The sequence below is a fragment of the Monodelphis domestica genome, chromosome 2, assembly GCF_027887165.1.
Source record: "Monodelphis domestica isolate mMonDom1 chromosome 2, mMonDom1.pri, whole genome shotgun sequence".
NCBI lineage: Eukaryota > Metazoa > Chordata > Mammalia > Didelphimorphia > Didelphidae > Monodelphis > Monodelphis domestica.
In genome coordinates this window covers 487,592,858-487,737,036 of record NC_077228.1, presented here as the reverse complement: position 1 = coordinate 487,737,036, position 144,179 = coordinate 487,592,858, and the positions used below count along the sequence as shown (strand labels likewise).

General features: G+C 39.8%; 1 protein-coding gene across 1 annotated transcript; it reads right to left on the bottom strand.

The window, feature by feature from the left end:
* Positions 1–91,353: 91,353 nt before the first annotated feature.
* On the bottom strand, positions 91,354–136,326 carry MAB21L3 (mab-21 like 3). Its single transcript, XM_007485252.3, has 6 exons — positions 135,622–136,326; positions 117,992–118,132; positions 109,321–109,612; positions 99,413–99,594; positions 98,108–98,302; positions 91,354–97,069 (listed from the first exon to the last, which is right to left on the bottom strand). The coding sequence occupies exons 1-6, from the start codon at positions 135,721–135,723 to the stop codon at positions 96,836–96,838; spliced, it is 1,146 nt and encodes a 381-aa protein (XP_007485314.1). The 5' UTR covers positions 135,724–136,326; the 3' UTR covers positions 91,354–96,835.
* Between the last annotated feature and the right edge of the window lie 7,853 nt (positions 136,327–144,179).

Here is a 144,179-nt window from a genome sequence, read left to right as displayed (position 1 = left end):
TCATTTGAAAAATACATAGAAGGAAACAAAAAGAAGGTTTGGGGTGACAAAAAAACAATTTGCTACTGCCATGTTAAATTTTATATACACTTAAAAAATAAACTATGAAGCCTTAGTTCATAGTTTCATATATAATCTCCCTTTTTGCTTTTTGCATACTGGAATGTTTGTATTTATCAATGATTTTTTTTTAACCCTTACCTTCCATCTTGGAATCATTACTGTACATTGGTTCCAAGACAGAAAAGTGCTAAGGGCAAGGCAATGGGTTAAGTGACTTGCCCGGGGTCACATAGCTAGGACGTGTCTGAGGCTAGAGTTGAACCCAGGACCTCCTCTCTCTGAGCCTGGTTCTCACTGAGCTACTTAGCTGCCCCCTTTATCAATGATTATTGAGATTATAATAAAAAAGAAAATTTAAAGACATGAACCCCTCTATGTCCCCCTGAAAAAAAATGAAATGATCCAGGCTTTTAAGGAGTCAGAAAAAATGTCACTCTTATGCCCAGCCTGACTCACATACATCAGACAGTTTCCAGGCTCAAGATAACATCATAATACCAAATATGCTTCTTTTTATAGATGAGCTACTATCTTCTGTGTTCTTGGCAATTCCTACAAAACAAATGAGTTTTGTTTCAAGGGTTCCCACAGCAGTATAAAAAAGGATTAAGGTCCAAACTCAATTCTCTTACCAAAGAGAATGGAAAGAAAGTGATGTTTATTTATTGAGACATTCTATTTCCCCGTTTCAATGTCTAGTTCATTATTCTTGACAGCTCCTTGCAATGTCCCAAATAACACAGATTCTCTTGGTATAGCTTCTGTGTTTGGGAGCTATAGCATTCATTCCTCCTGGCCAGTGAGGATCACACAGGAAGGAGGACTCCAAAATGATAACTTCTGAAGAGGTCACATCTACACTGAAGCAGTAATTGATGGTTTTCTCCCCTCTCCCACCCTTGGTATCTCTGAAAAGAATCATGAAGTTTCCACAGAGACATAATAAATTCCTAGGTATTGGATCATCCATTGGGAAGCTAAGTGGAGCACTTAAATGGAAGTCAAGAAGACTTATCTTCCTAAGTTCAAACCTGGCTTCAGATACTCACCAACTGTGAAACCCTGAGTGGAATTTGTTTTCCTCTGCTCAGTTTCCTTATCTATAAAATGAGATGGAGAAGAAAATGGCGAACCACTCTGGTATCTTTGCCAAGAAAACCCCAAATGGAATGACAAAAAGTTGTATATAACTGGAATAGCTGAACAACAACTAGATTATCTACTGGGAAAATTCTGTTGGTGCTCTTAGGAAGATGTTCTATTAGACAGAACTGGGCTTCGAAAACTTTGGGAGCTCCATTTTCTCAACCATTCTCTCTACCACCCCACTCATTATTTTATGGACTTAAAAACAATTCTAAGAAGGATTCTATAGGCTTGGACAAGCCTCTTATTTTATCCCTCCCTATGCCAGGGTCATCTCTATTTCAAAGAAAGTTGCTCTCAGGGAAGGATCTGATTATGGATTGTACCCAACCAACCTGGCCTCCTAATAATTGAATACCCCATGACATCTCTTGTCTCTGTGGCTTTGTTCTTTCACCAGTACATACTCCTTAGGGGAAGCTAGGTGACTCAGTGGATCCATGCCTAGACATGGGATGTCTTGGGTTCAAATTTGTCATCACACATTTTCTAGCTATGTGACCCTGGGCAAGTCATTTAATTGCCTAGCCCTTACCACTCTTCTGCCTTGGAACCAATACACAGTACTGATTCTAAGATGGAAAGTAAGGGTTGGAGAAAAAAGATATTTCATGCTTCAGGGAGCTGGTAGAGTGGGTATTTGGTGAAGTAGAGGCCCACCCCAATATCATTCTCACTTCCTGCTTCACCTTTATATCAGGGTTTACCAAGTGCCAATATTTCCCTGATGTCCACTCAATGACCACACTATAGACTCATTGAATTAATTAGAGGAAATGAGGAGTTATAGGAGGAGTCTTAGGGTAGAAGTCAGTCAATCTTGGACAAGTCATTTTCTCTGGGTCTCAGTCTTCTCAAATGCAAAATAATGGCATCAGATTAGATGATCTTAATACCTTTTTAGTCTGATGATTTTGACTCCACTTAGTTTATGGAGAGCTCCCAATCTGCCCTTTATCCCATAATCCAGTTCTTATCCTTTTCTGTGTGTCATATGAACCCCTTTAGAGGTCTGGCAAAACCTATGAAAACTTTCTCAGAATTGTTTTGAAATACATAAATAAAACACATAGGATTACAATGGAAACCAATTACACTGAAATATACTCATTTGAAGCTTTTTTCTCATCCAAGTTTATACACATCCTGAAATACATCCTCCAACCAGTGCAGCCCATAAATCTCAGGGTAAGAACCCCTCCCACAGTCTTTCCAAATCTAACCACTTTTAGAAAGAAAGCTCCTTGAAAGCAGGGTCTATTTCCCTTTTTATATTTATATATACAGAACTTGATGCAGTGCCTGACACATAGTAGGCACTTTATAATGACTTTTTAAACAATACTTATCTTCCAACTTAGAATCAATATTTTGTATTGGTTCCAAGACAGAAGAGTGGTAAGGACTAGGCAATGAGGGTTAAGTGACTTGCCCAGGAACATACAGCTTGGAAGTATCTGAGGCCAGATTTAAAACCAGGATCTTCCATGAGCCACCCAGCTACCCTCAAAATGGCTCTTGATTTATTGATAGTTTAAGAGGTCTCTATGACTCCTCTAGGATGTAACCAAGTTAGGTCCAGAGGATTTGTCCTATAATTGGCCTGATCCTGGAACTCTGGAAAATCCTCAGTGTAAAGCCCCCCTGGAAGCCTCAATTAGGATTAATGGAAGTAAGAAACAAAATTCAGCACCTGCCCCAAACTCTAGACTAGGCTATAGCTTGATTCTGAAGTCTCAGAGATTCTAGGGTGATATCAACATGTAAGGTTAGGGACTTCTCACCGTTTGAGAATTTTGAGTATAGGCTGCAAAAACTAGGTGAGGCCAATACCATGTTGCTTCAGAATTCATAAAATATTGGGGCAGCTGGGTAGCTCAGTGGATTGAGAGTGAATCCTAGAGGTGGGATGCCCTAGGTTCAAATCTGGCCTCAGACACTTCCCAGCTGTGTGACTCTGGGCAAGTCACTTAACCCCTATTGCCTAGCCCTTACCACTCTTCTGCCTTGGAATCAAAGACGGAAGGTAAGGGTTTAAAAAAAATAATTCAGAAAATATTTAATATATGGAAATAAACAAGAAGGTTAGGAGCATTTTAGACAGACGAGGAAGGAACATTAATCCTTTATTCCCTAGGGTTTTGCCATTTCCAACCACTCTTCAACTCATGGATTCTTAACATTTTTGGTGTGGCGAATCCTTTTTGCAATTTGGGGAAGCCTTTGGACATTTTCTTAGATGAATACTTTTTTAATGTATAAAAGTAAAATACCTAAAATTAAGAGGAAATGAATTACATCAAAATATGATATATATTAAGCCCAACATCAGACAGATAGATAAATAAATAGATAATATATTAAAGCCAACTTCATGTATGTGCAGGTTAAGAACCTCTATTGTAAATCTTTTCTATTATTCTTTAACTGGTCTTGATACCCTGGAGAAACATGGAGGGGCTGGAACAAAGAAGCTCTTTGTCAGATTTGATCTACTTAACTCCGATTCAGTCACCTGAGTCATAGAATCAAGTACTCTCTGGGCTAGAAGGGACCTAAGATGGCATATACTCCAACCCATCCTTGAACTTAAGCCCCCTCTACTACTCAGTATCTGCTTGAAAATTTCTTGAACCCAATCAATCTCATATGATCTTTTTTTACCCAGATTCCATGTTGATGAATTTTTTTTCCTTTTAAACATTATTTTATTTGGTCATTTTCAAACATTATTCATTGGAAATAAAGATCATTTTCTTTTCCTCCCCCCTCCCACCACCTCTCCCATAGCCGACGCCTGATTCCACTGGGTATCACATGTGTTCTTGACTAGAACCCATTTCCATGTTGTTGGTATTTGCACTAGAGGATTCATTTAGAGTCTCTCTTCAGTCATAACCCCTCCACCCCTGTAGTCAAGCAGTTGCTTTTCATCAGTGTTTTTACTCCCACAGTTTGTCCTCTGCTTGTGGATAGTGTTTTTCTACTAGATCCCTGCAGATTGTTCAGGCACATTGCATTGACACTAATGGAGAAGTCCATCACCTTCAATTGTACCACAGTGTATCAGTCTCTGTGTACAATGTTTTCCTGGCTCTGCTCCTCTCACTCTGCATCACTTCCTGTAGGTCATTCCAGGCTCCATGGAATTCCTCCACTTTATTATTCCTTTTAGCACAATAGTATTCCATCACCAACATATACCACAATTTGTTCAGCCATTCCACAATTGAAGGGCATCCCCTCATTTTCCAATTTTTGCCACCACAAAGAGCACAGCTATGAATATTCTTGTACTGGTCTTTTTCCTTATTATCTCTTTGGGGTACAAACCCAGCAGTGCTGGATCAAAGGGCAGACAGTCTTTTATCGCCCTTTGGGCATAGTTCCAAATTGCCCTCCAGAATGGTTGGATCAGTTCACAACTCCACCAGCAATGAATTAATGTCCCTACTTTGCCACATCCCCTCCAGCATTCATTACTTTCCTTTGCTGTCATGTTAGCCAATATGCTAGGTGTGAGGTGATACCTCAGAGTTGTTCTGATTTGTATCTCTCTGATTATAAGAGATTTAGAGCACTTTTTCATGTGCTTATTAATAGTTTTGATTTCTTTGTCTGAAAACTGCCTATTAATGTCCCTTACCCATTTATCAATTGGAGAATGGCTTGATTTTTTGTACAATTGATTTAGCTCTTTGTAAATTTGAGTAATTAAACCTTTGTCAGAGGTTTTTAGGAAGATTGTTTCCCAATTTGTTGCTTCCCTTCTGATTTTAGTTATATTGGTTTTGTTTGTACAAAACCTTTTTAATTTGATGTAGTCAAAATTATTTATTTTACATTTTACACTTTTCTAAGTCTTGCTTGGTTTTAAAATCTTTCCCTTCCTAAAGGTCTGACATGTATACTATTCTGTGTTTGCCTAATTTACTTATAGTTTCCTTCTTTATGTTCAAGTCATTCACCCATTCTGAATTTATCTTGGTGTAGGGTGTGAGGTGTTGATCCAAACCTAATCTCTCCCACACTGTCTTCCAATTTTCCCAGTAGTTTTTATCAAATAGTGGATTTTTGTCCCAAAAGCTGAGGTCTTTGGGTTTGTCATAGACTGTCTTGCTGAGGTCATTTACCACAAGTCTGTTCCACTGATCCTCCTTTCTGTCTCTTAGCCAGTACCAAATTGTTTTGATGACCACTGCTTTATAGTATAGTTTGAGATCTATGACTGCAAGTACTCTTTCCTTCAAATTTTTTTTTCATGATTTCCCTGGATATCCTTGATCTTTTGTTCTTCCAAATGAACTTAGTTATGTTTTTTTTTTTCTAATTCAGTAAAGAAGTAGTTCAATGGGTATGGCACTAAATAAGTAAATTAATTTGGGTAGGATTGTCATTTTCCTTATGTTAGCTCGTCCCACCCATGAGCAATCAATGTTTTTCCAATTGTTTAGATCTAGTTTTAACTGTGTGGAGAGTGTTTTTAGTTGTGTTCATATAGTTCCTGTGTTTGTCTTGGCAGATAGATTCCTAAGTATTTTATATTGTCTAGGGTAATTTTAAATGGTATTTCTCTTTCTAATTCTTGCTGCTGAAATGGTTAGAGATATATAGAAATGCTGATGAATTATGCGGGTTTATTTTGTATCCTACAACTTTGCTAAAGTTGTTGATTCTTTCAAGTAACTTTTTGGCTGATTCTCTAGGATTCTTTGAGTAAACCATCATATCATCTGCAAAGAATGATAGCTTGGTATCCTCATTGCCAATTTTAATGCCTTCAATTTCTTTTTCTTCTCTAATTGCTACTGCTAGTGTTTCTAGTACAATGTTAAATAATAAAGGTGATAATGGGCATCCTTGTTTCACTCCTGATCTTATTGGGAAGGCTTCTAGTTTATCCCCATTGCAGATGATGCTTGCTGATGGTTTTAGATATATTATTATATATTTTAGATATATTATTATATTACAGTATATTATTTTTAGGAAAGGCCCTTCTATTCCTATACTTTCTAGTGTTTTCAATAGGAATGAGTGTTGTATTTTGTCAAAGGCTTTTTCTGCATCTATTGAGATAATCATGTGATTTCTGTTGGTTTGCTTGTTAATATGGTCAATTATGTGGATGGTTTTCCTAATATTGAACCATCCTTGCAATCCTGGTATGAATCCTACCTGGTCATAGTGACTATCCCTTGTGATGACTTGCTGGAGTCTTTTCGCTAGTATTCTATTTAAGATTTTTGCATCTATATTCATTAGGGAGATTGGTCTACAGTTTTCTTTCTCTGTTTTTGACCTGCCTGGCTTTGGGATCAGTAGCATGTTTGTGTCGTAAAAGGAATTTGGTAGGACTCCTTCTTTGCTTATTCTCTCAAACAGTTTGTTTAATATTAGTTCTTTGAATGTTTAATAGAATTCATTTGTGAATCCATCTGGACCTGGGGATTTTTTCTTAGGGAGTTCTTTGATGACTTATTCAATTTCTTTTTCTGATATGGGGTTGTTTAGGTTATTTATTTCTTCCTCTTTTAGTCTAGGCAACTTATATTTTTGTAAGTATTCATCCATATAACCTAGATTGCAATATTTGTCGCCATATAATTGGGCATAGTAGTTTTTAATGATTGCCTTAATTTCCTCTTCATTAGAGGTGAGGTCTTCTTTTTCATCTTGGATATTGTCAACTTGGTTTTTTTCTTTCCTTTTTTTAATTAGACTGACTAGTACTTTGTCAATTTTATTTGTTTTTTCAAAGTACCAGCTTCTAGTCTTACTTATTAAATCAATAGTTCTTTGACTTTCAATTTTATTAATTTCTCCTTTGAGTTTTAGAATCTCTAGTTTAGTCTTAACCTGAGGATTCTTAATTTGTTCACTTTCTAATTTCTTAATTTGCATGCCCAATTCATTGACCTCTGCCCTTCTTAATTTGTTAATATATGAACACAAGGATATAAATTTCCCCCTGAGTACTGCTTTGGCTGCATCCCATAGGTTTTGAAAGGATGTCTCATCATTGTCATTTTCTTCAATGAAGTTATTAATTGTTTCTACCATTTGTTCTTTAACTAACTGGTTTTGGAGAATCGTATTGTTTAATTTCCAATTAATTTTTTATTTATCTCTCCATCTTCCCTTACTAATTATTATTTTCATTCCATTGTGATCTGAGAAAGTTGCATTTATTATTTCTGCTTTTTTGCACTTGTTTGCAATGTTTTTATGCCCTAATACATGGTCAATTTTTGTGAATGAACCATGTGCTGCTGAAAAGAAGGTATATTCCTTTTTGTCCCTATTTATTTTTCTCCACATCTACTAACTCTAATTTTTCTAAGATTTCATTCACTTCTCTTACTTCTTTCTTATTTATTTTTTGGTTTTATTTATCTAGTTTGAATAGAGGAAGGTTTAGGTCTCCCACTAGTGTAGTTTTTCTATCTATTTTATTCTTGAGCTCCTCTACTTTCTCCTTTAGAAATTTGGATGCTATGCCATTTGGTGCATACATGTTGAGTACAGATATTTCCTCATTGTCCATACTGCCTTTTATCAGGATGTAATTACCTTCCCTATCTCTTTTAACTAGATCTATTTTTACTTTGGCTTTGTCTAATATCATGATTGTGACTCCTGCCTTCTTTTTATCAGTTGATGCCCAATAGATTTGGCTCCACCCTTTTACTTTCACACTATGTGTATCTACCTTCCTCATGTGCATTTCTTGTAGACAGCATATGGTAGGGTTTTGGATTCTAATCCAATCTGATATTTGCTTGTGTTTTATGGGTGAGTTCATTCCATTCACATTCAGAGTTATGATTACTAGCTGTGTATTACCCAGCATTTTGATTTCTACTCCTGATCCTGTCTTTTCTTCTTTCACTATTTCCTTCTACACTAATATTTGTTTTTAATCAGTCTCCCTAGTTCCCACCCTTATTTTACTTCCCTTTCTACCCCGCCTTCTTATTCTCCCCCTTATTTTCCCTGTAGTCTTTCTAAAATTAACCCCCTGCCCCCTCCCTCACTTTTCTGCTTCCCTCCCCACCAGTCCATTTGTTACCCTTCTACTCCCCTATAGGGCACAAATCTATTCTCTGCCCCAATGGATTGGATAGTTCTTCCCTCTTTGGGTCAATTTCAAAGCACGTAAGAGTTGTGTATTTCCTATCTCCGACCTCTTTACCCTTCCTGTGTATTGATGTTCTCCCCCCTCCCACCATGAGTTTCTTTGTGACATATAAATTTACTCCCATTTGTTTCTTTTCCCATTTCTTTTAATATTAACCTATTTTTAGCTCTAGTTATATATATATATATATATATACACATGTGTATGTATTTATGCATGCATATATCTATATACCTATTTATATCTTGTCCTTTCATCCTATACAGTTTGTCACTGTTCCCTCCAAGTGTACTTCTTTTTGCTACCCAGGTAATAACAACAGTTTGTAAGAGTTACCAATGACCTCTTTTCTTATAGGGTTACATATCATTTTAACTTATTGAGTTTCTTGAAAAAAATTTTTTGTTTTGTTTTGTTTTTCTTTTTTCCCTCATTTTTAATTACCTTTTGATGATTCTCTTGAGTTCTGTATTTGGACATCAAATTTTCTGTTCAGGTCTGGTCTTTTCTTTACAAATGCTTGGAATTCTTCTATTTTGTTGAATGACCATACTTTCCCCTATAAGAATATAGTCAGTTTTGATGGGTAGTTGATTCTTGGTTGTAGAACTAGTTCCCTTGCTTTCTGGAATATCATATTCCATGCCTTTTGGTTTTTCAGTGTGGATGCAGCCAGATCCTGTGTTATCCTCACTGTGGTTCCCTGGTATCTGAATGACTTCTTCTTGGCAGCTTGTAATATCTTTTCTTTGGTCTGATAGTTCTTGAAATTGGCTATAACATTCCTGGATGTTGTCAGTTAGGGATTAAGTACAAGAGGTGATCTGTGGATTCTTTCAATCTCCACGTTTCCCTCTTGTTCTAGGATATTGATGCAGTTTTAATGTCCTGTAGTATGATGTCCAGGCTTTTTCCTTTGTCATGGTCTTCTGGTAGACCAATGATTCTTAAATTGTTTCTCCTTGAACAATTTTCTAAATATTCTGTTTTTTGAATGAGATGCTTCATATTTTCCTCAATTTTTTCATTCTTTTGGTTTTGTTTTATAGTGTCTTGATGCCTTGTGAGGTCACTTAATTCTAGTTGTTGTATTCTGGTTCTTAAAGACTGGATTTCATCCCTGCCTTTTTGGTCATCCTTTTCCTTCTGATCTGATTTTCTTTGGAGGTCATCTTTCATCTTCTTTGCCTTATCTTTCATCTCCTTTTTCTCATCTTTCATCTTCTTCACCTCATCTTTCATCTCCTTCGTCTCATTTTCCAGCTGGTTGATTTTGGCTTTCAAGACACTATTTTCTGTTTCCAGATGATTTATCTTAGTTTTTAAGTTCTTTTCCCAATTGTCTTCAGCCTCTCTTAATTGTGCTTTGAATTGCATTTTGAGTTCTTCCAAAGCCTGTATCCAATTCGCAGGGATTTCTGATTTTTCCTTTGCTGATCCCTCCCCCTCTGTTTCATTTGCTCTTTGCTTGTTACCTGTACAGAAACTGTCTATTGTAATTTCTTTCTTCTTTTTCTGTTGTTTGCTTGTGTTTACCCCTTCTTTGCTTCCCATGTTTGTCTGTGCTCTTGCTCCTCTCTCTTTTTTTTTTTTTGTTTTGGGGCTGTCAGTCTCTCCTCTTGGAGCTTTGTCAGATCTCTTGGTACAGTCTCTGGGGGAGGAATGTTGGCTTCCCTGTTCTCTGGAGGCTTTTGATCAGATTAAGTTCAACTGGGTTGGGCTGTATGTGCTCTGAGGACAAAGACTCCTGGAAGGCTGGAGCCAAATGGAAGGTCTCAGCTGCCCAGGCTCTCTCTAATTCTCCAGCTGCTTCTCTGCTGCCTGTGCTCCATGCTCTGAGGCTGGCACAGCACTGTCCGCAAGGTACACCAGTGCCTTTGCCCGCCCAGAGGTTCCTGTCCTTGTGGGAGGCCCTGCACTCTAGGGGGGGGAAGGGGTCCTGACCTCCCTGAGCTTTGAGGACTCCTGATGGGACTAGGTTGGTCTGGATGTGCCCCAAGGCAAAAACCTCTGGTGAGACTGGAGCCAGATGGAGGGACCCAGCCAAGGGGCTGCAGGCTCTTTGGTATCTCCCTGGTTGCTTCCCTGCCACCTGTGTTGGATGCTCTGAGCCTGGCCCAGGTCGCTCTCAAGGTATACCCTCCAGATCAGCACCTTTGCCTGCCCAGAGGTTCCCGCTGCTACTGGGGAATCCATGCTCTGGGTTGGGGGGGAGGGACCCTGGGACCTTCCTTCTGCCTTCCCCTTAGACCCGAGTGTTCTCAGATTCCAGTTTTTTTTGGGGGGTGTACCTTTTGAATTGAATCCAGAAGGAGGGTTCCTCGCCTCTGTCCTGTTGTTAAGTTTGAATTTCAGTCCCCTAGGAGCATTCAGTTTGTGATCGGTAAGGAAGGATTTTCAGAGGTCTGAACTTTTGCTGCTTCTAAGCCGCCATCTTGACTCCACCCTCAGCAAGGAATCTCAAAGATCACAGTGTCATAGATTTTGACCTTTTCAGTACTCTTTCTCACTTTACGACATAATGGACAGATAAAGTGCTAGAATTGAAGTCCAAAAGTTCTGTGTTTGATTCCTGCCTGTGTGAGCTAGGCAAGTCACCTCCACAGTTTGTTCATCTGTAATGATTTGCTGCAAATCGATACAGTTTGGCTCTTCTTAGATTCCAACCACCCTCAGACTTCTCTAGAGCAGGTTAGAAAAACAACGTACAATCTTGATGAAATTTTTAATAATAATTTTCTGACATTTTGTGATCCATATTCTCTCCTGCCCTCCCACACAACCTCCCTCTCCTACATAGCAGGTGATATGATACAAGGCGTACATGTATTAACATATAATAAATATTTTCATGTTTGCCATGTTTTGAAAGGAGACACATATCACACTAGAGAAAAATTCATGAAGCAACTAAAGTGAAGAATTGAATGCTTCAGTCTGATGATGGATCATCTTTTTTTTGTCATGAATCCCTTGGAGTTTTCCTGGATCCTTGCATTGCCCATTGCTGATAACAATTATGAAGTCATTCACAGTTAATCATCATACATTATTGTTGTTACTGTGTACAATATTCTTCTGGTTCTGCTCATTTCACTTTGCATCACTTCTGATCAGTCTTCTTAGGTTTTTTTGGTGATTGTCTTATTTATAATTCATTCATTGTATCCCATTACAATCACAGACCACAACTTGTTTGACCATCCCCAAATCAGTCTCATATAATTCTGCTTTTTCTCATCTTCTCAATTAGTGATTATTTGCTTTTGTTTTGCTGGCAGTGATGAAGAAGATGGACTCTCTATCTACTGTGATTTCTCCCCTCAATGATGACTATTTGGGTCTGAACTTGAAGCATCCTGGTGGCTTGGATGTCACTGTTATTCTAAGGGTTCTTGGGCTTAAGGTTCTGGCCTGCCCCCATCAGAATTCAAGGGGAGACATTAGTTGAGGCGATGGTGGTTGAACTTGCCTGGAACATGAAGATGTTTCCAGTCTCCCCCTCAGGGTTCCTCAAATCTTCAACTAGGTTGCCTTGCCTGCCCTCTCTTCAGCAATTGGTTGGAATTTGCTGAGGGTGGTTGGTCCTTTTTCCACAGGTGTTGCTTCCTTGAAGAAGGAAACAGGAGGACTGGCCTGGAAGGAGGACTGATGGATTTGAAGATACTCCCATCAGCAGGATGTACCTTGTACCTTATATCTTGAACCAACTTGTTAGTGGCAGTTGGTTAGCAGTTGTTTTTGGTGATGAAAAAGGCAAACAATCTCTCCACAATAATTTCTCCCTGTGAGAAATAAAATTAATATACAATAACTCAAGTACATTTATAAGATTTATTAAAATAAAAACTAGAGTTAAAAAGGAACTAACTCAAACTTCGATCTTGAGAAAGAAGAAAAAAAGAGGGAGGGGTCACAGAAAGTTATAAACAATAACTTAAAGACACAGGTAAACAAAGGGAAAGGGATGCTGGGAAATACAAAAGGAATTCTGGGGAACATAGTTCAAAGGTAGAAAATTTCCACTTATACATTCCTTCAATCACTTCCAACCCAATATCTGTAGTCATTATTCTGGCAAGTAACCCTAGTGAAGACACTTCCTGAAAACAGCTTCTATAAGTGCAATAAACACTATAAAGCTGTTAAAACCCAGAAATGTTCTGGGTTCCAAGACCCAATCTTTGAAATTGTCAAACAGTTCAAGATAAGAAATTGATCTGATAGGACAACTAAATGGCTCATTAGATAGAGGGCCAGGGCTGGAGATGAGAGATCTTGGGTTCAAATTAGACCCATATACCTCCTAGCTGTGTGATCCTGGACAAGTTAATTAACTCCATTTGCCAAGCCCTTACCTTCTTCTGCCTTGGAACCAATATACAGTGTTGGTTCTAAGATGAAGGATAAGGGTTTATTATTTTTTTAAAGAAACTGATATGATTATATCAAATTTGGCCTATAGGCCATAGTTTTCTGGTCCCTGTTCTAGTTTATTGGTACCATTTTACATCCTGATTCAGTCATATTTAGTCCAAGAAGGACTAATGATCCTTCTTATTTTTGTGCCACCTGAAAATCTGATAAGGATACTTTTATCCAAATCATGGACTAATAAAGGGAAGGAAAGGAAGAAAGGAAGGAAGGAAGGAAGGAAGGAAGGAAGGAAGGAAGGAAGGAAGGAAGGAAGGAAGGAAGGAAGGAAGGAAGGAAGGAAGGAAGGAAGGAAGGAAGGAAGGAAGGAAGGAAGGAAAGAAGGAAGGAAGGAAGGAAGGAAGGAAGGAAGGAAGGAAGGAAGGAAGGAAGGAAGGAAGGAAGGAAGGAAGGAAGGAAGGGAGGGAGGGAGGGAGGAAGAGGGGAAGGAAAGAGGGAAGGAAAGAGGGAAGGACAGAAGAAAGGAAGGAAGGAAAGCTAATTAGCCAAGGCCAGACATAGCTCTCTGGGACATGCCAGTGGAAACCTTCCTATCAAGTTGACTGAGACTATTAGATTAATTGTTGAGTCCAGCCATCCCAACCAGTTCCAAATGTACCCAATTATACTCTCAACTAATTCACATCTCCCTATCTTTTCCCTAAGAATGAGATGAGATAGATGAGATACATTATTGAATGCTTCAATAAAATACCTCCTAGCTCTGAACTTATTCCAGGAAACTATGCTCTATAGCCTGGTTGACAGAGCTGTGGCAGGAGTGCACAGGCAGCACTTGGGGAGCTGCTCAGTTCCACCTCTTCCCAGCACCAGAGGACATTTTTGCATACCCCATCCCTCTGTTCAGCTGTCCAAAGCAAGCACCTTCTCCCTCAACTCTCTCTGGTAATCTGGGGGTTCAGAGACACCTTGAATTTGCCCTCCGGGCATTTGAACTGGGAAAAGGTTCACCAGTCCTGATCTACAACATTTCTCTGATCTACCAATTTAATAATCCTGGTTAAAAAAAAAAAAGAAGAAACAAGATTAGTCTGGAACAATCTGTTCTTCATGAAGGTCTATTGACTTTTTGTAGTCACTGTTTCCTTTTTTCTAGATATTCACTAAGCATCTGTTTAATAGTCTATTCTACAATTGGAATCAAATTCATAAGGCTGTAGTTTGCAAATTCTGTTCCCCATTTCTTGAAAATTGGGACATTCCCCTTTTCCAGTCATCTCCCATTATCCCCAATCTCCAGCATCATTAGCAGTAGTTAGTTCAGTGGCACCTGTCAGTTCCTTCATTCCTGGAATACATAGGTCATCTGAGCCAGATACATGTACTAAATCAAGGACACCTAGGTACTCTCGTAATTTTCTCTGATTTCCCCCTGATATCAGCTTCCTCTTAGCTATTTGTTTTGTCCTTACCAACCCAAATGTCATTCTTCTTGGCAAAGAAAATTAAGAAAAATAGGGTATGATCAGGTCTGCCTTTCCTCTGTTGTCAAGTATCATTATCTTATCCACCCAGAGAAGAGATACTGGAACTTCTTTGTTTCTTTTTTCTCCAGTATAGCTAAAAATAGAACCAAACCATCCAAACTCCAAACAAACAAATACAATTCATCCATTTTGCTATTCTTAGCTTTTCTTATCAGGGTCAGTTCACTTAGAGAACTCCTGACTTCATCAAAATCATTGCATCCTTACCAAGTGGTTAGCAGGTCTTCACTTAAAGACTTCTAGAGAGGGAGAACTCTGCCTCCTGGAGAAACCCATTTTCTGCACTCGGTTTTTCCCCTTCTTGTGTACCACCATGTAAACTACATGCTGAGGGAGGAGTGAGAGCCCTAAAGAGTCAGTGACTTTGCAAAGGATGTTAGAATCAATGAAAAAATGAAAGGAAACTATTTACTTTGAATTGTTCAAAATCTGTTTGTAAGATGTGTAGCCATAAGAAGTTAGAATCAACTACTATCTTGAATTTAAAAGCTGGTAGGAAAATGGCTGTGTTCTGGAACTGGGCTAGGTATCAGGAGAACTGAGCTCTAATTCTGCCTCCAGCACAACTCATTGAGTGACCTTGGATCCATCATTTCCTTTCTTTGGGCTTTCATTCCTCTTCTATAAAATGAAGTGGTAGCATTGAATAAGGGAATAAGTATTAAATTTTGAATCAGAAAGCCATGGTTTTGAATTGTGACTCTATTACTTATCATGTCTAAAACTTTGGGCAACCAAACCCTAATTTTGTCATCTGTAAAATGAGAGGATTGGACCAGAAGTTCCTTTTTTTTTTTTTTTAGGCAATGGAGGTCAAGTGACTTGCCCAGGGTCACACAGATAGGAAGTGTCTGAGGCCTGATTTGAACCTAGGACCTTCCATCTCTAGACCTGGCTCTCAATCCATCCTGCCCTCTAGAAGTTTTCTAAGGTTCTTTCTAGTTCTAAATCCTATGTCTAGATATGTTCTAGATTTAGCAAACTATGAGCCAATGATTTTGGAACTTGACCATCTGAAGGTTACCAAATGTATAATTCAGGTCATTTATCTGCTGTCAACCAAGTGTTGTCCAGGGTGTCTGGATTAAGTTACAATATTCATTTATTTATGTGGTTGGGTTGTGCAATATGATGACAGGTCAGTTCATGTGTAGAGACGTAGATAAATAAATATCTGATCTGAGATCTGACCAGTGGTATGTTGGAGCCAGTTAGCATTGGTACATGAAAGCCAATTGTTAAGTTTTCAGTCTGATCATTTACATCTTGGAAATTGGCAAATGTTACATATTAGAGCTTGAGTTTTTGCTTTATTGATTGTCTAGACAAAAAAAAAAGAGATTAAACTTAAAAGTGTGTTGTGCACATACTCCCCCAAAGCTGGTTGTTAAATATTTACCAGAATACCACTAGATCTGACCCAACCCTCTCCAAAGGACTCTCCCATTTCTTCCTTCTCAGCATCCTTGGTTGCTTCTCTCTTCTGATTGGAGGACTAGAGGGGAGAGCAACTCACTCCTCCCAGACCCTTCTTTTAAGGAGGGCTCAGGACTCTCCAGCTAACTCCTCATTTTCTATCATCTGCTCTGCTTGTTTGGACTCCACAACATTATAGAACAGTGTGACCCCAAGTCTGGTACCCTCTGTCAGCCTCTTGTCTCATCCTTTTCAGTTTTCTTTTGTGGGTTGTCTTCCCCCATTAGCCTGTAAGTTCTTGAGGACAAGTCCTATTTTCTTTTTTTTAATTTTTATCCCCAGCCCTGAGCACAGGGTATATCGTAGATGCTTAGATTATTACTGACCATTAACTTTGTAGAAAGGAGGAGGAGGACTGTGTCTGGGTACTTGCTTACCTCTCTCTAAGAGAAGAATTGTATTCTACTTATATCATTCCACCTTACCTCAAATGTTGGTAATCCAGAAGAATATTATTTGGAGACTCAGATCCAATGCCATTTGCCCAGATCCCTCTCCAGAGAAAGGTGATACTAAGCTTACTGTTGCCAACTTAGCTGCTGTCCAATAAGTTTTGGTCACATAAAAGTCCATCATGGATAGCTCTTCTACCTTTTTATCAGAGTAAGCAGCAAACAAATCCAGGAAGTTATAAGGATTCAAACAGATGAAAGAATTCACAATAGCAAATGAGCTCTTTATCTGGGAGTTATAAGATAGGAACTCTACTCAAGGAGCAGGAACCTTTTCACTGAGTGAAGAGTCCACTCTCAATAGTTCCTAGGATTGTAAGCACTGAGAACAAAGACCATGTTCGGGGCCAGCTCCCGACAAGTTTATGGCTCACAGGGCCCCTGGTGGCCATTCAAAAGTCCTCCCTTTCCTCTCTTGTCATCTTCCAACCACATGAAGGGATTCCTTCTCCCCTCATGCAGACACAGAGGCTCAGATTTCTCAGAGACAATCAGGAGTCACATTCCAGGTAATAGAGCAGACCCTCAGGCTTATTTGGAAGTATAGTTACAGAAGATCCTAGATAATAAGCAGGAAAAGAAACTTGTCCAACCCTCTAATTTTACAGAAGAATAAATGAGGTCCCAAGAAAGGAAATTATTCCCCCCAAGGGCTAGTAAATAGCCTGGATGAGACTGTATTCCAAGGCTCTCTTACTTGAAATTTAGTGCTTCTTCTAGTATATCACATGTATATCGAATGAGGTAGAGAAAACTCCTTCTTCTCTTTTCTCTCTAGCAAGAGCTCTTGCTAAAGTCAGTAAATCAATGGAAAATACCAAGTCTGAATAAAGATCCTATGGAGATTGACTGAATTACATGAAACTCTGACTGACAACACCAATCTATGCTTTTATGGTGCTTGAAGGCAATGTTATCAAACTCAAATAAAGGGGGGCACTTAACTGTCCTAAAAGAGCCTTATGAAATCACATTATATAATTAACTGTTTTTATTATATTTTTATTTATTTCATTAATTCTTCCCAATTACATTTTAATCAGGTTGGGCTGTACTTGAGAATGTTGGGCCACCCACTGGCTATGAATTTGATGAGGTTTAGGCCACAAAGTATTAGAGAAATCCTTTAAAAAAAGGAAAAATTGGGGTAGGTAGGTGACTCAGTGGATAGAGTGCCAAGCCAAATCTGGAGATGGGAACTCCTGAGTTAAAATCTGAACTCAGACACTTCCCAGCTATAAGACTCTGGGCAAGTCACTTAACCCTCATTACCCAGCCCTTGCCATTCTTCTGCTTTGGAACTCATATTTAGTATTGATTCTAAGACAGAAGATGAGGAAAGGAAGAAAGGAAGAAAGAAAGAAAGAAAGAAAGAAAGAAAGAAAGAAAGAAAGAAAGAAAGAAAGAAAGAAAGAAAGAAAGAAAGAAAGAAAGAAAGAAAGAAAGAAAGAAAGAAAGAAAGAAAGAAAGAAAGAAAGAAAGAAAGAAAGAAAGAAAGAAAGAAAGAAAGAAAGAAAGAAAGAAAGAAAGAAAGAAAGAAAGAAAGAAAGGAAGGAAGGAAGGAAGGAAGGAAGAAAGAAAGAAAGAAAGAAAGAAAGGAAGGAAGGAAGGAAGGAAGGAAGGAAGGAAGGAAGGAAGGAAGGAAGGAAGGAAGGAAGGAAGGAAGGAAGGAAGGAAGGAAGGAAGGAAGGAAGGAAGGAAGGAAGAAAGGAAGAAAGAAAGAAAGAAAGAAAGAAAGAGAAGGAAGGAAGGAAGGAAGGAAGGAAGGAAGGAAGGAAGGAAGGAAGGAAGGAAGGAAGGAAGGAAGGAAGGAAGGAAGGAAGGAAGGAAGGAAGGAAGGAAGGAAGGAAGAAAAAGGATCTACCAAATACCAAATATTTATAGGATCATAAAATTTAGAGGGGAGAAGCTAGTTGGTGCAGTGGATAGACCATAGGGCCTTAAGTCAGGGAGAACTGACTTCATATCTGACCCAGGGCACTTTCATCACAAGAACCTGAAATGAGAAATGACAGCATTTGGATTCCCACTTTACAGATGAAGAAACTCAGAACAGAAAGGGGTTAAGAGATAGGCCTATAGACACACAGCTACTAAGTGCCTGAAAAGGACATTTGAACCTGATTCTCCTATGCTCTGTCCACTATAACCCCTGACTGTACTGATAAGAAATTATTACTATTTAGGAAGCAGAGGCCAGAGAGAACCTAGTTTCCCGTTATTTTTAGGGAGATATTATTAGCCATGCATATTGGTGGGCATAAAGGTAAGGAAATCTTGCCTTGGGGATAGTTGAGTGGCTCAATGGATTGGGAGCCAGGCCTAGAGAAGAAAAGTCTTTGGTTCAAATCTAGCCTCAGATACCTCCTATCTGTATGACCCTGAGCAAATTACTTAACTCTCTTTGCCTAGCCACTTGCCATTCTTCTGCCTTTGAACCATACTATACATATACAATATGTATATTACCATACATATACCATACATATACAATACTGATTCTAGGACAGAAAGTAAGAGTTTAAAACAAAAAAAGAAGAAGAAAAAGTTCCCTTCTATTTCACCCCATCCCCACCAATGGATTCTCTGATGTAGATAGAAAAGGAGCCCGTGGCTACACCAAGCAACTTCCATTGCTAAAATGGTGCCCCTAGAATGGCGAGTACGGGTAGTTTGGACAACGCTGAAAATTACGAGACAGAAAAGCACTAGTCTCCGAATAAGATGTGAGCCCTATTTCTAGTTTTGCCAGGAACTTCCTGCATATCCTTAGGCAAATCATTTTACTTCTCTAAGCCTTGGTTTCCTTCCCATAAAATATAAATAAATAAAGCTTATATCACTACATTACAGGCTCATAAAGCACTTGGTCAAACAGTAATATGCCATACAAATGTATGTTATAACTAAGAATCATAATATTTCCAGTATAAATTTTGCCCAAACAACTGATTGTCAATTAACTTATTGAAAAAAAAAACCTGCCAAACTACATTCAAATTTCAACTCTGCTATTTGTTAACCGTATAACCTTGGGCAAATTATTGAACTTTTCTGACCCTTTTCCTCACAAATGAAGGTGTTGGTGGATCATCTTCAAGGTTTCCACTCCCTCTAAATTTTATGTTGTTATTGTTCAATTATTTCAGTTGTATTGGACTCTTTGTGTCCCCATTTGGGGTTTTCTTGGTAGAGACACTAGAGTGTTTTGCCATTTCCTTCTTCAGCCCAATTTACAGATGAGGAAATTGCCAGGATCATGCAACCAGTAAACATCTGAGGCTAGATTTGAACTCACATCTTCCTGACTTCAGGTCTGGTAGTCTAGTTCTCCCTCTAAATTTTATGAACCTATAAATATTTGTCATCTAGTAGGTCCTTTTTCTTTCTTTTCATTCTTTTAACTCTCATCTGTCATAGAATCAGTATTAAGTATGGGTTCTAATGCAGAAGAGTGGTAAGGGCTAGGTAATGAGGGTTATGGGACTTGACCAGGATCACACAGTTCAGAAGTATCTGAGGGAGGTATTAGCCATGCATTTTGGTGGGCATAAAGGAAAGGAAACCCACCCTTGGGGACAGTTAGGTGGCTCAGTGGATTGGGAGCCAGGCCTAGAGTTGGAAAGCCTTGGGTTCAAATCTAGCCTCAGAGAGATAGATTTAAGTCTAAAAATTTCCATTTGCAGATCTGACTCACTATCCACAAAGCCACCTAGCTGTCCTGATTTTTCCTTTTTCCAAAGAGTTTCTCTAGTACTTTGTGGGCACTATCTCCCTCAGTGTAGGTAATAGCAATTTCCAAGTCAGTGGCCATCTAGGTATGTCCTATAATTGTTCCTCGAACCACATGTGACTGGGGAATTATGTATTGGGGAGTATATGTGTATGATATGGGGAGGCAGAATTCTTGTCCCTAAGCTTTGGGGTCATATACAGATGGTGACCATGGAAACAGACATCAACTGTAGTGACCCCACCCCCCTCCATCAGGGCAGCACAATTTTCATGGCATCAAAGTGCCAGCGAGCTTGGGGGGAGCTCTAGAATCATCATGCAGGTTACTGTACCATACCAAAGGGTGCCCAGCCTGCTCTAATGCTTTGTCTGTTTCAGCAGTCCTCCTCCTAAGCCAGATGTATCCATCAATACATCCTCCTCCTCCCCTTCCTCTTCTCTTTCCCCTTCCCTCTTCCCAGTTCTTGCTGCCCTCTCTAACCCTTAGTAGGTGCTCACAACTTCCTGGTACCCACGGATGCCAGTTCCTATGTAGATCTGTGGCAGACACTTCTCAGGAGAGGTGGGGTGAGCATTTACAGCCGATGGGAAAGGGTAGGGATAAATATCATTTGCTTGCCGAGACCCACTCCTCTGTTCTGTGCTCCCCATCTCTCTCCTCCCAAGGGGAGAATTAAATTCAGTGATTATGCAGCTGAGCCCAGAGTGGGGGTAACAAGGCTCTAATGATGTCACCTCCAGCAGTGCCACAAGATATAAATTTTGTTTCCCAGAAGATGCAGGAGATAGTAGCTTCTGGGCAAACAGTGACTGGAGCAATAAATATTGGCAGAGCAGAGAGACCTTTAATGGAAAGGCTCTGGGAACCTGCAGAAGCCAGAGCTTTAAATCCTAAAACAGGGAGGGATTTAGTACTTGAAATCAGAAGACAGATTACATCAGAAGCAAAATAAATAATTACAAAGCCTAGTTGAAGGAACCAAAGTATGAAATAAAACCTCATCCAACTGTGGTCTGAAACCAAGAAAATTAATCACAAAGAGTACAAGTGCAAGCTAAAGAAGAAAATTATCTGTCTAGATGGGAGTGGGGGAGGGCTGTCTATGAGAAGGCACTGTTCCCCCTTTCTCCTATCCCCACAAAGATCCATGGGCTAGGGTAGACCCCAGATGGATGACACAAAAGCAATGTCATCTGTTAGAATTCAAGAGGTAAGTGAACGCTTTTATATGAAATGCAAAGGAGTGGAGAAAGTCAGATATGACAGTTGGCAGTGACTTTAGAGATCACAAAGTCCTATTCTAATTTTATAGATGAAGAACTTGGGCCCCAAAGAATGGAAATGATTTTCCAAGGGCCAAATGGGTAAGTAGTAGTAGAATTGCTAGCATGCAGGACTTTGAGTCAGGACATCTGGGCTTGATTTCTGGATCTGACATTTACTAGCTGCATGACTCATGGCAAGATTATAAAGGAGATAATAACATTTAAGGCTTCTAACTCAGAAGATTGTCAGGAACAAAAGAGAAGAAATAGAAGGTAGCAACCGAGGACAGAAGATGCATTTAAATTGCTCTTCAAAAAATGCTAGAAACTATTTAAAAAAAAAAGGATTCCACTTTTCAACAAAATATACTGTGAAATGACTCCCACAAAATTTACAGTGACAGGATAAAATTTCTTGGGTCTCTTCCTAAGGGAAAATCCAGATAAGGTAAAGTTGATTTCAATGGTCAATCAGCCAGAGTACATGAGGAGAAAAGGAAAAAGTAAATGGGAATTTCAGCTGGCATTTGGTAACCCAACCCTTAGTGTACTCGGTCTTAGATCCAAAGGTTCACATCAAAGGAAATGTTCTGGGGTGAATAACTCAGTCAACTTTACCTTACTACCTAAGTCTGAAGACCATTGTTTTATTGGTTTGGTTTCAAGGGTATAGATTAGAACAAAATCCTCCTCCATTCAAAGGGCTTCCTGGAAAGACATTTTAGATAGTAGGCCAATAGGCTAATTTAGTTCTGCTCAGGATGGGTCTAATAAATCCTTGGATGTTCCATACTGGCCCCAAATCCACAAATCTACTCAAGAAAAAACCATATAGCCTAGAATTAAAAGCAGCCTCCTAATGGCACCTTACCTGATATTGAATTGAAAATCCAAGCATTTCTTGGTCCTGAACCACAGGCAAGCATTCTGGGGAAAAGGAGTGGGGAGAGGTCTTTGCCAATAGCATTAGTTCCACCTTAATGTGACTTGGCATTTTTTCAATTACTAATCTGACTCTAGACACCATGAATGAAAAGAACAACTTGGAAGTTGTTCAGAAAAGACATGGAAAGGCAATGATGATGATGATGGTGGTGGTGACGATAGCTAGTGTTTATATTACACTTTAAGATTTGTTTTCCAAATATTGGCTCATTTTCTCATCATTTCTTTTAAACCCTTACCTTCTGTCTTATGACCAATACTGTGTATTGGATCCAAGGCAGAAGAGAGGGAATGTCTAGACAAGGGGGTTAAGTGACTTGCCCAGAGTCACAGAGCTGAGAAGTTTCTGAGGTCAAATTTGAACCCTGTCTCTGGACCTGGTTTTCAATCCACTGAGCCACTTAGCTACTCCCTTCATTTTTTCTTCACTGCTACCCTGGGAGGAAAGTACTATTATTCTCCCCATTTTACATATGAGGAATTCTAAGCAGAAAGAAATTAAGTGACTTGTCCAGGGTGACAGAACTATTAAGGGTCTGAGGCTTAATTTGAATTCAGGTCTTCCTGGGTCAAGTTCCAGGGCTCTATTTATTTCACTATTTTAAAGGCTGATAATACCTGGGAAGAAAGATTCAAGGAACTTGAAATAACTAGGATTAGTCAGCATGGAGTACAGAAAGTTGATGGGCAGCTTAATAATAGCCTTGAAGTCTTTGGAGAGCCATTATACCAAGCGAGTGAGAGGCTATACTCCAGCCTCATCAAAGGACAAATAGAAGGAAATGAGCTTAAATTCTGGTCAAAGGATTTAGATGATGTGCTGGCATCCTTGAGTCCTTGTCCTGACCATTCATTCACCTTCCTTCCCTGTCCCTCATTCTTTTTGTTTCACTTGCCAGTTCACTTTCTCCCATCTTCTTATCTAGTCACTCACTCTCTCCTTTACTCACCCTCCCTTCCTTCTCTTATAAGTGTGTGTTGCTATAGCAACCAAGCACCTGCCTCTAGGGGACCAATGACCCAACATCCTGGTGCATAGAACAAGTATCATATGGCAAGTAAAATAAATATAAAGCCCAGTTAAAGGAACCAGCTATTAAAATCATAGTATTACATAAAACCGGATCCAACTGTGGTCAGAGACCAATAAAATAAAACGAGGACAAGCAGAACAAGTAGAGGATGATGAAGCATATACAAGGACTGTAAGTGACAGTCAGCCCAAGGTCAGACAGCTAACCAGCTAATACTGAGCATAACAGTAGCAAAAGTTTATGAAATACCCTGACAAAACTTTATTTCATTTTTATTTCCTTAAAACTCTTCTGCACATACCTGAAATTCCTTTTTTCTGGGTTTGGAGTCAGAGCACCTAGGTTTACATTCTTATATCCTTGAATTAATCTATTCATCTCTCCAGGCCTTAGTTTCCCTAATTGTTTCTTTTTTCTTTTTTTTTTAATCCTCACCTTCTATCTTGGAATCAGCACTGTGTATTGGTTCAAGGGAGAAGAGTGGCAAGGGATGGGCAATGGGGGTCAATTGTCTTGCCCAGGGTCACCAGCTAGGAAGTACCTGAAAGCAGATTTGATCCCAGGATTTCCTGTCAATCTGCTGAGCCATCTATGCCCCCTAGTTTTCTTATTTGTGAAGTGAGAGTATTGGACTAGATACTTTCTAAAGTCTGTTTGGAAAATGGGAGTGTCTTCTTTCATTAGGAAGGTCAGTGTCACTGGATCTTAGAGTACATAGAAATATGGTAAAAGAAGACTGGAAAGGTTTATGAAGAGCTTTAAAATGGAATTTGATATTTGATCCTGGATCCACATTAAAGAGTTAGGAGCACTTGGACATAAGGAATGAGAGAGAGTGAGAAGTGGAGGATGACATGCGGATTGGGAGCCTGGGTGAATGGGAGATATGTGGTCTACTCCGCACTAACAAGGGAGGAAGATGAGAGGGTTTGGAGGGGAAAGATGAGTTCGATTTTAGACATGTTGAGTTCAGTGTCTAAAGAACATCCAATTTGAGATATCTAATAGGCAGCTGGAGCTGAAAGATTGGAGAGGGTTTAGGAACAAATGGACCTAAAAATCCTCTACATCTTCTAGTTTAAATAATGCCAAACCCCAAGTCACTTATCAATATGAAGGTTAATTTGACAAATTCTGAAAGTGATAGAAATAATGCTTGCTTTGTTTTTTTTAACAGATTTAAGTATCTATAAGGTGTGTAGATGAAACTGTTATAAAAGGAACAATATTGATTATTTTGACAAGGGCGATGCAAGGAACTCAAGTTAAAACAACGTAACAGAAGTTTCCTTGTGAGACAACAAATCCCGTCTCTGGAAATATACAATAGAGGCTGGCTGATGACCTGGTGGGGATATGGTAGATGAAGTTCCTATTACTTGGCAAGGCTGAAGATTAAATGACATCTCTTGTGCCTGTTGAAAAGAGGACTCGGTTTGGAGTCAGAAACCTCATGTTTGAATGCCAACCCTAACTCTTGTTAAAACCTGTGTGAATTTAGCTTAAGTCATCTCATCTTAATGGACTTCAGTTTCCTCATCTGTAAAATCTGATTGACAATGTCAAAAGCTCTAAAGGACAATGAAGACTGGGAAAGCTATTAGGGAATCATTGGTAACTTTCTCAAGAGTAGCTTCAGTAGAATGATGACTTTTGGAAGCCAGTTTATAGAGTTAAGAAGAGAAAAAGAGGAAGGGAAGGGAAGGCACTAATTGCAAGTGATCTTCTCAAGGATTTTAGCCTAGAGAGAAATATGATATTAGCTAGCAGGAATGAAGGAATCAAAAGAGGGATTTTTTTAATACATGGATGGATTTGTATGCAGTATGGGACCAGTCAGTAGACAAGGAGAGATTGAAGACAAATAAGAGTGGGGATAATAGGGTGGTGGAAATCTTATGAAGAAGGCCAGATGGAATGGCATCACTTGGACAGTAGAAGAGCCTGATGTAGCAAGAAGGGCCATCTTTTCTTGTGAAGTCAGGGGTGAAGGAGGGAAAGGCATCTCTCTGAGTGATGTGAAATGAGAAGATGAGAGAGAAAGCTTTTGGTAAACTGTCTCCATTTTTTTTTTCAGTGAAATGTGAAGCAAGGTTCTTAGCTGAGAGGGTAGATGGACAGAGACCCATAGGAGTTTTGAGGAAGGATGAAAATCTTTAGAACAGCCACTATGGTGAGTGGGATAGTGAATCCATCCAGCTAGATCTCCAACATGTCACTGATAGTTGAAGTCCCTTCCAGTGCTCAAGCTCTATGTTCCTGAGTCTATGAATCACAAAATGTCCTGGTCCTTGGCATTTAATCATATCCTGTGTTCTTTTCCTTGGATCACTTTATGGTTTTACAATTATTCTTTTATTGCTTGTACTGAATGTTGCCTGCTTTCACTCCCTCGCCTCCACCCCTGTTCTGTGTATCTATCCTGGTCCCACAGTGTATTATAGTATGTTTCAACCTCTTTTGTTGTCCTGGTGTATCTTTCTGTCTCCTGCTTTTGGTGAAAAAATCTCAGAAGGAGACCTACAGACAGATCCAGTAACATTCCACTCCAACCATAAAGCAGTAACAGCCAAACTATAAAAGATTTTTAAATGAACCCAGGGCCCCCAGATAAATACAGTTTATCTTCTCTGAGCCCACAATTTACAGAAGACAAATGAGAGTACAGAGCTGAAAAACTCTGGGAAGGCTCCATAGGCAAGTCCAAAAACTTCTGTAAGGGCACAGGGATGCCTCATTTTATAGGATATTCTTGAAAAAATTTGTAAAAAATCAGATTTGTGAAAATTGAGTTAAAATTCAAAATATTCGAAGGTAACTTACTATTCAAAGGGAACCTGGAATAAATCATCTTATAATTCAAACAATCCTTAATTCATCAGTTTCATTTAAGTGGACTGAAAACTCAATATGAGGCAATAGTGTGATTTAATAGCTATAAAAGGTATTACAACCTTGAATTGTTTTAAAAGAAGCATAAATTCCAGAAATAGGGAGGTGATAGTTCCTTCCTTACTGCTCTTCTGCCTTGGAACCAATATATAGTATTGTTTCAAATATTCTATGTACTGGTTCCAAAACAGAGGAGCAATAAAGGCTAGTTAATGGGGGTTAATTGACTTGCCCATGGTCACACAGCTAGGGAATGCCTGTATTCACATTTAAACCCAGGATCTCCCATATCTGAGCCTGGCTCTTAATCCACTGAGCTGCCTAGCTGTCCCCAGTAAAGGCATTTAAAAAAAAAAAAAACTTACCTTCCATCTTAATATCAATATCGTGTATTGGTTCCAAGGCAGAAGAGTGGTAAGGGCTAGGCAATGGGGTTCAAGTGACTTGCCCAGGGTCACACAGCTGGGAAGTGTCTGAGGCCAGATTTGAACCTAGGACCTCCCATCTCTAGACCTTGCTCTCAATTCACTAAGCCACCCAGATGCCCCCAAGGCATTTTTTTTTTTAATGAAAGTATGAGCATTTCAGCCTTGAAGGAAGAGTAGATTTCTGAGAGGAGGGCAAGAGCACTAGTGAGGAATCCCGAAAATATTAACACATTCCACTGTCCATAGTTGGACCTTTTTAGATGCAGGGGATAGTATGAGCAAGGCATTTCTATAGAAAAGAATGTCACAGGTTAGCAAGTAGGTCAAGTTGATAGGAATAGAAACTATATGAAAGGGGTAGAAGGATGGAAAGGTAGGTTAGGACCAGATAATGGAGAAGCAAGCTAAGAAGTTTGAGTTTTGTTCTCTAGGCAGTATGTAGCTATTAATATTTGTTGTCATGGTAGTTGATGTGGTTAGATCTATGCTTTAAGAAGACCAGTTTGCCAATATTATGTATTATTGGATAGAGGAGAGCCTGGATTCTGAAAGAACATCAGGAAGAAGAAACAACTGCAATAGTCCTAATTAGAAATAATGAATGTTTGAACTGGAGTTGTGGTGGTAGAAATGGTAAGGGAAGAATCAACATGAGAAGCAGGAACTGCAGGGAAGGAATTGATAAGACTTTATATCATATATAAGGAATGAAGGAAGAGACAGTCAAAAACAACTCTAAGACATTGAGTCTGGCTGACTATGTGATGGTTCCACAAAGAGAAACAAAAGTCAGAAGGATGAATTGGATAGGAAGAAGAGGGTGAGAGAATGATCAACTTGGCAAAAAAATGGTCCATTTGGCTAGAATGATCCTTGTCCTTCTCTCAGTGTATGTGTGTAAGCTCCTTGAGGAGAGAGATTGGTTTTTGGTTTTCTCTATATCTCTAGGGCCTGACCTAGGACTTTAATATTTAATAAAAATTCATCAGATTGGTTTAGAATGGATTGGACTGGCTTTCTTCTAAAAGGGAGACAATTTAAAAGATGTTTCTTACTATAACACATGAACAGCCCATATCATACTACCTGCTATCTTAGGGAAGGGGAAGGGGTGAGAGTGACAAAACATGGATTGCAAAATATCAGAAAACGATTATCAAAAATTGTATGGACACATGTGTAATTTAGGAAAATTTTTCAATTAAAAATTAAAAGAAGAGAATTCTTACTTCCATAGCCCTCTCTGATCTGTGGACAATTGTGTTTTCTTTTTGGATCCAAGAAAATTCTGTTTCCTGTGGAAATCCAGGGCAGGAATTTTCAGGGGTAGCCATTTTCTTGGAAGCTTGTCAACATGGCACACAGAGTTTATTTGTTGGTCCAGGAGATCCAAAAAGATCCAAAACAATGCCCAGGTGCTTGTTTTTCTCCTCTAAAAAGCAGCACTTGATGCCAGAGAACAACCTTATGGAAGCATAACATATCATTAGCAAAGGAGGGAAGAGAGCCCAGTTAGAAAATGAAATCTGGCAGCAGAATGGTCCATCATCTTGGTAAAAGGACCATAGAGCTGTCCTAAGAATAATAACATTAACCCAGTCCAATGGACATTGTAGGGGCAATGAATTTCTACAGAATGAGTGAATCATTGAGTAAATGGAATAATGCAGTGCTTTACAGTTATAAAACACTTTAAAATTAGAGAAGCTGTTAGAGATTATGTGATGAAGTAGTAATAATAGCTCACATTTGTAATAATACGTTGTTGTTTGTAAAACACTTCGGTACTACAAGTATTATTATTTCATCCATTTTAGGATTGAAAGAACTAGACTTAAAGAGACCAAGGGGCACCCATAGACACAAAAATAATAGAATAGGAACCAAGACCATAATGCAGGCTATCTAACTGGAAATGCAGCATTCCAGAAACCAGGCTGAGAGCGTCAGAAAGGAGGAAGGTAATTGAGGTTAGAGGAGAGGCTGAAAGATAGAAATTGGAAAGAGGCAGGTGATTTAACCCCATTTTATCCAAGCTAGCAGTTTTGCCACGGATCAGAGATCTGGAGCTGGAAGGGCCCTTGGAGACGGACCAAATCAATTCCATTATCATATAGACAAGAGGGGGGAGCAGAGAGGTTCAGTGATTTGCCCAAAATCACATAGGTCAGATGGAGGCAGGTTATCAGTGGATGGAAATGACCGAGATGTGTAGGTATGTGTGTATGGGGATAGGATAGGACAAACTACCACCTTAAAAAAAACACACACACACACACACACAACAACAACTCCCACCTTCTATCCTAGTAACAACTCTAAGACAGAAGGGCAAGGGCAAGGCAAATGGAGGTCAGTGACTTACTCAGGGTGACAAAGCTAGGATGTGTCTGAGATTGGATTTGGACCCAAGTCCTCCTAATTCCAGGCTTGGTACTCTCTCCACTGTGCTATCCAGCTGCCTGCCTCCTACCTTCTACTTATTAAAGCAAAATAAGCTTAGCTCCCACTCACTGTATGAAACCCAAACTGAGGGAGTTATTGGCTGATCATATTGTGAAAGGGAAAGCCAATTCTCTTAGACCAGGACAGACTGAGCCATTTAGGAATTTAACAATTGCAGAGCAAATGAAGTAAGCAAAACTTGCATTTGAAAAAGAGCTGAGTGCCAATTAAAACAGGACCAGAAGCCATTACTAAGACCTGAGAGAGCCTATAGATTGGAGAAAGTTTTTTTAAAAGTAAAATTTAGAATACGCACACACATATGAGTATATTATATTAATAGGGCAGCAAGGCGGCAGAGTGGAGAGAGAGTCAGGCAGAAGTCAAGAAGACTCATCTTCCTGAGTTCAAATCTGGTCTTAGACATTTACTAGCGTGTGACCCTGAACAAGTCATTTAACCCTGTTTGTCTCAGTTTCTCATTTATACAATGATCTGGAGAAGGAAAAGGCAAAACACTCCTGTTTCAACATAAATATTGATGTCTCTTCAAATTATGGTAGGGGGTGAGTTGGGAAAGGAAAGTCATCAGCTAGGTACTAAATATATTGAAATAGTTGGATGAATGATGGGGGGGGGGCACCTAGATGGCTCAGGGAGACAAGCCTGGAGGTCCTGGGTTCAAAACTGGCCTCAGACACTTCCTAGCTGGGTGACCCTGGGCAAGTCACTTAATCCCCAGTGTTTACCCCAGTCTTTACCATTCTTCTGTCTTAGAACCAGTACACACTATTGATTCTATGATGGAAGCTAATGTTTCTTTTTTAAAGGAAAAAGAAAAAATTAATGATCTGGGAATTAATAAGTGGAGAGAGGGTGATTTAATCAGGTTGAATGGACTCTAAAAGAGCAAAAGTGGATAGGGGTAGGGAGAGTAAAGAGACATCATGACATACATGTATAAAATTCTAGGCAGAAGATCTACCTTGTGTGACCCTGTACAAGTCATTTAACATTTCTTAAGTCTCAGTTCTCCATGTGTAAAACATGTGTGTGTGTGTGTGTGTGTGTGAATAACGATAGAGTTTACTATATTGGTTAGGAGGCTCAAATGAAATAGTCATTACGAGGTTTAAAGGACTTTATCCTGGATGTCCCAAAGGTCTTAGCACAGTTTAAGTTTGTTTTATTTTGTTTTGAGGATACTAGAGTTTAAAACTACACTAAGACTTCTGCCACCCCTTGAATCTGTTTAGTACTAGTAATAGAACAGCGGTCTTGAAACAACAAGGAGAAAATAGCTTGTCTACCTTTTCTCCTAGCTCTGTGAGCCAGAGAATGATCGTGAGTTGAAGGCTTTTAACGGGGTAACTAAACTAAACCCAACTAAACCAAGGAGGTAGAAGGAATGTTGGCTGCAGTGTTGGAGGATGTTAGAGGAGTTTGTGGACAACAGATTGGGGATTCCAAAGAGATTGCTGGGATGTGCTAGAGGAAGGATGATTCTTACCAGAACCTGACGCCAGAGGTGTAAAGGTGATTGGGACAGGGCAGAAGGGTCAGAAGGAGGTCCTATGGGCATGTGGCTTATACTGAAGGCAATGAAATTGAATAACTGGAGTTGGGAGGCTTCTTGATAAAACTTAACCATGTTTTTTGTTTTTGTTTTTGTTTTTTGCACAGTTAATCTGACCTAGAATTGACATAAGGGAGGTCGGTGGCACAGAGGCTAGAGCACTGGACTTGCAGTCAGAAAGATTCTTCCTGAGCTCAAATCTGGCTTCAGACACCTCCTAGCTGTGTGACCCTGGACAAGGCATTTCACTTTGTTTCAGTTTCCTTATCTGTAAAATGAGCTGGAGGAGAAAATGGCAAACCACTGCAGTATCTTTGCCAAGAAAACCCCAAATCAAGTCAAGAAGAGTTGGACACGACTGAACAAGAAAAGAGTGGAGATAGAATTTTGAACCTTTGTGTTTTAAGTGAGTCTCCATGAGGTACGTTATTTGGGGGTGGCCCAGCTATTTGATGGAGGGAGCTAGGCCTTGGGCATCTGGGAAGTATATGCTTCTTGGATGAGGGAAGGACAAAGGATTGACAAACAGGAGTTAAACCTCCATGAGGGACGGGTAGTTATTACAGGTAGGACAGAGTGTCAAGCCTGGAGATGGGAGGACCTGGGTCCAAATCTGGCCTCAGACACTTGCTAGCTATGTGACCCTGGACAAGTCACTTAACCGCAATTGCCTAGGCCTTACTGCTTTTTTGCCTTAGCCTCAATATTATTGATTCGAAGGATAAAAAAAATTTTAAACCCTCCATTACATATATTAGCTAGAAACTACTTTGGCTCCTTCAAGACAGGCCAAGATGGAGGGTCTGGAAAAATAATTTTAAATGAGTGAAAATAATTTTTTTTTAAAAAGGGAGCAGTAAATGATTAGGAGTAGGAGTGTTGGATGGAGCTAAGATAAACATCCTTCTGAAAACACTGGGTTTCAGATCATGATGGGACAGTATGGTTTTGTAGTAAGATGGAGTTCAGGTGAGGAGATGGGGTTTGTATACTGGCTTCATCATTTACTAGTTCTTGGACCCATTTTTACTTGGCTGAGCCCCAGTTTCCTTCTCTTTAAAATAATACTTGTGTTACTGATCTCCCAGAGTTGTTGTGGGAACAGCACTTTGAAATCCTTAAAGCTAACTTTAATCTGTTATTATCATTCTTTGGACCTTTGGATCTAATTCCTTCCTCTGACTCTTGCTAGGTGGTGACAATGGACCCATTGGCCTCCTTGACTTGCTGCCTTGCTGGAGGCCATCATACCCCAATCAGTTGACAAGGTCATGGTCTGAGGAAGGAAGGTCAGCAAAGCAGACCCCAGAATGAGGGCCCCCTGATGATCCCCTCTGTGACTTCTCTCCCCAAATTTTCCCCACTAATGGACTTGTTATGATTATTATTCTCTCCCCAATACAGGAGAAATAATATGAGAGCAAATACTTATAGGATCAATACAGATGTATCCCACTTTAATCCCCCTAGGTTATTACCCTAAAAGATTGCAATTACAGAATTAAAGCCCAAAGATTATGCACATGACCCCTCCTTTCTCAAGCATAAGATACGCTCCAAGGCCCTATAATAAACCCCAGCCAAAAGCTTGAGTACTATAATGAATCTTTTCCTACAGTTACCACAGTCCAATGAATTTGTTGAAACAGAAGCCAAACAACATTGCTAGGCACTTCAAAGTAACACAAGAAAAACAAAACTTGTAAATTGAGGAAAATCCCAAAACTGCTCTGCTTTAAGTCCTCACACCTAGATGCGAAGATGTTTTGTTGTTCGTGAAAGCTGACCAAAAGCACAGTGATCCTCTCAGCAGGTCAAGGGGTACTAATCATATCTATCACAGAGTGTTGTAGAAACCTAGTAAATGATCACAGAATTCTTTGTTGTAGCATCACACAAGTGTTGTTTAGGTGATTTGATATTTTGATAATATCCAATCAAATTGTAGAATGTCACATACATCACATCTGTAGAAGATTGATTGACTGCATAACAGTCATCATCCATAAATAGGTTCTACCCTACATCTAGGCCAAGATGAACTGAAGTCACTCCAATTAAAAACAAAAAAGGGGGAGATGCCTGGAGCCATCAAAGACCATGCTGTTTGACACGGTCCATGTGGAAGCTGAGGACTGCAAAACAGCCCCCAGGAAGGATGGAAATACCCACTGAAACTCCCCTAAGTGACTTTCATTATTAACATCCCTTTATTATTGGGATTGTTGTGATTATTATTCTTACTTAGCCCCAGGAAAAATAGTTGAGAGCAACATGCTTGCAGGGTTAATTCAGATGTCCCACTCTGTCCCCCCAGGATATTACCAGGAAAGCCCACTTACAAAATTAAACCTAAGGATTTTTATATACCCACTTAGATAGGACCCTCTTTTCTAGGCATAAAAACTTCTGGCAAATATGTGCTCTGAATTCCCTAACCTATATCTGGGTCATGTTGATTCTACCACTGATCTTGCCCTTAGCAAGAATGTTTTGTTGACTATCTCCCTAGACTTCCTGTCTGTTGTTAGGTTCTACGGAAACATGTATGTCGAGAATGAAACTGTGTGCTAAGTAGATGTGTGATCACAAGGGTATAAAATAAAGCCAGACCCCAGCCAAAGTGAAGCAATTTATCCTGTGAAACCTGTGCTATGGGTTGAATGTGAAAGCTGTGTCCCATTCATCATTTTGCCGACACTATCCCACCTCCAAGACCCCATCCCCTGTGGGAGGCTGGCCCAACTCACAGCATGGCCTCTCACCTCTAGAATAGTTATCATGCTCATGTCAGGTTATAAGTTGTTTCCTTGGAAGGTTTCAGGAGCAGTCCCTGACTGGTCCTGCCCTGGTTTTCCCCTGGCTCAGAGCAACTATTCCAACAAAACAGAATTCTGCTTTTAAAGAGCCCTCATAATAAGGACTTTGTGCTTCCCTCACGCACTTATTACACTCTTCTTTTTCTTAATAACGATTTGGGTATTTCTAGCTATGTGACCCTGGGGAGGTCACTTAACCTGCATTGCCTAGCCCTTACTGTTCTTCTGCCTTGGAACTGATACTTGGAATTGACTCTTAGACAGAAGGTAAGGGTTAAAGTAATAATAATAACAATTTGGGAAATCATCTTATCCACCATACTAAGATATAAGCTCTTAGAAGTCAGGAATCCTGACTTCCAATTATTAGAGAGGTGAGTAGCCAGAAGCAAATCAAGAAGGCCAATGGATCCATTATGCCCAGATAAGAGGGGACAGAAGATTATATTCATCTTTAGTCCTTGTCTCAGGCTAAACAGTATTTTGCACAGGATAATTGATTAAATTAACAACTAAATTGGGCAGCTAGGTGGCACAGTTGATAGAGTGCCAATCCTAGAGTCAGGAAGACTCATCTTCTCGAGTTTAAGTCTGGCCTCAGACACTTACTAGCTGTGTGACCCTGGGCAAGTCACTTCACCTCTGTTTGCCTCAGTTTCTTCATCTGTAAAATGAGATAAATAAGAATATATTGAAGCATTCTAGTCGCTCTGCCAAGAAAATCCCAAATGATGTCTCAAAGAGTTGGACACCGCTGAAAAACAATTGAACAACAAATTGATTAAATGTATGTTAAATGAAGAAATGAATAAAAGGATGAATGCTGGTAAAGTAGGCAGGACTAGGACAACACACTAAATATATACAAAGACAAATAACTTAAAAAAACTCAAGAACCACTCAATGCAATAAACCATGATTCTGAAAAACTGATGATGGAACATTCTGTCCTCTTCCTGATAGAGAGGTGATAGATGTAAAATGCTGAATGAGATACATTTTTTAATGTGGGCAATGCAGAGATTTCTTTTCCTTTATTATGTATCAAGGAATTTGTATTTGTATCAAGGCGTTTCTTTATTTCCTTTTTTAATTAAGGAGTAGGAGGGAATGAAAATAAATATAAATGTTTGTTAATTTTTTTTTAAGTAGAAAAAAGGAATAATTGAAATCTAACTGCTATGCCTTTGACACCTATATTAGATGTCCCTGTTTATCTAGTGGTATTCTTCAGAGGTAAAGTATGATAGGTACGGACTGAGATGCTTCTGCAAGAGTAGCCCTTGATGAATTTTAAGGGGAAAAACAATGCAAATACATATATAAGTCGAAGGAATTATTGCTGGTTCTTCAGGGACTACGACACTGACTTCTAACTCCTCTCCCCAAGGGACTACTTTTAACTCTGTACTCAGGCATGCAGTTAAGGCCATGATTAATCCTGGTGAAATCAGGTTAATAATACAAGCAGATAAGGTCCTTTTTCTTGTTCCTTAAACCTCTCTCTGTCAAACCAGTGATAATGTTATTGAGTATCTTCATTTTGAGTTCATGTCTAAGTTTTCCCTAAAAAGGAACAGTGAAAAAAGAACATTCAGAATGGAATAGGTAATTTATTCCTACACACAAAAGAAATGCTAAACACACATCACTCAACAGCACACACTTGACAAAAAAAATACATAAAATAGGATTCAGTAACTTGATTTACAACTACTGTTACAATCTGTTAAGAAGAATATACTTAAACCCTATCAAAATCTAAGGGAGTTTGTAGGACTGCTAGTTAGGTGTTTTACATTTCCACTTGGTTTAATACTATTCAAACCTCTCCTGATATATATCTTCTGGAACAATTGCCAGGATGGGGATAATCTTGTCAATGGTTGTCTTCTCTAAGACCACTGGAGTGATTTCTGGGGGACTCCTTCCCTCCTACAATATACTGAACTTACATCTAGGGATTCTAGATTACCCAAATTCACCAGGTCACCTCCAAGCCTAAGCCTGTGTATCTCAGGACAAGTGCTCAATTGCCTAAGATCAGAAATAACAAACACAGAAGACCAAAAAAAGAAAGAGAGAGAGAGAGAAAGAGAGAGAGAGAGAGAGAGAGAGAGAGAGAGAGAGAGAGAGAGAGAGAGAGAGAGAGAGAGAGAGAGAAAGAAAGAAAGAAAGAAAGAAAGAAAGAAAGAAAGAAAGAAAGAAAGAAAGAAAGAAAGAAAGAAAGAAAGAAAGAAAGAAAGAAAGAAAGAAAGAAAGAAAGAAAGAAAGAAAGAAAGAAAGGAAGGAAGGAAGGAAGGAAGGAAGGAAGGAAGGAAGGAAGGAAGGAAGGAAGGAAGGAAGGAAGGAAGGAAGGAAGGAAGGAAGGAAGGAAGGAAGGAAGGAAGGAAGGAAGGAAGGAAGGAAGGAAGAAAGAAAGAAAGAAAGAAAGAAAGAAAGAAAGAAAGAAAGAAAGAAAGAAAGAAAGAAAGAAAGAAAGAAAGAAAGAAAGAAAGAAAGAAAGAAAGAAAGAAAGAAAGAAAGAAAAAGAAAAAGAACACAAAAGAAGGAGCCCAAATCTAGGATCAGGCTCTCCCAGTCAGAATATGTAGTGGAAGATATCATGTGCTCCCTGGTACATAAAGGTCAAAATGCGGAAATTGGTCCAACTGTTTCTCCCTTAATCTACTCTTAGAAAACATTGAAACAATCCTCACACAAGGTATGTGGCATGACATGAGTTAAGGAAGAATGAGTTAAGGGCCTTCCCTTCTATTCTCTTCCCTTCCTACCAGAAATTGTGTGAGGACTTAATTTCCAATAATGTTCAAGGCTAAGAGTAGTCTAATTTGTTGGTCAAGATTTTCTACACTACATTAACCATGGGGCTACACTTTGATGGATGGGGAACATTTTACAGGAGGAGCTTCTGGGGTTGGGGTGTTCAGACATATTGTTGATCAGAGTTCCTAAGTCCTTCAAGGTTACATGTTGTTTCCTTTGAATAAAATGTTCTCCTGGTTCTGCAAACTTTACTTTGTATCTGTTCATGAAAGGCTTCACAGATTTCTCTGAAATCTTTCCCTTAATTGTTTCTTATACCATAATAATATTCCTTTACATCGATATTCCATAACTTGTTCAATCATTTCCCAATTTTTACTACCACAAAAAAGAGCTTCTAAACACATTTTTTGTACTTGTGGGTCCTTTTCCAATTTCTTTGATTTTTGTTTGTTTGTTTGTGGCGGGGGTAGAGGGAAGTATAGACTTAGTAGCAACATTGCTGGATCAAAGGGCATGTATAGTTTCATAGCTTTGGAGGCATGGCTTCAAATTGTTTTCCAGAATGGCAGGATCAGATCAAGGCTGTTTTTTCCATAGCCCTGATAACATCCTCTTTCCTTTTTTGGTCAACTTTGTTCATCTTATGAAATCCTTTCACTTTTATAGATGAGAAACTGATGTCCAAATCATCATTTATTATCAAAGACATAACCAAGATGTAGAACTAGAGCATTGGCCATGGTGGCAGGGGTTCAGGAGTGGGGAGGGGGGGATGGTCAATAGGAATGACATATTTCCTTCCCTTTTCCCACCTACTACATGCTGTCATCATTTTACCTTACAGTTTTCTCCTAGTTTCCTTGCTGAGCCCAGGGTATCTAATCACAGGATCTCATCACTTTGCTTCTCTGCCCCTCCAACTCTCTCAGGTGCACATGCTGGGCTTTCTTTTTCAGCCAATGGTCATATTATCCTCAGCCCTATAGCCCATCTCTTAACCCTCACTAACCATGTCACTACCACTTTCTCCTAGTATTTTTGCTGTAGGTCAATCAATCAATTAATTAATCAATCAGTATTTGCTAATCTTTTACTTACTAGACACCAGGAATGTAAAAACAAAAATGGATCTCTCCCTACACTTTAGGAGCTGACATTTTATCAGAGGAGAAAATGTGTACACATACAAGTAAATACAAAATATATTTAAAAAAAATAGAAGCTAATTTCAGGTTAAGGAATTCCTAGTTATGATTCTTTTTATCTTTCTTAGGAACAGAGTATACTATATATAGTAGGCAATTTAATAAATGTGTGAATGAGTGGTTGATTAGAAGAATGAATGAATGAAACATGGTGGATCTATAAAATACAAGGTACAATATAACCTCTCAGACTCTCTGTTTTCCCATCTCTAAAATGGGGATAGTAATAGATTAGGTCCATAAATTGAAAGATGCAAGAGGCTTTCAAAGTCATTTAGTCTATCCCCCACCCTCTCTAATTTTAAGACCCAGAGGTCTTAAACACCCAGTGGCATGTTCAAGGACATATAGATAGTAAGAAGCAGAGCTAGGATTTAATCTGCCTCCATTCCAGCACCTTTTCTACTGCTTTAAGCAGTTCCCTCACAGAGTTGTTGTGGAAGCCCTGTGAGATTACGTATGAAAAGTGCTTTGCAAACAAACCAGTTATTATAATCATTTTAAAAATATTATTCCTGAGGTTTTCAGATAGAAATGGTCTCGGAATAAGTCGTTATCCTGCTGTTATTTCTTTGATGTGTAATGCTTCTCAGACTATTATTATTATTTACAGTTGGTAATTCATTATGCATATCTATTACCCAGGCTGTTCCCAAAGTCTTCGTGGAGATGAAAGCTTCATGGCACAAAATTACTTTAAAATGTAAACTATTAAAGTTTTAATAATTTAAAACTAAGAGGCAGCTAAGTGGCTCAGTGAATATAGGCCCTGGACCTGGAGTCAGGAAGACCTGAGTTCAAATCCATCCATAGATACTTAATTAGCTCTGTAACCCTGGGCAACTCAATTAATCTCTGTTAGCCTTAATCTACTGGAGTAGGAAATGGGAAAGCATTATCTTTGCCAAGAAAACTCCATGAACAGTAAGGTCCATGTGGCCATGAAGAGTTCTTTTGTTTTCTTTTCTATAACCCTTGCCTTCAATACTAAGTCTTTGTTCCAAGGCAGAAAGTGGTAAGAGTTAGGCAATTGGGGCAAAGTGACTTGCCCAGGGTCACATATTCAGCTAGGAAGTATCTGAGGATAGATTTGAACTCAGAACTTCTCATCTCCAGGTTTGGTTTTCCATCCATTAAGCCATCTTGCTGACCTCCAGGATTTATTTTGTATGTGCCAAAGTATTTACATATTGCCTCTCCCATACTTTCCTTGAAGGCAGGGACTGTGGTATTTTTTGTTTTGTTTTGTTTTTTGCTTCTGTCTATCTATCTATCTATCTATCTATCTATCTATCTATCTATCTATCTATCTATCTATCTATCCTTAATTTCATTTAACTACCAATCTATCCATTCATCTATGTATCCATTCTTTTCTTTTAAAACTCTTACTTTCTATCTAAGAATTGATACTGAGTACTTGTTCTAAGGAAAAAAAGTAGAAAGGCAATGAGATTGGGATTAAGTGATTTACCCAGGGTCAGACATACAGAGAAGGTCTGAAGGTTATACAGAAGAATTGTCTGAGGTCATATTTGAACTCAGAACCTCCCATCTCTAGTTTTGATTCTCCATCCACTGAGCCACCTGGCTGCTTCCCAATATATTTACACATTATCTCTCCCATTAGAATGTACTTTCCTTGAAGGCAGGGACTGTGGGGTTTTTTGTTTTGTTTTGCATCTATCATCTATCATCTATCTGTCTATCTACCCATCCATCCATCCATCCATCTAACCATCCATCTATCCAACCATTCATCTATCTAACCATCCATCTATCTCTCTATCATCTATCTATTTCTCTATCATCTCTCTCATCTATCTCTATCTATCTACCTATCTATCTATCAGTCTCTCCATCCATCCATCCATTCATCCATCCAACCATCCATCCATCTAATCATCTATCTATCTATCTATCTATCTATCTATCGATCTATCTATCTATCTATCTATCATCAATCTATCTCTCTGTCTATCTACCTATCTGTCTATCTATCTATCTATTTATCTATCTATCTATCATATCTATCTATCTATATATCATCTATCTCTCTATCTACCTATCTATTGATTTCTCCATCCATTCATCCAAACATCCATCCATCTAACCATCCATCTATCTCATCTCTCTATCATCTATCTCTCTATCTACCTGTCTCCCTATCTATCTATCTCTATCATCCATTATTCATTTATCTAGCTATCCATTCATTTATGTACTTTTAGTGCTTAGCACAATGCCTGGCACACGGTAAGAGCTTAATAAATGTCTGTTGACTGACTGACTGACTGGGGCTCCTTCTGCTCTCCCAAGTTCCAATCAATTTCCCATGGGTCCATTTCTAGAGCCAAATGTGCAATCTCTGAAAACAATGGCCTCCTTGAGAATTGTCCTCAGGAACACAGAACTCTGATGTAGCACAAACTGCAGTGTTAGGACATGTCAAGCAATTATCGTAGGAGCCTGGGAATTGTAATGAAGGCTTGGGAAGGTAAGAATGCTCAGCACAATGAAAGCATTGTCTGGAACAGAACCCCGTGTGGCCCTTTCCTTGGGTGGAATTCTCAGAGTATGGGAAGGATTTGCATTTCGCAAAAGAGGATTTTTATTTTCTTCCCTCCCCAACTAATTGAAACCTCCCCCAAACCCCAGGGACGGTTTCAGTCCTGGATAATAAGGACACTCTCAGAGATGCCACTCCTTTTTCTGAATGTATTTCTTATGTAAATGCTGCATCAGAGAAATTTCCCTCTGCCTTACACTTTAATTCCTCTTTTAAAACTTGCAAAATAGAAACACAGAGAAAGACACCTTGAAAATGCTTTTTTGCATAATCTAGTTTCCATTTTTAACTCAGTGCTCAGGATTTTTTTTTAAACTTTGTTCTTTAAACTGGGCATATTTGAATTTCATCCTCTGGAGTACTGAGGTTGGAGGAGGGGGAAAAGAAGAAAAATGATAATTCCTTTACATTTATGCTGCACAAATGGAGAAGGGAATGCAAGGCACTTTGTAATGATCTCATAATGCTGCAGTGGAGTCTGGAAGCCTGAGTGGGAGCTTGAAGGGACATTTAAGAGAGGGCAAACTTAAAGGCACACTGCGATGAACAGGCCATTTTTCTGCCACAACACTCATTAATAGGGGTATCCCCTACTCTCTCTCCAGCCCCTTTCCCATGAAAAAGTAAAGGCCGACCTTGCCTAGGCTGTGGATCCCAGCCACTGGACCCTTTCTCTCTACTGTACCTTCGCTCTACTCAGTATATCTTGTATGTTCCTATTTGTTAAATTTCATCTCTTCCATTAGAGTGTAAGCTCCTTGTAGGCAGGAAATGTTTGCCTATCTTTTGTTTGTTGCATTAATTGTTCGTTCATTCATTCATTCATTCATTCATTCACTCATTCATTCATTCAGGTAGTCTTAGTGCTTAGCCTTGAGCCTAACCCATAATAAGCTCCTTTTTTATATAACACTTTGTCTTAATAATGACTCTAAGACAGAAGGGCAAAGCCAAATGGGGTTAAGTGACTTGTCCAAAGTCACAGAGCTTGGAAGTATATGAGAACAGATTTAAACCCAACTCTCCCTGACTCCAGGCCTGGCACTTTATGGATTGTGCTACCTAGCTATCCTGTACTAAACCTCTTAATAAATGATTGTTGATTAGTTGATTGATGACCCACCATCTTGGAAAAATATTTTCACTCCACTCCTTCTATTCTTGACTGATACCTAGTGTTCAGCTTCCTTTCTCAAACTTGAGATGCTGTAGTCAGTGTGAAATTTAGATTTAAGAGACTCAGTTTACCATTGTTTATCAACTACAGGAACCCGGAGCAAATTCCTTCATGTCTCTGAGACTTGACTTTCCCATTGGCAAAATGGGGATATTTGTCCTACCTACTTGGCAAGGTTATTATGAAACTTGAATAAGATAGCATCAAGTGGTTTCAGTCAGTCAGTCAGCCACAAAGCATTTGCTAAGTTCTTTCTATGTGCCAGGCACTGGACTAAGCACTGGAGATCCAAAAAAGACAAAAAATAGTCCCTGTGCTATCACAATCTAAGGTGAGATGTGAGGGTGGAGACAATATGCAAACAACCACATAAAAATAAGATATAGAACAACAAAATGGAGATCATCTTACTGGAGGTTTGGAAAAGGATCCTTGTAGAAAGTGGGATTTTTTTTTAAAGCCCTACCTTCCATCTTAAGAGCAATACTTTATATTAGTTCCAAGGCAAAAGAGTGGTAAGGGCTGGGCAATGGGGGTTAAGTGACTTGCCCAGGGTCACACAGCTGGGAAGTGTCTGAGGCCAGATTTGAACCCAGGATCTCCTGTGTCCAGACCTGGCTTACTATTCACTGGGCCTAGCTGCCCCTAGAAGGTGGGATTATTTTAGCTGAGATTTGAAGGAAGCTAAGGAAACCAGGAGATGGATATGAGAAGATAGACCTTCCAGGGATGGGAGGAACAACCAGTGAAAATACTCAGACTTGCTAAATGGAGTATCTTGTGAAAGGAACAGGTTCTTGGGTCCAGGCCTGGGGATGGAAGGTCCCAGGTTCAAATCTAGATTCAGACAATTCATAACTATATGACCCTGGCCAAGTCACTTAGCTGGCATTGCCTAGCCCTTACCATTCTTCTGCCTTGGAATTGTTCACTTGCATGAATTCTAAGACAGAAAGTAAAGATTATTTTCTAAAAAGAAAGAAAAAAAAAACAAAAGAATAGGTGCAGTGTCACTGGATCATGGATTACATGGAGAAGAGTAAGGTGTAGGAAGATCAGGAAGGTAGGAAAAGGTCAGGTTACAGAAGGACTATAAAAGACAAACAAAGAATATTCTATTTGATCCTTTAGGTAATAGGGAGCCACTGGAGTTGGTAGAATGGGGGAATAGGGATGGCACTGAAGGACACCTGTGACATGGTCAGACCTGCTCTTTAGAAAGATGAATTTGACAGCTGATTGGAGAAGGTCCTTCAGTTGGAGGCAAAGAGATCCACCAGGAGGTCATTGCAATGGTATAGGAGGGAGGGAGGGCCTGCCCTGGGGTGATGGCAGTTTCAAAGAGAAGGGGGCATATTGGAGAGATGTAATAAAGCTAGAATCAGCAAGCCTTGGCAACAGATTGGATATGGGGCAGGGCAAGAGGGAGTGAAGCACTGTGGGTGACTCCTGTGGACAGAGAGAATGCTGATGTCTTCCACCCTAATAGGGAAGTTAGGAAAAGAGGACCATCTGGGATCAAAGTTCAGCCTTGACCCCACTGTCTCAAGCTAGAGAATAGAAGCTCTGAGTGTTGGGTATCAGTCAGAAATAAAAGGGGAGGAGAGAAGATATTTTTCTGAAATTTCAGGCCATCTATCAGTAAACATTTATTAAAAGCTTACAAAGGGGGCGCAACTAGGTGGCTCAGTGGATTGAGAGCCAGGTCTAGAGACTGAAGGTCCTGGATTCAAATCTAACCTCAGATGTTTCCTAGCTCTGTGACCCTGGGCAAATCACTTCACTCCCATTGTCTAGCCCTTATTGCTTTTCTGCCTTAGTACCAATACACAGTATTGTTTTTAAGATGGAAGGTAAGGGTTAAAAAAAATACTTACTATGTGCCAGACAAGCAGCTAGGTGGCAGAGAATATAAAATGCTGGACCTGGAGTCAGGAAGATCATCTTCCTGAGTTCAAATTTGACCTCAGACACTTCCTAGCTATATGACCCTGGGCAAGTCACTTTACCCTGTTTACCACAGTTTCCTCATCTGTAAAATGAGTTGGAGAAGGAAATTGCAAACCACTCTAGGATCTTTGCATAGAAAACTCCAAATGGGGTCACGAAGAGTGACACACGACTGAAACAACTAAAAAACAATAAAAGATAGGCAGGGCACTCTGCTAAGTACTAGAAATACAGGAGAGAAGCAGACAAGTGCAAACATGAGTCCATTTTGAGTTGATGGTGACTACTGGACATCCATTTTGAGATGTCTAACAGATGTCTAACATCTAATAGATGAAAGAGTAGAGGTTAGGAGAGAGGTTAGACCTAGACAAATAGATCTAAGAAACACTGGTGGAAAGATAATAATTGAATCCATGGAAGGTGATGATATCACCAAGAAATGGAGAAGAGAAAAGGGCCCAGGACAGAGCCCCAGGGGACACCTGCAGTTAATACGTACGAATTGGATTTTTAATAGCAAAGCCACTATATTCAAAAGTTGCTATATTTAGTTCTAAGGACAGAGGATTAGATTTGAAATCAAAGGAACTAGGTTGAGAATTTGGTCCCAGGACTTACTACTCAAGTGACCTTGGGCAAGTAACTTTACCCACTCTGGACTTTGATTATCTTTTCTGCATAATGAGTAGGTTGGACTAGATGGCCTTTCGGGTCTCATCCTTAATCATTCTAAATCAGGAGGAGTCAGTGGAGACCAAGAGTTCCTAGGAAGGTCATTTTAGTAATGCTCTTCCACAAGAAGCAAGAAAGCCCATTTAGTCCCAGGGGAGGAATTCTAGTTATGGTTTTCTAGGTTTTCTGAATCTCTTTTGCTTTACTTTGAAACTATAAAACTTGTTAAGATGCAAATAGTTCTGGATATACTTCATAATCATATTAGAAAATATTTATAAAAGCCCTTCTTAATTATTATCCTTCCCCTAATCCTGGCAGGTAGATACATTATTATCCTTTTTGTGTAGAAACCAAGTTAGAAAGAACAGCAGATAGAGCACCAGACCTAGGGTCAGGAAGACCTGAACTCAAGTCTAGCCTCTGATACTTACTGGCTATGTGACTCAGGATAAAACATTTTATATTGTTTGCCTCAGTTTCCTCACCTATAAAATGAGATGAAGAAGGATAATGGCAGACTTTTCCAGTATCTTTGCTAATAACACCCCAAATGGAAATCCAGAAGAGTCAGATATGATTGAAAATGACTGAACAAAATCTAAGGATAGGTAACTTGCGCAGGGTCACACAACTAGTAAGTATCTGAAGACATATTTGAACTCAGCTCTTCAAAAGTACAGGCCTAGCACTCTATTTACTGTGCCAGCTAGCTGCTCCAGATCCAAAGTCTATAGATCAAGAGATAGAAGGGACCTCATAGGCCTTCTAATCCAAAACCTAATGTGATGGGAAACTGAGGCCCATCTTGGTGAAGTCATTTGCCCAAGATGGAACAGTAAGCCTGGTAGATAGGATTGAGAATATAAGACCCAACTATATTTGGTCTCTTAAGTGTAAAATCCGTGAACAATTGATTCTTCTTTTCTGCCATAATTGAGTATGAACATATGCAGTTGGAAAAGAATTATGGAAGCCAATCAATGGACCTTTACAAACCACACACCTATTGGAAGTAATATGTCCATTGTTAGGTTTAATTACTTTGCTTCATCAGCTTATAATTTGCTGCCATTTGTGGCGCTTAATGTAGGACAGGTATCAGGTTTACTGCAATGCTTACTAACTTGATTTATTTGTGTACTATTTTCTGAACTATTGACATTTCCAGGACACTCTGATGTCTTGTGGTGACATGGACCTGAATATCTAAATACATTAGTGGCCTGGAAAATACACACCTTATGGTTTGTTGCCTTCTTTTCTTTCATTCATTAATAAATATTTCATTAAGTACCTATAGAATACTGAGCACATAGAAAGGTCTGGGGCAGATAGAAAGTCTGGATGAGACAGGATCTGGGCCCTCAATACATTTAAAGTGGTGTAATACCAAGGCAGATAATTATACTACATTAAAGTACATCATAATTTTATTAGAAAGGAACCAAACAAAATATTCTCTGAGGTTGCAAGTGGAAGATTTCCACAGAGCTAGCCTGGGGAGACCTAGCTTGGGATTGTAAGGAGGGGATATGGGGAGTGGCCAAGGGAAGAAGAATAGAAATTGTCAAAGATGACTTCTTTCTCTTCACTTTTTTTTTGTTCTGGCTACTACTTTCCACGACCTCTGCCAAATTAAGAGAGATTCTTGATCAGAACCTCTAAATTTAGTTTTTTTTTTTTAATCCTTACTTTCTGTCTTGGAATCAATACTGCCTAGTGGTTCCAAGGCAGAAGAGTGGTAAAGGCTAGGCAATGGGGGTCAAGTGACTTGCCCAGGGTCACACAGTTGGGAAGTGGCTGAGGCCAGATTTGAATCTAGGACCTCCCGCCTCTAGGGCTGGATCTCAGTCCACAGAGTGACCCAGCTGCCCCTTCTAGATTTAGATTTAGAAAGGACTTCCATAGTTATTTGGTTTTAAACTATCACCTTTTGCAAATGCCCAGATAGTGCAAGTAAGCTACTCAAAGTCACACAGACAATAAGCACTGGAGGTGGTATTTGAACCTGGATGCTCTTCCTCCAAATCCAGGGTGCTTTCTATTGTACCACCCAACTCCTCACATCCCAGTGTTTCTTTTCTCTTTTTTTCGTTTTTGGCCTCGAATCCCAAAACTGAGGCAGAGGAGATGACTTAACATTTTATCCTGGCAGGGACACTCTCATCCTACCACAACTCCAGGAAGAAAATGATGAAAAATACTCAGTTCAATTGAAACCTAAGGCAAAATGGAGCCTGGTGGAAGGCAATTACTTAGGCTGGCCTTGGGCCAGGACACTAGGGTTAATGTGGAAAGTATCTGGAAGAGATGAATGAGTTTGAGTGGTCAGGGCCTGGGGTTTTTGTCTCCATCACTAAATGGCACCTCAGCTCAGGCAAGGTAGGTCCCCTTGGTGGGGCAGTTGGCCTGTTCTGAGGCAGAGACAAGAGTGCCACCTGCTGTGGGTGGTTTGGGCACCTCTTTCCAATTAGTGGCTGGGCAGAAGGCTGCTTGCTTGGTCTGGCTAACTGAACAGAACATGGCTTGAGGACATAGATAGAGGAGCAGCTCTGCACTCCCTCATTGACTCAGGTGGCTTCATTAAAAATCAGACCTGGCCTGCAGCCAAGAACTCTCTCCGGGCACCTTCCCAGTTCCCAGGGCATGGTTCTCCTGTCTGTTCCTTTGTTTTCTCCTGCTGCTGACACACTGCGGACAACCCCACCCATTGCTCCCTTTCCCGTGACAGGTGCACTGCCAGGGAGCTTTTCAAAGGGGCTCTCTGGACTCTCTCAAGCCAGCCTTTGGTGGCAGACAGTCAAACAACCATTGTTCTGGAGCATCATGGGGAATTTGGGCTGTTCCCACAACACAATTTATTATTAAACCACCTTCCTTTCTCATCTTTCCTTCTGCCTTCCCCAGCATCCCCCCTCCAGCCCCTTTTCCTTTTTATTTTTTTCCCTCCTGGCTCCTAGAGAAGACCAACAGGAGGAAGCTGGTACTATTGATAGAAATCCCAGCACCCCTCTGACCTTTTCTCACTTGGAGGTGTAAGGGAGGAAAGCTAAAAATTCATTCTGTCACGTGCCCACTGGCTGGCATTTCAGACCCAGAATGCTTGGGTTTCTAACACCCTTGATAATTGCTTGTGAAGGTCCCAACTATTCTGCTCTTTCTCCTCTCCCCATCCGACCGGCACCGAGCACATTCCAGGGGCAAACAGATTGTACAGACAGACACTAAGTCATGGTAGCTTGTGTGGCTAAAGGGACAGTCGATTCAGATTTTCATCTGAAGCCAGAACAGAATCCTTGAAAGTTGGTGGCATGTTACGGAGGGAGAGAGAGTATCAGAAATTAAAAAAAAGAAAACCGCTTCTCTCTGAGGCTCCAAGAGCAAAAGCAGTCATGGTGGGTGGATGATAGAAGGGAAGAGAAAGCTAAGGGCTGTTAGGGTTCAAGAGGTTAGCTAAGGAGGTCTCAGAAGAGCAGAGGCTTGGGAGAGCTCCACTCCCCTAAAATCCCAAAGAGCTTTGGCTGCTTCTGGGAAGCTGGGGGTGAATAATGGACCTCCTCCAGACTTGCTTCCTCTATGAGATCCTTTGACATTTCCTCCTCTGGGAGGAATACCCTTTGCTTTAAGTCACACTGTTCCAGGAATGGGGAAAAAAACCATGAAGCCAATCCTTGTGGGAAGTGTTTATTTAAAATCTTATTAAGGTTTATTTTTAGCTTCAGTGTCTGCAGGTCCAATCTCTAGAAATAGAAGCTGGGAGTGGGGGTCCCTTTACTCTGATTATCTTAAGGAAAGAATTCAGAGGAAGAATGGAGAAAGCTGGGAATAGGCTTCTGTGGACAATAGATTTTCTTCCTTTCTACCTATTTGGGGGTAGAGAATCTCCACAAAACAGGCCAGAGCAACCACTAAAATAGCCAATGCTTTTAACACCAAGATAGTAAGAAGAGTTTTCAGGGGAGGATATTTCTATAGCTCATATTTATGCAGGCTTGTGGCAGCAATGGAGAGAAGGATGGTCTTGGAGAGAGAAGCCCTGGGTGCAAATCCCTGCCTTTGGCTTTGGGTATGTGCCTCTTCAAATTCATGGGGGAAGAAGAGAAGGGAACAAACATTCATTAAGCAACTACTGTATACCAGGCATTGTAGTAAGCACATTTACAATGATTGTCTCATTTCATCCTTAAAATAAACCTGTGAAGTAGATGCTGTTATTATCATCTCTTTTTCTGGATGAGGAAACTGGGACTGAGACTTTAGGTGACTTGTCCAAGGTCACACAGCTAGTAAGTGTCTGAAACTGAAGCTAGACTTAAACTTTTTTTTTTAAACCCTTACCTTCGTCTTGGAATCAATACTGTGTATTGGTTCCAAGGCAGGAGAGTGGTAAGGGATAGGCAATGGGCATTAAATGACTTTCCCAGGGTCACACAGCTAGGAAGTGTCTGAGGCCAGATTTGAACCTAGGACCTCCCATCTCTAGGCCTGGCTCTCAATCCACTGAGCTACCCACCTGCCCCCTATACTTAAACTTCTGATTCTAGGACCAGTGCTCTATCTTCCATACTGATGAGCTGTGATCCTCAAAGGATCACAGATGTAAAGTTGGAAGGGACCTTCAGGGGCATCTGGCCCAACACCCATCTTTTATAAATGAAGAAACCCAGCCACAAAAATGTATAACGTCTTGTCCCAAGTCACACCAGTATTAGATGGTAGAGGAGGATTTGAACCCAAGGTCACCAGACTATACACCTAGAATTTTTCTACCTTGCTTCAGGTCTAATCTCCCTAGACCTTATCTGCTGATTACTAATCACTCAGGAAGTCTTTATTTGGAACCTAGTGCTAAGGTTAAGGGGCAGCAAGGTGGCACAATGGATAGAGTACTAGACCTAGAGGAGTGAGGAAGACTCTTCTTCCTAAATTCAAATCTTGCCTCAACTACCCTGGGCAAGTAACTTAACCCTATTGGCCTCAGTTTCCTCATCTGTAAAATGAGTTAGAGAAAGAAATGGCAAACCACCCCAGTTTCTTTGTCAAGTAAACCCCAAATGGGGTCACAAAGAGTCTAACAAGACTGAAAAACACCTTGACAACAATCCAGTGTCTGACATATAGTAAAAGTGCCATTTAAATGTTGTCTATTATTCTAATCTGAGGCAGGATTTCAATCCAGGTTTCCCTGGCTCCAGGTCCAGTGCTCTACCCTTTACCCCCTCCCTCTGCCTCTCTTCCCTTCTCGCTGGCCTTGCTAACTTTGTCCCAGCAGCATTTATGGAAAAGATTCCTCCCACCACTACAAATGACTGATTGCCCTCTGGGGGAGCTTTCCTGTAGCTATTTCTTTTCCTCTGAAAGACACCAAACCCACATCTTTTCATCTAAAGTCAGCTTATATGGGAATACCCCAATTGAACTGACCCTTTAAGATAGGAGGATGGAGATTTGAGAAAAGGGGGGCAGGAAATGGGCCCTGAAGAGAAAGCAGGGTGTGCCAGTGGAGAGAGAAATACTGCAAAGGGAGTGGCTTGACTCAAGCCTCTGCCAGGAGTGAGCTTCCTGCTGCTGCCAGGACTGCAGAATCACCTTCACCTAAAGCTTTACCCAGATTGCTTCCTTCAACAAAACCCATCTCTCTCTTCCCTCCTCCTCCCCACTGAATTAAAATGGTTTCCTCTTAGCTTTAGTACCTCCTACTAGCACACCCTGCCATCTATGGCCTGTGGGGTCAGGGGGTGTCCTGGGGGGGGGTGGTAGTGACCAAAAGCCTGAGTAGAGGAGAAATGCCATCCTAGTCAATGATTCCCCAACCCCAGTCCATATCTGTTATGTTCCTGATGTGATATTATAATACACTATAACTCTCCTATCCTATATAATTGTTCTCTAAAATATAATACTCTTCTCCTTATTATTATAGGTTCTCGGGACTGGAAAAATTCCTTTGTAGCTCATCTCCTCAGTATCATAGATGGAACAAGAAGGTCATCTCTTCCATCGCCCTTCTTTCAAAAATGAGAAAACTGAGGCAGAAAAAGACCCATGTGCATACATGCAGAAAAAAAGAGAATTGTCCCAAGTTGCCATTTTACTGCTGTGGCACCCATCCCTCCCAGGATCCCAGCAGAAATCTCTTCTAGCTCAAGTTTCCTTCAAAGTACAGCTCAGGGTCCAACTCCTGCAGGAAATCTTCCTTGATCTCCTCAACTTCCAGAGTTCCTCTGATGCCCAAAATTGACTTTATAGCTCCTCTGTAAAAATTTTGCCTCTATATATCTATGTACCATATGTATAAGTAGAATGCCTGTCCAGCCTTGAAGCTAAGAGGGCTTGGGTTCAAATCCCACCTCTGACTCATATTTACATATGTGACCTTGGGTGAGTCCCTTAACCTTTAATACTCTGGGGTAGTGGTATCAAACTCCACTTGAAGGGGCATTACTACACTGTATACAAGGATCCCTGTGCTACAGAGCCACTTAGAAAACCACATATTAACATTGTCTCTGTTTTGTTGTATTTTTATTTATGTTGCTAAACTGTTTCTCAATTACATTTTCATCTGGTTGGAGAGCACTTAGGAGTGTTTCAGGCCACATGTGGGTAGGCCAGTGGCTGTGTTTTATCCCTCTGCTATAGAATACTCTTTTTTAAAAACCTTCACCTTCCATTGTAGCATGTAGTCAATGGAAACTCAGGCACATGACTGTATTTAATTTTTTTTAATTAAAAGTTTTTTTCTTTAAAATTCTTACCTTCTATCCCAGAATCAATACTAAGTATTAACTCCAAGTCAGAAGAGTGGTAATGGATAGGCAATGGGGGCCAAGTGACTTGTCCAGGGTCACATAGCTGGGAAGTGTCTGAGGTCACATTTGAACCGAGGTCCTCTCAACTGTAGACCTGGGCTTTATCCACTGTGCTTCCTAGTTGCCTCTGTAATTAGTTGGGTTTTTAACCCCTTACCTTTTATATCCATTCAAAGGCAGAAGAATGGAAAGGGCTAGACAATGGGGACTTGCCCAGCTAGGAAGTGTCTGAGGTCAAATTTGAACCCAGGACCTCCTGTCTCTCAGCCTGGCTCTCTATCCTAACTTCCCCAGCTCTTTAAGATGAGAGGTTTCAGAGAAGATACTAACCTGGAATGGTAGAGAGTTTTCTCAGCTGGGAATTTCCTATATAATCCTAATGAACTTGTGTGTCCAATATCCATCCCCTCCCTCCTATTGAAAGAACCAAAAAACTGAACAAACTCAAGCAGTAGACTAGAAGCTACCTGCAGGCAAAGCTTTGCTACTGTTGTTTTGTCTTTGAATTCTCAGCCCCTGCTATGTATGGCACCTGAGCAGAGGAGGACATCAAGAAAAGCTCAGCCAATTGCATTGAATCAAGAGCCTAGAAGTCTCCAAATCAATGACCTGGCAGTTGAGGGACAACCAGGATTCTGGGAGGAGACAGAATGGGCAATGTGGGGCAGGCTAAGGCTCAGAGGGCAGGTTTATTTTAGCCTGGTCCATACAGTGCAGGGGTAAAATCTCTAAAGCATGGACCAAGGGACTGGAAAGATTCAGGATTCTTTCAGGCAATGGTCTTGGATTCAAATCCTGAATTTGATATTGGCTGCCTGGGGGGTGTAGAGCAAGCCTGAGCCCCTGGCCTCAGTTTCTTCTTCTATAAAATGACAGGCGTAGATAAGATGGCCCCTGGAATCCCTTTCAGCTTTGCTTTGTGGACTTCATTCGGTATGCGCTTCTGCAGGGAGTTGGACCAAGTTAATCTGGGAAAGGATTGGTGGAGTGGTAGGAGGCTCAGGGAATTCAAAAGCATAGTCCTGCGATGGCCCAAGGTATTTATAGCCCCACCCATTTCACTGGCTCCCAAATCGCTTCAGATCCAATGGCTGCTGCTTCCCTTTGGGTGTTGCTAGGGAGAGGGAGCAAGGCTGCAGCTAGCAATAGAGGAGAGGAGGGGGAAGGAGAAGGGCTGCGGAGCTGTTCCCAGAAGGGGAAAAAACACACACACACACACACACAGGCAACAACCGAAAAGAAAGAGAAAGGAGAAGCAAGTGTTCTAACCCCCCCGGGCAAGGCCAGTCCTACTTGGGAGCAGATGTCAGCTCTGAGAGGCAAGGGAGGAAGGAGGAAGACAGCCGGGGAGAGGACAGCCTGAGTGAAGAACCTCTCACAAACAGACTCTGCCCATCCTTTTCCTTGTCTTTGTCACGCACACACATTCCTGAAGCTTCTTGCTGCCTGAGTGACCTTGGGAAAGTCTGAGCCCTAGAAAAGAAGGTCCCTTCCACGTTAGCATCCTGGCTTTTGGTGTGTGCGTCCAGAGGGAGTTGTATAACTGTTTTTGTTGTTCAGTCCTTTCAGTCGTGTCACACTTTTCATGACCCCATTTGGGATTTTCTTGGCAAAGATTCTGGAGTGATGGGGGCAGCTGGGTAGCTCAGTGGATTGAGAGCCAGCCCTAGAGACGGGAGGTCCTAGGTTCAAATCTGACTTCAGCCACTTCCCAGCTGTGTGACCCTGGGCAAGTCACTTGACCCCCATTGCCTAGCCCTTACCACTCTTCTGCCTTGGAGCCAATACCCAGTATTGACTCCAAGACAGAAGGTAAGGGTTTAAAAAAAAAAAGATTCTGGAGTGCTTTGCCATTCCCCTCTTCAGCTTATTTTACAGATAGGGAAACAAAGCCAATGTTTGCCAATTCCTTCTCTAGCTTATTTTACAGATAGGGAAACTGAGACCAACAGGGTTAAATGACTTGCTCAGGATCACACAGCTAGTAAGCATTTGCCAATTCCTTTTCCAGCTTATTTTACAGATGAGAAAAATGAGACCAACAGAGTTAAGTGACTTGCCCAGGGTTACACAGCTAGTAAGCATTTGCCAATTCCTTTTCCAGCTTATTTTACAGATGAGAAAACTGAGGCCAACAGGGTTATGCAACTTGCCCAGGATCACACAGCCAGTAAGCATTTGCCATTTCCTTTTCCAGTTTATTTTCCAGATGATGAGATTGAGGCATGAGAGGTTAAGTGACTTGCTCAGGGTCACACAGCCAGTGTCAGAGGTCAACTTTGAAGGAAGACTCAAGAAGATGTCTTCTTGATTCCAAGTCCACCATTGAGCTGCCCCATATATGACAGTAGGGACTTGTTAAAAATATACATATATTTATAATAATATAATAAAAGATAATATATTATTATATATAATATTTGATATAATATATATAATATGTAATAATTCTATATACTCCCCTCCCTCCATTCCTCCTGCATAAATATATCAGATACCCTTCTTCTTCATAATTACCTACTTCCCTAAGAGACCCATGAATACAGATATACAAATATACACCCAATTAGGGACATACTAAAATGATCAGAGCTAGAGAGATCATTTACTATACGCCTGTACACCCTGAGCCTATGCAGGGTTCAGTAAGTAGAAAGTGCCAGACCTGGAATGTGGAGGACTTCAGCTCCAATCCTGCCAGAGACACTTAATAGCTGTGTGGCTTCACCTCTAAGTTCCCTCATCTATAAAATGGGTATCCTAATAGCATCTAGCTCATGCCGTTTTGCTCTGCAAAAATAAATAAAATATAATTAAAACATGACATATGAGTGAGCTTCTACTATTAGTTTTTATTTTATTGTTGTTACATTCACAAATATGCACTGAAGGGGTCTCAAGGTTGGCTACTCTCTGGGCTGTCACTTCCTTGTCTGGGTCCCGCTATTTCTTGGCTGCCTTCTGGTCATTGGCTATCCATCACTCTGATGGTTCTGGGAAACCTGAGGGAAACTTTGTGGCCATAATTCTAGGCCACAGAGATCTGGAGAAAAGCAACCCTGCTAAACCTCTGGGATGGCAACAAGAGCTGGACCTCAATGTCAGGGTGCTGGACACCTCCCAGGAGGGACAAATTGGTAGTGAAGAGAGTGTAAGAAACACACACACACACAAATTTGAATTGTATAGAGAGAAGAATACAGCATCTATAGACAGGGATGGTCCTTGCTGTTGCCCCTGTAGACTATCCCATCTCCATCTTTGCACCTTTGATTAATTAGTACATCCCCCATTTAGTTTGGTGGACCTTCACTTCTTGGATCTTGATCTTTGTTCAAGGCTCAGTTTAAGCATTATTTGGTACCCAAGACTTATTCTGACACCTCTTTAAACCAACCACCCTTTGCAAGTTATTAGCACCCTCTTAGAACCCCAGGAATCTTTCTAAGATTATAAAGTACCAACAAGGTACTGAATTAGAACTATTTTACTAAAGGAAGTGCCTTCTCAGACGATCCCTACTCTGATGAAATCACTGGTCTAGTTTTTAAAAATGTGCCATTATACATGTTGTCTTCTCCTTTCCCCCAAGTTAGAATGGAACCTCCTTGAGGGCAGGAGTTTGTACTTTTATCTTTGTATTCCTGGGACAGTGCCTAGCACATAGGAGGCACTTAATAAGTAATTGTTTAACTAAAGGAGAGAGACAACACAAATCATGTAACCTTGGAAAATTTATGTGCAGATTTGTTACTGGAATAAAATAAAGAAACCTTTTAAAAATAAAATAAAATAATGATTGTTTAAGACTTGCCCCTAAGTATAATGGAGAGAGCTCTGGGCTTGGAGTCAAGAAGACTGGGTTCAGGTCTTGCTTCAGACATGTAATAAATAGCTTGGTGACCCTGGGTAAGTCACTTGACATCTCTGTGTCTCAGTTTTCTCATCTGTAAAATGAGGGGTTTGGGGTCATTGAGGCCCCTTCTGGTTTTATTACTATGATCCAATAATCCCAGAACTGCCTGGCTGTGTGATCATGGGTAAATTATTTACATTCTCTGAGCCCAAGAGTGCTCATCTCTAAAACAGAACTCATCATACCTGTGTAATCTACCTTGAAGAGTCTCTAGGAAGAGCACAGGAGATACCATTTGGAAAGAGCTTGGGCCATTTAAAAATCACTCTGTAAATGTCAATTATTATTATTATTATTATTGATGAAATAATATATGGAAAGTAATTGATAAAAGTTAAAGTGTTATATAAATGTCAGTCAATATTATCAAAGATATGTGGATGCCTAGAGACACTTTTCTCAGCCTTGGCCAGGGGACTAGAAAGTGTAGACGGGCTAATCAATGGGAGAGTCTATGGGTTTGGTACCCCAAAAGGTGAACTCTCGGCTATGTGACTTTTGCCCTTCAAGGCTCTTCCAAGTGAGACCTGCATTTTCTTTTTTTCTTTTCCTTTCTTTATTAAAAAAATAATAAGCCCTTACATTCTGTCTTATTATTTCCAAGGGAGAAAAGCAGTAATGACCAGGCAATGAGGGTTAAGTGACTTTGCCCAGGTCACACAGCTAGGAAGTATCCGAATCTGGATTTGAACCCAGGACCTCCTGCCTCCAGGTCTGACTTTCTATCCAGTGAGAGACCTGGAAGCCCTGGATCCCTCCATCTTCTATAAAAAATCTGCTCATTTTTTATGAAGAAAGGTGACAGCCAGAGAGGAAAAAAATGGAGGCTGTGTGGGAAAGGGACAGGGAGAACAATGAGCATCATGGCTCAATTGGTTTTGACACTGTCAGTTTTGATACTGTATAGAAAAGATAATAAGAACAGACCCCCTTTAACAATATTTCCCCAAACAATATTTCCTCACAGTGCGCAGTGTACCCAGCCAGGAGGCCTCTGGATGCAGAAATATGTTCTCATTATTATTATATAATAATATAAAAAGCTAATGCTCTTCTTCCCAGAGGAGCCCAGAGCACTTTCGAGATTGCCTATTCAGCTCAACTGAAATGCAGCCCTCGCTGGGAGGAGGGGGAATGGACGGTGCCAGCTGGCCCTGGCTGACCAGTGCCGCAGCGGCAACAGCAGAAGCCAGAGGACTGGACCTAAGAGGACTGTGGGAAGGCTCTGGCCCTAGGAGATGAGTCCCATCTTCTGTGCCTCTGCCAAGCTGCCTGGCATGTGAATGGTACCCCAGAAGAGGAGCCTCTCAGAATGGGCATAAATGCTGCCCACTCGTTGGACCTTTCCTCCTCCCACAAGGGAGGCTCCCGGCTGCTACAAGGAGTCAGTCTATGCTTCTATCAACAAAGGCAGAAGACCTTTTTCAGCTGGGGGCTTCACCCAAACGTCCCATGGCAACCTGTGAACACCAAGCAGAGGACAGGAGCATAAACCTTGGTTTGGGAGGTGGCAAGGCCTTGGAGATCACTTAATCTAAAGGAGACCTGGAGGGGGGAAGCGATTTACTCAAGGTCTCAGCTCCTTTTGGTACAATGGACAGAGCATTAGATCATTTACTCAATAAACATTTATTGGAAATGTATTTATTTAAAAGTGCCGGTGCTGAGCCAGGTATTGTGGTAAGCACTACGGATATGGAAAGAGACAAAGGAGGGGCAGCCAGGTGCTTCAGTGGATAGATAGGTAGGCCTGGAGACCAGAGATCCAGGGTTCAAAACAGAGAGATCCTGGGCAAGTCACTTTACCTCCACTGCCCAGCCCTCACCACTCTTCTGCCTTGGAACCAATACACAGTATTAATTCTAAGATGGAAGGTAAGGGTTTAAAAAAAGGAGACAAAGATTTTAGTTAGGATTTAAAGGAAGCCAGAGAGAGGTCAGTAGTTAGAGGGGGAAAGAGAAGGCATTCTAGGCTTGGGGGATAATGGGAGAAACTATTAGGAACAGAGACAGAGACAGACAGTGACAGAGAAATACAGAGACAGATAGACAGAAACAGAGACAGAGACAGAAAGACAGTTAGAGAAAGACTGAGAGAGACAAAGAGAGGGAGAGACAGAAACAGAGAGACACCAAGAAAGGGAGAGAGAGAGAGACAGAGAGGAGAGAAACAGAGACAGTGACAGAGAAAGAGAGACAGACAGACAGACAGAGACAAACAGAGAAAGACTAAAAGAGACAGAGAGCGGGAGAGAGGGAGAGAGACCAAGAAAGGGAGAGAGAGACAGAGATAAACAGGGATAGGGACAGAGACAGACCCAGAGAGAGACAAAGAAAGAGTGTCTCTTTAAAATGAATCCAACTTTTAGAGCCCTCCAGTTGTATAGCAGTCCCTTTATAGGTATTTTATAGCCAATGTACACACTAAACAATTCTGAATGACTCTATTGTACTCCACATTACATGTGGTTTGTTTCCTTAAGACATGTATGCACAGAAAAATGAAGCTTTAACAATGAAAAAAAATTATCCTTTCTGGTTGGTACTGGATTAAAGAATACAAGTTGGGGATTACAGTGTAAGACTGGTAAGGTAGGAGGGGACGAGGTTATGAAAAGCTTTGAATGCCACATAGAGGGGTTTATGTTTGATTCTGGAAGCAATAGGAAGCCACTGGAATATTTTGAGTGAGGGAGTGACATGATAGGACCTGGGCTTTAGGAACATAACTTCTGTGGTTGAATGGAGGATGGATTGCAATGGAGACTTAAAGCAGGCAGACCCACTAGGCAGACTATTGCAATAAGCAAGGCAAGAAAGGGGCAGCTGGGTGGCTCAGTAGAATGAGAACCAGGCCTAGAAACCAAAGGTCCAGGGTTCAAATGTGGCCTTAGACACTTCCCAGCTGTGTGACCCTGGGCAATTCACTTAACCCCCATTGCCTACCCCTTAACATTCTTCTGCCTTGGAACCAATACAAAGTACGGATTCTAAGATGAGAGGTAAGGGTTGAAAAGAAAAGAAATAGAAAGAGTTTAATATCTGGATGGATGAGCAGTTTTAAAAGGAAGTGATGATTACAATTTTTTTAAAGGAGGAAATAATAGAGAAATCCTGCTACCATTTTTTCCAACAAAGAGTTGCCCCAAGAAGGGAAACAACAACCACCGTTACTGTTTGGCTCTCTTGATGCTTTCTCCGATTCTACCACAGCATCCCTTGGAGGACAAGCGGATGCTTCTAACTCAGAGAAGCTGCTTCAGCCATCCCAGGAAGTTCTCTCAAATAGTATTTTTTTAAAGCTATAAGTGGACGACATTTTATCCCCTTATTTTCTTACTTCTCTTTATTGTGACATTTTCCACTGTCCAAACTCCTTACAAGGGTCTAATCTCTGCTTCTTCCAGATTGCATGGTTGTTTTTCATTAGTTAGTCTGCAGAAGAAATAAATCCAGTGCCACATATGGGGGACATGAGGGTGGTCTGGGAGAGGACTTCCCTTCCACTTCTGTTGGAAACAAGTGTCTCCACGATGAATTGTTTCTGAAGTCCAGTAATTTTCAAATGAAGGTTGAGGTGAATGAAATGGGTTCTTTATTTTTTATTTATGTATTTTTAAACTTTATTTACTTATTTAGAATATTTTTCCATGGTTACATGATTCGTGATCCCCCTCTTTCTCCTCCCCACCCCCAAAGCTGACAAGAAGTTCCACTGAGTTACACATATATCATTGTTCAAAACTTATTTCCATATTATTCATACTTGCAATAGAGCAATTATTTAAAGCCAACATCCCCAATCAGATAGAAATGGGTCCCTTATTACTGAGGTCCACTAGCAAGCTTTGTGGTTCTCTAGAAAATTAGTAAGGCACTGTCAAGATGGAGAAGCTCCAAAAGAAGAGGTGTTAGCATTCTGGAAAGCTGACAAATCATTAAAAGCCATTCATGGGGGGCAACTAGTAGATTGAGAGCCAGGTCTAGAGGTGGGAGGTTTGGGGTTCCAATCTGGCCTCAGACCCTTCCTAGATGTGTGACCCTGGGCAAGTCCCTTAATCCCCATTTCCCACCTTAGCCCTCTTCTTCTGCCTTGGAACCAATACACAGTGTTGATTATCTAAGATGGAAGGTAAAAGTTTAAAAAAAAAAGTCATTCATAGAGATGGGAGGTCTTCTACTGCAAAAATGTATCTAGCTTATTTAGCTCCCCTAAGGATATCTTTCCAACTGTTTTGTGACTCAAGCACTCTCTCTCCATCTTCTGAGTGAACATTTTTTTTTCCAATTTGACAAATAGGTCATACTGGCATAGCTAGGTGGCATAGTGGATAGAGTACTGGGCCTGGAGTCAGGAAGAACTGAACTCAAGTTACTTACTGGCTATGTGACTTTGGATAAAACACTTTAGCTTGTTTGCCTCGGTTTCCTCATCTGTAAAAAAGGAAGGAGAAAACTCCAAATGGAAATCTGGAAGAGTCAGATATGATTGAAAATGACTGAAAAACCACAAAATCAGAGGATAGGTAACTTGTCCAAGGTCACACAGCTAACCTCAGTTTCCTTATCTGTAAAATGAGGTGGAGAAGGAAATGGCAAACCACTCTAGCATCTTTTCCAAGAAAACCCCAAATGGGTCAGAGTCAGACATCACTGAAATGACTGAACATCATGCTGGCATAAGCATGAAAGAACAACTTGGACTGATTTATTATGTTAGGCAGTATTTCCGGCATCCTGGACCTAAGTTTCCTCACATGTAAAATGAAGAATTTGACTAAGATGACCTCAGAGATCACTCTTGACTATTTCTATGATCCTATGAACTTGTAAATAGATGAAAAAAAAAATCATTGTTTTAAGCCATCTCTTCTTTGGCCTTGAAATAATGAATCTGTGATCTTTAAAAGATTGGTGTGCATAACCAAAGTAGTGTAATTCAGTATTTTTTGCAGGCCTGATTAGTCTGGAAGGTCACCTTCCACTCATCAGTCCCTTGGTATTGCTATCCACTTTTTGTCTTCCCACTCCCACCCCAGAGGTCCAAGAAGAACACTGGCCAGTTTGGTGAAGTGGACATCTATGAGCTACTCCATCAGGTTGGGAAGAAGGTACTCATCCTGGATAGGGAGGACAATCTATGTTCTATAGTCATGGAAAATGATCATTTCCCACTTTTCATTTTTAACCAAGAGCATTAAGATTCCATCAGAGAAGGTGGAAGACTAAGCAAATTAGGACCCTTTTCTTTTAGTTCTTTTTCCAAGAATATAGGCAAGGCTTCTATTTCTGGCCTGGTCAAATGAATAGATCTGGTCACCTGGGATTAAGGCTAAAGAAATTTGGTTAATTAATTGTATAATCACATGACCTATGTAGTGGTAACTTTATAGAATGATGGGGCCTCAGAAGCCATCTAGACCAACCTAAATCTTTTTTTTTAAAAAACCCTAACTTTGGGGTTTTTTTAAACTGTTATTTTCTGTCTTCTAAGTATAAGTTTCAAGGCAGAAGGGCAGTAAGGGCTAAGCAATAAGGGTTAAGTGATTTGTCCTGGGTCACACTACCAGGAAGTGTCTGAGGACAGATTTGAACTCACATCCTCCTATCCCCAGAACTGGTGCTCTAATCCCTGTGCTACCTAGAAGCCCCTGACAACCTAAATAATTGAATTTACCTATCATGTCTCTCCTAAGTATTCTCTTATTTAGATTAAGCATCTCAATTTCCTTCAAGTAATCCTCAAACAGCATGATCTCCAGTCTCTCACCATCCTGGTTCCTTTCCTTTGGTCATTTTCCAGTTTGTCAATGTCCTCCCTAAAGGACATTCCAACCCAGAACTGCATAAAGTACCAAACACTCTGCCTCTTTGTAGATCACCAGGATGGCATTCACTCCCTCTTTCCCACACAGTCTTGTGGTTCTGTTGACTCCTATTGAGTCTGTAATTTACTGAAATACCCAGATCTTTGTCAGACAAGCTTCCCTCTGCTCAAGCCTCTCCCATTTTATATTTGTAAGATTGATATCTTAAAAACTCATGCCTGGGACCTCCTTACACAGAGCCATCCGGAAGGTCCTTTCCCCTTGAGGCTGGGTGCCAGTGGAACTCTAGGGCTCCTGAATAGAAACTTTGCAATAAGGAGCAATTTTGCTGGAGACCTGGCTCTGATTCTGGGAACTTGCAGCACAGAGTAGACTGCAGTAAAACCGAGAGCTGCAGCATTCACCTTCACAGAATTGAGCATTTCGGTTTCCTGAGAGGGGACGGGTTTCCGGGTCTCCTGTCTCTTTCACCAAGGTCAATTTCTTTTCCCTACTTCCTCTCCTCTCCACCCCCTGAAGACAATAAAGACTGCCTGCGTTTAAAACCCCAAATGTAGAAAGAATAAACAAGCGTGCTTTTAGGCAGACATGTGTTTTGATAGCACATTCCTGTTCCATATTTCCAATCCACTGCAACTTCATTAAAACATTTATCAGGAGACCAAAGGGCAGAAAAAACCAGAACGAATCGTGGGAAAACATACTAACAAGGGTCAGGGCTAATGAGGTGGTCAGGAGGGGTGGAGGGGAGATCGTGATATGCCCCAAAGCATGCTAATGAGGAATGTGCTAATGAAGGTTGCTGATCAGAGGTACACTTTCGACCCTACTTTCAATTCAATGACAGTTTCTCAGATGCCCAGAGGGCACCTAGCTGGATGGCAGAAACTGGTTGGACATTTGCTCTTTGTCAAAGAAACAGATCTAGCTGTCCCCCACTTATTTGGGGCTGTGTTACATTTTTATAAACTTGGCCAAAACTTTGGGGATCTGGCAGGTAACCTGAGGCAAGTGAGAGATCTCCAGTGTATTACTCACCCCCTGGAAGTCCCATCTTGTTGAAGTGATGCTATGTCTGGACAGGTCTGAGAGAGATGGGAACATCCTTTCCGTGGGACCACCTAAGTTTTTCTTACTGGAATTCTTCCCACCTCCTGAATGTTTTAGGGACAGGAAAAATCTCTACTGCAAATGGAGTTTTCAGGAAGTCCTGGAAATATGTGATGAGAACTGAAGGAGACCTGTCAGCTGTGGGCACAGAACAAACCAATTGAACCAGAAATCATTTTTTATTATTCACCCATGGAGAAAAGTCTGGAGGACAGTTACATAAGGGTAGAAGATGGAAGCATGGGGTTAGGAAAAAGATATACAGTATGTGTTTAGGTCCAAATTGCCTCCCATAACTAACACCTTTGAAATTCTAATTAGCTAGGGTTTCTAGCTCCTAGCTAAAATTGAGGGATCTGTCTAAGGCATAGGGTCTATGTTCCTTCCCTGTTCAAATAAATTCAGTAGCTATTTATTGCCTATGGGAGAAAATACAGTTCTGTGGAAAGTGTTTGGAGTTTGGAATCAGAGGACTTGGGTTCAAATCTTAAATTAACAAAAACAAACAAAATCTTTACATTCTGTCTTAGAATCAACACTAAGCATCACTGCTAAATACTAAGTATTGATTCTAAGGCAGAAGAGTAGCAAGGAGCTAGGCAATTGGGGTTAAGTGACTTGCCCAGAGTCACAAAGCTAGGAAGTTTCTGAGACCAGATCTTGTCTCAGGATACCTTATACCCCAATACATTTTAATCCTGTGACATTGGCCTCTTTGTTATTAAACAAATAAAATACTCTGTCTCTTGGCTCTGGACATTTTCTCTGGTTGTCCCCCGGGGCCTGAAATGTTCTTTCTTCTCATTTCTGCCTATTGACTTCTCTGGCTTCCTTTAAGTTCCAACTAATACCCCATCTTGAATTCAAAGCCTTCCTCAATCCATCTTAATTCTAGTACCTTATTTCTTATAATTATTTCCTATTTATTCTATATATAGCCTGCTTTTAATATATTTATTTGCTTGTTGTCTCCTTCATTAGACTGTAAGCACTTTGAGTGCAGGGGCCATCTTTCCTCCTCCCTTTTTTTTTTATCCCTAGCAGTTAGCATAGTTCTTGGTACACAGTAGGCACTAAATAAATATGGTGTTGGGCTAGAATTATAGGTATGCCCCACACTTCAAATATTGATTAGCCAAGGGTATTATACTATTTATTGTTTTCTTAATTACAAGTAAAAACAATTTTTTGCATTTAAAAAAATAATTTCTGAGTTTGATATTACCTCTTTCCCCCCATCCTTGAGAAGGATGACACTTTGATATGGATTGTACCTGAGTGGTGAAGCAGAACATATTTCCATATTAACTATATTGCAAAAGAAAAACAGTCCAAAAATTGTATAAGAAAAAAGGAAGTTTAAAAAATAAAATAAATAAATAAATAGTTATCAATTGATTGATTACTAGAAATACAAATTTGAAAGTGAGATAGCCTCTGCTGTAAACATGTTTTCTTTCTAATAGAGAGAGATGATACATTGGAAAGAAGAATCCAGAGAAAGGATGTGGGGAGTGAGAAGTCACAGGGATGAGGAGTGAGGCCATAGGTCAATTAACTGTCAGACCCTCTGAGCTGGGAGATAGGGAGATAGACATAAAGTATAGAATGTGACAGTGCAGATAGCAAGATGTCCACTATGGATGAATGTAAAGCATTATCTAGATAGAGTCTGTTAGGTGAGTTTGTACTCACCAATAAGCCCTAGGGCAAGAGATGAGAAAAGAAGCTGGACTTTAGGATAAAGAACCTTGTCGGGTGATATTACTTCTTAGGACGATGGAGTGATTAAATAGAAACCCTGGAACCTCAGGCATTGAGCAGGGACTGTGAGTATATTACCTAGGCAGGGAGTAGGGGAAGGCAGACTGGGGAGAAACTCAGGATGACTCTGAGGGGCAGAGGAAGACAGCCAACTAGTAGTTTTCTATTTTAATTAATTATTAAAACTAATCTTTAGAGATGGCAGCTAGGTTTCTCAGTGGTTAGAGCATTCATTGGATTTGGGTTCAGAAAAACTCACCTTCCCAATTTCAAATCTGGCCTCAGACACTTAACTAGCTGTGGGACTTTGGGCAAGTCACTTAGCTCTTCCTCAGTTTTCTCATCTGTCAAATGAGCTGGAGAAGGAAATGGTAAACCACTTCTGGATCTTTATCACAAAACCCCCCCAAGTAAAAAGATCATAAGTCAGACATAACTGAAATGACTGAATAAAATGACCACCACCACCACAACAACAACAAAAAACAACCTGAAATGCATTTTGCCCTTCTTATTACCTTCTTAGAATTCCTACCTTCCTTTGGGGAAGGCTTAATGGTAATGCTATCATCATCACTTAACTTCCTTCAAAGCTTATCTAATATGGCACTTCCTATAGATCTTTCCTAATTCTTCTAGTTGACAGAACTTTCCCTCATTAAAGGAGAATTGTTACTTATTATTTACATATCCTAGTTTTAGAAAGTAACCTTCTCTCTTCTCTTCCTCCCTTTATCTTCCATCTCAGAATCAATACTATGTATCAGTTCTAAGGCAGAAGAATGGTAAAGGACAGACAATTGCAGTTAAGTGATTTGCCCATGGTCACACAGGAGTATCTGGGGCTAGATCTGAACCCAGGACCTCTTATCTACAAGATAGATTATCTACAGAGCCACTTGGCTGCCCCCAGGGACTGCTTTTAATATTATCTTTGTATCTTCAACCCTAGTATAATGACTTGCATATTAAAGGAATTCAATAAGTACTCTTTGGATCTGTGAATTGCTAACTGGGACCTAAATTCAATGATTTCTTCTCATTGAATGAACATAAAGGCTAACTAAATTTCAGTACCCTAATACAAAGTCCTGGTCACCCTCTGTAGGATTGAAATGTTCCATGGGCAGTTGGAAATTTGGAATAGGAGATGAGAAGAGCTCATGACAAGCAGCCCAAAGGTCCTGAACAACCAGAAGGGCCAGCCATGGAGGTGGAGTTTCCTTTGTTGAATAGTTTATCTAAAGAAGGAGAATTTAAGGGACTGAAGACTTGAGCTGAGTTGTACTAGAACTCCCCCAATTATTTTCCTTGATTTACTGTGGTGACCATAATCCTGAAGAGAATTTCAGAACTTTTAAAAAACACAAACAACAACAACAAAAAAATCATTGCAAAGTTCATTTGGCCTGGCCAGAGAAAGTCAATGATTAACTCCCATGGAAGGGTTTTTAGGATTTTACCAGTGGTCAAAGGTACAACTAGAAATTTTTCTCCAGGGCATGTTCTAAGAATTGCTCCCTCCCACTTTATCCCAAGTTTTACTCTCTTCTCTTAACTCAGGAAAAGCTGCAGTGGACCTGGGAATGCCTTCCAATGAAAAGAGATTAGTTCTTTCTTCCTCCTTTCCTTCCTTCCTTCCTTCCTTCCTTCCTTCCTTCCTTCCTTCCTTCCTTCCTTCCTTCCTTCCTTCCTTCCTTCCTTCCTTCCTTCCTCTTCTTTCTTTCTTTCTTTCTTTCTTTCTTTCTTTCTTTCTTTCTTTCTTTCTTTCTTTCTTTCTTTCTTTCTTTCTTTCTTTCTTTCTTTCTTTCTTTCTTTCTTTCTTTCTTTCTTTCTTTCTTTCTTTCTTTCTTTCTTTCTTTCTTTCTTTCTTTCTTTCTTTCTTTCTTTCTTTCTTTCTTCTCTCTCTCTCTCTCTCTCTCTCTCTCTCTCTCTCTCTCTCTCTCAGATAAGGTTTAGCAAGTACTTTACAAATATCATTTTATCCTCACAACTCTGGTAGGTAGGTTGTATTATTATCCGTTTTATAGAAGTTAAGTCTGATTCCAGGTCCATTGTTCTAACCACTGTACCACTTGTCAGCCTCCCCTTAGTCACATCCCCCTTCTCTTAGACCTCTGCCAATGACAAAGTGACATTTAAATGCAAGGAATTCTATTAAAGATTTCAGTCTACTCAGATCCCCAGTTCCCTTCTTTCTTCTTTCCTCACAAGCTTACTCTCCTTCCTGTTAAAGCAGCTAGATTGGTGAACATTGGACTTAGGGTTCAAATCCAGCCTCAGGTCCTTCCTAGATGTGTGACCCTGGGCAAGTGATTGAAACTCTGTTTGCCTCAGTTTCTTCATTTGTAAAATGGGGGTAATAATAATACCCATCTTCCAGGGCTGTAGTTCTGAGGATCAAAAGAGACAATATTGTAAAGTACTTAGCAGCGTGCCTGGAATATGCTTAGTAAGTAATTATTGTCTCCCTCCCTCCTATCATGCTACCTCAGATTTATACACACTTAAGAGTTGGAGTACCTAGTTTCAAATCCTTGCTGTGCCACTTATTACCTATATTAATTATACCAAAACCCAACTCTTATCTCATGTCTTAGTATCAATTCTAAGACTAGGCAATCACAGTATAAGTGATTTGCCCAGGGTCAAACAGCTAGCAAGTGCCTGAGTGCTCTATCTGCTGTGCTACCTAGCTTCCAGCAGCTATTTGATCTTGAATAAGTCACTTCCATTTTGAAGGTTTCAATTGCTCATCTGTGAATTGAGGGGTTGAGCTAGATGACCTCTAAATCTGTGAGCCTCTTTCTTCATTTAGAACTCTGAGCAGAAGGTCTAGGGGACAGAGGAAACAAATGGACTGACTGATTGCATATCTGAAGTATCAGAGAAGTCAGAAGTCAGCTACAGCTTCCTTCATCTTGTATATATTTGAGCATCTTTTTTGGCAACTACTTCTACTTCATTGTCCTTAAATTCCCTCATCAGTAGGCTAAAGTATAGCTCTCAGGAGTGTGTGTGTGTGTGTGTGTGTGTGTGTGTGTGTGTGTGTGTGTGAATTCTACCACTTTTAATGAAGGGTTTTGGATTTCCAGCATTACCATTTATGAGTTTTATGACCTTGGGCAAGTTCTTAATCTTACTGCCTCAGTTTCCTGATCAATAAGGTAGGAAGGCTGATCCACCTACTCTTTAACCTTCTATTGCCTCAGTTTCCTCATCTGTAAAGTAGGAAGGCTGATCTACCTACTCCTTAATCTTCTATTGCCTCAGTTTCCTTATCTGTAAACTAAGAATGCTGATACACTTACCATATGGGGTAAAGATCAACTGAGTCAGCACATGAAAAGCCTTTTATAAACCTTAAAGGTTAAATAACTCCTAGCTAATATTTTTCATGAGCAGCTAGTTGGATCAGTGGATAGACTATCAAGCTTGGAGTCAGGAAGACTCATCTTCCTGAGTTCAAATTTGGCTTCAGATACTTTTACTAGCTGAGTAAGTCACTTCACCCTGTTTGCTTCAGTTTCTTCATCTGTAAAATGAGTTGGAGAAGGAAATTATAGCAAACCATTTTACTATCTCCTCCGGAAAAAAAACAAAACCCAAATGGGGCATGAACTGTCAGAACCAAATGAACAATAACAATAATAACAATTGTCATTAGCTATTTTCTGTTCTGGAAATTGCTAAGCTTCATTTCTTTCTTTGTTTTTTTTTTTGTTTCTTACTTTTTCCTTTTCTTTCTTTATTCCTTTTTTTTTCTCTCATTTTCTTTCACTTTTAAAAATGTTCTGTCTTAGAATTATACTAAGTATAGGTTTTGAGGAGTGTGGTAAGGGCTAAACAATTGGGGTTGAGTGACTTACCCAGGATCACATAACTAGGAAGTGTCTGAGGTCAGCATCACCATCCCCTCCCTGTCTCCAGGTCTGTCTCTCTATCCACTGAGCCACCTTGACTCTTGTTTTCTCCAGTGGGACTCCAGAAGCCCCAGGGATGGTGCATAAGCGAATATGGAGAAGAACAACCCTTTGGGATGGGGCTGAGCTGCTCCCAGCTGTCACCCCACCTTCATGGAGAGACCGACACAAGCCCAGCCCTGAAGGCTGCTGTGGGAGGCAGCCAAGCTTTCCTTATGGTTTTCCCAGAGTTCTGGGTTGACTGAAGGATGACAACCAGCTACCCCAGTTTTAGAAGCCCAGCAAAACACAGAGTCCAGGCATGGTCCCTTTTCCACAAACAAGGCTGTCATGTCTGACATGTCTGCAGGTCTGAAATGGCTCTTTGATAAAGCTTGTTTTCTTTATAGAAATGGGAATTTTCCTTATTAATCTCTGAACTCTCTCCATGGTAGAGTTTGTGCATGAAGGAGCTGAGGTTGCCCCCTGCTGAGTCCCAAAAGCATGGCAGCTGGTTTGGGAAACTGTCCTTGCTGCTGAGCACTCATTACAATTCCTCTCCTGCCCTGCAGCCTGCGTCACTCTAGCAAGTACAGCCTTCAGCAAAATGATGTCATTGGCATAACATGTCCCTAAGGTCCTCCACAATCCCTTCCAGGGACCCTTCCTCTTCTGCCTCAGGGAGCCCAGTGCCCATGGAGTTCTCTGGACCTGAACAGAAGGGAAACATGGGAAAGAGATTTCAGGGGAGGTGGCATCCAGCCAGAGAGACACTTAGAAGCAGGTGAATTTTCGTGGTGCCCTTTAGATCACACCAGTCATAGTTCAAAGGGCAGTCATAGTGCAGTGCTGGGATATTGGAATATCTCTGGGATTGGTGGTGATGGAGACTGGCAGGTTCTGGAGAAAGAGGGTTAGAGACTTGGAAATACTGAATGACGATGTGCTGACTTGTGTGCTGAGTCACTGTCTTTCAGACCTTATAGGACCTCCCAAGTCTTCGACCTGGAAGAGATCTTAAGGGGTAGCTATTAAGATAAAGAGTCCTGAACTTTCAGAGATAGGAAGGAAGCCATCTACTATGATCCATCCCAGATCAGGAATCCCTTCAGGAACATCCCTGGAAAGTGGTTATTCAGCCTTTACTTGAAGACTTAAATTGATGGGGAATCCATTAACTTGCTTGCTGTCTGAGTTTAGGACTGCTACCCAAAGTGTGATTCCTTTCATCTTTGATAAAACATGTCTTCCTTTTTTTTTCTGCACCTCTTCCATTCCCCAGGTATTTGGGTTCATTCATTTGTAACCTTTCTTTTTCTTTTCTTTTTTTTTTTAAGCCCTTACCTTCTGTCTTAGAATTAATGCTAAACATTGGAAGGGCTAGAGTTGGGGTTAAGAGATTTGCCCAGGGTCATGCAGCTAGCAAGTGTCTAAAGTCAAATTTGAACCCAGATCCTCCTGATTCCAGACCTGACACCCTATCCATTGAATCACCTAGGTGCTCCCATTTATATCCTTTCTATTCAATGATGTGCTTGTTTGGCAAATATAAACTATAAACCTCAAGCCCTGAGGCCTCCTTCTGACAAGAAAGTTGTTTTTCATCCTTCTCTATCTAGGCAGTTCAGTGCACAATTAGCAGGGGGCAGCAGTGAAAACTCATTGGAGAACAGCTTAGAAGAGACAAGCAGCTAACTTGTAGACCAATGACATTTCTAGACCAAAGATGATACCAGGAGCTGGTCTACAGGGAAGCCAGGTGTTTCATGGGGAATGTAGCCCAAAGAATACAAGTTTCTCTGAATGTTTCTCAAACACATATATTCTCTGAATGTGTGGCTTCTTCATATTTAAATAAGCCCTTTCTATGAATGTCCCCTAGCCATATGCATTCTCTGCATTTCATTTCCTTTAGTAACTTAGCAAGAGTAATAGATAAAACATTTCTTAAGCATCTACCCCATGTCAAGCACTAGAAATACAAATGTAAGCAAGACAGGTCTGCTCTCAAGGAATTTACATTCTAATGAAGGAATATGACACATCAAGGGGAAAAATCATCCTTTGAATTCTTGTATCTTCTCCTTTAGAAGGAGGCTTCTTTAAGCATAGGAAGAGTTATTTGAGAGAATGAAGACAAGCAATATAGACACTATGTGGGTCATACAAATTCTTCCTTCCTTCCTTCCTTCCTTCCTTCCTTCCTTCCTTCCTTCCTTCCTTCCTTCCTTCTTTCTTTCTTTCTTTCTTTCTTTCTTTCTTTCTTTCTTTCTTTCTTTCTTTCTTTCTTTCTTTCTTTCTTTCTTTCTTTCTTTCTTTCTTTCTTTCTTTCTTTCTTTCTTTCTTTCTTTCTTTCTTTCTTTCTTTCTTTCTTTCTTTCTTTCTTTCTTTCTTTCTTTCTTTCTTTCTTTCTTTCTTTCTTTCTTTCTTTTCTTTCTTTCTTTCTCTCTCTCTCTCTCTCTCTCTCTCTCTTTCTTTCTTTCTTTCTTTCTTTCTTTCTTTCTTTCTTTCTTTCTTTCTTTCTTTCTTTCTTTCTTTCTTTCTTTCTTTCTTTCTTTCTTTCTTATTAATACTGTGTATTGGTTTCAAGACAGAGGAGCAGTAAAAGTTAGAAAATGGGGGTTAAGTGACATATCCAGGGTAACACAGCTAGGAAGTGTCTGAGGCCAGAATCAAGTCCAAGTCTCTAGGTTTGACTCTCAATTGACTGAGTTGTGCTCCTCTCCATACTTTCCAAAAGCAAGTGGTCCTTCTTTTATAGTTCTTACTAATAGCAATTGTGGCCAAATACTTTGGAGTTAGCACCTTCCCACCTCATAAGGGTCTTAATTGTTGTAATTGAAAGTCCAACTCTTCAAGACCCCATTTGAGATTTTCTTGGCAAAAATACTTGAATGGTTTTCCATTTCCTTCTTCAGCTCATCTGATAGATAAGGGATCTGAGGCCAACAGGGTGAAGTGACTTGCCCAGGATCACATAGCTAGGAAGTGTCTGAGACCAGACTTGAATTCAGGAAGATAACTCTTCCTAACTTCATGTCCAGGGCTCTATCCACTAAGTCACTTAGCTCTCTGTGCCTTAGTAACCACACACAACTTCCTTTCCCTTGTCCTACCAACTTCTTTTTTTCTTCCTTTCCCTCAAGCCTCTTTTTCTATCTCTAATTTTTAAAAATTCTCCTTCACCTCAAGCCCTTCTATTTCTCCTTTTCTCTAAGGCCTTCTTTAAAAAAAAAACCATTCCCCCATTTTTTCCTCTTCTGCATGTTATAGTTCCTTCCAGGTATCCTTAAGTTTCTTCCTTCAAAGTTAAAAGTAAGGAAATTAGGTTCAGGAGACCTTATTTGTTCAAGGTAAGTTGTAGCAGATCCAGCAGTCTAGATTGGAACCTAGGACCTGGGATTCCAAACTTCATTTACTTTCCACTCTAGATATTGTTCAGTTATTTCAGTTGTACCTAACCCTTTTTGACCCCATTTAGGATTTTCTTGGCAAAGATGCTGGGGTGAAAAAAAAACACCATAAAATAAAATTTAAAAATAAAATAAAAAGACACTGGAGTAATTTGACATTTCCTTCTCCAGTTCATATTACAGGTGAACAAGTATAGTAGTAGTCTACCGAGGATGATGATTGTCTTTGTGCGCTTTCATCTGTGATGTAGATGAGTGTGCACAAAAACACTTGTGTGTGAAGGAGGTTTAAGTGGAAAAGTCGATGCACAGAGACAGTCCCACTCTCTCGGCGTTGGAAGCCTGGGTCCAGTGGCACGAAAAGTCATTACACCTGGAGACTTCCTCAGCTGCATTGGATGGCCATGTTGTCCTTTGTGCTCCATCATGCCCTGAGCACTCCACAGTGCTTTGCTGCGTCGCCCTCTCAGCCATTGAACCTTCTTATTGGTTTCTTCCATCTGTTCCGCAGAAGCAGTCTTCACATGCTGGGTGAGCAAAGCCCTGGTTCACCAGGGGTCGACAACCCGATGGCTACCCTCACAAGGTTTAGCCGGCCTGTGGAAGCCTTGCCCGGGGTGTGGCCGCTGCCGCATGCTAGCAGCTACTGGGAGCCACAAGTGAGAGCTGGGTGTCAGGTGAGGGTCAGAGGCTGGAGAGCTGCCCTAAGAGGGCAGGACAAGCCCTCCATACCAGAGATACTACCCCTCCCTGAGTATCCCATACACCTTGTGACTAATCATTCCTAAATGATCCCCAAAATGCTGTGTGTTGTGCAGAGAGCAAACCAGACATGGACCCCTGCCCAAGGGGCGATTTTATTTTAAGTAGAATGGACTCAACCATCAAATATCTTTTACCTTATTCTCATTTCCTTCTCTTGGAGAGAGGGGATCACAATTGACTGGGCATCCCTATGTGAAAAAGTCTGGGAAAAGCTTTAAAAAATAGCTAACAAAAGAGTAGGAAAAGGTCAGAAATGTTGAATGAGGGGAAACGCAGGAACTCAGCCCTGAGTGATATACAAAGGGACTGGACTGATTGGTTTATTGTCCCTCCTACTGTACAGGAAGGGAGGATGACAAGTGTGAAGGACTTTCTGACCTGCTCTGCTCACAGAGCCCTCTTTGGGGAGGGAGGAGGTGGAAAGAGGGCTTTCTTTCTTCAGCAGCATTCAATTTTCACTGAATAGTCACAGGGTTAAGGAAATGACATACAGTGGGAAAGGTGGCTGAATCTGGAAGCAAAAAATGGGTTTGAACCCAGCCTCTGCTGCTTTCCTGGGGCAAGCGTTTTCTCTTCTCTAAGCCTCAGTTTCCCCATCTGTAAAGATGGAGTACCCAATGCCTTTCCTCTCTCTCTCTCTCTCTCTCTCTCTCTCTCTCTCTCTCTCTCTCTCTCTCTCTCTCTCTCTCTCTCTGTATGTGTGTGTGTATGTGTGTGTGTATCTTTGTGCAAACCTCAAAAGGATTGTTGCAAGTCCCATTCCCAAGCGGTGTCCGCAATGGGTCCATCACTGCAGCTATAAAATGAAGCAATCTGGAGTTGTCCCTCTTCAACTCAAGTGGCAGAGTCGGAAGCTTGCTGGGAAGAGATGCCAGCTCTGCAGCATGAGTGTGCATTCTCAGAGAGTCGGCCTCCAATCTATAGCCAGCTCTGTGAGCAAATGCAAGCTGACTTGGGAAAGGAGACAGATGCTCTTTGCAAAACTGACTTTCTCAGCCCGAGAGAATTTTGTTCTCTTTTAGAAAGAAGGGCATTCGAAGCCCATAAAGATACAAGGGTTCATCTTCAAAGCAGAATCGTAACTAGGGATGGGCAATCTGGGCTTGGACACTGGTTTTTGAAATTTAGAGAGCATCAAAAATACCATCCATGGGCAGGCTTCCTTCCCCAGTGGTCCTAGTCATACCTGTTCTACCCTTCCATCCCAACGTTCTCAGCAACAGCTAACCCGAACACAAAAACCTCATGGTGTCCCAAGATGTACCTGCAGATAATTAAGGCTGTGTTAAGAACTGAAAAAGAAGATCAGGCTCAGACAAGGGATTTAGTTTGGAGCAGGGGACACTTAAATGGTTCAGTGGATTGAGAGCCAGGACCAGAGACAGGAGGTCCTGAGTTCAAATCTGGCCTCAGACACATCCTAGCTGTGTGATCCTGGACAAGTCACTTAACCCCCATTGCTTAGCACTTACTGCTCTTCTGCCTTGGAACTGATACACAGTATTGAGTCTAAGATGGAAGGTAAGGGGTTTAAAAAAGAGAAAGAGAGAGACTTAGGGAGGCATTGGCCATGGCTCCCATGATGCCCAAGCACCTCCCTGTTGCCTTTCTTTCTGTCTCTGTGCTTCCTGTGGTTCGGTGAAGTAGCTTGGTAGGTAGAATGCTGGCCTTGGAGTTCATGATCTTGCCTCTGATCCATGCAAGCAATGTGATCTCTCTGTGCCTCAGCTTTTTCTTTTGAAAAATGGGAATAATCTGTGATAATACCAACATCACAAGGCGCGGGGTAAGGATCAAATGCCATAACCTGTATAAAGCACTTTGCAAAACATAAAACTGTCTCTACATGCTAGTTATCATTATTGCTCTCCTCGCTCTTAGAGCATGTGGCCTTCCCAAACACCAAACAAAAGGGTCCATTGCTCTCAGCATTGACTAGCATTTCTGGTTTCTCAGCTAAATCCAGGCATAACACCCCTTTCATGCTTCCACTCCCTCCTCCACACCAGGGCAGAGTTGGCCCGGAGCCTGTGGCTCTCCATATAGGAGGAGGAAGGGAAGGAAAAGGAACAAAGGAGAGAGCTCACCTCACAAGGAGAAGGGATGTAGAAGGTGGCACAGCCTAAACATGGAGTTTTCAAAGAAGGGGAAAAGCAAGGAGAAATGGAAATGGGGCAAATGTGCCAGATTTGGGATGCCCATGTGTTCTCCCCCAGCTACTTCCACAGGATTGGAATGCCTTTGAGGGATTCCTTTCCTTGAGCTCACTGGTCTAAAAGAGAACAAAGAGGCCCCCCTCCCTACACATGCCAAGGAGAAAAAAAGGGGGGGATCATGGGGGGGGACAGGGGAGCAGCATCTGATCCAGGAAGCTGGGTGGGGAAAGGCAAAGGCAAATGGGAAAAGTTGGGCCAGCAAGTAGAGCTGGCTTTGAACCCAGTTGGGGGCATCAGGAGCTGGCCAGGATCTGCAGTACCCAGCCTGGCAGGAGGAGCCCACCAGTGGCTGACGTTTTTCTTCTATAGGAGTGGACGTTTGAACCTGAGCTCTGGGATTGTTGGACTCTCAGGTTTAGCTTACTTTCAGACAAAAGATTTGGGGGTGCTCGACCTAGGAAGAGCCCAGACCATGCATGCACTGATGCCTTCGTGTATTTGTTTTTATGCTTTTTTAAACTCTTCCCTTCTGTCTCAGTGTCCATTTTAAGACAGAACAACAAGGAGTAGGTGATTGGGATAGGGAGACTTGCCTTTGGCTGCATTAGCTAGGAAGTATCTAGCAATTCTAAGACACTAGGGCTGCAGTGGCTGGGCACACAGAGTTAAGTGACTTGCCCAGGGTCACAAAGTTAGGAAGTGTCTGAGGTAGCAATTCTAAGATATAAGAGCTACAAGGGCTAGGCAAACAGGGTTAAGTGACATGCCAAAGGTCATATAGTTAAGAAGTGTCTGAAGTAGCAATTCTAAGATACACCAAGTTGCAAGGGTTAGATGATGGAGGTTAAGTGACTTGTCCAGGGTCACAAAGCTAGGATATATCTGAGGTAATAATTCAAAGATATAAGAGCTGCAAGGGCTAGGCACACAGGGTTAAGTGACTTGCCCAGGGTCACACAGTTAAGAAGTGTCTGAAGTAGCAATTCTAAGATAAACCAAGTTGCAAGTGTTAGATGATGGATATTAAGTGATTTGTCCAGTCAAGCCAGCTAGAAAGTGTCTGAGGTTAGATTCAAACCCAGATCTTTCAGACTCCAGACCTGATAGTTTATCCACTGTGTTCCCTAACTGCCCCAATTTATTTGATTTTGTTGCTTTTCTTATAAAGGAAAGTATTCAGTTATGCCAATTCCATATGATGATTGAACTCCATTGACAAAGCAGCAAGAATCAGAATAGGAACAGGGACTGAGTCTGAGTATGATTGGACAAACACACATGCCTAAAACCATAGATTAAGATGTTTAGCACTGTCGACCCCCCCCCCCCCATTCTCCCCCCCCCCCCCCCACACACACACAGAGGGCACAGAGCAAAAGAAGAGAGGCAGATCTTCAGGAGTCACTGACAGGTAGTTTGATGCTACCTAAGAGCACCCTCTGGTGTATTGCAGAGCCTTTAACATTACTGCTGGGCAAGCCTAAGATTGTTCTTCTCCCTAAATTGAGCCTAGTGTTTGGTCAGAAGCACCCCCTGGTAAGACCGATAGCAAGAGACCCCAACAGAAGGAAATAATAGACTATTTGCTTTCCCCCTGAGGAAAAAGACAACAAGTAAAATCTCTGAGGAGGAGCTGTTTTGAGGGAGGGGGCAGGAATCAAGCAGAAACCTCAGCATTGGGATTAGCCTAGGTCTCCCCCTCCTTTACCCTAGACCAGAGGAGGACCTTGCAAGCTTCAGAGAACTTTGGATTCCTTGCCCTCCTATCAGTGTCCTTCTGGAGGCCTTGGAACATTTGACAGCAGCGTCTACACTGGAAGGCAAGACATAGATCTATGACTCTACAGAAAGGCCAACAAAGGGAATATATTTAATCCTAGAAGTGCCCCCCTCTCTCCTCCTCTTTCTTTCTCTCTCCCCCCCCCTTCTCCTTCTCCTCCTCTTCCTCCTCCCCTCCTTATCTTCTGTCCTGGTATCAACTTTAACACAAAAGGGCAAGGGCTAAGCAAATAGGGTTAAGTAACTTACCCAGAATCATGCACCTAAGAAGAGAGGGAGAGGGAGAGAGAGAGAGAGAGAGAGAGAGAGAGAGAGAGAGAGAGAGAGAGAGAGAGAGAGAGAGAGAGAGAGAGAGAGAGAGAGAGAGAGAGAGAGAGGCATCTCTAGGATTAAATATATCCCCCCCTTTGATGGACTTTCTTTGGCATCATAGATCTATGCCTAGTCTGTCTTGCCTCCCAGTAAGGCTTCTTTGGTTTTAAATGCCAACAGAGACTTTTTTTTGGTGATTTTTGCTTTTCTTTTTCCTTTTTAAACCCTTACCTTCCATCTTGGAGTCAGTACTGTGTATTGATTCTAAGGCAGAAGAGTGTTAAGGGCTAGGCAATGGGGGTCAAATGACTTGTCCAGGGTCACACAGTTGGGAAGTGGCTGAGGCCAGATTTGAACCTAGGACCTCCCATCTCTAGGCTTGGCTCTCAATCCACTGAGCTACCCAACTGCCCCTCCTTTTTTATTTTTTAGAACCCTCACCTTCGGTCTTAGAATTAATATTGGGTTTGGGGAATGACTGAACAAGTTGTGGTATGTGGTATATGCTTGTAATGGAATACTTTGTGCCATAAGAATGACAAAGAAAATGATCACAAACACACACACACACACAAAACCCCAAAGTTGGAAAGACTTACATGAAGTGATACAAAGTGAAATCAACAGACCCAGGAAAATATTGTACACAGAAACAGCAATAAAGTACGATGCTCAACTGTGAATGACTTCACTGTTATCAGCAATAAAAGGATCCAGGACAGCAACAAGGAACTCATGACAAAAAAAAGCTCTCCACAGCCATGGAAGAAACAGACAGAGTCCAAATGCAAACTGAAGCATACCTTTCTTTCCTTTTTTTCCTCCATGAACTTTTCTCTAGTGTAAGCAAGATGTCTTATTTTACAATATGTCAAACAGGGAAAAACACATTATAAGATAATATATGTACACTCTATATCATGTTACCTGGCTTCTTGGGGAGTAGGGAGGGGTGGAAGGGGACAAGGAAAAGAACGAGACAGAATTTTGGACAGAGCTAATGTGAGAAATTGTTTCTCTTGGATAAGCACATTTATTATGATTTATTACATTTTTATAACAAATCATATGTAGTATATTATTGGTGTTATATATTATGTTATATAGAAAATAAGAATACACAGCTCTTCCTCTCTCTATATATATGCATATGCATATATATATTTGTACCCTAAGAAATGACAAATAAGATGATCATAAAAAAAAGCCTAGAAAGATTTGAACCTGGGACCTCTTGTCTATCCACTGAGCCATCAAATTGCCCTAGGAGTTTATATCTGAGCCTGGAACTAATAAAGAACTCCTGGGGTTTATTGAATAGAGGAATGACATGACCAGACTTTGATTTTAGAAAAACCACTTTGGCATCAGAGTAGAAGATAGATTACAGAGGGAAGAGAGTTGAAGCAGGGGTGCCAATTAAAAGGCAATTATAATAGTCCAGATGAGAAGGCCTGGGGGCCTAAATCATGGTGGTATCTATGAGAATGGAGAGAAGAGGATATAGCAAAGGGATGTGAAGGTCAAAAAGGACAAGATTTGGTGATTGTGTATAGAATAATAAAGGGTCAAGGATAATGCAAGGTTGTGAACCTGGGAAACCAGAATGTATCATATTATTGGTGTTACATACTATGTTGGATGGCTAGATATAGATAGATGGATGGTTGGATAGATAGATAGATAGATAGATAGATAGATAGATAGATAGATAGATAGATAGATAGATAGATGGATGGATGGATGGTTGGATAGATAGATAGATAGATAGATAGATAGATAGATAGATAGATAGATAGATGGATAGATGGATGGATGGATGGATAATGAAAGAATTTATTAAGTACTTTCTCCATGCTAGGTACCAGCTAAGTGCCAGGGATATAAATATAAGCAAGCAAGGCAGTCTCTATCTTCAATAAGCTCATATGGGGGTGTGAGAATTTATTTTTCATATACTGTATTAATTCCTGCATCAGGACCCTGAATTAGGAAGGCTCCAATCAATTCCTCATATATTGGTGAGAATTTCCGTGTATTCCTATGTCTAACTCCTGGATCAGAGATCCTATCCAGTCTGCTGCTTTTTGCATTTTCTTTGACCTTAGGAATCCCAAAGAATGCCTTCTCTTTTAATCTGGTTAATAAATGAAGGAGACAAAGGTTCTTTTCCTGTGTGCCTGTTCCTCATAACATGGAAGTAGACAAGGGTAGATAATTTGATGGACTATCTCCAAATGAGCTATTTTACCAATTAGAGATATCTTGGAATGTGCAAGGGAGGGGCTGAATAATAAGCACCCAAAAGAGATCTCCCTGACCAAGCTATGGGTTCTTTGGTCATCAAGAGGGCCATTGATCTATGTCACTTTATTGGTTATGATGCTGACTTAATCAATAAACTATTATCATTAATAAACTGATATTCTTCATACGAATTTAATCTTTTTTCTAGTCACAGTTCTGGCTGGCCCAATTGCTTTATCTCAGGCTTCTAAAAGCCATCTGTCAGTTCTAAAGTTGATATTTCCTTCTGCATTGCAAATCCAACCAGTCTATAAGATACTTGGGATTTAGGAATGTCTTCTTTTGTGTCTTTAAAACTAGCCTGATCTGGATGATCTTTCTCTTTCTGGATTGTGCTCTTTCCTGCTCCATCCAGAAGATGAAGATCACAGTTCACCTACCAGAATTCCAGATCTCTCTCCTCTCCTAATCTAATCAGTTCTGCCCAGCCTCTTGCCTCTTATGTAGGAAAAGGACATCAATCTCCACCAATAAGCAGAGTCCCACACCAATGGGTTTTCATACTTGAGTTACCTGTAATTAAAGACATTTGGTAGAAGAAATAATGTGGGGGTGGGGGGAGGGCTAAAGGAATCTTAGCTGAATTAAAAACAGTGTCCAAAGGGCAGCTAGGTAGCTCAGTGGATCAAAGACCTAGAAATGGAAGGTCCTGGGTTCAAATTTGACCACAAGTACTTCCCAGCTGTGTGAACTTGGGCAAGTCATTTAACCTCTATTGTCTATTCCATATTTCTCTCCTGCCTTGGAACCAACATACATTATTGATTCTAGGATGGAAAGTAAGGGTTTAAAAAAAAGTATCCAGAAGAAGGGAGATTAGTATTCTACTGCTTTGACCAGATTATATCTTGAATATTCTGGATGAAATATTTTAGGGAAGACATTGATAATCTGGAAAGAGCCTAGTAGGGGATGACTACCAATTCATATTTGTAAAAAGACTCTAAAGTTTTCAAAGCATTCTCTTCATAATTCTCTTGGGATGTTGACAGTTAAAGCTCCATTATCTCCATTTTATAGAGGAAGAATTGGAACTCAGAGAGACTAAGGACCTCTTTCACAATTGCCCACCTACTGGTTGTATGAAGTCAGACATAAATTCTAATCTGTCCTGGCTGCAACAGTCTTTCTACTAAAAACCACTATCCTCTGTTGTTGTTGTTGTTGTTGTTCCGTTGTTTGTCATTCACAACTTTTTATGATCCTAGTTGGGATTTTCTTGGCCAGGTACTGGAGTGGTTTGCTTTTTCCTTCTCTAAATAATTTTACAGATGAAGAAACTGAGGCAAGCAGGGTTAAATGACTCTCACAGGGTCACACAGATAGTTAAGTGTCTAAGGCAAGATTTCAACTCAGAAAGATGTATATTCCTGACCCCAAACCCCATGCCCTATCCACTGTGCCACCTGGCTACCTAATTCTTGAGGATGGATTAAAGGAACTAGGGATATTTCGTTTGAAGAAGAAAAGACTACGATGGGACACGATAGCCATTTTCAATTATTTGAAGGGCTCTCTCCTGAAAGACAAAATTTATTCATATTAGTCCTAGAGGGCAGGACTAGAAGAAATAAATAGAAGTGGCAGATAGATTTAGCCTTAATATGATAATGATGACAATAATAATAATAGCTAACATTCGTATAACATTTAATATGTACCAGACACTGTGCTAAGTGCTTTATGATAAATATTAGTTCATTTGATCCTTATAACAACCCTGGGAAATATGCTATGATTATATTATTATTCTATATTGTATATTCTATACATTAATTATATATCCTTACATTATTATATGTAAATAACAATATATATTACATCACTACTGTAATTATAACAATATATTATAACATAATAATATGTTATTATAATATGTAATCATATGCTGGGATTATCCCCATTTTACAGATGAGGAAACTGAGGCAAACAGAGGTTCAGTGAATTTCTTAGGGTAATATACCCATTAAGTATCCATGGCAAGATTATGAACTCTGGTCTTCCTGACTCCAAGCTCAGTGCTCTATCCACTGTAGGTGATAACTCAGGGGGTAGTGAGCTTCCCCACCCCGACCATCTTCAAGCAAAGGTTCCATGGCCACCTGCCATGTAAGTGGGGGCAGAGATTTTGCTCCTTTTCCCCAGGTATTAGATCACCATCAAGGTCCCCCCCCCCCCCCGCCCCCACCTGATGTTCTTTGGCTCTGTGAAACCTTTGAGAAGGAAGAATGAGACAACGCAATACAGAATCCATAAACCAAGGGAAGTGCTGACGTGGGAAAAACCACAAGGCATCCCTTTTTTCTGTCCTCTTTCTTACAGCTCTAAAGCTACAAACGAAGTTAGAACTAAACTAAAAGTTTGAATTAAAGCCTAGAAATGAGAGTTGAGCATCTGATTTTCATAAGTGATATCCCACTGCCCTCTGCTGTTCAGAGATGATAGAGCCATCATCTTCTTTCCAAGGCTGGGATTTGGTTTTGTTTTTTCAGAGAGAAATAAATGGTCCAAACAAACAAATTGATTCCATTCAATCAATATTTATTAAGCTGGCACTGCTAGATGGCTCAGTGGATAGAGAACCAGTCCTGGAGATAGAGGTCCTGGGTTCAAATTTGGCCTCAGATATTTATTTCCTTGGTATGTAATCCTGGAGAAGTCATTTAACTCTTTTGGTACTAAGATATAAAGTAAGGGTTAAACAACAGAAACATTTATTAAGTGCCTACTATGTGCCAAGCACTATGCTATGTGCTGGGGCTGTAAAGAGACAAAAGACTGTCCTTGCCCTCAAGGAGCTTACAATCTAATTATAATTTGCAATTGTAGACACATGTAAAACCCAGTGGAATTGTGCATCAGCTACCAGAGAGGGATTGGAGAAGGGGAGGAAAAGAGCATGAATCTTGTAACCATAGAAAAATATCCTAAATTAATTAATTAAATAAAATTTCCCAAAACTTGGGGGGGGGGGGGATTTGCAATTGTAGGGGGCAGCTGGGTAGCCAAGTGGATAGAGAGCCAGGCCTAGAGACAGGAGGTTCAAATCTGGCCTCAGACACTTCCTAGCTGGGTGACCTTGGGCAAGTCATTTAACCCTCATTGTCTAATCTTTACCACTCTTTTGTCTTAGAACCAATACATAGTATTGATTCTAAGATGGAAGGTAAGGATTACAAAAAATAAATAAATTTGAAATTGTATTTGTATATTTATATAATTGTATATTTACAATTTGTATAATTGTAACTTTGTTTGCAAATATATAGAAAGCAAATTGTACATACAACCCAACAAAAATTTATTAAGCATAGTCTGTATAAGACACTGTGCTTACTGCCAAGACTAGAAACCCTGTTTGAATGTCTTAATTCTTTTATCAACAGAATTTCTGCCCCCCTCCCAACTTACTCTGCTCTTTGGCTTACTTCTCACCAGCTATATTGACTTATCATTCAGAATCTTCCTAGTCCTTCTTTCTAGCTCTAAAATAAAAAATTGAATCTCTACTGCCGTCAGGGCTCCAAAGCATGCCTTCGTCTATTCTCTTGTGATTTCACTTGACAAATCTGTAACTTCACAGACTAAAATATCCCTCCTTGGTCCACCTCCCATGTACATAGGCGTATGCTGGAACCAGCTCTGACCAGCTCCCAAGAGCCAACTGTTATCTTTTCTCCATTCCTCTGATAGCCTCTTCCCTAGCTGATACACCCTGGAACTTTATGCAAGAGAAGCTGCCCCTTATTATACCACAGAAGCAAGGGAAGGGAAAAGCATTAATTATTCACATATTTATCAATATTATTAATTAATTAATGTTAATAATATACCTTGCTAGGCACTGTGATTAAGCATTTTACAAATGGTACTTCATTTGATTCTCACAACAACCCTGGGAAATAGATACTCAATTATCCCCAATTTTACAGCTAAGGAAACTGAGGCAGAAAAATTATTTGAGTTGTTCAGAGTCACTCAATCAGCAATTATTGGGAACGGAATTGAATTCAGGTCTTCCTAATTCCAGGTCCAACATCCTATCTACTATATTACCCGGCTACCTGCTTTAGCCATGTGGATTCCTACAAGCAATGCCATGATCAATGTCACTAGCACATAAGCGGAGGTTTTGGAGTCTTGGACCCTGTCTTGGTCCTTTAAACTGTCCTGGTTCTGTTTTGGTTTTTTAGAAGCAAGCCCAGGAACTAAGGGAGTCTTGCAATGATAGAGGCATTCCCCTAGGAAAGAGAAGTGGAATTTTGAATAAGAGAGGAATGAAACATAAAACCAGAAAGGGGGCAGCTAGACATCTCAGTGAAATGAGAACCAGACTTAGAGATAGGAGGTCTTGGGTTCAAAATATGACCTCAGACACTTCCTAACCATGTGATCCTGGACAGTTCACTTAATCCCCACTGCCTAGCCCTTACCACTTCTGCCTTGGAAACAATACATGGTATTGATTCTAAGATATAAGGTAAGGGTTTAAAAAAATAGAAATATAATTAGTAAAGGTCCCTGGCATTAGAAAGGGAGACATAGAATTCATGAAATCATAGAATTCCAGATCAGATGGGAACTTAGAGATCATTTTAATTTGACACATCAGGGATGATGAGATTTTATCTCAGTCTGGGGAAGTGAGAAGTAAAAAAATTCTCCCATAGATCCAGTGAGAATTTGTGGGAGAGCTAGGCTTAGAATTTTGATCTCCTTATTTTTAGTATACTCTCTTCTGCCCAGGGCAGTGAGGTGGTACAGTGGATAGAGCATGGGGTTGGAGTCAGGAAGACTAATCTTCTTGAGTTCAACTCTTATCTCAGCTAATGACTAGCTGTGTGAAAAGCCTGGACAAGTCACTTAACCCTGCTTGCCTCAGTTTCTTCATCTGTAAAGTGAATTGGAGGAAATGGAAAACCACTCCAGTATCTCTGCCAAGACAACCCCAAATAGGATCATAAGAGTTGAACAGGACTGAAAAGGATGAATAAAACAGGAAAAACAAAAACAAAAACCTTCTGCTTACTTTGCTTTGCCTCAGTGTCCCAGAGGTTTATGCAATTGTTACTTATCTGCCATCAGAGCTAAAAAGGGAACTGGTTCCTCCCCTAAGGGCTTGGAGGTCTCCCAGGGAGAACCTGTAGGAGGCAAGTTCCCAGAAAAGATAGATTTATTGCTTCATGTGGTTTAGTCTGGCTTGACCTGTTTATAAAATAAGGGAGTTCACCTTTCCTGGGAGTGGGAAAATGACCAAAGATTCTCTTCTTTCTTGGAATAAAATACCTACCAGGATACATGGGAAGCATGTGTCTCTCTTTGGATCCACAAGATGCCATTACTGATTCTCTAGTAAACCTGCATGCTGAGATTTTGAGTTTTTTTCTTTTTTAATCCATCACACATCTATTAACTGCCTACTATTTACACTGATATTATATAAGGGAAGATACCAATATGTGAGAAATGCACCCAGTACAATAAAAGTATTTAAATCAATCAAGAATGAATAGTAACATATTTTGGATGGGACCTCATTCCATTGACATGGGTGAGTCCCAATAAGGGGGAGCCTTTCAACACTAAGGAAGTCATGGGTCATCACTGATTCCTTTTGGGAAACAGGAGAAAATCATGGGGATTCAACAGGGAAGAGGAAAAATCCCTGCTGGAGTTCCGCATTCAGATTTCATGGAATAAATGAGTCATCTCTTCTCTTGATGATCATGACCTCTTTCATTTCTCCTCCTCCATCCCAATACTCTTTGTCTTAGCTTTATCCTGTCTCTCTCCCTCTCTGGTTTAGAAGATGAAGTGACCATCTTCCTTGCCAAAGCTGAGCCCATTAGCAAGGGTTCATAACTTTCTGGCATCGTAGACCCCTTGGGTAGTCTGGCGAAGCCTATGGATCCCATCTTGCAATGTTTTTTAAGCATGGAAAATAAAATCCATGGCATTATAAGAGCAAATAATTAGACTGAAATTTTTTGTTGTTCAGTTGTTTCAATCATGTCTGACTCTTCGTGATCCCTTTTGGAGTTTTCTTGGCAAAAGCATTGTTTTGGTTTGCCATTTCCACCTTTAGCATATTTTACAGGTGAAATATTTGAGGCAAAAAAAATTATTTACTCTAAATTTCATGTTGTAAAGACAACTCAATAGAATTAATCATTTGTCTCCAATAATTATTTACCAAAACTTGAATTTGCTAAAAAAAAAATAATAAAGTACCAAATAATTAAAAAAAAAACTAAGGCAAACAGGATTGAATGACTTGTTCAGGGTCATACAACTAGTATATGTCTGAGACAGCACTCGAATTTGGGTCTTCTTGACTCCAAGCTCAGTGCTTTATCTACTGCACCACCTTAACTACCAGGTAAATTGAAGCACAGCTATCTTTATTTATTGGGGCGGAGTTCATGAAGCTGGGGTTAAGAAGCCCTGGCTCCCTTGATTCTATCCTCTCTAGGCTTTTCTCTTTCTCCTCATTAAAAAAAAAATAGGGGGCAGTTGGGTAGCTCAGTGGATTGAGAGCCAGGCCTAGACTGGAGGTCCTAGGTTCAAATCTGGCCTCAGACACTTCCCAGCTGTGTGACCCTGGGCAAGTCACTTGACCCTCATTGCCTAGCCCTTACCACTTTTCTGCCTTGGAGCCAATACACAATATTGACTCCAAGACAGAAGGTAAGGGTTAAAAAAATAAATATATGTATATATATTTTTATTATCATGCAAAACACTCTTCCATATTGGTCACTGTTGTAAGAGCACACTCATACATAACCAAAACTCCCAAATAAAACCATAAATACCCTGATGTGGACAACGTCACCAACAGTCCTTTTTTCTGGAGGTGGACAGCATCCCTCATCATAAGTCTTTCACAGATCATCATCATCCAATATTGCTGTTACTCTGTACAAATGTTCCCCCAGCTCTGCTTATTTTTTCTCTGAGTCAGTTCCTACAGATCTTTCTAACTTTTTCTGAAATCACCTTGCTTAGTATTTGTTATATAGCACAATAGTATTCCACCCAAACAAGTAACAGTTTGTTCAGCCATTCCCCATTTGATGGACATCCCCTCAATTTCCAATTCTTTATTACTACAAAAAGAGCTGATACAAATATTTTTGTACAAGTAGGTCCTTTCCCCCTTTTTAATTATCTCTTTAGGTTACAAACTCAGAAGTGGTGTTACTGGATCAAAAGGTATATGTGGTTTTAGAGCCTTTGGGGCATACTTCCAATTTGCTGTCCAGAATGACTGGATCAATTCACAACTCCACCAACAATGCATTAGTATTTTGCCACATCCATGCCAACATTTACCATTTTCCTTTACTGACATATTGACCAATCTGATAAGTGTGAGGTGGTACCTCAGCATTGTTTTAATGTGCATTTCTCTAATCAAGAATGATTTAGGGGGGAAGCTGGGTAGCTCAGTGGATTAAGAGCCAGGTCTAGAGATGGGAAGTCCTAGGTTCAAATCTGGACTCAGACACTTCCCAGCTGTGTGACCCTGGGAAAGTCACTTAACCCCCATTGCCTAGCCCTTACCGCTCTTCTGCCTTGGAACTATTACACAGTATTGATTCCAAGATGGAAGGTAAGGGTTTTAGAAGAAAAAAAAAAGAACATTTTTTTCATATGATTATTGATGGCTTTGATTTCTTCATCTGAAAATTGCTTGTTCATATCTTTTGTCTATTTGTTAATTGTTTCCCCTAGTTTTTGCAGACCCATTCACACAGTCCTTCCCCTTGTCCCTCCTCCTTGCTAATGGTAACATTTGCAACAAGATGCCTGGAGTTCAAAGTCTGTGACCTCAGAACAAGGCAAAGCTCACCTGCTTCTGATGGGAGCAGATGTGACTTTTGCTTTCTCAGTGCAATCCTCTAATGAGGACCACTGAATCTCTAAGCGGGGGTCTCCAGAGAATCAGACGATCTTGGCTCTCTATCTGACCATCAAGTCCAACCACATAATTTTACCAAAGAGGATACTGAAGCTGATATGGGGTAGAAGCAAGTTGCCTGGGTTCAAAAAGCTTGGAAATGGCCAAGGCAGGATTTGAATTCAGGTTGTCCTAATTCCAAGCCCATTAGGTTCATCTAGCCCAGCCCATACCTGAACCAGACACTGCCCTACAATAGCCTTGAGGAACCCTTTGCTTGGAAGCCTTCAGGAAGGGAAGCCTGGATTTTCCTCTTTGCAATATCCATCATTGCTTGTTCTGCCCTCTGTTGCCAGGAAGATGATATCTAACAGGCTGAGGCCAGCTTGGGGGTAAGTTCCCAATGGCAGAGTTCAGTGACCCTTACTGGTGAAGCTGAGCACAGAGCCTTCCACACAAAGGGGTTGTGTAATTGATGGGGATGCCTGCTAATGGACAGATATCAGATTCTTAAAAATAATAAAATAGTACACGAACTGGGTTCTTTATATACTTAAAAGTCTTACAGACAAAAGGGACCTTGCAAATCATATAATAATAGCTAACATTTATGTAGTGCTTTAAACAAGCACTTTAAAAATATGATCTCATTTTACTTCCACAATAACCCTGGGAAGTAGGTGCTATTTATAATTCCCATTTTACAGATGAGAAACCTGAGGCAGAAAGGGTCTTGCCTAGAGTCACATAGCTAGGAAATGTCAGAGATCAGGATTGAACTCAGATCTTCTAGGGCCAATACTTTATCCACTCTGCCACCTAATTACCTCAGGCATCCCAGGCCCCTTCCATTTTTGATCCTTAAAATCTCATATTTGGGGGGGCATCTGGATGGCTCAGCAGATTGAGAGCCAGGTCTAGAGATGGGAGGTCCTAGGTTTAAATCTGGCCTCAGACACTTCCCAGCTGTATGACCCTGGGCAAGTCACTTGACCCCCATTGCCTAGCCCTTATCACTCTTCTGCCTTGGTGCCAATACACAGTGTTGACTCCAAGGCGGAAGATAAGGGTTTTAAAAAAATCTCTTATTTTCCAGTCTTCTTCCCAATGTGGTTGTCTTTTCTGGATGCACTTCCTCTGTGGGAATAGAACTTCCAGAACTGAATGCAATAATCCAGATATGAGCCAATGTGGGCAGGGTACCATAGGACTAGAACCTCCCTCATTATGCAAACTATACCTCTCAATGCAGCCTGAGATCACATTTGCTTTTTTTTTTTTGGCTGTCTTACCACACTTTGAAGTAATAATGAGTTTGCAGTGAAATAAAATAAAACAAAACAATCCCACAGCCCCATCTCCAGTTGTCCACTGGACACATAAGGGGCTGGGCACTGTGCTAAGGACCAGGAATACAAAAAGAGGTAAAAGACAGTCCCTACCTCCAAGGAACAAGACAAACCACTCTCCAAAGCTCTTGGTCTTATCTCACACAAACTTTTGTCTGTCCATACCTAGTTAGTTTGTCCAGACCTGGTGACTTTTATTCATTTAACCCAATTAAATGTTCTATCAGCATTTCTTCCCGAAGCCTGGAAGGGGGAAATGACTTGCTAAAAGGTTATACAACTCCATTAGCCCTCAAACAAAAATGTGGGTTCCTGGGTTCCTGATCCACTGTTCCCTAGGAACCTCTGTGATCATCTCTCATTCCTGAGTGGCTCACATCACCTTATGTGGATCTCTTCGATATACTTAACATATACCCATTTGTTGATCAGACATTTCAGTCATGTTTGTCTCTTCGTAACTCTATTTGGGGTTTTCTTGACAAAGTTACTAGAGTGGTTTGTCATTTTGAGGAAACCGAGGCAAATAGGGGTAAGTGACTTGGTAGTAAGTGTGTGAGGCCAGATTAGAACTCAGAAGAGGAGTGCGTCATCCTGACTCCAAACCTGGCACTCTATCCACCCTACCACCTGGCTGCCCAACATATGCCAATAGATTCATAGAATTTAGAGCTCAAAGAGACCTTTACAATATAATCTAATCCTTTCATTTTATAGATGAAACAGATCTACAAAAGGGAAGTGTTTTGAACAAGGTTCACATGGGTTCTAAAAGGAGAGATTTCAGCCAAGGTCTCCAAACCCACTGCATCTCTCTGTTCCAACAGGTGCCAATTGATTGAATGAAGCAAACTTCTCCCCATATTTTTGTCCTGTGAAGATAAAAACTGACCTTGTGATTTCATTGCTCCCAGAAGCTCTGGATGAAGAACTTCTTTTTTTTTTAACCCTTACCTCCTTCTTAGAGTTAATCCTGTACATTGGTTCCAAGCCAGAAGAGTGATAATGGCTAGGAAATGGGGGTTAAGTAACTTGCCCAGGGTCACATAGCTGGGAAGTGTCTGAGGCTAGATTTGAATCCAGGAATTCCCATCCCCAGGACTAATTCTCAACCTCCTGAGTCACCTAGCTGCCCCTACTTTTACTCTTCTCATTTGTTTTTCTTTAATGTGCTCTTGATTTAATTTTGACAATATTTCACCAGGAGAAAAAAAAAAGAAAGTTTTCCACGGGAGGAAGGGATCATTGATTATAGCATGATTAATCACGGGCCCTGAACCCCTCCCAATGGCATATGGACTATGAACCTCTCTAATGATGAAGAAAGCATTACTATAGTCAGGTCTTACACAAGCCAATGAATGCCCCCTCCTGCAGAGGTAGGAAACCAGGAATAAGTGCTTCACCTAATTCAGGTGCTCCAAGCAGTGAATGATTTAATTTATAGATACTTTGTTCCCTCCTGCCAAGTTTTCATTCTTGAAGCTCAACATGTATAACTTTTTAAGTGCCCTTTCTACGTCACCGGATTGGGGGCATGATACTCTCCCTTTCCTCCCTCCACACCAACACACACACTTTTTGGCCTTCCCTTTGTAGCAGAGAAATTGTCTGAATTTTTTTCTTTCATGGAGTGTGTACAGTATATTATTGTAAAAGCTCAATTATTTGGTCATAGGCCACAAGTGGGTCAATGTTAACATTTCTAGCCTTTGTGTGTCATCTGCTGGCTTCTGCATCCTTTTCTCAAACTTTAACTTTTTACTTATTTTAAATTATGTATGTTTATGATTTTAGAAGATAAAGTATGTTGATAAAATATTATACAATACTATGCATAGATTTTATACATTCTTGAGTTTCTAAACCTTTTTGGTGTTGTCTGCTGCTTCTGCAAAATTCTCCCCAAATTCCCATTTAATTTCTTATGCCAACCACAATATATTGAAATTGTGATGGGCAAAGTCATGGTGTAGAACAATGCCATAGTAGAAACAACATTATGGCACTGGACTAATTAATTAGCACCTACTACTTCCCTTCATGAGCAGCTAGGCGGCACAATGTGATCTAGAGTCAAGAAGACTCATTTTTGTGATTCATCTGTCCTCAAAGACTTTATTAGTTGCATGACCCGGTGCAAGTCATTTAATCCCGTTTGCCTCAGTTTCCTCATCCATAAAATGAGTTGAAGGAGGAAATGACAAACTACTGAAGTATCTTTTTGAAGAAAATCCCCAAAAGACTAATGAAAAGTCAGACATGACTGAAAATGACTGATCAACAATTCCCCTACATAATTTCCTGACAAAACCACTGTTTCCTAATGCCACCAAGGACCCTCAAATTCCTACAGGACAAAGTCTAAGCTCTTTGGCTTATTCATAGTTTGGCCCCAGCTTTCTCTTTCAATCTTATCTATTAACCCCTTCACTCTAGTTAAAGGCAGCTAAGTGACAGTGGGTGGAGTGCAAGACTTTCAGTTAGGAAGACTTGAGTTCAAGTCCAGCCTCATATACTTACTAGCTGTGCCACCCTGGGCAAGTTCACTTGACCCTGTTTGCCTTAATCCACTGGAGAAAGAATGGCAAATTATTCTGGTATCTTTGCAAAGAGAGTGTAAACATTTAATCTCTAATAATAGAAACATTATATTTTAAGGTTTATTAAAGATCATTAGAAATCAAGGAATAAAGAGGGTACAAACAAAATAAACCATGTGCCCATGGTTGATTAGCCATTTTTAAAATCCCCACTCACCACCATCACTGTTGGCTGCAAGTCCAAGAAGAGGCAGGACTCTCCCTGTCCTCGCATTATATCCTCTGTCGACAGGAAGTATGTAATGACAGGAAGTCAGTGGGATCCCGGGAAATGTAGTTCTTTTTTTTAGGGTAACAGATTTTCAATTATACATTCCCTCCTGAGATCCGAGGAAGACTAGCTCTCCGATGGGTCGTGTAAACATACCAACTTTGAAATTACAATAATTTGAGGATAAGAGGAAAAGAGAACAAAACCAATGATTGCTTGGCACATTGACAAAAAGCCAGTTAGGGGGCAGCTCCCTTCAGCATAAGTGTATACATACAAAACAAATGCATTGAACCCCACACAATTCAGATCACCACATCCCAAAGTTCACTCTGGATCTCCTGGTGCAGCTAGATTTGGAGAGATAGCATGTTTCTTAACCTAAAATTACTCTCAAAAAGAATTTAAACTTTGCAACTTAAAATAATAATAATATTAATAATAATAATAATACACCCCCCCAAGAGGGTGTTGAAAAACAAGACAATGAAGAAATAGCAGTACTCAGCATGCGTATAATTAGATTTTTCTCCCCAGGGCTCTAAATCCCAGGTTCCCATGTTCCTTAAGAATGCATGGCTGAGGGGGCAGCTGGGTAGCTCAGTGGATTAAGAGCCAGTCCTAGAGACGGGAGGTCCTAGGTTCAAATCTGGCCTCAGCCACTTCCTAGCTGTGTGACCCTGGGCAAGTCACTTGACCCCCATTGCCTAGCCCTTACCACTCTTCTGCCTTGGAGACAATACACAGTATTGACTCCAAGACGGAAGGTAAGGGTTTAAAAAAAAAAAAGAATGCATGGCTGAGTTATGAGGTATGTGAATCAATTGGCAAGAGAAATAAAACACATCAAAAAATCTAAATAAAAGAGAAAATAATTTATGGATGAAATATAGACTATCAAAGTCTTATGTGTAAAAAATTTAAGTAAAGGAAAAACAAACCTATAAGAGGTCCTTGAATCAGGGCCCAATTAAAGTGATTTAAGCAATTATGCATTTATCCAATCAGCAGCCAGGAGTACAGAATGTTTTGCCACACAATGAAAGACAGAATAGGGACTAGATTATAGGAGTCACGTAGGAGCCAAATTTGAGATACTTGGTAGAATGTGGGGCAAGGAAGACCTGCCTTTGACATATGTCAAAACAGCCACAACCTCAAACCCCAAACAAGTTCAAGTCCTCTTGTCTTGGCTCAAAATTTTATCAGTCCCATTGGGATTAGTTTGTTTCTTTGACCTTATGCTCAATCTGCACTATGCAGTTTAGCTTTGTGCTTTTTTGGCACTGAGAAATGGCTCTTTTTTTAATTCCCTTCTCCTGGAATTAGACAACATCATTAAGCAAAGTCCTGTAATTTTTTTTAAACAATCAATGGCATAATTTTTATAGTCTAAAACTTTTGGGGTATGCATTAATATGAGAACAAAAGTATTTTTTAACTTATATTACTGCTAAATAAAAAAATAAAGAAAAATCTTATCAATATTGTTGACATGCTTCAAATACAAAAAGGAGAGAAAAAATAAAACTCAGATACTATATTGCACATGCTAGGAAAAACAATAATGAAAGTTTCAAAAATAAAAAAATATAGCTCATACCCATTGACACACTGTGTCAGCTAAGGGAAGGTAAAATACAAAGGTTTCTCACCAAAACTGAGATCCATTTCATTTTTAACTTAACCACTGTGTCAGTACAAATGATTTTCAGAATAAAACAATGATACAGTAGATAATGCACATTCAAAGAAGTACCAAAGTCCCCCAAATTCACAATAGCCCAGTTAATTACAATAGCATACAAATCCACTATCATATCTCACATAAGTTGTTGTATGCCACCCCCCCAAAAGAAACCCATGAACTGATAGATATTTATCACAAGTTTTACAGACATAGCAAATCTTCCAACCTTGGCAAATATATTTTTATTCAAAGTAAAAGTTATTTGGGTCTAGAACATCACCAAGAAATCTAGATTGCTCTGGTGGAAGTAAATTAAACTGAAGAGTTTTTCAGGAGCTCTTTTTGGCTTCCTGCTTCATAGAAATACCTTGTTAGGAATATTTCTTTGTTTCTCTACCTTTAATACAGAATTCTTTAAAATATATATAAGTATTTTTAAAAATCATCCATTCAGAAACTACTAGTTGCTAAAATTATTTCTGATGACCCTTTAGAATTATCATTTAAATTCTCCAAAGGTTGCACACAATTTAACCAGTTTTGTTGAAATCCATCCATCATCATCTATGTGACAATTTACAAAGTCAAAATAGAAAAAAAAAGGCTGTTTTTTTATGGGCTTATTCAATATTTGTTCAGTATAGTTATAGGGAAAAGGTAACAGAATATAACATTAGTTAAAATCCAGTACATTAAAATGATTCAATGTAACAGAATAGTATTGAATACATTTATATATGAACTTAAAACAACAAAATTAAATCTTAAACAAAACAATCAGCAAAATACAATGAAATGCAAAGACTTTCATTTAAAAAATGGAGTCTGACAAGGCTTAAAATTTCACCTCCAGACCCTTTAAAATTCCTTTTTCTAAAACTCATATCCCTATTGTCAGCACTGTGGGATATCTAATAGCAAGGGAGAATATGGGCTTTAGGAATCTCAAATTGGGCAGGCCCAAATGAATTTCTCCCCTGAATATCAGGCAAAATAAATGAAAGGATCAGTGCACTCATGAATGGTAGAAGCTGTTTGAAACAGGCAATGAACTGCTCTTTTATAGAACGCGGCATGCTTGTAATCAACTTCCTGTCTGGAAGAGTCTCTTCCTTCTCTTCATCCCTCCCCGCCACACACACACCCTGAGGTCCCCTGCCACGTGAAGGCTAATTGTTGCCTAAGGAAAGCACACCCCAGTTTTTACCAGTTGGTTTGTAATTCTAAAGATACAGTGGCAGCTACCAGCAGCCTGGGTCCTAGGACTGAGCCTGGGGTTGGATGAGTGATCTGGGTCAGAGGCCAGAGATCAGGAGCAGAGTTTCTGGGGGCCCAATGAGTGATTGGGGTCAGGGGCTGGAGGAAGCAGTATCAGCAACACCAGAGTCAGCAGCAAGGAATGAGAAATGAAGGATGAATGAGGAATGAGGACTCAAGAAGTTGGGCAAGACAAGTGGTTTATCTCTTCTTCACCAAGAGTCCCCTGGCTAAAAATAGCCTGGCCAGTAGGGAGAGCAAGCAACCGGGCAAAAAGCAGAAAAAGAAAAATGAAGCAGCTCCAAAGAGAGTTGGAGTTTTTGAGGGTGGGTGCAGTGGACAAAAAGCCTTGGCAGGAGAAATGTGGCTTAAAAAAGTTATTTAGGCTATCTTAGAAAAAATGGAAAGTTTTTCATCCCTTTTGTTCGCCAATTGTAAAAATTTAATCTCTAATAATAGAAATATTATATTTTAAGGAAGTTTATTGAAGATCATTAGAAATCAAAGAATAAAGAGGGTACAAAATAAAAATCACATGCCCATGGCTGGTTAGCCATTTTTAAAATCCCTAATCACCACCATCACCACTGGCTGCAAGCCCAAGAAGAGACAGGACTCTCCATCCTTGAATTATATCCTCTGTCTATAGGAAGTACTTAATGATAGGCAGTCAGTGGGCTTCCAGGAAATGTAGTTCTTTTTTTTAGGGTAACTGATTTTCAATTATACAAGAACTTCAAGGCATTATTGGAGTGATATGGTCCACAGGGTCATGAAGAGTTGGGCATGACCAAATGTCGGGACATCAAATTTGTCTACACACAATAGCTTGAAAAGATCTTTCATCTTGCCACTCCAAGTCTTTGCTTATGTTTCCTCCCCTTATCAGAACCCCTTCTCCTACGATACAAATCCCACCCATTCTTCAAAATCTAGCCCCAATCTCTCCTCTTCTAAGAAGGCTTCCCTGACCTCAATAGCTCGATAGAGTGATGTTGCCTTCCTCTGTTCTCTATTCATTGGTACTTACCATGTATTGCATTGTGTTTCCAGTTATATTTTCATATACATATATATATATATGTATATATATATCTTATTTCCAGAATTGAATTATGAACTCCTTGCCATCAAAGCCCAGTTTATATTTCTTTGTATCCATTTGAATGTTAAGCATAATATTGTGTACAAAACAGGCACTCATTGAATATTTTGTTGGTTGTAGTGATAAGAGGGAACAGAGATTTAGCCTAAAGTAGAGAAGGCAGAGGGAGGGAAAATGATAGCATTTTTCAAATGTTTAAGATTTATAAATTTTCACAGACTTTAAACACAATAGGATTTTAATGTGGAAGAAGGATTAGATTTATTGTGATTGGTGAAAGATGAAATGGCTAAGGAAACAAAGGTTTGAACTTCTGAGCATATCAATTCATTAAGCAATGCATGCCAGCTGCATAGCAAATTGGGACCAGTCCTTCCTCAGTTTGACACTGGTCTCCTAATATAGGGAGAGACAGATTTTTAAGCTTTAAAAATGATTAATCAACACATGTAAAACCCAGTGGAATTGCTCATTGGCTATGGGGGAAGGGGGGAGGAGAGGGAAAGAATATGAATCATGTAATCATGGAAAAATATTCTAAATTAATTAATTAAATAAAAATTTCAAATCATTAAAAAATAAAAATGATTAATCAAAAAACACCAATTAATTGAAAGAAAACAAACAGGACACAAAATTAGGTAAATTGATCGTTAATTGGAGGAAAGATTAGGGACTTCCCAACTTGGGAAGGTAGTAGTAGTCATAGTTTCTCGGTAACCGAGGATGACGATTGTCTTTGTGCATTTTCATCTATGATAGATGAGTGTGCACAAAGATACTTGTGCGTGAAAGAGATTTAAGTGGAAAAGTCGATGCACAGAGACAGTCCCACTCTCTCGGCATTGGAAGCCTGGGTCCATTGGCACAAAAAGTCGTTACACCTGGAGACTTCCTCAGCTGCATTGGATGGCCGTGTTGTCCTTTGTGCTCCAACACACCCTAAGCACTTCACAGTGCTTTGCTGCATCGCCCTCTCAGCCGTTGAACCTTCTTATTGGTTTCTTCCATCTGTTCCGCAGAAGCAGTCTTCACATGCTGGGTGAGCAAAGCCCTGGTTCACCAGGGGTCGACGACGACCCGATGGCTACCCTCACAAGGTTTAGCCAGCCTGTCGAAGCCGTTGCCTGGGGTGTGGCCACTGCCACATGCTAGCAGCTACTGGGAGCCACAAGTGAAAGCTGGGTGTCAGGTGGGGGTTAGAGGCTGGAGAACTTCCCTAGGAGGGCACGACAAGCCCTCCATACCAGAGATACTACACCTCCCTGAGCACCCCATACACCAACTTGGGAAGGTAGGGAGAGCAAATAGGTACTATTCCCTGGAATCAGAAAAAGAGATATCCCACTCCACTCTCATTTTTGTTAACAATCAAAGGAATATAGAAGAAGTCACCTGATTGGCCAATATGGGGTCAACTTTCAGATAGGACATATAGGTTGCTTGACATGTGTAATTGTGAGAAAATCTTTGGATCTCATTGGGTCAGCATAACTTTAGTCCTTAGCAAAGGGCCTCTCAGCAGGTAGAGGTGATCCAGCTTCCCAGCCACATGGAGCCAGTTGCAAAAATGAACTGTAAGCATTGTATGGATATTACAAGGAGATCGGTTTCAATTAAGATAGAGAATAAACTTCCTCATGTTTAGTGATGTTCAAAATTGGAATGGGTCACTTCAGAAGTAATGAGTTCCTTTGAATTTAGAGTTTTTAAGAAGATATTCAATGATTCATTGGAGATATGGAGATGGAATCCATGATTGGAGAAGGGATTAGAAGTCATTGCTTTTGACTCAAAATTTTGGAATTCCTGCACAATCACTGTAGTCTTAGGATACTTGGTTTCCTGCTGATTTTAATGATATTTAAAATCAGAGCTGCTCTTTGGCCTTTAGCCAAGCATCAAGAAACATTTACAATTAACTAGCACATGAAATCATAGAATTATAGGTCAAGATCTGGAAGGGACTGAGAGCTCATCTATTCCAAACTACTCAATTTACAGAGGCAGGCACTGAAGTCCATGGAGTTTAGATGAGTTTCCAAGGATCCCACATGTGATTTGATCTCCACTCTTTTGGATTTAGTTAATGCTCTTTGCCTGGTACCATGTCTTCCAAATCAGCTCTGAGCAGTGGTCTCCATAAGACAGGAGATGGTATCTGTGCATGCAGTTCATGAATAAGAATTGACATGATCTACACATCACATCAGAGGGAATGGGCATGAGTAATAGCAGCCAGTTCCCACACCCACTCATAGCATTGATCTCTCATATATTTGCAGGCCATTGATATAATTCTCTTTCTTCCTATGGAAGAAGCTAAAGGAAGGGACTCAGATGAAAAAGAGATTAGGAAAGTACTAAGAACAGCTAGTGAAATATTAACACAGGTAGCTATTAGACCTATTCTTTTCATCGATGATATAGGTAAACTCTTCATCCTAGGTGCAGAAGTCTGTTTCTAATAACACTTTGGGCTATTCAAGGGTCTTTCTACTGAAAGGGCATCAGTAGCTTCACAATATCCTGGAGAAGTAAGCATGGATAGAAGTAGGAATGGACAAATAAATGGCACATCTCTAGTCAGTGAAATGGAAATACATCATATTACCATGATTCAAGTCTACAAGCTCCATTCTCCCCTCTCTATTAGGCAGTGACGAGTCTGAGTAGGGGCAAATAAACACAGAATTATTTAAAAGTTCACAATCTTTGGCTTGTCCAGGCTCAGCTCCCAAGTGAGGTAGTTTAGAAATGAAATATTTGATCCAAACCAGGTAAGGTAAATGGGTGGGACTTTGTAGGATCCAGTTTTAAATGCTCTTGGTTTATGTTTCTTCTGATGTCAGGACGGAGGCGAAGTGGTCAGAGTCCTAACATCCACTTGAGTGAATCTCAAAGGAAAAGTCAGGCAAGGTCAAGAGGAATTGACCCCTGGAAGCCTTGGAGACCCTTCCCAGCACTCAGGTCCAGCAGAGTACTGGATTCTCTAGAAAAAGGGTCAGCTTTTGGGCTATGGCATCCAAGTCATTTATGCTGACATACTGAAACATGTTGTTTCCATCAACAAAATAGTGTTTCAAGAAGTGCTGGGACACACACTTGTGCAGCTTACGGACCAGGCGCAGAAAGGATACTGTGAAAATTTTCCAGTCTTTGGCATGTGGGTACTTCTCACAAGTCCAAAACAGAACCATCTGTAAAAAGGAGAAGGGATCAAACATGCTTATTAAGCAAATTGTTGAGCTGAAAATGCATGTTTTGAAAGTTCTGAAGAAAGGAGGTACAGAGGCCATAGTGGACATATTCATGAATTTGCTGAACAAATATTTTATTTTTTTAAACCCTCATCTTCTGTCTTAGAGCTGATACTAAGTATGAGTTCCAAGACAGAAGAACAGTAATGGTTAAACAATGGGGGTTGTGATTAGTCCAGGGCACACAATTCGGAAACATCTGAGGTCGAATTTGAACCCAGGACCTTACATTCTACTGGAGAACCTAGAGATTACATTCTACTAGAGATTTACCATGAGTTCAAGTAAATACAAAGTTTGCACAGAGTAGTCATAAAAGGTAAGAGAGAAGGGTGGGTTAGAGAGAGAGAGGTAGAGGGAGGGAGAGAGGGTTATAGGAAGGGGGGGAGGAAGGAAGGAAGGAAAGAAAGAAAATGAAATATAGTATGCTTCAGTCTGCATTTAGACTCCAGTTCTTTCTCCAAGGGCAGATGACATTTTTCAACATGAGTCTCTGGGATTGTCATGTATCACTATATTGCTGAGAATAACCAGGTCATTCACAGTTGTTCATCAAGAAATATTGCTGTCACTGTGTACAATGTCTTTCTGTTTACTTCACTTTTTTACCCTCTTTTAAAAATTCATTAACCTACCATAGGTTTTCTGTGTAATTTCTACAGTCTCATAAATTTAAAGCTCATCTGAAAGGCCATCTAGTCCTACCAACTTCATTTCACAGATAAAGAAATTGAGGTTAAGAGGCTAGTGTCTGAGATAAGTCTTTGAACCTAGGTCTTTCTGATTCCAAGCCTAGCATTTTATCTACTGTACCAAGCTGTTAATTCTTAAATGATGTCTGGTCTTCATGGGGAACAATTTAGAGCATTTCTGAACCTTAGTTAAAGTTAAAGGTAAGCCCAACGACTCTATTGGATAAAAGAGTGTTCCGCCATTACTCTCTATGACTTCTCCAAAACTCTCATCTGGTGTGCATACCTTAAGATGCTGAGATGTGATGATAGGTCTGTTTCCGGGACACCAAACATCCTCTTTCATCTGCCTCAGGACCTGGAAACATATCTTTCGGCAACCACCATCCTCATCTATCCCTTCCATCAGCATATACTCAGCTTGAGAGAAGTTCAATTGCCAGTGGAACCTGGAGCAAGCCATCAGGCTAAACCCAATTGACTTCAAGATGGGAGAAATAAGAAGAATGCAATCAGCTGGGTAAAAAACCCCTTTTTGGTGTGATAAGGATATATCAGGATGGGAGGGGAGAACTAAGAGGAAATTACCTGGTTTGTCTAAGTGACCTAACTGTAAGGAATATGAACCTCAGGATACTGAAGAGCTAGGAACAGAGATTAGACTTGTGATTTCATTGATATAGGAAACTCTTGGATAAGGAAACTCCCTTTACCAATGCAGGTAGAGGCACCTTCTCTGTCATTTATAGTCTCAGAAAGTGGCCTGGATCACTCACTGAGAGGCTAAGTGATCTACCCAACATCACACAGCAAATCTGTATCATGGCAAGAACTTCAATCTTTTTCCTGGCTCCAAGGCCAGTTCTTTAACCATTATGCCACACTGACTCTTCTATGTTAAAAGGTCACCCAAAATGCTCCTTCCTAGAAGGGAAACTAATAAGAGGGACCTGAGGTTCACAGGATATTGATCCTTTTCTTCTGAATACATGCTTTCAGTCCGCTGGTACATCTTCACATGGTGAATCAAAACTCAGACCCTCAGATGATCAGTTGGCCTCTTTCCAGGGGACTCTACAGAGGCCCCTTCCCACTCTAGTGCTCCTACTTTTTTTAATAGTTATTTTATTTTTTTATTTTCAGTTCCAAATTCTCTACCTCTCTCCATCTTCTCCCCAATCTCCCCAATACAATATAATATTGTATATTAAAACTAATATACAATAACTCAAGTATTATATTTATAAGATTTATTAAAATAAAAAAAATAGAGTTAAAAGGGAGCTAACTAATTTAAGCCGTGATCTCCAGGAAAAAGAGGAAAAAGGGAAGAGTTACACTAAACTTATAACCAATCTCATAACCATGCAAATGAGAAGACACAGGGAAAGGGATGCTGGGAAATAGTAAAAGGAATTCTGGGGAATGTAGTCCTGGGGTTCAAGATTTTCCAACTATACAGCAAGAAATGATACCTATTACTCATATGAAATCATGCAAAACATTTCCCCCCATTAGCCATGCTATGAGGGGAAAAACAAAGTGAAAAAAATGCTTCAATCATCACTCAGTGTTTATAAGCCCCTGATACCTTAACACATTCTGCTTTCTCCCGAGAAGGCCACCGCTTCAAACATCGAGGCCACCGAGCCTTGTCACACCATTGGTTGAAGATCTCTACCACAGGAACCAATTCTACTTCCACCTGACATACTGATGTCTCTATCTCTAGTCGAACTGTGGAACCATAAGACTCTAGTAGGTTGGCTTTTCCTGTTGGGAAAACCCAGAGCAATTGGTTAAAGAGAGAACCTTGCTTAAGGTCACTTACCAAATGTAAGTGGCACCAATATTCCTAAGGAGCTATTTTTACCATGTTCATAACAGGGAAAGGTATAAAGGGGTGGGACACAAAGGACAAGATAAGTTGAGAAGCCAAGTAAATATTGCCCAAGCCTTACCCAAAGAGCTTTGCTTTTGCAAGCCTGTGGTCCACAAACTTGTTTTGCTATTCTTAAAAATATATTTTCACAGGGAAACTAGACAGCACAGTGATAAAACACCAGTCCTGGAGTCAGGTGGATCTGGGGTACATATGTGGCCTCTCAGAGACTTCCTATCTGGGTAACCCTGGGTAAGTCTTTAACCCTGATTGCCTAATCTCTGCTACAACTCTGTCTTAGAACTGATACTAAGACAGAAGGTAAGGGATTTTAGAGAGATAGATAGATAGACAGACAGACAGACAGACAGACAGATAGATAGATGGATAGAAAGATAGATAGATGATTAGATAGACAAATGGATGGATGATTGATGAATGGATAGACATAGATAGATAACTGTACTTCAATATAAATGTTCCCTTTTTAATTCTGTGTATTCTATTGTATGTATTTAAAAATGGTATTCTGAGAAGTGGAGTTTATAATTTCCCCAGACAGCCAAAGGAGTCCATGGGATTAAAAATGTTAAGAATTTTTGCTTGAGAGGTACTCTGTTTTAAGTTAAAGTGTTTCACTTCAAGGAACTGGAGTTGAAGATCTGCCCTCAAGAGCCCACTCTCATGCTTAGTTTGGTTACTCATGTTCGATTTCTTCTTCTCAGAGTCTCAGTTTCCTCATAATGATAACATTAATATTTGTACTATCTCCCAGGGTTGTTGTGAGGAAAATGCTTTATAAAACTTTTTTGTTGTTCAGGCATGCCCGACTCTTGGTGATCCTATTTGGTATTTTCTTCACAAAGATGCTGGAGTGATTTGGCATTTCTGAGCTCATTTGACAGATAAAGAAACTAAGGCAAACAGGGTGAAGAAATGCGGAATGAGACATTTTCAGATATTACTTGACATATGTTATTTATAAGAAGAAAGCTCTTCAATGGAGGGGAAGCAAAATGAGAGAAGGACTTGAGGGAAAAGAAAATAATAAAATACTCAAAAATCCACAAACAAGAGCAGAAGATAGTTCAGAAAAGGACAAAGTTATAAACAGGACAGTGCTGGAACTTTCATGTTAACTATTGTAGTCATGCAAAACTGAATATAATAGAAGTTTTTAATTGCACATATGGTTTCCTTTCCTGTTCTTTGTTTTATATTGAAATATTCAAATTTATTTTTAAAAAAAGGAAAAAAAATTAAGAACTGAAAAGAGTCCAAGAGGCTCTTCTTAACTGAACAGGAATTCCCTCCTCAACCATTCATCCCTTGTCTAAATATATTGAGTGAAAGGAAACCCATTCCCTCATCTATCACTCAGAGACAGCCCATTCCACTACTGGATGACTCTTTTTATTATTGGGAATTTTCCTTTACACATTGAACTGTAAATCTGTCTTCCTATTACTTCCACTCATTGTTCCTTGCTCTTCCCTCTGAGGCTGAGCACTGAGATGGCACAGTGGATAGAGTATTGGACTTAGAATCAGGAAGACTCAAATTTGAATCTCACCTCAGATACTTATGAGCTGTGTGACCCTGGACAAACCATTTAATCACCTCATGCCTCATTTTCCTCACCTGTAAAATTAGTATAAAAGCATCTATAATAAAGAGTTGTTGTGAGGATCAAATGAGATCATATATGTGAAGTATTTTGTTAGCTTTAAAGCAATAAAAATATACCTGTTAGCTATTAAGCAGCATCTTGAGAGTCTACCATTGCCAGCTCCATTGATGCTATAGTTCCCCCTGGCCACCTTAAGAGCCCTAAAGACAGTGGAGACAGCAGTGTCCAGATAATAAAGAGGCCATAGGGCAAGAGGACTGGTAAATAAGGAGGAGCAAGATGCCATTCAGACTGGACCTAATTCTGTAGCAACAGTCTCAAATGTTTTCACCCTCCTGACTACTGAGGTTTAGTCCTATATCCCAGACTCTAGTAAGATTTTAAAAAGTAATTATTACAGGGGATGGCTATGTGGCTCAGTGATCTGAGAGCCAGACCTAAAGATTCAAATCTGACCTCAACTATTTTCTAACTGTGTGACCCTGGGCAAGCCACTTAACCCCCATTGCCTAGCCCCTACCACTCTTCTGCCTTGGAACCAATACATGGCATTGATTCTAAGATGGCAGGTAAGGGTTAAAAATTTTATTACAGAATTCAGCATCTCTATAATATCTTGATCACATTTATAATCATTGCCTTATTTATCCTGATTATAGCAAAATGAAAAACTGACCTGATAGGAGGAAAGGAAGAATGACTAGAGATATTGCTGCTTCATTTTCCAGTTAATGAGAGAGGTGGAAGAACAATAATAATTAAAATTTAGATCTAGAAGCGACTCGGGGGGCCATATAGAGTTAAATCCTCTAATTTTGCATAAGAGGACACTAAGGTCTGGAGGCATGAAGGAGTTTGTGCAAGGTCACATAGAAACACAACTCATCTGACTCCAAACCTTTCCAGACCCTCCAAATCTCCATCTCTCATCTTTGCACAGGCTGTTCCTGGTCTGGAATAGTCCTTCCTCACCTCTGCCTTTTAGAATCTGTAGTTCTTTCAATGATCAACTCAAGCATCACATCCCACATTAAACCTTTTTGATCATCCCCAACTACTAGTTGCCTTCTTCTTCCAAATTGCTTTATATATTCATTTGTACGTATTTCATGTACATGTTGTCTGTTGTCTCCTGATAGAATATCATCCTCTTTAGGAACAGGGATATAATGTGTGTGTTTCTATCCCAAGCCACCAGCACAGAGGCTAGCATGTCAAAACAACAAGAATTAGTAAATACCTACTATGTGCCATGCTCTAGTGTTAGAAAGAAAGGCAAAAATGAAATAAAACAAAACAACAAAAACAAACAGTTCTTGCTTTCAAGAAACTTAGTCTACTGAAAGATACAATGTGCTACTAGCTACATCCAAACAAGCAAAGGACAGGATAAATTGCAGATGATTAACAGAGGGAAGGACCTAGCATGAAAAAGTATGAGGAATGGCTTCTTGAAGAATTTGAAATTTTAAATGAAACTTGAAAAAAGCCAGAGAAACCAGGAAGTGGCAATGAGGAAGAAAAAGGCAGAGAGGAGAGCCAGTAAGAATTCATGGAATCAAGATGAGAAAAAATGGGCCAGTGTCACTGGATGTCAAGAGATCCTGGCAAGGGGCAGCAGAAGGGGAAGAGTAATGTATGAGAAGACTGGAGAAGGAGGAAGGGGTCAGATTATGAAGGACTTAAAAAGCCAAAAAACAATTGGAGATAATTGGGAGCCACTGGAGTGGATAGAATGGGAGTGGGGTGGAGTAAAGAGACAGCTTGACTTTTTCTTTAGGAAGAACAATTTGAGAGCCAAGTGGAATAATAGATTCCATAATAAATTATTCTCATAAATAAGCTGATCCCAATCTCCTACATCCTGCTTTGTTCTCTTCTGATGATACATATTTTTAAAAATTCATATAAAGATGACATTTTCTTGAATCAGGGATATTACTGTGCTTTACCTTCCTTGATAAAGGTAAAACAACAAATAATGACATGCCATTCCTATAATCTGATCATACCTAAATATATTAGAGAAGCCAGTTGGCTAGCTGGCTGTTTCAGTAATTTCAGTAATTCTCTGGGAAGCCCTGGTAGAATCCTCCACCATTCTGATGACTAGAGGATTGCTCCCCCCCCCAATCCCCCCACCCCCGTTCTTAACATTTAGTAAAGCCTAGGGGTTTGCTTGCCAGTGACTTTTTAAGGGGTGGAGAGTGGGAAGAGAAGTTCCAATTTTGGAACCTTGGAACTTCGATCATCTCTTTCTCAAATCAAAGGTCTCAAACTGACTTTCATTTACTCTTTCTCTGCTGGTTTTGTTTCATCTTCTTGCCAAATCCCAGACCAATTCAATTCAAAAGCAAACACTGATTAAATACCTCCTAGAAATCAGCCATTGCTAGATACTGGATATGCAAAGACAAAAAGCCAGTTCCTTTTTTTTTTAACCCTTACTATGTATTGGTTCCAAGGCAGAAGAGTGTAAGGACTAGGCAATTGGAGTTAAGTGACTTGCTCAGGGTCACACAGCTAGGATGTATCTGAGGACACATTTGAATCCAGGACTTCCTATCTCTGTCCTGGTTTTTTATCCACTGAGCCACCTAACTTCCCCCCAAAAAAACCAGTTCTAGAACTCAAGGAGCTCACATTTCTACTGGGGTAAGGGAGTATGTATACTCTATAAACTGCTACAGTATAATGCAAAGTAAGTTGAAGAAGAGAGAACTAGCAACTGGTGGGATCAGGGAAGCCTTCACAAGGGAATTGGCCCCCTATAAAGAGTGTCAACTGGTATTGAATTTAGAATGAAGATGAATTTTGAAAGGGAGAAATGAAGATGGAGCATAGGACCACGAAGCTAGAGTAGACATCAGAGACTATCTGATCATATATATAACTGATACTTAGGAAGCTTATAAATGTGAGTTTATAACTTCTATTTATTTTGCCTGTTGGCTTTACTTTATAAATGGTGAAATTGAGGTGCAGGAAGGTCACATGACTTGCCAAAAGTCACCGAAGTAAGCTATATCAAAGGCAGGATTTGAACTCAGAGTCTTCTCAATCTCAAACCAGAGCCTTTCCCACTGTACCAGGGAGCTCATTAAAGATACAGGGAACATCCTGCATGAATATAAGGAGATAGAAAATGGGCTGTTAAATTGGGGAAAGAGCTAATAGATCAGTTTAGCTATAATAGAAGAACAGAAGTAAAATGCAGTAAAATTGGAAAGCTGGGTAGGAAGGAGACTGGGGAATGTTTTCAGCAATGTTTTCAAGAGTTTGTATTATATCTTAGAAGTGATGGGGTGGGGTGTGTGTCAGCTAGGTGGTTCTGTAAATAGACAGTCAGGTCTAGAAAGGGAGGTCCTGAGTTCGAATATGACTTAACGCACTTCCTACCTGTGTGACCCTGGGCAAGTCACTTAATCCTCATTACCTACTGTTTTCAGCTTTTCTGCTTCCAAACCAATACTTAGTATTGATTCTAAGACAGAAGATAAGGGTTTGAAAAAAAAGAAAAAAGTCATGGTAAACAGTTTCTCAAGCAAGCTGCTGACATGAAAGTTGGTATCTTTATAGAAAATGGATTAGAGAGAGGAGATACTAGAAGAGAGACCATTTAGTACTCTATTGCAATACTCTAGATACAGAGAGGGAAAAGTCCTTAACTATGATGGTAGAATGTGAGTGGAGACAAAGGAACAGATCAAAGAAATGTTAAGGTGGTAGAATGCGCATGATCTATTAACTGATTGGATATTGTGCGGGAGAGGAGAGCCAAGGATGTCTCCCACATCATAAACCTGGTGGCTAGAAGGATTGAGCTGTCCTTAATAGAAAACCAAGGCCATTTCTTCTCCAGACTAAACAGCTTCCACTACTTTAATAATTCCTCAACATGCAGGGTTTGGAAAAGGGTTGGGTAGGGAATATGATGAGTTCTTTTGGACATATTGTTTGAGATGTTCATCAGGCAGTTCATAGTTCAAAATTTGTAGTTCAAAAGAGAGAGCTACATGTAGAAATTGGAGATTTATTTGCATGGAAGTGACCATTAAATCCAATGGAGATGATAACATTAAGGAAGAGAATGGAGAGAAGATAGAGGAAAGGGTCCAGGATTGAGCCTTTAGGGATATCCACACTGAGGGAGAAGGAGACTACCCTGTACACTTGATTCATCAGGCATAATTTTTTTACAAGCTATATCCACAGAACATTTTCTAAGAAGGGTTCAAAACTGATAATAATAAAAATGAAAATAATAGCTAGTTCCACTTCTTACATTTAAAAATTCTACTGCAAGTACACATTTTAAAATCCTTTAATACTTATAATCACTACACAACAAACTTGAAAGGTAGGTTTTTCTAGTACTGTCACTCTTAGGTGCAGCTAGATCGAACAGTGGATAGAGTGTCAGGTCTAGAATTGGGAAAGTCTGGGTTTAAATCTGATCTCAGACACCTCTTGGCTGTTTGGCCCTGGGCAAGTCACTTAACCTGAATTGCCTCCTCCTTGCCACTCTTCTGTCTTAAAATTGATAACTAAGGTTTAGGGGTGGGGGGGGGGATTATCAACCTCTGTTTACAAACACATGAAAGATTAGAGATACGAAATCTTTTGAGGATCAAGTGGCTAGCAAGAATTAATTGAGACTTGAACCTAGGTCTTTCTAACTCTAAATTCCATGCTCTTTTCACCAAGGTAAACTGATGAATTAATTCCTGAAGACTTATTCCATGGATGATTACTCAGAACATAGGCAAATGTTTCTCTACTTGGTGGGTTCATCTAAACAGCATTAAGGCCAAGCTCTAGTATGGATAATCGGACTTTTGTTCTTTGCTAAAGAACAGTAATAAGCTATTGAATTGGAAGGATAGCTTCCCTGAGAACAATGGAGAAAGTATAATAACCTAATATGCATGAGGTCTGTGTTTGAAGGTCTGAAATTTCTGTTTGAGGAGAGATAGGCAGCATCTTGGATAGAGTGCCAGGCCTGGAGTCCGAAAGATTCATCTTCCTGAATTCAAATATGGCGTCAGATACTTACTACCTGTGTAACCTGGGCAAGTCCCTTTACCCTAATCTCCTCATCTGTAAAATGAGCTGGAAAAGGCAATGGCAAAGCACTTCGGTATCTTCACCAAGAAAATCTCAAATGGGATCACAAAGAGTTGGACACAACTGAAAAACAACCAAACATTTCTCTGGGTATGTCTGAATATCTGAAGCTCTGTTAGCTTAATTCAAATCTCTAGGATAAGGCAAATTATTTTTTTAGGATTCAGTTTTCATGAACCAAGTTGTAAAAGTACTAGAGATTTGTCTTTTCACATTGGACTTCTGGTCACAGATTTGAAAGAGAACCTAGAGATCCAACCTCTGCTTGAATACTTCTGGTGACAGAGGACTTACTATCTATAAAGGAAGTCCATCCTAGTTTTTCATAGACCCATTGATCATACTTCTGTCCTAAGAAGCCCTGAAAAACAAACCTAATCTGGATTCTCCATTAGAGTGCCTCAGATATTGGAAAACAGTTTTCCCAATTCTCCTTCATTACCTCCAAACCCAGGACATCTATTCTCTACACTAACTATCCTTAGTTCCTCCTAGAACATGGTTCTGAGTCTCTTCCACCATTCCATCTTGTTACAGCTCTTGAAATTTGGCTCGGAGGCCATTCTATTCACATACTAATCTCTGAAAAATTCCTTTTCTAATAGATTAGTCCTTATCTTCCTTTAAGTAAGATAAGAGACCAAGACCTCCCAAAGACAATGACTACACAAAGAATGAAAGAGAGATAGTGTAAAGAGGAAACATTCCTTTATCAATCTAGGTAGTACAAAAGATTCATTATCCTTATCACACAATTAACTGGGTATGAATGACCCACAGTACTGTATTATTGACAAAAGCCACCTAACCATTTCAATCCTCTTTAAAATTAGGCAGAGATTTACGGTTTTGTTTATTCTACACACATTACAAACAAGCATGTAGGGGCAAACATATACACAAACATATAGAGATGTATAGATTTTTGTTGTCATCCATGATGCAATGTAGAATAATGGAAAGGGCACCAGATTTGGAGTCAGAAGAGTGCATGAACCTATGGAGAACTGCAACTTATTTATCTGAGTGTTGGATTCCTTATCTGTAACGTGAATTCAATGCACAGACTCCTGGGGGACACTCATCCACTCATCTTTGAAATCTCTGAAACTCCCACCCTGGGTTTCAGCCACAAAATGGAAAAAAATCTCACTTTTAAAAAAAAAAGAAAGAAAAGAAAAAATCTCACTTAGCCCATCATATCTAGCTGACCCAAAATGCTAGACCAGACCTTGTTTCATCTTCAAATCTCATCCAGCCATCCCTACCCAGATCATCCCCCCATATAGCTCCCACTTATGCATCCCTGATTCATACCCACTTTCTACCCCTTGCTATGGGCATAGTAATTAATCCATGACACCATTGCTTCCAGGGAAGGATTCCTCAACTGACTTCCTTTTAGATCAACTCTTTATGACTCCTCAGACCCAGACTCACCCCTGAGAACCATTTCTCAATATGTGATGACTTACCTGATTAAAATCCTTAAGGGCAGGGATTGTCTTTGTTTTTGTTTTTTCTTATTTATATCTTTAGCACTCAAAACATAGTGACTGGCACAAAACAAGGGATTAATAAGTATTTTTTCATTCATTCATTCCTTTTAGCTCTAACATGCTATGTTTCATTTTTCTTTGTTCTTTTTAAATAAACATCCTTACCTTCTATCTTGGAATCAATACTAAATATCAAATCTAAGGTAGAAGAGCAGTAAGGGCTAAGTCAGTGATGGTGAACCTTTCAAAAGCTGAGTGCCCAAACTGCAATCCTCATGCCACACGTGACCACCACTGCCCCCTTAGCCTTACCCCAGACAAGGGAAGGAGGAAGAGCTCCCATTGGGCTGCTGGGTAGAGGGGTGGGTCATGTAAGAAATGTCCTCAGATAGAGAGGAGGAGGAGAGCAGCCCCCTCCAGCACTCAGGCCATAGGTTTGCCAACATGGGGTTAGGCAGTGGTGGTTTAAGACTTGCCCAGGGTCACATATCTTGGAAGCGCCTGAGGCCACATTTGAACCCAGGACCTCCTATCTCTACACCTGGCTCTCTATCTACTGAGCCACTTAACTGTCCATAATATGCCATGTTTCTAAAGTCTTGCACAGACTCTATCCTACTTAGAGGGAAAGATGAACTGTTTCACAGATACTTAAATTTAAGGGATAAGACACTGAGATTATCTATAGCTATAAAGTAACCATTTTATGAGCAAGAGAACTTAGTGAAAAGAGAATAGACTTGGATGCAGAGAGAAACTAGGTTCCAATTCTGGATTCATTACAAATTATTTGAGCTTGAACCATAACCAATAGCTAACATTTCTACAGAGTGTAATATTGACAAAACACTTTAAATTTATTATCTTATTTTATCCTCACAAAACCTTGTGAGGTCCTTGTAATTATTTTCCACATTTATAAATGGGAAGCTGGGATGAAGAGTAATTATGTGACTTGCCCAAGGTCATCCAGTTTATAATTGTTTGAGATGTTTGATTTGTCTTTTCTTTCCATCTTAGAATCAATACCATATATTTGTTCCAAGGCAGAAGAGTGGGTGGGGTTGGGCCATGGGGGTTAAATAGTTTTCCTAGGAAGTGTATGAGGCATGATTTGAACCTAGGACCTCTCATCTCCAGGCTAGCTCTCAATCCACTGAGCCACCTAGTTGCTAAGACTTCAGACCTCTTGATTCCAAAATCTATGTTCTACTATGCCCCTTATTAATTAAAAGTCTCTTAGCCTCAGTTTCCTCATCAATAAAATGAATGGTTTGGATTAGATGACCTCTAAGGTTATTTCAAGCTCTAATTCTAAGATCAGATCCCATGAAATTTCTTTTGTAAGCTCCTAGACTCACTAGAGCAGCTGCAGGTCTTAATTGAGATATCCACCAGATTCCGGAACACTTGAAGGACCTTTGCTGGTATGATGTCTCCTTCCATAATCACATCCATTTCATGCCACTGCTGCAGAGACTTCAAAAACTGATTTACTTCCAGCCATTGGTACAAATCTTCAGGATCCCGAACTGGAGAGACCTGGGGAGAGCCACTCAAGGAATAATACCGCCACCTTCGGTTCTGTTGTTTTTTATACCCAACCAGTCCTTTAAGGGGGACTGTGATAAGGAACTGGTTAGGAGCCAAAACCTAGGTAAAGCCAGAGAGAAAAAAGGAGAGACAATAAGAGAAAGGGGATTTAGGCATTAATTTGGTGTTTTCATAATAATAATATCTAGCCTTTACATAATGCCTTCAGGTTCTCAAAGTGCTTTACAGATATTGGCTTATATCCTCCCAACCACTCTGGGAAGGAGGGAAGTGCTATTATTCTCCCCACTTCACAGAAGCAGATACTGAGTCAGACAAATTAAGTGATTTGCCAAGGATCACATCATGAGGAAGTGTATGACACCATAGAGGAAGGCAAAGCTTTCCAATTCCAGGTCCTGTGCTCTGACCGCTATACCACCTAGCTGCCTAATATATTTATTTTTGAATATGTGCTTTCTCTCTAATAGAGTGCAAGTTTCTTGAGGGTAGGGACTATTTCACTACTGTGTTTATAACCATAGAGACTAGCACGATAGGTAATTAATAAATGTTTGTCGAATTCATGGAACTGAATTCATTAACCCAGGATGGAAAAGATCATTTCTAGTAAACAAACAGTAGGGAGGTAAATACTATCTTGGTTAAACTAGCCACTGCAGATTCATGACTTCTCCCTCCATTCTCCTATGGCAGTGTTTGCACCTCTCCATTGCATTTGTTACATCATTCTGAATTATGGTTGCTTAAGTATTCTGCTACTTAGATGATAAGTGCCTCGAAGGCAGGGGTTGTGTCATTTATCTTCATACCGTTCTCAGGACCTAGCACAATGCTCTGCTTAATAAATGTTGTTCCAAGCTGGTGTTTATTAGGAAGATGGGTCTGAAAGTTCTGAGAAAAGAACAGCTAGCAATGGGAATGGAGACTGCCAACTTCCCCTACCCCTTATCTTTTCTCACAGGATTTCGTAATTAGACCTATCTTAGAACACAGTATGACCATGAGCCAAAGAGAAAATGGTAGCCAGAGAGTACACCTTTTAATGAAATGTTTTATAAGGAACATGACTTGGAACTTCAATACAAACAATACAACTTGCTTCCTTTAATATTAATTCATTTTGATGCATAATATTCCTAAAAATAGGAAATATGACATAATAGAAACAGGGTCAGATTGAATGGAAAGGACCTGAATTCAAGGTCTTATATGCATCTACAAATGCTGGCTGCATAACCTTGGGAAAGTCATTTAAGCTTTTAGTGTTCTAAGCAATTTTTTAAGTTTTAAGAGGCAATCTTAAAGGAGGGGGTGTGGGACTTAAACTTATTACTTTCCTATAATGAAAAGGAAGTGGAAAAATGGAAAAAAAATTCAAAGCAAAACAGATCAATGGAGTGTGGGTGTCATCTGAAGGAAAACCCCTGCTCCCTAGATGTTTCTATCACCAAATTTGCCAATCTGTTCATAATAATGGTCACTTTGGTACCCAGGGCATCATGGACTCTGTTAAGAGAGTATGGATAGCCCCTGGTATAACTACTATAGCCTCTAAAGTATGTTCAGCCTGCCCTATTTGCCAGGCATATAACCAACATGCATATCGTGGAAAAGCCTTTGGGGGACGTCCTCTGGCTTACACATCTTTTGAACATCTACAGATAGATTTCATAACAATGCCAAAGGCTGGACTTTATAAATTTTGTCTAGTCATTGTAGATCAACTAACCAGATGGCTGGAAGCATTTCCTGTGACCCGAGGCACAGCAGCTTTTGTTACTAAGGTACTTTTAAAGGAAATTATTTCTCGATTTGGACTGCCAGCACATATTGATTCAGATAAAGGAAGTCATTTTACTGATGCTGTCTTAAATCAGATATATTCTTGCTTGAGGATAAGTCCCAAATTCCATGTTCCATATCATCCCCAGTAATGGCCTGAAATTCTCCCTCTGGCCCTATTTTATCTTAGAAGCAGGCCTAGAGGAGACCTACACATCTCATTATTTGAGATGCTTTTTGGACATCTGCCTATACAGGCTAAACCTTTTCCCCCTGCATATACTTCACTATTAGGGGGAGATACTACTATTGCTTCCTATATACAGGAATTAAAGCACAAACTGCGTGAACTTTATGAATCCGGAGCTGCAGTACAAGCCGGACCACTAGACTTTTCTCTTCATGACCTGAACCCAGGAGACAAAGTGTATATTAAGAATTTCAAGCGTACTAGAACAACTCAGCCTTCGTGGGAAGGACCATTCCAAATATTGTTAACTACTCCAACATCTATAAAGGTTGGAAAGAAGGACTTTTGGATTCATTGCTCACATGTAAAGAGAGAATCTTCTGTTGAGATTGATGACTGTATCCTATCACATGCATTGGAGATAATAATCCATAGACAAATGGATGCTGTTTTTTGAGGTCACATTGAATAACTGATTTTTTCCTCCTTATTTATTATTGCTTTTATTTTGATTAGAATATTCGATTCTTTTTCTTTTTCTCATTTCTTGTACTAAAGGTACATATAATCAATATTATTTTCTGCAGTAATACAAGTTTGATATATATATTCTTGCTATAATATCAATGCATACCCCAAAGCTTTAAGCTATGGGAACCTGCCATTTATTGAAAAATGTTATGGGACTGTGATTAATGTTTGTATTTGGTTCCAGGAAATGGGATAAAAACAAGGAGCACAAACTTAACCTGAATAGTGCCAAAAAGAGCATACAGAAAAAAACTAATGTGAGACTCGAGGTTGCAATGCTTGACATAGGTTAAATCATAGGACTTCCTTGTATCTACACTTTTCGTGAAGTACTCATACAAGTACAAAATTTGACTATCATGCTGGTTCCCTATATCCCTGAGAATGTCAAAAATCAGATGAGGGAATGAGACTTCCCTATCAAAATAGAATTCTAGTTCCTTTTCTTCTTATAGTATGGCAACTTCCTGTAGTCTTGGCTGCAAATGGGTAAGTGAAATATTACTGCATTCTGTCCTACAGACTTGTGGGATAGAAACTGCTTTAAATTGGACCTATACAAGGGCCTATTTTGGATTTTTTTTCTTATGTTTTTTGTTGTTTTTCAATTCTTTTGATAATTGACATACACCACCATAACTCAACATTGCATCCTGAGCTGAACTGGATGTTTTTTAACACCTACTTCAGGGGGTATTGTATTTTAATTTAAAATCCAAGTTTTTTTTTTGTTTGAGATTACATTTTTATAAAAATCTAAGATTTTGATTTTGTTCAAGGAAAGATCTTCAAGGAAGAAGCTTGCTAACTCCTAAATCCAGAGAATGAACTGTTGCAGAAAGATGCCTGAAAACCCACACTACATCAAGAAGATTAAGAATGAACTTTGGGTGTGGTTGATTGAACTGAAGTTTGATTAAACATTTATTGTAAATGTACACATTTATGCCAAAAGGGACTGCCCCTAATTTGGCTTTCTGTCAATGCACCTCGCAAAACATTGGTTTTGCTTTCTTTCTTTTCTATTCCTCCCTAACTACTCTAATTTCTTCTTAGAAAATTGAATATTGTATGAATCTGTAGTTAGAAGTGTTTAGGACTATAAGATGATTATGTTAAATGATCAGTTGGGAGACTAGTCTCCCAATGATTATCAGGGAGGACTGTGAATCTTAAAATTTCCCAGACTCTACCTTGGAACATTTGGTTAAGGCTATTCCCCATTTTAAACAATGAAGGTACTTGGTCAGGAATGTATTGGGAACTCTAACATTACTCCACCCATACTTGGGCATACTTTAGGGGAAGATAAAGTTTTAAAACTCTTGATGGAACAATGAGAAAAAGTCCCTAACCCTTACTGATAGTGAGGCCAAAACCTTAAACTAGGTCTATTTTTAGATCTAATACAAAAGGGTGCAAAGTACCTATGAAAGTCAAATTAATCACTAAAAGGTCAAGCAACTTACAAAGGGCAAGCTTAGCAAAGAGGTGTGAAGTACTCAGAAGATATAATCTACCCAGAGAAGGTAAGAACTAAAGAGTGGTGAAAACTAAGAATGGGCAGTTCTAGGAAAAGTGTCTACTGTGATTGGTAGATGTGAAAATTTAGGGGAGGTGACACAAGAAAAAATGTTCTTTAAAAGGAAGGAGTTCAGGCCTCTGAAGTTAGTTCAGCTTTGGAAGCTGAATAGGAGCTGGTCTCTCTGAACACTAGAGCTTGCTTGGAACGATCTTGTGGTGAGTGATTAAGGAATGACTAGTCTCTCTTAAAGCTCAGGCCTAGGGCTCAGGCCAATGGCCTAGGCCCTTTCCTACTATTTCCTCTGGCTCTCTCTCTCTCTTTCTCCCTTTCTTTAATTTCTTCATTTGTATTAATTAAAATCTCCATAAAACCCAGCTGACGGGTATTTCCAATATTTTGGGAATTTTCCCATGGCGACCACTTATTTTTTATTTAAATCAAGACACTAAAAATTATCTTTACCGTTTTGGCAATTCAAAGTCTTGAACCCACATTTTTTCAGTCACAGGGGGTAGCTAGATAGTTCAAAGGATAGAGCTATAATATTAAAAATTAATATCAATATTATATTTAGAAATCGGTTTGGAAATATAATATTAGTTTAAAAATTATCATGGTCACCATTTATAAAATAATTAATCCTTATGTTAAGAGGATGATAGTAGCTTTTAACAATTTAATTTCAACTACACAGAATTATTTTATTTCATCCCAGATTTCAATCAATTCAAGTATCTATTGAACATATATTCCTTAGCTAACACTGCAGGACTTAAGAGACAACCCTTTTGATTTCCCATTTGAAGCTAAATGAAATAACATGTAGAATGTGACTTCTTTGTTTTATATTTTTTACAACTGGGTCATAATGCTCTGGAGCACTCATTTGAATTTTGACTTCATTCTATTCTTACAACAGCTTATTGTTCTTTGAGAAAGATCTACTCTAATGCTGTGAAATTTGTCATTTTCTAAATAAGCATCTCATTTAAAGAAAAAAAGGTAGAGAGTTTAGTACTGATGAAAAGAATAACCAAATCTTACTGACAGGAAACTTGCTCTTCACACAGTGGTCTTTCTGGACCCCACTGGATGACAACAACACAGCCCAAATTGTGGTGAGGGCTTCAGTGTGATGTGGTCTAAGTTCAAGTTCCCTTTGGCTGCACCTTCTTTTTTCCATCTATTTATTCTTTCTTTAGAGATTATCAGTCTACCATTTTGTCTGCTAAAATACCTCTTATGATATACTCTTGTTTCTCTTTGGATTGTATAAATCTAAAATACTTTTTATGGGAAATTATGAATATTTTTGGTTGATATGTATTTTTTCCCATCAAATTCAGAATTAGCACACAAATACAGAACTCACAGTCTCAAGAACTGGCTTTCTATTTGAGTTGATCTGATTATCACTTCAGGTAAAAAGGCGATAGAGATTTTGCTCACTTTTTTCCCCATGACTATTCCATCCCTACTCTTTTAAAAATACTATATCCTGCATATGTTCATACTATATATTCAGGCTTAAGTAGGGTTTCTTTTTGTTCTCAGACTGTAAGATCTACTAGGCAATTAGGGTTAAGTGATGTTTCCAGGGTCACACAGCTAAGGAAGTGTCTAGGACTAGATTTGAACTTGGGACTTTTCATCTCACATCTAGCCACTGAGTCACCTAGCTGGTCTACCTCTAGTCCTTTAATGTAGAAGCTGCTAGGCCCTGTGTAATTCTGACCGACTCCATGGTATTTGAAATATTTCCTTCTGGCTGCTTGTGGTATTTTTCCCTTGGCCTGGGAGTTCTGGAATTTGGCTATAACTGTCCTAGGATGTTTTATTTTGGGATCTCTTTGAGTACTCTTTCAATGTCTATTTTCCTTTCTTGTTCAAGGATATCAGGGAAATTTCTTTTAATATGGTGTTCAGGCTTTCTTTTTGATCATAGGTTTTAAGTATTCTGATTAGTCTTAAATTGTCTCTCCTAGATCTATTTTCCAGGTCAGTTCTTTTAACAGTGAAATATCCATATTTTCTTCTATTTTTTTCATTCTTTTGATTCTGTCTTATTGTTGCCTGATATTTTATAGAGTCATTAGCTTCCATTGGCCCAATTCTGTTAGGAAGTTTTTAATCTTCCTTCAACTTTTATGTTTTTTCTTTCATTTGGTTAATTCTACTCTTTAAGAAGGTTTTTCCCCCCCTTTAGTGGGTTTGTTGTTGTTTTTGGCTTCCATTTCCATTTGGTTCATTCTAGTCTTTAAGGAGTTTTTTCTTCAATGTATTTGTGTACTTCCATTTACCTTTGGTCCATTCAAGATTTGGGGAGTTGGCAAATTGGGAGACTCTGATTGGTTCCTGAGATTTGATAGACCAGCCCACAGTGAAAGGAAGTAGAAACCAGGGAGAGAGGAAGTGACATGGAGAACACTGCCTATAAAAGCCAGCCAAGGGCATTCTGACTCATTCTGCTGCCTTGGTGACTCTTGCTGAAAGAGGGATTCTGCTGCATGGGTGTCTGTGTTAGACTACTTCTGTGTTGGAGGGTCTTCTACATTGGAGGGATTCTTCTGCCTTGGACTTCTGCATTGGAAATTGATTCTGCACTGGTAAGACTCTTGCTGAAGAGACTACTGTAACTCCTGATTGGAGATTGGAACCCGAGGGAGCCTTTGTCGGAACTGAGCTGAATTTCTTCAAATCCAGACTTAGGGAATTTGGCTAGGCAATATCTTCTACCTCCTTCCTGTATTTTCCCCTTTACTTTCTTGAACCTTGCTGTAATAAAGCTACTAAAACTACTAATAGCCTTTTGACTTGAATTAATTGTTATAAATGGCAATCACAATAATTGTTTTAATTCTTATATTTGTCAAACCCATTTTAATGATTACACTGGTCCTCTCTCCTGGTTCATTGCCCTGGACAATGTGGCAGTGTGTTAAGATGGTCTGCATCATGCTGTTTCCCCTACTATGACACTTTATGGGTTACTTTCCCTCCTCAACCCAGTGAAATGTTTGTTTTGAGGTGATATTTTTTTTCTTTTTGTGCATATGAATGTACGAGAAATAAGTTGATCCTTACCCTATTTGAATAGACCCCTGCTCATCCTAAATCAATGATTCTACCCCTTTTTAAATTTCCAACTAGCATTATTCAGTTTAATGTGATTCAATAGAAATAGCAATTAATTTTCTTATGTTAACAGATATTAATATACATCTATTGAATTAAGAATAATTAACTAATCCTGATTTCACACCACAATTATGGGTAATTATTTTAATATAGGCAGCTGAAGGAGTTTTCTTCATGCAATATTATTAAATTTCTATGGACATGCCCCTTGCTTGGCCACAGTTACAGGGTCCCCACTTTAGTTTTGACCATCTAAGTTCCTCATGACATAGGATATCATAAGAGTAAATGGAAAATTCCCGGCTATTTTGAGATCCTCTGTCCTAGTCTAACTAGGACTAACTAACTAACTAACTAACTAACTAACTAACTAACTAACCCTCATAAGAACATGACCTTCTCAACGCTTCCACAAGGCCCTTTCATTACATATTCCAACCATGGGGACCCTCTGGTCACCCCTACTCTTGTCTAATTTTAATCCACTAATGAAAATGTATATTTTTAATTGTACCAGTCCAAAATGGATTGCATTAATAGATTATGTTTGAACTTAAAGGCTATAAGTGTTGTACCTTGGAACAAGGGGGTGTCTCATATCATGAGAAAGATCTGACATCCTTTTTGTTGAAGGGGATTGGTTCCTTTAATAAACAGTATTGGCTTGGAGCTCTGTCTCAGAGATTTTATTTACAGATAGAGAATTTTGAGATTAGAGATGATTTCTGTGAGCTCTGCTATCTTATATAAAGAGATTTCTTTACTCTGCCATCTTAGTTACCAGTATGCACCTCCCCAATTATATTTTAACTTTGTTTGGCCATGCTTGGGAGTTTTATAGGTAGTTTTGCCAGCCATATGTGAATCTGGGAGTTGGACACCTCTGCAATGCAGTGCAGTAATTCTTTCTACCATTTCATCCTTAAGATATCATCTAGAGTCTACAGAAACTTCTCTGGGGACAGAGCACTAAAGATCTCTCCAAGGTGACCCTTTCTATTGTTATACAGCTTTAACTATTAGAACTTTCCCCCATTTTTTTTCAGTTAAAGTCTATTTCCTTGGAATTTTTATCCAATAGTGCTTGTTCTGCTCTGTGGGGTCAAGCACAAATATATTTTTTTAATATTTATTAAATGTGCTTGTTATTTATTTATTTAAAAGTAATTTTTTAAAACTACCAAATTTGTTATTTGAAGTTATTTTTAAAATATTTATTATTTATTTATTTTTAAAGTATTTATAAGTTATTTAAATCATTTAGTTTCTACAGTAGACATTAAATCTAAAAACAGCCACCATCTCTTACCTTTATGTTCTCATTGTAAAGGTCTGATTTAGAAATGGGTTGGAATCTAATGTCTTTGAGACTGATTACTGAGGTCAATTCATGGATGATTTTCTTCACCTCTTCTACAGTCTTGGAGATGGTACTTTGTCTCAGCTCCACCTGCATTGGAAAGACGGGCAAAAACTGTCTTTGTACATCCATGTGAATGTCCTGATCATCACTCCAAAATTTACGTTTTAAATCTTCCTTATTGGACAATACTGTTCATAAACTCTTGCACTCGTGACATAGAGTTCCCGTGAGATAGAATCATTGACTGTGGCTTACCACTATGATCTTGGTCAAGTTTACGTATTGTAAATAAGGATAATAATAGCTCTGTTTTAGATTTACAAAGAGCTTTAAGGTTTGTAAAATGCTTTATATATGTTATCTGCAAAATGAGTTAGAAGAAAATGTCAAACCACTTTGCCAAGAAAACCCTCAATTGGGTCACAAAAGTTTGGACACTACAGAAATGACTCAACAACAATAATTACATATTTTAATTTGAGCACAACAACCCTGTAAAGCAAATGCTAGCATCCCTATTTTTAGGTTAAAAACTGAGGCATAAGTGGAGAGGCCAAATAATTTCTCTAGGGTCACTCAACTGGTGTCCAGGGTAAGATTCTAAATTAGGTCTTCCTGACTCCAAGCCCTAAACTCTGACATTACCTAGCAGCTTAAATAGCACCCAAATGTTTCATTTCCTGCATGTATAAAGTGTGACCCACATATTTTATGTATAGATGAAAATGTATGCATTAAAAGCATTAAATAAAAGCATTTAAAAATGAAAATGTATGCACTAAAAGCAAAAATCAAGCCAACTCAGAATTATTTATGTTCCTGAAGATAAAAGAGTTGCAGGGATCAATGTTCATAAATAGCTATCTATAATAGAGAAATTCATGAACAAAAATAGTCAAGAAGGTATCCTAAAACCTAATTTTCCACATGTTTTTTCCCATCTCCCACCCATTCCTGGGTCCCTTAACCTTGGCACAAAGTTTGCTTTCAGGTAACAACCTTCTCTCTTTGGGTAAATTAAAGTTTAGTCCTGGAATTGTGTAATTGGAATCTGAACCTCAGAACTACAATTCCCAGCACCCCACTCTTCTTCTCACATTAAGTGCTGATGTAGGCAGGATATAAATTTTGTGTAGTCCCGCCTCTCACTCTTTCTTCTTGTGATCACAGGCAGCTGGGGAAGCGGGTTTTTAAAAGCCAGGAGAACTTACTAATGTGGGTTTACTTTTGTTAGATAATTAGGTTTTTATACTTCTATTTCCTTTTCATTTCTTCTACTTCAAGTGATTATTAATAAACTTTATAAAATTAATACTTGCAGTGTTGGACATTAATTTAAATCTTATAGGAGTGATCTGTAAACTAACATTTCATTGGCCCAGAGGCTCCTTCTGAAACAAGGATTACTGTTTCACCTTTCGATGTTGCTGGGGAGAAGTTAGTCACAGAAAAATAGGCACACAGGCCTTAATACTGTTATCTTAACACTTTCCAGTAAGATACTTGTGATAGCCACTGATAAGAAAAGTGGATTTACTTATAACAAAGAATAGAACAGTTTCCTTCCTTCCTTTCCTTCTTCCTCGCTCTCTCTTTTCCTCTCTCCCTCCCTCCCTCCCTCCCTTTCTTCCTTCCTTCTTTCCTTCCTTCCTTTCCTTCTTCCTCCCTCTCTTCCTTCCTCCTTCCTTTTTCGTCCCTCCTCTCTCTTTCTCCCTTTCTCCTTCCCTCCCTCTGTCTCTCTCTTTCTCTTTCTCATTTTCTCTCTTCCTTTTTCTCTTTCCCCTTACCTTCCATCTTAAAATCAATATTAAGTATCTATTCCAAGGTAGAAGAGTAGTAAAGATTAGGCAGTTAGGGTTAAGTGACTCGTCCAGGGTCACACACTTAGGAAGTCCCTGAGGCTATATTTGAATCCAGGATCAACTAGCAACCTCAGTAGGACAGTTTTCAAGAGATCATCTGCTAGCAATTAAACACATTATTGCATCTTTGTGAATCTACCCCACCAACTCTAGTCTAACTCTTAGTACTTATGGCTTTCCAAAATTTTGCTCCAAAGTACCTTTTCTCAGATTCCTTATCGCTATGCCGTCTATTCTTTAACCCACCTGGATTATTTCTCTGCCTTGTGTGTCCTAGGTTGATATTTTTTCCATCTTCTAGATTGTAAACTCTTTAAAGTCAAGGACTTCTGTGCTTTAGACATATATCTTAGTGTTCTATATCCTGATGATGGATATTACAGACATATCCCTAGATCTAGGAAGCAAACTTCTATGGGTTCCAGACTATAAGTCTAATCCAATCCAATAAATATGCATTAAGTACCTACTATGTATCTGGCACTATACTAAACACTAGGGATACAATTAATAAAAAGAAGGAGAATACCAATTGAGAATCAAACTTCTAGGCAATCACAAACATGAAAGAAAATATAAAAGGATGGTGGCAGACAGATTGAGGAGTAGGAAGCCTAACAATTTTTTTTTTAGCAAATTGTAGTCAAAATAGAAAGATAAGAGTTAACACAGTCAGCCTCCTTTAGGCATTGCCAAATTTAAGGAAATTAATCTAGGAGCTTAGGAATGACATCTGCATTAAATCTAGTCCAATAAAGGTCCCCATATCAATGAGAAATCTCTACGCTTCAACAAGTGACTTATTTGGTCTCTCAGACCAAAAATGTATAAAGGGGAGTTATTCATAGTAAAGGTATGTTGGAGACAGGTGGTGAAGTGTTTTAAATGGCAAACAGAGGTGGTGGTGTTTGATGCTAGAGATAATAGGGAACCACTGGAATTTCCTGAGTAATATAGAAAGACATGATCAAACCTGGCTCTTCGTAATAACACTTTAGCAGTTATGATGGAATGGTAAGAGATTAGAAGCTATGGAAACAGTCTAGTTGTGAGGTGATGAGGAATTAGGGTGGTGCTGTTCGAGAAGGGGATAGCCAGAGAGAGATTCTGGAGGGAAACTTTACAAGACTTGGCAAGTCATTAAATATACTTATTGGGGAAGAGCAAGCGTATTTGAGAATAATTCTGAGGTTATGAACCTATGAGAGCAGAAGGATCATGTTATCCTCAACAGAATAGGGAAGATTAGATAAGAAATTGTTTTGAAGAAGAAATAAAATTAGTTTTGTTTTATAATCATTGAATTTGAGATTCCATAGGCATGTACTTTGAAATGTCCAATAGGTGGAATGAACATGGAAACTGGGTGACTCAGTAGATAGCAATGCCAGGTCTAAGTCAGAATTCAAATCTGACCTCAGGCACTTACTAGCTATGTGACCCTGGGCAAGTCTCTTAACAGAATTTGCCTTAGTTTCCTTATCTATATAATAAGCTGGAAAAAGAAAATAATAAACCTTTCTAACATCTTTGCCAAGAAAATCCCAAATGGGGACATCAAGAGTCAGTCACAACTGAAACAACTGAACACAATGGAAATCAGGAGAGGGAGAGGAGGGCCAGATATATAATCCAGCAGTCATCTGCATTATGATGATAATTGAGTTCATTAGGATTAAAGAAGTTATGATCAAATCTGAGAATGTAGAGAATTGCTCTAGGCCAGTGATGGTGACCCTATGGTACAAGTGCCAAAGATGGCACACAGAGCACTCTCTGTGGGCACTTGGCCCTCTCTCCTCACCCAGAGTTCATTACTAGAAAGGCAGAGGAACTCAGGTGGAACTACTCCCTTCCCCCTCTCCACTACACCTGATGACATTTTTTCACATCCCCTGCCCCTCTGCCCAGTAGCCCGATGGGAGCACAGAGTAGGTAAGAGAAATAGAAATAGGTAACATGTAGGTAAAACTTTAAAGTCTGCAAAGTATTTTACATGCTTTGTATCTCACTTGATTTTTCATAATGACCCTATGAAGTAGGTGCTACCATTATTTTCATTTATATAGATGAGGAAACTGAGGCAAACATAGTTTTGGAGACATGTCCAGGGTCAGGTCATAGAGCCATTAAATAACTGAGGAAGGATTCTAACTCATGTCTCACTGATTCCAGGAATGTGGTCTATTCACTACACACATATGAGATAATAGCTAAAAGAAAATGGCAGTGAGGTGGGGCTTGGTGGGGTATGTTAAGGATGAAGGAGAACTGGGAACATTCATAGGAAGCAAGGAATGAGCCAGTAGCTAGGAAGGAGCTAAAGGTGAGGTTTGGGAATGTAATGTTTGTTGGACAAGAGGAGATCAGGGGGTCTTGGTAAAAGGATTGGCCTTGGTGAGGAGAAAAACCATGTCTTCATCAAAAAAATGTAGCATAGAGAAAGAGGATTGGTTATGATGTCAAAGGGTTCTGAGATACAGAATGTGGGAGAAGATGAGCTCAGGACAAAGAGCTCTGTTTTGTTTTGTTTTTTCAGTAAAGATTGAGGTACAGACTTCTGCTTAAAGGATGGAGACAGACACAGTGTTGGACAGGTGAACAGAAGACAAGGTTTGGACAGAGGCAAAGAATTATGGAGGGATCAAAGGACGGATTCCCTTGCTACACTAAGGACACAGGCAAGAATAGAGAGAATAAACTGTTCTGGACCCAATTAGCAGTATTTCATGTTTTCTACTAGCACTTTTAGTATCCAGGGGGAAGACAGCTGGTAAAAATAGTCTGAGGACCTGGAGAAACTTGAGGGAGAGAAGAGAAACTAGAGACTGGTGGTTGGGACTGGGGAGCGGGAGGTACTGAGGATTGAGGGAACCAAAGGACGTCATGAGAACAAAGAAGATGAGATCTAGAAGCAGATAGAGAATGATAAATGGAAAAGTTTGAGTAAAAATAACAGATTGCTAGCTTTTAAAAGCATAAAATTGTAAGAGATAAGTTTGAAGATAAGTAGATAGGTCTTCTGAATTTTGGCTTGTTTTCTAGCATGAACACCAATTGAAACCACCAAAGATATAAAATGTTCCCTTTGGCCATTTCACATGGACCAGTGTTTCAAAAGTTCCTCTTCAGGGATAGCTGGGTAGCTCAGTGGATTGAGAGCCAGGCCTAGAGATGGGAGGTCCTAGGTTCAAATCTTGCCTCAGACACTTCCCAGCTGTGTGACCCTGGGCAAGTCACTTGACCCCCATTACCTAGTCCTTAACACTCTTCTGCCTTGGAACTAATATATAGTATTGATTCTAAGGCAGAAGGTAAGGGGTTAAAAAAAGTTCCTCTTCTGGCAAAGATTTTTTCTGGCCTAGTGTGAGGGAGATAACAGTACACTTTCTACACCAATCCTTTTATTTTACAGAAGAAAAAAATCATAGTTGAGATGAGGCAAAATGTCATAGAAAGAATCATGGAACAGAAACCAGAACTCTTGTCTGTTGACTCTCAGGCTTTTTCCTCTAAGCAGAATCACAGAAAATTAAGAGTTAGAAGAGACCTCAGAGGCAAGGTCTTAATGGACCATTTTTTTCAATGGGTTTAGAAGGCTTACTCCATTGAGGCAGCAATGGGCTAGAGGAGAGACATTACTACATTGGGAATGCAGAAACAAACTGCAGAAATTCTGGTCTGCATAAGGAAAGACCAGAGGATGCCATTGATATCTGGGAGAAACACACCCAAGTTTGTAACAGGGTCTCACCCCAAGATCAAGGGACTCAAATTCCATTCAAGACAGAAGTAAGAAAAAAATTGTATTTGAAGAAGTTGTTTATGGTGCAGTAATTGCCTAACAGCTTGTAGAATCATCTGGGAACTAATCAGGTAGTCTTTTGGCTAATGGAAAAGCCCAGGGGCTAGTAGAGTAGCCTCTTTGGAGTTGATATTATGGAGTAGCAGCTCCACTGTAGAGTGGAAGCTTCCATTGTAGAGTGGCAGCTTCTACTGTAAAGTGGCAGCTTCCATACCCTGTAGACCATGGTTGGCATATTTACTAGGGTCTGGTAGCTTGGTGCCTCCCATTCCAAACTCAGGTGGAGGTATGTTTCGGGGTTTGTTGCTATAGGGAATAAGGAATGTGTGCAAGATTGGGGTATTCTTCTGGAATGAGAGTCCCCAATGAGCAGGTTCCATGTTCCCCTGTTGTCCACCTTTTCATCATTTGTCAACACAGGAGAGGTCTCGCCGATAATTGTTTCTAAGAACAATATGAGTAATTCATGAAACAGAATAGCCACAAAGCTGATGCCCAGTATAGAATATTACAGATCCAGGACACAGTGGATAACTGAACAATCTACAATTCATGCTTGACTAATGCTGAAACTACTGGTTTTGCAGTTGATGTTTAACTGGTACTAACTAGTGAGAAATGCAAGATTTCAGAGTATGAGGGTGCTATTCCTATTACTACCCTTCACTACCCAATGACAGCCCACATCATCAGGAATCTGTTTGCCTAATCCTTTTTAGTTTAGTTTTTTTTTTTAACCCTTACTTTCTGTCTTAGAATCAACTCTAAGCTGGGCAATGGGGGTTAAGTGACTTGCCCAGGGTCATAGTTAGGAAGTGTCTGAGGCTACATTTGAACTCAGGACCTCCCATCTGCAGGCCTGGCTTTCTATCCTCTGAGCCACCTGGCCACATCTTTAGCTTTTAAAGTCCTTTGTTGCTCCTGCCCCTTCCTTCTTTTACACCTTAATTGATGTCTTCCCTAAGAGATTATCTCCGATTTCTCTTGTATGCATCTTGTGGCACATAGTTTCCATTTTGTATCCCCTATTAGACTAAACATTCTTTGAGAATAGGGACCAGTTTTGGTTTTATTTTGGTTTGACCTTTCTTTATATGCCCAGAAGTACCTGAGAGGTGGCAGGCATTTAACAAACAATTAAGCAGTTCTTGTAGTGATCTCCTACTGAATCCTACCACAATCCCTCTTCATCAGCATCACATTCTTGTTCCTTTAAATTTTGCTGCCCCTGGGATGAATCACCAACCGTGGTTTGGTTCCACTCAAAAGTCTAGTCCATCTCATACTTGAAGAAGAGCCTTTTCTACGACATGTCCAGTTGGTCACTCAACAAGCCTTTATTAACGGTTTAGGAGGCATCAACAGTTGTATAAGTCATTGGGGTTACAAAATCAAAAAATGAAGCCATTCTTGCCTTTTTACCTTTCAGTGTAAGGCACAAAATGGGCAAATATGTTCAATTTATTTATTTAATAGATCAATATATACCACTTTACATATACGTATACTATATAATACATACATGTCATGTATTATATGAAAATTGGTATATATTGATCTATTAAATAAATTTTATACATATGTATTTCTGTGTATACACACATACGTGTGTTTATATATGTGTATACACATATAGGAAAGGAAATGAATGGGAATGAAAGGAAATAGGAATAGGAAAGGAATGGAAAGGAAAACTGAGACTAAGGAACCATTTTAGAATGTTGGCAGGAGGGAGAATGGCAGTTGAAGGAGCAGAAACGGCTTGTGGGATTGAGAGCTTGGAAGGGGGTCTTTTGCCCTGTGAACTCTTGGGAGACAAGAGTTAAGGACCAGAGCTCAGGACCCCAAACCTGTGGTGCCAGAGCCTTGCCTCCATTTCCCTTTGCCCTGAAGACAGAAGATCCCTGACATCTTTGGATCATTGATTAAAGAAAGGAAAAGAACAACAACTGCTGCTGAAGGGTGCTGATCCCTTGAACCTCACAGGGGTCACCCCAAAGACCCATCCCATCCCATTACCTTCCCAAAAAGGACACTAGTGACCTGTTTAGAGTAGGATAGTGAAGTGATTAGAGAGGAGGGAGGAAAAGAGACGTTGAAGGCTGAGTCATTTGGCTTGGGTGAAGAAGGAAGTGACAACCTGATTGCTTAGGCCTGTAGGGTTTCCTATTCCCACTGACCTCCTCCCTCCCTTGTTACTTGAACTATTAAACCACTCTTGTTTTGAAGAAAACCGCAGTCAGATCTAAATCATTACAGAAGTTAAGGAAGAGAGTTAGAAGGAGGAAGAGAGGGTGTTGGGGTAGGCTGGCCATTTAGCTTTGGCTAAACAACAAAAGAGCAAACAGAGATCATCAGCCTACCTGATAAGGAAGTCTTCTTGGGGCACCAGTCAAGGCCTAAGGACAAGTAAACTTCATAATCCCATAGAAGACTACTTATTGAGACACAGTCTCTGTTCATCCTTGCCACAACATCAGCTCAGGGGCACCCTTCTTGTGTGTTTAAAGTGTGAGGGAGAAGGAGAATTACACAGACCTTCTCTCAGCTCCAGTGATTCTCTCTCCCTTCTACCCTAACCCTACTATCCCTTCACCCTTACTCTATCCCTACTCCTTACCCATCTATCTTCCCTGTGTGTGTGTGTACAAAGCAGGGTCAGCTGGGGGAGTAGTGGATAGAGTTCTGGGCCAAGAGTCAGAAAGACCTGAGTATAAATCCAGCCTCAGACACTTACTATCTGTGTGGCCCTGGGCAAGTCACTTGATCTTATTTGCCTCAGTTTCCTCATCTGTAAAAATGAGCTGGAGAAGGAAATGGCAAACCACTCTAGTCTCTCTGCCAAGGAAGCTCCAAATGGGATCAAGAAGAGTTTGACTCAATTGAAAAGACTAAATAGCAGCAAACAAAGCAGGTTCAACATAAGCTTATGAAGGTAGTCAAATGGAAAGAGTGAGGGGAAGAGAAAATGAGGAAAGGCCTCCAGCAGAGGGTAGAACTTAAGGAGAATTTTGAAGGAAACCAAGGATTCCATTAGGTTTAGCTAAGAAAAGAATGGGGAACAACCAAAGTAAAGGAGATGTGACTGTGACAAATGTGAGGAAGAGCAAGAAAGTCAAGATGCTTGAACCAAGGGTATGGGGTACTAGATAATACACGTGGAGGTGTAAGATGGAGCCAGGATAAGAAAGGTTTTAAATGTCAAATAGTCAATAAACCTTGTCTAAGAACCTAACCTCTGGTGTTAAAAGAAAGGCAATAGGCCATTAAGCCTTTACTTTATGACCTTTAATGAGAGAGAACTCACTCCTTTTGGAAGCAACCTTCTAATTGTGTTGTTCAGTAGTTTCAATCACATCTCACTCTTTATAACCCCATTAGCAACTTTCTTGGCAAAGATACCAGAGTGGGGGGGCAGCTGGGTAGCTCAGTGTGTTGAGAGCTAGCCCTAGAGACCGGAGGTCCTAGGTTCAAATCTGACCTCAGACACTTCCCAGCTGTGTGACCCTGGGCAAGTCACTTGACCCCCATTGCCTAGCCCTTACCACTCTTCTGCCTTGGAGCCTGGAAGGTAAGGATTTAAAAAAAAAAAAAAAGATACCAGAGTGGTTTGCCATTTCCTTCTCCAATTCATTTTACAGATGAGGAAACTGAGGCAAACAGGGTTACATTACTTGCCAAAGGTCACACAGTTAATAAGTGTCTACAGCCATATTTGAACTCAAGAAATTTAGTCTTCCTGACTCCAGACCCAGCACTCTGCCACCTAGCTGCCACATTGCACAGATATGCATGCATATGTGTATATGTATACACACAGATATACATTTATACATATAAAGTCATACATGCATTAAATATATCTATATATACACACTTATATATAGGTATATGTATCTATATATTTATATATACCATCTGTATGTACAAATATATATACATGGGAAATTATACTGCTATACACAGATACATGTACATGTGTACATAGGTATATTTTTATTTACATACCTATACCTATATAATGCATCTATATGTACAAATAGGTGTCTGTGGGAAATTATATTGATACACATATGCTACATGCATGTACATACATGGCGACATGGTTTATATCTATATACGTTACATGTATAACACATCTGAATGTATCAATACACATAAACATGGGAAATTATATTGATATACATATATGTATACACATGTATATATGAGTGTGTGTATATGTATATGTGTATCCCTATATATATTTCTACATATATAATACATCTGCATAAACAAATATATGTATACACGGGAAATTATATAGCAGCATATAGGTACAATTATATAGACAAATATTTCTTTATATTGACACATGTGTGTACATGCACACATGTAAGCAGGTGTGTCTATGCATTTACGCATATAATATCTCTGTTAGTATGCACATATATGCATATGTATAAGCACACATGGGAGATCATATGCATGTATATGTTTGTGTGGGTATAAATACATCCATAACAATCTATATATAAATATGCAATACATACATGGGGAATTACACATAAACATATAGGTATATACATGTATACATATACATTTGAAGATATACTCATCTATAGATAAATGTATCTATATATGTGTATCAATATAATTTCCCATGTATATATGCATGTATACATTCAGATGTGTTATATATATAAAAGTATATAGATTCATATATACACAACACACTTATATATATATTTATATATATACACACTCAAGGAAATGTACATATACTCATATGTATCTCTGTGTATATATGTGTGCCTATATACATGCATATGAGGATGTGTATCCACATATACATACATGGTAGATTATGCAAACATGTATGTGTGTAGGTAGTATGTGTCTAATTTCCCTTCCAGGAAAGGGAAATTTCCAGCTCCTCCAGGTCTACGTGTGGGTCCCTTTGAACTCTCTTGGACTTCAGTTCTCTTCTGACTCCAAACGTATTATTCCACTTTTGCTAAGTTTCTTCATTTGCACTTTACGGTTCTGGTCTGATTGTTTACCCATTTGGTCCAAAGCTCCTCATTTTCAGGGGGTCCCTTGAAACGGTCATATCCTGTGAGTTTATACTTGCTCTTAAGTCAAATTCGGGCTATGTTAAAGTCATTTCCATTTCAGGGTTGAAGGAGACAGACAAAAGTTGGGGAGGGAGGTGAGGATGTGTGTGTGTGTGTGTGTGTGTGGAGGGGGAGTGACCATAGTTACATAGTTCTGAGGAAGTCAGACCAGGCAGAGCCTTGTCCAAACAAGAAGCACTTCCACAGGTGGAAACCTGCTCAGAATTGGCCCCCATAAGCTCCGTCTTGTCTTGCAACACAGGAAGGTGTTATGTGTTCTCTTCCCTCAAGCCACATCAGCAGATCTACCCTATGATAAGGTAGACAAAAAAACTGTCTGACCAGATAAGGAATCTAGATTGAAATGATTTCAAGTATGTCTTGGACTCTGGTGCTCTGGCCAAACCAGAGGACCTCTGGGGAGAGGATTCCTCTCATTCTGTTCTCAGTCAGTCCATTGCTAAAAAAGACAATTCTCTACCTAGCTACATGGATTCTGAGGAGACGACCAACGAAATCAGACTAAAAACACTTCTTCAGAGAGGAAGAGAGAAAGTAGGAGAGAGGTCTAAGTATCCTGTAGATTCAGATAATGCAATTATAAAGGATTTTGAAGGACATATTTGGCCATTTCCATTTTTATATGTAAATATTTATATAATAAAACCATAACAAAGTGAGTTTTGTGTGGGAAGCTGACAAATCTTTAAAGTTTTGAAAGTTTTGAAAATTATATTTTATAATTACATATTACTAAATTTATATAATAAAATTATATATAAATTTATAATATTTAAATATTATTTAAATATTAATAACCTGTTATAAGACTTTTCAAATATTATATTATCAGACCCACTTGTAAAAATATATCCACCAAAGGATCTATTAAACAAAAAGGCTTTACCCAATAAGGATCTTCTTTTGTTTTTTAGATAAAAACTCTTACTTTCCATCTTGGTTCTAAGGCAGAAAAGTGATATGGGCTAGGCAATGGAGACTAAGTGCTTAAAGTCACAGTCAGATAGTCTCTGATCAAATTTGAACCCAGGTCCTCCTTTCTCTAGGCTTGGCTCTCCATCTGCTGAACCACCTAATTGCCCCCTACCTATAAAGATCTTAATCTGGGGGGCAGCTGGGTAGCTCAGTGGATTGAGAGCCAGGCCTAGAGACTGGAGGTCCTACGTTCAAATCTGGTCTCAGATACTTCCCAGCTGTGTGATCCTGGGCAAGTCACTTAACCCACATTGCCTAACCCTTACCACTCTTCTGCTTTGGAACCAATATACAATATGGATTCTAAGACAGAAGGTAAGGGTTTAAAAAAATTTTTAAAAAGGTCTTAATCTGTCCCTGGCCAGGAGAGACTGGACTGAAATACTGCCTTCAGAGTTTGCTATCTATTGCTATCTATATGTGGTCAGAGGTCCATCACCATCTCTCTGGATCTCAGTTTTTCTCATCTGTAAAATGGGAATAATATTAACTATGACCTGTAATATCTGCTTTCCAGGGCTGTTAGTGAAGATCAGATGAGATGTGTGTGAAATGTTTCCAAATCTTCAAATATTATACATGCCTGTCAGCTCTCCTCCACCATCTCATTATCATCATTATATTCTTGAAGCATCCATGATGGCATTAGTTGGGTATCTTTTTTCTATGAAAGAGACTTCAACCCTTCTGAGTGTTTCCAAAGCCACAAACTTGGGCATTCTTTTCCTTAGACAAATGACAGCAAAACTGAATCTATGATTGAGCACCTAAGCTCTGGTGTTAAAAAGAAAGGCCAAAAAAAATCACTTCTTCCCTCAAGGAGCTCATAATTTAATGTTACAAAGGTACAAGTGATCATTTGGTTTTATAGATCCTTTGGTAGAAATATTTTATGATAATACACTTACAATCTATATCCTCTTATATGTGTTCTTAAGGAGGGAGAGCAGGGAAAAAAGATCTCTGGACGTAACTAATTTGAGAATTTGTTTCTCTTAGATAAGCATATTTGGTATGATTTATTACATTTTTACATATTTTACATTACATATATCACATTTATAACAAATCATAGATTATGTTATTGTTACATATAAATTTAAAATTCTATATTTAAAAAAGAAATGGGTCTGAATATTTGGAAAATCTTAGACTGTTAAAATAGTAACATGTAATATAATCATAATATAAAATAAAAATTATCATATAAAACCTTTAAAAGTTCACTTCCCCCCTAACTCAAAACTTTTCCAGGTTGGTAGGACCTGACAGGGATCCATTGGCACAGAATCTCTAGGCTCTCTCCCGCCATTCCCCAGATACATGGTTTTAAGAGAACTGTACATGAGGAGGTTCTCCACAAGTAGAGGAATATCAGAACTAGGAAAGTCATAAATGCATAATAACATATTCATATTTTTATCAAACTAATATTAGTAATAATAACCCACATTTATAAAGTCCTTTCAGGTTTGCAAAGCCCCTTATATAAATGATCTTCTTTAATTTTCATAACAACAGCCTAGTCTGTGGGTGATGTTATCATCCCCATTTAATAGATGAGGAAATGTGGCTCAGAGAATTAAGGGACTTGCCCTTGATTACTGGTCCATCTATTTTGTGTTTGAAATGGGATTCAAAACCAACTCTTTCTGACTCCAAATCCAGTATCCTACATACTACACTTTGCTGTCAGTAACCACAGAGAATGTTAATGCTAAACAGGGATCTTACAGGTTACCTAGTTCAGTTCTCCCCCCCCCCCCCCCCGGCCCCCACCATGAGGAAAGGAACTAAAAGAAGCTTTTATTCTAGATATAAATATTTGAATTAAAATTGATTAGAGGAGGGCAAGTAGGTGGCTCAGTGGGTAGAGTCAGGTCTGGAGAAAGGAGGTCCTGGGTTCAAATTTGAACTCAGACACTTCCCAGCTATGTGACCCTGGGCAAGTCACTTAACCCCCGTTGCCTATCCCTTACCACTCTTCTGCCTTGGAATTGATACACAGTATTGATTCTAAGACAGAAGGTAAGAGGTGTGTGTGTGTGTGTGTGTGTGTGTGTGTGTGTGTGTGTGTGTGTGTGTGTGTGTGTTTAAATGATCAGAGATCATATGAAAATAATAAAGTCAATTTCAAACAAAGTCATCACCTGGGCCCCCAAATTTTGGTGGGCTCCCCCTTTCTCCAGGGAGACACAGTACTGTCATGGGAGTTTATCCATATTTCTATCTTTATTTGTCCTCTTCTCCCATCTCCTGTTCTTTTTCTCTTAAAACAAATATTCAGTGACTACATCCTGAGCATTATTGCCTTTGCTGGCATTGTCCTAAATTCCCCAGAGATCTAAAAATAATATAGACAGCATAATTCTTACTCTCTAGGCATATTATAGCTAAAGAAGGAGGCCAGATAGTCTGATAGCTTGTGACAGATAAAGATTAGAAGGTAAATTTCTTGAAGATAGGAACCATGTCTTATGTGATGTTATCCATATTTCCATCTTTACCTGACCTCTTTTCCATCTTTTTCTCTTTATCTCTAAAGACAAATGTTCAATTACTACTTACTGAGCATAATTTTCCTTACTTACATTGTCCTAAGTCCTGTAGAAAGCTAAAAATGATCTAGAAGATGTAATTCTTGTCCTCCTCCAGGAATATTATAATCTAAAGACAAGATAATTTGATAGCTAGTGGCAGATAAATGTTAGATTATAAATTCCAAGAAGATAAGAACCATGTCTTTTTCAATAAGCATTCCTGAAAGGCTGGATAGAGAGGTATAAACCCAAATATTTATTAAATGACACTTTCTGGATGGTGACAGATACATCCATGAATAGAAATGGGAAAAGGCACCTTGGACTCATGGAAGATAATGGAAAATCTGTACAAGTAGGTGATAGAAATATTTAGAGTAGCTGATGGAAATTCATTCTAACCTGGGAAGTCTTTTTTTTTTTTTTAACACTTACCTTCTGTTTTTGTGTCAATACTAAGTATTGATTCCAAGGTAGAAGAGTGGTAAGGGCTAGGCAATGGGTTTTAAGTGACTTGTCTAGGATCACACATTTGAATCTGAGTTCAAATTTGAACCCAGGACCTCTCATCTCCAGGCCTGGCTTTCTATCCACTGAGCTACCTTCCTGTGCTTCCCTTGGAAATCTGCATGGAGCGACTGAGTATAGTTTTGAAGGAGGGTAGTTTAGCAAAAGATAAAAGAGTAATTTTTAACATGGGACAAAATTAAAGGAAAGATAGCATCTCAATAATTATTTCCCCTAGTGAATATATGAAAGAATAAATGTAAACAAATCTGTCAAGCTGAAGAAACTCTTCTAGTTATGAAATCAAAGTGTTTTGGTTTTTTTTTTTTGTTATTTTTTGTTTTGTTTTGTTTTGTTTTGTTTTTCCTGTGTTTGGGAAGGTCAAATGGCTCCATATAATGGAGAGCCTTCAGGAGAGTTTCAGTTTTAGCTGTGGGCAATGCAGATATTTTAAAAGATTATGCCTTTAGAAAGTTCATTACCAGTATTCACTCTGCTAATCTACTTAGGATCATGGTAGAATAATAGAAATAATTTTATCTAGAATTTCAAAAATAATTCAAGTCTGAATACTGAACCAAGAAAACTCAGCTATATGGATTTCCCTCTAAAATGTAGGTGTAAAAAGACTATTTACTTGATAGATTTGATTTTGATTTAGTTTTCTGGGCTAGAAGAAACGATACAATGTGTTTTGTCTTTTAATCCTTACTTTCTGTTTTAGAATCTATACTAAGTATCAGGTCCAAGGCAGAAAAGCAGGAAGAGCTAGGCAAATAGGTTTAAGTGACTTGCCCAAGGTTATTACACAGCTAGGAAGTGTCTGAGGTTACATTTGAACCCAAGACCTCCTGTCTCTAGGTCTGGCTCTCTATCCACTGAGGCATTTAACTGCCCTAAGGTAAGAACGTCTACAAAGTTAACTACAGTGAGCTCCACGCCTCTAAAGACAAACAGACAAATGTTCTGTGAATTCTTAATCAGTATTAAATTAACTTCTTATGTTTAGCATTGCCCTAAATCCCTCAGAGTCTCAAGAAGGTACAGTTCTCATTGTACCTATAATGACCAGCCACCTAGCTCATTTTTCTTCTTATTCTGCCAGGAGATCTCTGGTCACAAAATATAAAAATAATCTTAATTCACGAGGATGAATTTTTTTCCAGGTTTCATGAAAGTCCATAAAAAGTCTTAAAGCACTCGAGTTGGTTTTTGTTTTGAACAGACCTTGTTCTCTTTTCTTGCGAACAAAGAAAGCCAAGGACTCTTTTTCCGGGGCCTTGGGTTAATCATCTGTTGAGTGAGGAGTTTGTACATCTCGGTAGATCTCTAACTCGGTTACAATGGTTAGCTCTTGGACAGAGGGGACTGAATTTCTCAGGAAGGTACAAACAGCCTTTGCAATTCCTTGACAACTAGAAACAAAAGAACTTATCGCATAGTTAACTAAGATGATTAGTTAAATGGGGACACTCCCAGGTCTCGGGACCGGGCGTGAGCCCCTTCTTCCTCCAGAAAGCTGGGCAATTCCCCTCAGTCTAGGCACTGAGCTGCCTTACTTTAAGACAGTGGTGTTCTTCCCCTCTGTCCCCGCCACCCCTTCCAAGGAAAGGGCACGTGTGGGCGGTTTGTTCTGCATGCATTTCTGGTACTCTTGTACCGGGAGCACCACAATTGACTGTCACTGCTCTCCCCTGAGGCTCCTTTCTAGGAGCTCCTTCTACAGGGCATTTAGTAAACCAGGTCAAATGAAGCTGCCCCTGGACAGGACGCACTGTAAAGACAAGCAAGGAACAAAAGAAATGGTTTCTGCTTCCAGGAGAGCGCACACGTCTAGCCAGGGAGACAAAACGGACTTGAGCAATGCCAGAATGATTACAAAGCAGCCCCTCAGAGGGTCCTGGGGGACTGGGTGAAATAGGAAAACTGAATGAGGCAGGACCATCAGGAAAGGAAGCTGAAAAAGGGAGAAATACTGGGATGTCTAGGGTTATTTTCCATTTGCATTGGAGGGAGGGAGAGACAGAGAGGCAGACAGAAACAGAAAGACAGAGAGGGAGAGAGGGGAAAAGAGGGAGGGAAAAAAGTAGGGAGAGAGATAGAGAGAATTGAGGGAGGGAGAAAAAGAGGGAGAGGGAGAAAGAGAGGAAGGGGAGGCAAAGAAGGAAGGAGAGAGAGGGAGAGAGAAAGGGAGGAAAAGAGAGGGAGAGAGGTATATAGACACACACACATATATATATATAAATTTTTATATATACTATATATATATATATACAGTATGAGTACATATACCTATCTATATATCTACATTTAGTTTGTACAATGTTTGCATGTTATTTTCTTGGATAGAATGTGAAGACGCAGACCGCTGGTATGTTGCCTCTTTGCATCCTCAGTGCTTAGCAAGGTGTCTGGCACATTATAAATGCTTGTTGGGGCAACTAGGTGGCTCAGTGGATTGGGAGCCAGTCTGGACACTAGAGGTCCTGGATTCAAATTTGACCTCCCACACTTCACTTCCTAACAGTATAACCTTGGGCAAATAAATCACTTAATCCGAAATGCCTAGCCCTTGCTGCTCTTCTGTCTTAGAATTGATACTAAGGCAGAAGGTAAGGATTTTTTTTTTTAAAGTAAATACTTGTTGATTGCCTTTAAGTCCAAAGGGTTTCCAGGAGAAATCTCTACACAAATCCCACAGTATGTAAACAGAGATGGTGGGTGAACGGAGAGAAGACAACAAAGAGGAGACAGGAGCATTTGCCCTTACCTTATTCTGAAGATAAAAGTTCAGGTCTTCTTGTGTTAATTCCATGGTCCCTTTTTTGGTAGCAACATAATCCTTAGGTTCTTGTGCTGATTCTAACTGCATACAAAATGCTGGTGCACTGTTTGTCTTCAAGCTTCTGCCCACTATACATACGTTGCCCCTCCCAGTTTTTCAGAGAGCAAAACAAAGGGGCCGTCCCAACCACACTGGGATCTTTTCCTTCCAGGCTCTTAACTCCAGTCATCTTTTGGAAGTCATAAGAACATATCTGTCATTTTTGAAAAGACAAATTACTTTGGGTGAGGGGGAAGAAACTGAATGTCACTCATGTAAGTCTAGAATCATTTTCTAGATCATCCCTGAGGTGTATCTAATCTTCTAAAACATATTTCCTACTTAAACATTTGAAACTTTTTAGAAGACAAAGATGTCTTCTAGTCAGCCAGCCTTCCCAAACCTCTCCCCAAACTCCCAAACTCATTCTTTGCATTCAGTTTTGCTGAGACTAGGAACAATCCCCTTTCTTCCCAGGCTTTTATCTCCTCTGCTCCCTCTCTTGTTGACAGTAAATACCCCTGCCTGCCAATCTAGAACACAAAACAGTTTGATTTAGTTTCTTTATAATAAACAGATAAGAAACTGAGAGATAATCAATCTGGCACCAAGTTTGAGGGAACTGGTGTGTGCTGCTCTTGGCTTTTAGAACAGGATATCAATGTGTTCTCTGTCTGTCTGTCTGTCTCTGTCTCTGCTTCTGTTACTCTATTTCTGCCTCTGTCTCTGCCTCTGTCTCTGTGTCTTTATTTCTGCCTCTGCCTGTCTCTCTTTTTGTTTCTGCTTCTTTGTTTCTGTCTCTCTGTCTCTATCTCTCTGTTTCTGTCTCTGTGTCTCTCTCTCTGTTACCCACCTTTCTTTCTCATACTTGCACACACGGAATGACAGAACAGAGATCTTTCACCTGTTCGCCAGCTTTCCTTTAAACCTAACTTCCTCTTCCCACTTGAAGGCCCCGTGTAACTGGTCATAAAAATAAAGTCACTAAAAACAGGTCTGTAATAAGTGGAGAAAATACTGCCGTCTGGTTTCATCAGCAAGAGTCATGTTTGAGAAGAGTATGGGCAGCAGATACCTAGCCAGGCTGGCTCAGGCTGGTTTTAATGAAGGGGAAAAAAAATTTCACAATGACCCGTCTCCCAGAAACCAGCAGACATTGCCTAGTCGTACCCTATCAGCCAATCTGTCAAATTACAATACATGTGCAATTTTAATATGCTTCTGTCAAGTATGCCAAAGGCAGGGAGTGTGTTTCAAGAAAATAACAACAATAAAACTAAAAAAAGTTAAGCCTGTTCTTCTTCCTTTTAATTTACACATATTAGAGCATGATGCCATTCTTGTTCTTTGGAAGTCTGGATTTGACCTTTTCTATGGGAACCTCTGCCTATCTCTACTGTCCTAGCAAGGTACCTATTCCTAATTTCATGTTCAATGTCTATGTTCAGGCCATTCTCTGCTTTCTTTCTTTCTTTTTTTTTTTTAAACTCTTACCTTCTGTCCTAGAATCAATACTAAGTATCCAAAGCAGAAGATCAGTAAGGGCTAGGCAGTAGGAGTTAAGTGACTTGCTCAGGGTCACACAGCTAGGAAATATCTGAGGTCACATTTGAACCCAGAACCTCTCTTTCTCGCCTGGCTCTTGATCTACTATCTGTGTGACCCTGAGCAAGTCACTTAACTTCTACTGCCTAGCCCTTACTGATCTTCTGCCTTGGATACTTAGTTGCCCCACTTGGTGGACCCAGTCTCTTCTTTCCTAAAAAGCCTAATGGAAAAATCAGTGGTAGCAAAGAAATATAAACTCATTACCTCCTTCCCTCACAAAGGATTTAAGTGTCTGATTTGTTTCTGAGACCCTCTAAGTATCTTGGTTCTTATTTAATCTGGTATGATATGTTACAGAAGGGTTGGAAGAAGAAGTGAAGAAAAGAATGATCCCATTTCCCTGGGTATAGATGAGATTTGCTGGAGATAAGCATTAAAATTCCTGAGAATATGTCAAAAGGGTGGGGATATTGAGGGCGGTTGACTCACAGTGACTGAGTTGGGAGGTATCCAAGGCTTCAGCCAGGAACATAGTGCCTAGTTTTGGGAAATAGATCCTTAAAGAGAAAGGAACTGAAATATGTTGTCTTGACTTAAGAAAGTGATGGAGAAAATATTAGTAATACAGACTAAGCTTAAAAGTGGGTCATGGGTGTATTTTCTTTTCCAACCTCTAGCCTAGACTATTCCCCTTGTTGATGCCCTTCAGTAATTAACCAAATCACTGATGGTATACCCACTATATGCAAAGCACTGTTGTATCACTAATGGATATGCACAAGTGTAGGTGTATATCATGCATTTGCCCTAGAGCTATGGTTTCATTGGTATGAGGAACTTTTTTTTAAGCCCTTACCTTTCTCCTTAGAATCAATACAATATGTTGCAAAAAAGTAGTAAGGGCTAGGTAATGGGAGTTAAGTGACTTGCCCAGGGTCACACAATGAGGAAGTGTCTGAGGCTAAATTCAACCTAGGACTGGCTTTCAATCTACTACTTAGCTTCTCCAGATATGAGGTATTCTTGATGATGAAATCCCTCTACCAATGTAGATTGGGTAACTTCTTCAATTTATAAAATGAATGAAATGAAAAATGAATTTAAAAAAAAAAATAAATAAAATGAAATGAAAAATAAAATGAAAAAAAATAAAATGAAAAATTTAAAACCGAAAGGGACTTTAGAGGCCACCAAATCCCAACTTTCTATTTTACTGATAAGGAAGCTGAGATACAAAAACTGTGTTGAAAATTGTGGTATATGGCAGTAATGGAATACTATTGAACCATAACAAATGATGAGTGGGATGAATTCAGAAAAACCGGAAAGACATCTGAACTGATGAAAAATGAAATGAGAAGAACCAGGAGAAAACTGTATATAGTAATAGAAATATTGTATGATGTTCAATTGAGAAGGACTAAACTACTATCAGTAAAGCAAGGTCCCAATAAAACAAATAAACTAGTTTAAAAAAATGTATAAATTGTAAAAAAGCAAAGATCCAAGGTAACCTCAAGGGACTCACAATTTAAAAAAAAATGCTATATACGTTCAAAGAATTAATTTTGGAAGCTGATTGCAAATCAAATTTGCCACTTATTTTATTTCCATCGTGAGTTTTTAAAATTATATATGTGACATATATCTTCTGTCACAGCATAGAAATATAGAAATATGTATTGCATGACAGCACTGGTAAAACTTATATCAGACTATTTAATGTCTTTGGGATGGGGAGAAGATGAAGGGAGGGAGAAAATCTGAATAGTGAAATATAAAGAAAACAACTCAAAAATTGTTTCTACTTGTAATTGAAAAATAATTAAATTAGTAAGTAATTTTTTAAAATCTTCTATTGACTGGGACTACATTAAGTTTGTGTTAGTCTCAAATGGATCTTCATGGAGCCAAGGCAATTCTCTATTCTATTCTCTCACACTATCCCACTCACTATTGCACCTTCTATAGCTTTCCTTTCACTTTCCTTCTCAGCTGAGGACCTTGCCTCATGTTTAACTGAAAATGTGATAGGTCCCTCTTTCCCCTTTCTCCTCCTCAACTCATCATCCAGATGACTTCTCCCAGTATCTCATCCTTCACCTGTCTCACAGGAAGAGGTGGCTAGTGATGTGTTGGTAAATGTATAACTAATAGCTCTCTGAAAAAGAAAATGTACCCATGACCCACTTTTAAATTTAATCTGTATTATTAATATTTTTTCCATCATTTCATTAAGTCTAGACAATCAGTAAAATAACTACTCAGCCCCTGATTTGAGCATTTGATGGTTCCCAAGGTATAAATGCTTATGCTGAAAGTTTAACAATACCTGATCTGAGATGACCCCTTTGAAGTTGTCTTTCTCCTTGTCAAGGCAAACCCTCCACATGCTCAGGTGATTCCATTCCATTACTTCTGCAGATTGTCTCCTTTATTATTTTAACTCTCACTAATCTTCAATGGCTCCATCTCTACTGGTTGCTTTCCTACCTACCTACCTACCTACCTACCTACCTACCTACCTACCTCCAAACTTGACCTTGTCTCCACCCTGTTCAAAAATCTCCACACTTGATGTTTCCATTATCACTAGCTGTCCTCCTACCTCTCTCTTCCTTTTGGTGGCTAGATTCCTTGAGAAAGTTCTTTATAATCAGTGCTTCTAATTACTGAGGATGAGACTTCACAGTTTTAACTACCCCAAACACACCAATTCTATTTAAAATTCACAGAAAGATGAACTCTTTTAGGATTCTCCTGATGGAAATCAGCCATAGAGGATGCCAGGGCAACCTACCAGTTCCCATTATACTAAGCCCTCATCATAGTTGTCCATTCTTTGCATCTGTCTTTTCCTGAACTTCAACCCCGTCCTAATTAATCCTATTCCTCCCCAGGTCCATCCAGTCTTACTTCTTTTATTATAGATTCAGAATTAGTAAAAATCTTAGAAGCTATTTACCTCAACCCCTCATTTTACAGGTGGGGAATATAAGACCCAGCAGGTTTAAATGAATTGCTCAAGGCTTCATGGGTAGCAAGGGACAAGAAGATTTGAAGTCAGATCTTTTGATTCTGAGGTAAAATTCTTTTTCCAGTATCATGCTACATCTAACTGATTCAGGGTGGTTTCTGGAATCCCTGCTTTCTTATCACTGAATTCTATAATCTTGAGCTTTTCAATCAACATTTCTTTCTTTCACTTCTTATTTCCCTGAGGAAATGATCTCCCTTCTCAGCTTCTTCTCAGCTAGGGGACAGTCCCTCTAGCCCAAATCTATGGGCCATAAGACATGGGTTTCTATTCCTTGTTCCTCATGGCCATTTCTGTTATTCTACCCTCCACCTCAGTGAATGAGTAATTTTTCATTTTGGTGGTTAATGCAATCCATATGTAACATTCACCTGCACCTCTACCCCTGTTGTTTTCATCTACTGATTTTCAGATTGCTCTTTCAACTTGGATTTCTTGGCCTCTGGTTTTTCTCCACCATTTTTCTTCTAGGAACTTAAGTCTTGTGTTGGTTATCATGACTCTTTAATAATCTTGTCTCTCTTTGGTACTCCAGACCTCTAGCAATATGAACATCTCAGTCATGGATTTTCCATTGTCCACCCCAAATTCGAATGTCCAGAACTGAGCTCCTCCTTCCAAAGTCTCCATTTTTGCCTATGATGCTATATTCTTGTCTTTCCTAGCAGTGGTGTTATTTATGGCCCTTCTTGCTCTTCCATCTCTCATATTCAAGCTCTCACCAAACCATGACAATAATAACAATAACTAGCATTTGCATAGTACTTTAAGCCTTGCAAAGCACTTTACTAATATTATCTCATTTTATCCTCACAACAGGCCTGGGAGGTAGGGTCTATTGTTTTCCTTATTTTTCAGATGAGGCAACAGTGGAAGACAGAATAACCTTTGACTTGCCCAGGATCACATAGCTAGTGTCTAAAGGATTATTCTTCCTGAATCTAGACTCAGTGTTCCTTCTGTCCACTGAATCACTTAGCTGCTCTATTGACAATTTCTCTGGAACATCTCTTAATTTGCCTACTTCATCCTATTCCAAGAGCCACACTCAGTCTAGGCTTCTCATTGTTAGCCACCTAGAGTAATATAAATTGTGTCCAAAAAATCTTCTGTTTTGGGGACTCTAATCTTTGCACTTATGCAGGGTAAATCTGTTCTAAAGTTGACCCTTTTCTTCTACTTGGCATTTCTTTCTTTTCTGAAATTATCTGGATTCAAAACCCTCTAAGTTAGAAAATTCCATGCCCTGTGCAATCTTGGTCACTGGTTCCTCTATGCCTGTAAGATTAGAAGCAAAAAGCTGATCAGATTGCTTGAGTGAAATTTTGTCCCTCTGTATGAAATTCCAGAGATTTCTAACCTGTTTTAGCACCATCCTAGTGGCTGTGTTGCCAAAGTTTGTGAGTATTTGGAATATCTTTGGTTCAAATGGCAGAAATATTGGCTTCCAGCTCCTGTGGGGTAGGTATAAGAGATAGTGTGCTGCCCCAATCTTGGCAGTGTCAGCTGTTGCCCTAGTTTGAAGCTGGTAACAATAGTCCTAATTTGGAGGGTTAGCTCCTGATTGGGTAGAAGAGATAGGAGACAACTTTTCTTCTACATTATGAGAAGTGACTATCTAGCATGACCAAGACTCTTTTTATCCCTCTCCAATGGTCTAAAGACTCTGGTACCCAAAGATTACGACCACTGTGGTTGTATCTTTACATTACTGTCTTTGATTCTACCCTCCCACTTCTTTAAGTCTTCTGTTAATTTGAATCAAAATGTACGCATTTAAGACATGTCACCATTTTGGCATTATTTGACTGGTCAGGAAGGAAGGGAGGAAAGAAGGAAGAAAACAACATTTATTAAGGGCTTACAATGTGCTAGACACTGCACTAAGCTAGGGATAGAAATATAAGCAAAAAATCAAAGAAAGCATCTCACCTCAAGGATCTTACATTCTAATGGAAGAAAGCAACACTTGGGGAATGTCTTTAAGCCATTCACATTGACAGTGTAGTCTTCTAACTCTCTCCTCTCACCTCTTTCTAACCTGTCCTTTCATACTCCTTCCAGAATATTCTTCCTTGCACAATGGCAAAGTTGGGCCTCTACCCTTGGTTTCTTGAATCCCTGTCCAGGTTTCTTTCCAATGAATCTTACTGATAGAAACATGTTTTCTGCAGAAATGATTCCCCTAGCTGTTCCTATCTTGTCTTCTATAAGAAACTCCAGGATTGAAGCCCAGACCACCTACTTTCCAGCCTTTTTGTACTTTCCCCTCTCCTGTTATCTGAATAAGTCAAACCAGCTGGTAGATATGAATTGGGTCCATATCCTTCCTGACAATTCAAGAGCTCCAGCTAACCCTCAGACTGGCCTAGAGCTCAGTCATTTGTGTCCAACTGTAACAGTTCTGACCTGGGAGGCAAGAGAGATAAGGTTAAAGTGAATTGGAGGAGGGCGAGTGGGTATTTAAATTTTCCTTTTAGGTGGATATATTTGGAAAGCTGATTAATATGCAAGATCTTAGTGTTATTCATGCCTAGAAGCTACTCTTCATACATTCAGAGATATTGTCTGGATAGGTAGGGAAAAAAAATAAAAAAACAATCTAAATCTAAATATTTTGGTTGAGACTTGCCACCCAATACCAAAAGTCCACAACAAACATCTGATTGAGATCTCTTGGTATCTTTCTGTGTCTCTGTCTCTGGCTCTCTGAATCTGGCTCTGTCTCTCTTTCTGGGACAGAATTGAGTATGCTATTCTCAGAATGAGTATAGTACAGTGGTAGTCTCTCAGTGACCCAGAATGACTATTGTCTTTGTGCATTATCATCTATTGATGTACCCTCATGTGGCTTTGGAGTCCAAAGGCTGAGGCGCAGAGTTTGTAGCACATGGGGCCTGGGACGCCAGTTGTTACGGGAGGTGCGGTTGTGGCCTGGTGTCGGCGTTCACGCGCAGCGGCAAGACTCGACGTCGCTCATCTTCAAAGGAGGTGGCGGCATGCTTAATGTGGGTTCACCAGCTGCTTCTGTCAGAGGCAGCGAGTTCTGGTTGCTTTGGTGTCATGCCAGCCCACTTCAAGTTTGACTTTAGCTGATCCTTGTATCTTTTCTTTGGTCGGCCTTGTTTCCTGAGTCCAGCTGACAGTTCACCGTAGAATACTTGTCTTGGTATTCGCTGTGGGTCCGTGCGGATGACGTGTCCAGACCATCGTAGCTGGGTTTTGAGGACGTCGATGCTGGTCGAGTTGGCTCTGTCGAGGACTTCCTGATTGGTGATTCGGTCCTGCCATCGGATCCTCATGATTGACCGGAGGGAGCGTTGGTGGAATTGCTCCAGCTGCTTCATGTGCTTCCGGTACAGTGTCCATGTCTCGCAACCATACAGGAGCGAGCTGAGCACCACTGCGTTGTACACTTTGAGCTTCGTCGCAGTGCTTACACCTCTGTGTTGGAGGACTTTGCAGCACAGCTACCCAAGTGCCTGGCTGGCCTTTTGGATCCTGGCATTAATCTCGTGGTCTAGGGACCCCTCGTTGGCGATGGTGCTGCCCAGGTACTTGAAAGTGTTGATGTTAGAAAGCTGCGTGCGGTCAATTGTAATGCACGGCTGGTTCGTTGGCCTCCCTGGTGCAGGTTGGAACAGCACCTCTGTTTTGCTGAGGCTGATAGTCAGGCCAAACAGTTTTGTTGCGGTGGAGAACCTGTCCACAATGGTTTGGTGATGATTTTCTTGGTGGGCCATGAGAGCACAGTCATCTGCGAAGAGAGCTTCCAGGATGAGTCTCTCTGTTGTCTTTGTTTTTGCAGTCAGGCGGTGAAGGTCGAATAGTGAGCCATCCAGTCAGTATTTGATGTAGACGCCCAGGTCTAGATCCATCACAGTATGTCATAATACTTGGGTGAAGTATAGGTTGAATA

What these genes read in the sequence shown, in the direction of transcription:
- MAB21L3 (XM_007485252.3), bottom strand. Translation starts at nt 135,723, where the DNA reads ATGCAGTTAGAATCAGCACAAGAACCTAAGGATTATGTTGCTACCAAA. An exon ending in ACTTTTATCTTCAGAATAAG is followed by an intron (nt 118,133 to 135,621) that starts GTAAGGGCAAAT and finishes TTTCCAATGCAG; the next exon opens with GTGGAGCTGAGACAAAGTAC. An exon ending in TCACATCTCAGCATCTTAAG is followed by an intron (nt 97,070 to 98,107) that starts GTATGCACACCA and finishes TCCTTTTTACAG; the next exon opens with ATGGTTCTGTTTTGGACTTG.